A 144,179-nucleotide genomic window follows, 5' to 3' on the forward strand; every position below is an offset into this window, starting at 1 on the left:
TAATGTTGTGCGGTCACGTCCTTCCTGGCTTTGACCAGGGTAGGAATGACCTCTTCCGGAATGCCTTTTTCCCTTAGGATCCGGCGTTCAACCGCCATGCCGTCAAACGCAGCCGCGGTAAGTCTTGGAACAGACCATGTACGTGCTGAAGCAAGTCCCTTCTTAGCGGCAGAGGTCATGAGTCCTCTGTGAGTATCTCTTGAAGTTCCGGGTACCAAGTCCTTCTTGGCCAATCCGGAGCCACGTGTATAGTTCTTACTCCTCTACGTCTTATAATTCTCAATACCTTGGGTCTGAGAAGCAGAGGAGGAAACACATACACCGACTGGTACGCCCACGGTGTTACCAGAACGTCCACAGCTATTGCCTGAAAGTCTCTTGACCTGGCGCAATACCTGTCCAGTTTTTTGTTCAGGCGGGACGCCATCATGTACACCTTTGGTCTTTCCCAACGGTTCACAATCATGTGGAAAACTTCCCGATGAAGTCCCCACTCTCCCGGGTGGAGGTCGTGCCTGCTGAGGAAGTCTGCTTCCCAGTTGTCCACTCCCGGAATGAACACTGCTGACAGTGCTATCACATGATTTTCCGCCCAGCGAAAAATCCTTGCAGTTTTTGCCATTGCCCTCCTGCTTCTTGTGCCGCCCTGTCTGTTTACGTGGGCGACTGCCGTGATGTTGTCCCACTGGATCAATACCGGCTGACCTTGAAGCAGAGGTCTTGCTAAGCTTAGAGCATTATAAATTGCCCTTAGCTCCAGTATATTTATGTGGAGAAAAGTCTCCAGACTTGATCACACTCCCTGGAAATTTTTTCCCTGTGTGACTGCTCCCCAGCCTCTCAGGCTGGCCTCCGTGGTCACCAGCATCCAATCCTGAATGCCGAATCTGCGGCCCTCTAGAAGATGAGCACTCTGTAACCACCACAGGAGAGACACCCTTGTCCTTGGAGATAGGGTTATCCGCTGATGCATCTGAAGATGCGATCCGGACCATTTGTCCAGCAGATCCCACTGAAAAAGTTCTTGCGTGGAATCTGCCGAATGGAATCGCTTCGTAATAAGCCACCATTTTTCCCAGGACTCTTGTGCAATGATGCACTGACACTTTTCCTGGTTTTAGGAGGTTCCTGACTAGCTCGGATAACTCCCTGGCTTTCTCCTCCGGGAGAAACATCTTTTTCTGGACTGTGTCCAGAATCATCCCTAGGAACAGCAGACGTGTCGTCGGAAACAACTGCGGTTTTGGAATATTTAGAATCCACCCGTGCTGTCGTAGAACTACTTGAGATAGTGCTACTCCGACCTCCAACTGTTCTCTGGACCTTGCTCTTATCAGGAGGTCGTCCATTTTCTTCGAAGAAGAATCATCATTTCGGGCATTACCTTGGTAAAGACCCGGAGTGCCGTGGACAATCCAAACGGCAGCGTCTGAAACTGATAGTGACAGTTCTGTACCACGAACCTGAGATACCCTTGGTGAGAAGGGCAAATTGGGACATGGAGGTAAGCATCCCTGATGTCCCGGGACACCATATAGTCCCCTTCTTCCTGGTTCGCTATCACTGCTCTGAGTGACTCCATCTTGATTTGAACCTTTGTAAGTGTTCAAATATTTCAGATTTAGAATAGGTCTCACCGAGCCTTCTGGTTTCAGTACCACAATATAGTGTGGAATAATACCCCTTTCCTTGTTGTAGGAGGGGTACTTTGATTATCACCTGCTGGGAATACAGCTTGTGAATTGTTTCCAATACTGACTCCCTGTCGGAGGGAGACGTTGGTAAAGCAGACTTCAGGAACCTGCGAGGGGAAACGTCTCGACTTTCCAATCTGTACCCCTGGGATACTACTTGTAGGATCCAGGGGTCCTGTACGGCTCCAGCGTCATGCTGAGAACTTGGCAGAAGCGGTGGAAGGCTTCTGTTCCTGGGAATGGGCTGCCTGCTGCAGTCTTCTTCCCTTTCCTCTATCCCTGGGCAGATATGCTTATGGGGACGAAAGGACTGAGGCTGAAAAGACGGTGTCTTTTTCTGCATAGATGTGACTTAGGGTAAAAACGGTGGATTTCCCAGCAGTTGCCGTGGCCACCAGGTCCGATGGACCGACCCCAAAAAACTCCTCCCCTTTATACGGCAATACATCTTTGTGCCGTTTGGAATCTGCATCACCTGACCACTGTCGTGTCCATAAACATCTTTTGGCAGATATGGACATCGCACTTACTCTTGATGCCAGAGTGCAAATATCCCTCTGTGCATCTCGCATATATAGAAATGCATTCTTTAAATGCTCTATAGTAAATAAAATACTGTCCCTGTCAAGGGTATCAATATTTTCAGTCAGGGAATCCGACCAAGCCACCCCCGCGCTGCACATCCAGGCTGAGGCGATCGCTGGTCGCAGTATAACACCAGTATGTGTGTATATACTTTTTAGGATATTTTCCAGCCTCCTATCAGCTGGCTCCTTGAGGGCGGCCGTATCTGGAGACGGTACCGCCACTTGTTTTGATAAGCGTGTGAGCGCCTTATCCACCCTAAGGGGTGTTTCCCAACGCGCCCTAACTTCTGGCGGGAAAGGGTATACCGCCAATAATTTTCTATCGGGGGAACCCCGCGCCTCATCACACACTTCATTTAATTTATCTGATTCAGGAAAAACTATAGGTAGTTTTTCCACACCCCACATAATACCCTTTTTTTGTGGTACTTGTAGTATCAGAAATATGTAACACCTCCTTTATTGCCCTTAACAAGTAACGTGTGGCCCTAAAGGAAAATAAGATTTTACTTACCGATAAATCTATTTCTCGTAGTCCGTAGTGGATGCTGGGAACTCCGTAAGGACCATGGGGAATAGCGGCTCCGCAGGAGACTGGGCACATCTAAAGAAAGCTTTAGGACTAGCTGGTGTGCACTGGCTCCTCCCCCTATGACCCTCCTCCAAGCCTCAGTTAGGATACTGTGCCCGGACGAGCGTACATAATAAGGAAGGATATTGAATCCCGGGTAAGACTCATACCAGCCACACCAATCACACCGTACAACTTGTGATCTGAACCCAGTTAACAGTATGATAACAACGAAGGAGCCTCTGAAAAGATGGCTCACAACAACAATAACCCGATTTAGTTAACAATAACTATGTACAAGTATTGCAGACAATCCGCACTTGGGATGGGCGCCCAGCATCCACTACGGACTACGAGAAATAGATTTATCGGTAAGTAAAATCTTATTTTCTCTGACGTCCTAGTGGATGCTGGGAACTCCGTAAGGACCATGGGGATTATACCAAAGCTCCCAAACGGGCGGGAGAGTGCGGATGACTCTGCAGCACCGAATGAGAGAACTCCAGGTCCTCCTCAGCCAGGGTATCAAATTTGTAGAATTTAGCAAACGTGTTTGCCCCTGACCAAGTAGCTGCTCGGCAAAGTTGTAAAGCCGAGACCCCTCGGGCAGCCGCCCAAGATGAGCCCACTTTCCTTGTGGAATGGGCTTTTACAGATTTTGGCTGTGGCAGGCCTGCCACAGAATGTGCAAGCTGAATTGTACTACAAATCCAACGAGCAATAGTCTGCTTAGAAGCAGGAGCACCCAGCTTGTTGGGTGCATACAGGATAAACAGCGAGTCAGACTTTCTGACTCCAGCCGTCCTGGAAACATATATTTTCAGGGCCCTGACAACGTCAAGTAACTTGGACAACCACAATAGGTTGGTTCATGTGAAAAGCAGAAACCACCTTAGGGAGAAATTGAGGACGAGTCCTCAATTCTGCCCTGTCAGAATGAAACATTAAGTAAGGGCTTTTATATGATAAAAGCCGCCAATTCTGACACACGCCTGGTTGAAACCAGGGCTAACCGCATCGTCACCTTCCATGTGAGATATTTTAAGTCCATAGTGGTGAGTGGTTCAAACCAATGTGACTTAAGGAACCTCAAAACAACATTGAGATCCCAAGGTGCCACTGGAGGCACAAAAGGAGGTTGTATATGCAGTACCCCTTTTACAAATGTCTGAACTTCAGGTACTGAAGCCAGTTCTTTCTGGAAGAAAATCGACAGGGCCGAAATTTGAACCTTAATGGACCCTAATTTTAGGCCCATAGACAGTCCTGTCTGCAGGAAATGGAGGAAACGACCTAGTTGAAATTCCTCTGTAGGGGCCTTCTTGGCCTCACACCACGCAACATATTTTTGCCAAATGCGGTGATAATGTTTTGCGGTTACATCCTTCCTGGCTTTGACCAGGGTAGGGATGACTTCATCTGGAATGCCTTTTTCCTTCAGGATCCGGCGTTCAACCGCCATGCCGTCAAACGCAGCCGCGGTAAGTCTTGGAACAGACAAGGCCCCTGCTGGAGCAGGTCCTTTCTTAGAGGTAGAGGCCACGGGTCTTCCGTGAGCATCTCTTGAAGTTCCGGGTACCAAGTCCTTCTTGGCCAATCCGGAACCACGAGTATCGTTCTTACTCCTCTCCTTCTTATGATTCTCAGTACTTTTGGTATGAGAGGCAGAGGAGGGAACACATACACTGACTGGTACACCCACGGTGTCACCAGAGCGTCCACCGCTATTGCCTGAGGGTCCCTTGACCTTGCGCAATATCTGTCCAGTTTCTTGTTAAGACGGGACGCCATCATGTCCACCTTTGGTTTTTCCCAACGGTTTACAATCAGTTGGAAGACTTCTGGGTGAAGTCCCCACTCCCCCGGGTGGAGGTCATGCTGAGGAAGTCTGCTTCCCAGTTGTCCACTCCCTGAATGAACACTGCTGACAGTGCTATCACATGATTTTCCGCCCAGCAGAGAATCCTTGCAGCTTCTGCCATTGCCCTCCTGCTTCTTGTGCCGCCCTGTCTGTTTACGTGGGCGACAGCCGTGATGTTGTCCGACTGGATCAATACCGGTTGACCCTGAAGCAGAGGCTTTTCTTGACTTAGGGCATTGTAAATGGCCCTTAGTTCCAGGATATTTTTGTCTCCAGGCTTGACCATAAGCCCTGGATATTCCTTCCCTGTGTGACTGCTCCCCAGCCTCGCAGGCTGGCATCCGTGGTCACCAGGACCCAGTCCTGAATGCCGAATCTGTGGCCCTCTAGAAGATGAGCACTCTGCAACCACCACAGGAGGGACACCCTTGTCCTTGGTGACAGGGTTATCCGCTGATGCATCTGAAGATGCGACCCGGACCATTTGTCCAGTAGGTTCCACTGGAAAGTTCTTGTGTGGAATCTGCCGAATGGGATTGCTTCGTAGGAAGCCACCATTTTTACCCAGAACCCTTGTGCATTGATGCACTGAGACTTGGTTCGGTTTTAGGAGGTTCCTGACTAGCTCGGATAACTCCCTGGCTTTCTCCTCCGGGAGAAACACCTTCTTTCTGGACTGTGTCCAGGATCATCCCTAGGAACAGAAGACAAGTCGTCGGAACCAGCTGCGATTTTGGAATATTGAGAATCCACTCGTGCTGCTGCAACACTACCTGAGATAGTGCTACACCGACCTCCAACTGTTCTCTGGATCTTACCCTTATCAGGGAATCGTCCAAGTAAAGGATAACTAAAATTCCCTTCCTTCGAAGGAATATCATCATTTCGGTCATTACTTCAGTAAAGACCCGGGGTGCCGTGGACCATCCCTACGGCAGCGTCTGAACTGATAGTGACAGTTCTGTACCATAACCTGAGATACCTTTGGTGAGAAGGGTAAATTTTGACATGAAGGTAAGCATCCTTGATGTCCCGAGACACCATATAGTCCCCTTCTTCCAGGTTTGCAATCACTGCTCTGAGTGACTCAATTTTTAATTTGAACCTCTGTATGTAAGTGTTCAAAGATTTTAGCTTTTAAAATCGGTCTCACCGAGCCGTCTGGCTTTGGTACCACAATAGTGTGGAATAATACCCCGTTCCCTGTTGCAGGAGGGGTACCTTTATTATCACCTGCTGGGAATACAGCTTGTGAATGGCTTCCAAAACTGCCTCCCTGTCAGCGGGAGACGTCGGTAAAACAGACTTTTGGAAACGGCGAGGGGAATACGTCTCGAATTCCAATTTGTACCCCTGAAATATTACCTGAAGGATCCAGGGGTCTACTTGCGAGTGAGCCCACTGCGCACTGAAATTCACTGAGAACGGGCCCCCACCGTGCCTGAACTTGTAAAGCCCTAGCGTCATACTGAGGGCTTGGCAGCGGTGGAAAAGGGTTTCTGTTCCTGGGAACTGGCTGATCTCTGCAGCCATTTTCCTCTCCCTCTGTCACGAGCAGAAAAGAGGAACCCTTTTGTCCGCTTGCCAACCAGGACTGCGCCTGATAATACGGCGTCTTATTTTGAGAGGCGACCTAGGGTACATCCCCTTTTTTAAGGCAATACTTCCAAATGCCGTTTGGAATCCCTGACCACTTTACTAGAATACAAAACACTTATACTTGATGCCAGTCGGCAAATATTCCGCTGTGCATCATGCATATATAGAAAAGCATCTTTTAATTGCTCTATAGGCAATAATATACTGTCCTTATCTAGGATATCAATATTTCCAGTCAGGGAATCCGACCACGCCACCCAGCACTGCACATCCAGGCTGAGGCGATTGCTGGTCGCAGTATAACACCAGTATGTGTGTAAATACATTTTAGGATACCCTCCTGCTTTTTATCAGCAGGATCCTTAAGGGCGGCCATCTCAAGAGAGGGTAGAGCCCTTGTTCTTACAATCGTGTGAGCGCCTTATCCCCTGTAGGGGGTGTTTCCCAACGCACCCTAACCTCTGGCGGGAAAAGGTATACTGCCAATAACTTTTTAGAATTATCAATTGTTATCGGAGGAAAACCCACGCATCATCACACACCTCATTTTATTTTTCAGAGTCAGGAAAACTATAGGAAGTTTTTCCTCACCAAACATAATACCCCTTTTTTGGTGGTATTCATATTATCAGAAAAGTGTAAACATTTACCATTGCCTCAATCATGCAATGTGTGGCCCTATTGGAAATCACGGTTGTCTCTTCACCGTCGACACAGGAGCCAGTATCCGTGTCGGCGTCTGTATCTGAGGTAACGGGCGCTTTAGAGCCCCTGTATGAGACGTCTGGACAGGCACAAGCTGAGTAGCCGGCTGTCTCATGTCAACCACTGTCTTTTATACAAAGCTGACACTGTCACGCAATTTCAACAGTACATCCACTCAGGTGTCGACCCCCTAGGGGGTGACAACACTATTACAGACACTCTACTCCGTCTCCACATCATTTTTCTCCTCATACATGTCGACACAAAAGTACCGACACACAGCACACACACAGGGAATGCTCTGATAGAGGACAGGACCCACTAGCCCTTTGGGGAGACAGAGGGAGAGTTTGCCAGCACACACCAGAGCGCTATATATATATACAGGGATAACCTTATATAAGTGTTTTTCCCTTTATAGCTGCTGTATTGTTTATACTGCGCCTAATTTGTGCCCCCCTCTCTTTTTTAACCCCTTTTGTAGTGTAGTGACTGCAGGGGAGAGCCAGGGAGCTTCCCTCCAACTGAGCTGTGAGGGAAAATGGCGCCAGTGTGCTGAGGAGATAGGCTCCGCCCCTTTCTCGGCGTCCTTATCATCCGTTTTTTTATATGTTTTGGCAGGGGTTAAATGCATCCATATAGCCCAGGAGTTATATGTGATGCATTTATTTTAGCCATATAAGGTTTTATCGATTTATTGCGTCTCAGGGCGCTGCCCCCCCAGCGCCCTGCACCCTCAGTGACCGGAGTGTGAAGTGTGCTGAGAGCAATGGCGCACAGCTGCGGTGCTGTGCGCTACCTTATCTGAAGACAGGATCGTCTTCTGCCGCCGATTTCACCGGACCTCTTCGCTCTTCTGGCTCTGTAAGGGGGACGGCGGCGCGGTCCGGTGACCCATCCAGGCTGAACCTGTGATCGTCCCTCTGGAGCTAATGTCCAGTAGCCTAAGAAACCCGATCCACTCTGCACTCAGGTGAGTCCGTTTCTTCTCCCCTTAGTCCCACGATGCAGTGAGCCTGTTGCCAGCAGGTCTCACTGAAAATAATAAACCTAAACTAAAACTTTCACAAAGAGCTCAGGAGAGCCCCTAGTGTGCACCCTTCTCGTCGGGCACAGAAATCTAACTGAGGCTTGGAGGAGGGTCATAGGGGGAGGAGCCAGTGCACACCAGCTAGTCCTAAAGCTTTCTTTAGATGTGCCCAGTCTCCTGCGGAGCCGCTATTCCCCATGGTCCTTACGGAGTTCCCAGCATCCACTAGGACGTCAGAGAAAATACGTTTGTTTCTTCACCGTCGACACTGGAGTCAGTGTCCGTGTCTGTGTCGACCGACTGAGGTAAAATGGGCATTATAACGTCCCTGACGGTGTTTTAGACGCCTGGACAGATACTAATATGTTTGCCGGCTGTCTCATGTCGTCAACCGACTTGCAGCGTGTTGACATTATCACGTAATTCCTTAAATAAGCCATCTATTCCGGTGTCGACTCCCTAGAGAGTGACATCACCATTACAGGCAATTTGCTCCGCCTCCCAACATCGTCCTCATACATGTCGACACACACGTACCGACACACAGCACACACACAGGGAATGCTCTGATAGAGGACAGGACCCACTAGCCCTTTGGGGAGACAGAGGGAGAGTTTGCCAGCACACACCAAAAACGCTATAATTATACAGGGACAACCTTTATATAAGTGCTTTTCCCTTATAGCATTTTAATATATGTAGTCATATCGCCAAATCAGTGGCCCCCCTCTCTGTTTTAACCCTGTTTCTGTAGTGCAGTGCAGGGGAGAGCCTGGGAGCCTTCCCACCAGCATTTCTGTGAGGGAAAATGGCGCTGTGTGCTGAGGAGAATAGGCCCCGCCCCCTTTTCGGCGGGCTTCTTCTCCCGTTTTTCTGAGACCTGGCAGGGGTTAAATACATCCATATAGCCCCCAGGGGCTATATGTGATGTATTTTTAGCCAGAATAAGGTACTATCATTGCTGCCCAGGGCACCCCCCCCAGCACCCTGCACCCTCAGTGACCGCTGTTATGAATTGTGCTGACAACAATGGCGCACAGCTGCAGTGCTGTGCGCTACCTTATGAAGACTGAAAAGTCTTCTGCCGCCGGTTTCTGGACCTCTTCATTTTTCGGCATCTGCAAGGGGGTCGGCGGCGCGGCTCCGGGACGAACCCCAGGGTGAGACCTGTGTTCCGACTCCCTCTGGAGCTAATGGTGTCCAGTAGCCTAAGAAGCCAATCCATCCTGCACGCAGGTGAGTTCACTTCTCTCCCCTAAGTCCCTCGATGCAGTGAGCCTGTTGCCAGCAGGACTCACTGAAAATAAAAAACCTAACAAAACTTTTACTCTAAGCAGCTCTTTAGGAGAGCCACCTAGATTGCACCCTTCTCGGCCGGGCACAAAAATCTAACTGAGGCTTGGAGGAGGGTCATAGGGGGAGGAGCCAGTGCACACCACCTGATCCTAAAGCTTTTACTTTTGTGCCCTGTCTCCTGCGGAGCCGCTATCCCCATGGTCCTGACGGAGTCCCCAGCATCCACTAGGACGTTAGAGAAATATATATTATCTTGGCGCACCAGAGGTTAGCGGAAGAATAACAGAGAGAGTAGTAGGTCAGACTGATTAGATTTAAATGTATTTTTATGTTTATTTATTTAAAACACCTCATAAAAGGATCATGAAATTCCCTTCAAAACATCAAAACATCAACATGATTCTATCTTTGCATCATATAATAAAACAAAAAAATGGTATATTGTTGTTACTTCACTGTCGTTCACAGACAGTAATGTACTGGTGTTCAGGTACCAATATTTATACCAATATAATTGATCGCCTCAAAGGCGCAGGTTTAAAAAGTCCCGAGACCTGCTCGTCCCACGTAGATGGAATCTAAAGTCCCTTATATTAGAACAGTCTCTATTAATGTGGACTTTCTTAGCCATGTGTTACCTTGTCCCCCGCTGCTCAATTTGATTCACTCAAAAGGCTTTTTAAAGTTTTTTAAGTTTTTAAAGGCAGTCTTGGGTTAAACCACCCTTAACCGCAGCCGTGTTTGATGCACAGGTTCTATCCTGTATTGCCCACTATAGATATGTGAGCCGAACGTTTGTTAGGTAATAGTACCTGTAGGCTTTTGGTGTCTTCAGCCCTCCGTCCCCACCTCTACCGGGTCCGTGATTTGTGGTGCTCCGTGCACCTCTGATAGGGCCGGCCATCAGATTCCCAGAGCTCCGATACCGCCTGTATCACCTGGCCCGCATGTGTGGAACGCAGGCCAGTGGCTTCCGGTTTTGCGGCCTCCGGGGAGGTGTCTCGTTAGCGGGTCAGGTTCAACTCCGGCTTCTGAACATCAGTATGCAGCATGCAGTAACCAACGCGTTTTTCCCGTAAAGGGCTTCGTCGAATCGGCTGGCCGGCCCTACCGGAGGTCCACGGAGCACCACAAATCACGGACCCGGTAGAGGTGGGGACGGAGGGCTGAAGACACCAAAAGCCTACAGGTACTATTACCTAACAAACGTTCGGCTCACATATCTATAGTGGGCAATACAGGATAGAACCTGTGCATCAAACACGGCTGCGGTTAAGGGTGGTTTAACCCAATACTGCCTTTAAAAACTTAAAAAAAAACTTTAAAAAGCCTTTTGAGTGAATCAAATTGAGCAGCGGGGGACAAGGTAACACACGGCTAAGAAAGTCCACAATAATAGAGACTAAAACAGAAAAAATAGGAAAGTGTCTCAAGTGGCGCAATGCAGCTATAGTACTTGATGGTTTAAAATGAATGTCACCACATTTAAGAACAAGAATAGATACAACAAATATAAACCTTCCTAGTACACCAAGCGCAACCAAAAAAGAGACGGAATTACGTTCCTGATTGAATATGTGGACTCAGATGTCTCTGTCCAGCCTTCCAGGTGAATGAAATCCAGCTCGTATTATTCCAATATGAAACAGAAAAAATAACAGAAAAACAACCAATGTGTAGTATTTCACAACAATAGATGGATCAGAAGCGTCTTTGAATAAACAAAAATAGATATCCAGATCCAGCGTACCCCACTCACTCAGTGATAGGTGGATATATGCATCTCAAGGTATCTTTATGTCATCAAATGTCGTGTCTATACACCCTTGGAGTGCGTCGTAAAGACCGATAGGAAGGGAAGAAATTCGTCAATATATAGAGCGTACCCGAAAACTCACAGGAAAAAGAGGAATATGAAGTACATAAAGGTTTCTTTAAAGTGTGTAATTCAATTGCACACAGCGTACCCAGACTCACTCTTGATGATGTGAAGCAATTCCTATCAAGGTATCTTTACTTGGTTGTCTCGGTAAGTAATTCTTTCTTCTAAATTATCTCATATATCCTCAGTATTTTACATAGGGAAATAGAACAGAAAAAAGAAAACCAATGTGTAGTATATATCGATTGGTATAAGGACCTAATAAATTGATCCCCTATTAGGTTGCCAGATAAATGGTGTAGGGGGAGCAATTTATGATGGACTTACACTATATAAAGCAGCAAATCGAATGGTGTATTAAGCCTTATAGCTAAATATTGCAAATGGAGTGGCGTACCCCAACACTCACAGCAACACCACCAGTGACAAACACATCAAGGTATCTTTTTCAAGGGTGCAGATAATCTTCATATATTGCGTACCAAGACTCACACGTGTAAATCAAGCGCCGTTCCTATCAAGGTATCTTTATACGATTGGCCAGGTAATCTCACTCCAAGTCGTGGTTTTCCATAAAAATAAAAATTTATTGGACTCCACAAGCTCCACAAAGGAGTGTACAAAAATACAAACACATACATAAAAAGAAAAGAAAATCCAGTAAAAAAAAATTTTTACAATATCAGTAAAAAAATTTGAAGTGTAAATAACAAAGTCCACATGGATTCAATTAAAAATGGCTACTCACACTCCTTGTAGTATAATCAACGCGTTTCGGTCTAATAGACCTTTATCAAGATGAACTGGAGTGTCTAGGAGTGAAATATTTATAGTACAGGTAGCCAATGAAAATATACAGGAAGTGATGTCATTTAATTACATCAATTTGATTACATGGATCCAAACAAATTATAATGACATTTGCCCACTGAAAAACTTTATACATATTTTCCCAATCAAACAAGCATGCCCTTACTTTATTTTAAACAGAAATCACGGACTAGATACATAGATCTAAAGACTTCAGAGGTCCGCGCCGAGCGGAAGTTCCGGTACTCCGGGGGTAGATGGGAAATGTAGTCCTATTGAGGATATCGTCTCTTCATTTCATATGCGGCTCCCGGAAACGGAAGTGCGGCTTCGTCAGTGGGGCTGAAATTTCACTGGGGTTTCATGGGAAATGTAGTTCAAGCGGGCTTCAAAAAACGGAACTGTAGTCCATGAATATAGACTGAGGATTATGGGAAATGTAGTCAGTATACATTATATCTGAAAGCTTACACAATTAACCAAAACATGTTTAGAATCACTTATATATACACCCTGGTGTTAAATCAACATAAAGATCACATACATCACTAAAAAAGATACAATAATCACCAAACCAGAACCGTAATATTACAAGAACCACTTGAGTTCGAAATCACAATTAAGGCCATAGGGACTCAAGGTATTGTAATTATAGATACAATTCATTTCAGATCTAGCCAAGGCACATACTGTATCTTTATTTCTTAAGGACCCTTTTATATGTTTTATACCGAAGAAACCTGTGATATCAGAAACCAAACAATTATGTGTATTTTTAAAATGTAGGGATAAAGAATGGGTGTCTAACCCCTTCTTTATATTCCTTATATGTTCTCCTATTCGCACTTTAAAAGGGCGTGATGTACGTCCAATGTAAAATAAATTGCATTTACATCTGATCGCATATACAATATTTTTTGTATCGCATGTTATGAAATCTGTAATGTCAATATCCATATTATTGATGGAGATCTTAGTGATTTTGCTTTGTCCTTCACTTTTGATGTTTAAAAACATCAAAAGTGAAGGACAAAGCAAAATCACTAAAATCTCCATTAATAATATGGATATTGACATTACAGATTTCATAACATGCGATACAAAAAATCTTGTAATATTACGGTTCTGGTTTGGTGATTATACTACAAGGAGTGTGAGTAGCCATTTTTAATTGAATCCATGTGGACTTTGTTTTTTACACTTCAAATTTTTTTACTGATATTGTAAAAAAAAATTTTTTACTGGATTTTCTTTTCTTTTTATGTATGTGTTTGTATTTTTGTACACTCCTTTGTGGAGCTTGTGGAGTCCAATAAATTTTTATTTTTATGGAAAACCACGACTTGGAGTGAGATTACCTGGCCAATCGTATAAAGATACCTTGATAGGAACGGCGCTTGATTTACACGTGTGAGTCTTGGTACGCAATATATGAAGATTATCTGCACCCTTGAAAAAGATACCTTGATGTGTTTGTCACTGGTGGTGTTGCTGTGAGTGTTGGGGTACACCACTCCATTTGCAATATTTAGCTATAAGGCTTAATACACCATTCGATTTGCTGCTTTATATAGTGTAAGTCCATCATAAATTGCTCCCCCTACACCATTTATCTGGCAACCTAATAGGGGATCAATTTATTAGGTCCTTATACCAATCGATATATACTACACATTGGTTTTCTTTTTTCTGTTCTATTTCCCAATGTAAAATACTGAGGATATATGGGATAATTTAGAAGAAAGAATTACTTACCGAGACAACCAAGTAAAGATACCTTGATAGGAATTGCTTCACATCATCAAGAGTGAGTCTGAGTACGCTGTGTGCAATTGAATTACACACTTTAAAGAAACCTTTATGTACTTCATATCCCTCTTTTTCCTGTGAGTTTTCAGGTACGCTCTATATATTGACGAATTTCTTCCCTTCCTATTGGTCTTTATGACGCACTCCAAGGGTGTATAGACACGACATTTGATGACATAAAGATACCTTGATATGCATATATCCACCTATCACTGAGTGAGTGGGGTACGCTGGATCTGGATATCTATTTTTGTTTATTCAAAGACGCTTCTGATCCATCTATTGTTGTGAAATACTACACATTGGTTGTTTTTCTGTTATTTTTTCTGTTTCATATTGGAATAATACGAGCTGGATTTCATTCACCTGGAAGGCTGGACAGAGACATCTGAGTCCACATATTCGATCAGGAACGTAATTCCGCCTCTTTTTTGGTTGCGCTTGGTGTACTAGGAAGGTTTATATTTGTTGTATCTAATAATAGAGACTGTTCTAATATAAGGGACTTTAGATTCCATCTACGTGGGACGAGCAGGTCTCGGGACTTTTTAAACCTGCGCCTTTGAGGCGATCAATTATATTGGTATAAATATTGGTACCCGAACACCAGTACATTACTGTCTGTGAACGGCAGTGAATTAACAACAATAATATACCATTTTTTTATTTTATTATATGATGCAAAGATAGAATCATGTTGATGTTTTGATGTTTCGAAGGGAATTTCATGATCCTTTTATGAGGTGTTTTAAATAAATAAACATAAAAATACATTTAAATCTAATCAGTCTGACCTACTACTCTCTCTGTTATTCTTCCGCTAACCTCTGGTGCGCCAAGATAATATATATATATTTTTTGTCTTGTTTCCATTTACTAGTAAGGGTACTAGTCTATCTGTCGGCTGCACTATTCTGACCATACACAGCATCTGACTGTTGCTGTCTCTCTCACTGTCGATTTTTCCCATTTTTTTCACACTTTTTTCACATTCTTCTTCCTATCCTTTCTATCCTTCAAACGTTTTCATATACAAAAGGGGTTTGCGCAGGTAGTAATCATCTCTGTATTTAACATTTGTTTGCTGCTAACAACCAAACACTACCACCAAACATATGCGCCAAATTGTAAGCATCAAATTAAAATCTGCATGAAAAATCACTGTTATGCACACCAGTGCCTGCAGGAAAGTACTGGTGTCAGAACTGTTATGCACTCCAGTGTCTGCAGGAATGTACTGGTGTTTGAACTGTTATGCAAAACAGATGGACTCACAGACAAACTGGGGAATATGACATAATGTACACAGAAGGTGATAGGGTAACAAAATACACACAAAGTGAACAGAGAAGCCCAGAGGCTAAGGAACTGGGTATCTCCCTTGTATTAGAACTGCTCAGATGGAAAAGCAAGATGTTGTGTTTTAATACGTAGAGAACCCGAAATGCTGTTGCTAAGGGCAACAGCAAAACCCCAAAGGGTCACCAACGGGTGTGGCAGTAAACTCCTTGGTCAGAGATGGAATGATAGACACAAGGAGAATCTCCACAATCCTAATTCTCACTTGCAGTGCACAGGTTTTAGCTTACTGCCACTAAACTGACCCCTGACACCTAGCACAGTGAGACAGGACTAGACAGGCAAGTCTTAGAATACAGCCGCAAACTTGCTAAGTTCACAGAGTAGCAACAGAACCCCAGCAAGCTAAACGACTGACTCCAGTCTTACTGCTAGGTCCGGATTGGCAGAGTGTAATACCAAATCCCCAGGCCTATTTGCAGTAAGCAACAAACAAATACAAAGCTACACAGTACTGGCTAACTTTCATGAACTGACTAACCAACAAAGATTCAGCAGCATCTGCCCACCCTGAAAAGAGGCCCTATAAAGCAGGTGCTGTCCACGCCCCACTCAGACCCCACAGACTGTGAGCACAAAAACCAGCACCGGATCCCCTGCCGTGCACAGAGCCTATAACCACTGCACAGCAAAAGACCCGAACCGGAGTATCAGCTGTGCTCAGATCACACCACTAGCACTTGTCTCCCGGTTGCCATGACGACGTGGCAGCACAGGGCAGGAGACCCTAACAATCACATCAACCACACAAAGGACAACCCAGAACAACACACAATAACCATAAGTCCATTAAAAAAAATGAACACACATTACGCAAAACACATGACTCACACTTCATTTAAAGACACCCACAACAATTTACTTTAAAAAAAGAAAAAAAGAAAAAGGCCAAGGTCACCTGCTAAATTGACAATACAAAGGACAAAAACATAACTATTTGTGAATAAAACTACATCACCAACACATTAGAAGAATTAACCAACTTACAATCACAATTAGCTAAAAACATTTCAGACAACTAAGGACAAAGCACAGATGTTTTAATTATAAATTATAAAAATATACAACTCACTATCCTGCCTTGGGCGATCCGAATCCCTGACATGAGTCGCACCAACCACTTCTGGCGGAATAAGAGTACGCACAGGCTCCTCCCAATCCCGATATGACGCTCGGAAGGGGTGTCCACCCCCTGTTTTCGGGCTGATTTAGCCTCCTTAGACATCTTAGCCTTGACACGCCGCTTGATGTCGTAGAATCGCTTACGACACGTGTCCTCGGTCCTCCTCACCACACCCTCACTATTAACTGCCGCAACTACCTTCCCCCACAGAACACTCTTCCTGCGTGAAGAAACCTTGGCAGCATCATGGCCAAACAGCTGACGATGATGTCTCATCAGCTCCCGCACCAATGCAACATTCTCTGCGTAGCTGAATTTGACATTGCGGCCCGTCTTTGTAGTGGTGCGTGGCTGCGGAGCCACAGCACCATCACTGTCACTATCACTCGAGCCCGCAGCAGCAACCTCCCCCTCCTCCTCATTAACCTCCTCCACCTCACTCACCTCCTCCCTCTCACTCACCTCCTCCACCTCACTCACCTCCTCCCTCTCACTCACCTCCTCCACCACACTCACCTCTGACTGGGACATATTCAGGACAAACAACAAATAACACTGAGAAAAAAAAAACACTAAACACACTCCTCCACTACCACTACACACCACACACCAAACACACACACACACACACACACACACACACACACACACACAATGACAATAGACTTTAAAAAAAACAAAGACAAAAAACTAGACAGACTTTTACAAAACCACACAACAAGTATGACAAGACTACTTACACACACAGTACAGCACTCAACAATCGCAAAGAACCTCCTCAAAACCGCCAGAAACTCCTATCAACTCTCCAACTCCAAACACAACTTCCTCTCACCTCTCCACTAGCTAAACCCACGAGGTTCGGACGGTTTGGGGCGGTTTTATAGTAATGAGCACAGACACTCCTCCATCACGAATCAAACCAATCACGGACGAGTGACAAAAACAAAACTTAGAAAAAAAACGCGGCCGGGAACGGGAAAACACTGCCGTAACCGAAAAATGACGCAGTCGAAAAAAAACCTGACAACACGGCCGAAAAGCCACAAAATCGGACCTTGAAAAAACACGAATGACATCGACATCGAAAAATGGAAATAATCAAAACACGACAGCATAGTAAATGAGACGTAATAAATTCAAAAAGTTGCAAATTCACACATTCGATGTCATTCGTGTTTGAACTTTAACCTCATTCAGAAAAATACGAATTTTAGTAAATATACCCCTTTGTTTTGTTTGGATTTCACAAACGTGGCTGGCCTACTCACAAGTAGACCCTGGCAAGGTGGATTAGAATGGTGATTGTGCATGCTTATGTGAAGGCTGGTCTGTCAGCTCCTGTTCACATTATGGCCCATTCTACTCGGTCTGTTGGACCTTCTTGGGCGGCCCAGCGTGGTGCGACCCTTGACCAATTGTGCAAGCCGGCTACGTGGTCCTCCGGGAACACGTTCATAAGGTTCTATGCCTTCGATACTCCCGCTTTCCAGGATGCTTCCTTTGGACGCCGGGTTCTTATGCCCGCTACAGTGCGTCCCCTCCCATAAGGAACTGCTTTAGGACATCCCCATTGTCCAGACTTGTGGAGCCCAGTGTACCCCGCAGCAGAAAATGAGTTTTATGGTAAGAACTTACCCTTGTTAAAACTCTTTCTGCGAGGTACACTGGGCTCCACAAGGCGCCCACCCTGACGCACTTAGCGTCTTTGGGTTGATATGGCATTAGCCGCTGACACTTCTCTTGTCGTGAGAGTATGGTGTTTGTGGCTACTAACCGTTGTCGTCTCTTTTCCTGCTACTGCATTGGGTTGGTTAACTAAACTGAGCTCCTGTGCTGGGAGGCGGGGTTATAGAGGAGGCGGCGCTGTGCATTCTGGGAACAGTCAAAGCTTTGAGCCTGTTGGTGCCTCGGATCAAGATCCTACTCTACACCCCATTGTCCAGACTTGTGGAGCCCAGTGTACCTCGCAGAAAGAGTTTTAACAAGGGTAAGTTCTTACCATAAAACTCGTTATCGAAATGGACTGACATCCGTTGAGTGATTACCACTCATTAGTGGGTAAGGTCTTAAACCAGACAGAATGTTGGGTGTGCTCACAAGTACTTCAAGGACAGAGTAAGTCAGGATTAGTACCATACCCTTTAGCAATAAATGAGGTACTCGAATTACTGGTGGACAAGAAATTCAATATATCTAGGCCCCCTAGCTTGAAGCTCCACCAGTACAACGTAGATAGGTCCCTGTTGTGTTTTAATATTTCCAATTACCGAAAACCAGGAAATTGGGAAGTGACGTGGAATAACCAGACAATGACCTTTTCACACAGAGCTGATAGGATTCCTATCAACTCTGAACTTGTACTCAAGATAGCCAACAGTGGAAAGTATTTTCGGTACCGGTATACACGTGGAAGCAAGACCATGTGGGTTGGAAAAATATAGTCAGAGTATTGTGCCCATATCATCCAGCCCGATACTTGTACTGAGCAAATGAGAGAACTAGGGATTGGTTTCTTTACATGGAAAGTTTGCAATATGGTGATGTTACATTTTCTCTTACGTCCTAGAGGATGCTGTGGACTCCAAAAGGACCATGGGGTATAGACGGGATCCGCAGGAGCTTGGGCACACTAAAAAGACTTTGACTGGGTGTGAACTGGCTCCTCCCTCTATGCCCCTCCCCCAGACCTCAGTTAGACTTTGTGCCCAGGAGTGACTGGACACACACTAGGGGAGCTCTACTGAGTTTCTCTAGAAAGACTTTTGTTAGGTTTTTTATTTTCAGGGAGACCTGCTAGCTACAGGCTCCCTGCATCGAGGGACTGAGGGGAGAGAAGTCAGTCCTACTTCTGCTTAGTTAAGGGCTCTGCTTCTTAGGCTACTGGACACCATTAGATCCAGAGGGTTCAATCACTTGGTTCGCCTAGCTGCTTGTTCCCGACCCCGCGCCTTCACCCCCCTCACAGAAGACAGAAGCCGGGTGAGTATTAGAAGAACCGAAGACTTCAGATGGCTGAAGACTTCAGTAACGGAGGTACAGCGCAGCGGTAGCACTGCGCTCCATGCTCCCACACACACCACCAACGGCTCTTACAGGGTGTAGGGCACTGGGGGGGGGGCGCCCTGGGCAGCAGTTACTGAGTTTTTTGGAACTGGTGAAAGCCATATTCTGTGCCCGGGCACCATATATAAGACCCCCGCCAGTATAAAGAATTTTAATTTGAGCGGGACTGATGCGCGCCGGGAAGGGGCGGGGCTTAGCCGCACAGCTCACCAGCGCCATTTTCTTCTCTCCACAGCCGCTGCAGAGAACGCTGGCCCGGACCTCCAGGCTCCTCGCAAGTAGAAGGGAGCAAAACGGGGGGGGGGGGGAGACACAAATAATTTTGGTGCTTTTATTATTATTATACAGCGCTGCTGACATATACTATTGTGGTGTAGTATATGGGCGCTGGGGTGTGAACTGGCATACTCCCTCTGTTTCTCTCTCCGGGCTTCCCTGTAGGCTGTCCCCTTTATTTGGCCAGTGTGTGTGTTGGGTGTCGGTACTTCGTGTCGGCATGTCTGAGGCTGAGTGTTCCTCCCCAGGAGGAAGTTACTGGGGGCGCAGAAAAGGAGCTGGAAATGGCTCTGTCGGCACAGCACCTGCTGATTGGGTTGCTATGTTGAGTACACTTAATGCTAATGTGGCTTTGTTGTCTAAGAGGCTTGATAAATCTGATTCTCAGACACAGACATGGAGAAAATCCATGGAGGATGCTTGGCTCAGGTGCAGACCCGCTCAGGGTCACAAAAACGTTCATTTACCCAGATGGTAGATACAGATGCCGACACGGACTCTGATTCTGATGTCGATTTTAATGAGGCTACTTTACACCTAAGGGTAGTTAAGAGTATTCAGTACATGATTGTGGCTATTAAAGATATCTTATGTATCTCTGATGAACACGCTGTTCAGGAAACAAGGATTTGCCTTTTTAAAGGGAAAAAACCTGAGGTGAAGTTTCCCCCCTCTCATGAAATGAATGCTCTTTGTGAAAAAGCTTGGGAGTCGCCGGACAAGAGGTGGCAGATTCCCAAAATAATTTTTCTGGCGTATCCTTTCACCTCTGATGACAGGGAAAAATGGGAGTAGTCTCCGAATGTCGACAAGGCTCTATCCCGTTTGTCCAAGAAGGTGGCGCTTCCGTCCCCTGACACGGCTGCTCTCAAGGATCCGGCGGATCGCAAGCTGGAGACGTCTTTGAAGCCCATTTTCGTTAATACTGGTGCATTGCTCAGACCTACTGTGGCGTCGGTATGGGTGAGTAGTGCTCTTGCTAAATGGGCTGATAATTTAGCTTCTGATATGGATACCCTTGATAAAGATAATATTCTTTTGACTCTTGGTTATATCAAGGACGCTGCAGATTACCTAAAGGATGCGGCGAGGGATGTTGGCCTCTTGGGATCAAGAGCCAATGCCATGGCGGTCTCGGCCAGGAGGACGCTGTGGATCCATCAATGGAATGCTGATGCCGACTCCAAGAAAAATATGGAAGCTCTCCCCTTCAAAGGTAGTGTCTTGTTTGGTGACGACCTGGCTGACCTGCGCCAATATTTACTAAAAATCCGAGTTTGTCCGATTTGTGTTTTTTTTTTCTAAGTCCCAACACGGGAATTCACTAAGCACAAATCTCGGCAGTGTTTGGGCTATTCGTAATGGTTTGATTGGCAAAGTTCAGAAATACGAATGAATAGACCATCGGTCAAACGCGGCTGTTATTTCATACAACACGGGTATTCACTATTCATTCATATTTGGGTGTTAGTCTCTGAGTGCTCAAGTGCGGGTGTATTTTTTTGCGAATCGTTAAAAAAAGCAGCAAAAAAATAGACCTGCTTTTTCCAGTCGAGTTTGGATAACCATGCACGGATCAGTGAGATCTGTGCATGGTTATCTATGGGAAAGGGTCTGTTTACTGTAAAAACTGGGAAAAAAAATTGCGTGGGGTCCCCCCTCCTAAGCATAACCAGCCTCGGGCTCTTTGAGCCGCTCCTGGTTGAAAAAATATGGGGGAAAAAATGACAGGGGTTCCCCCATATTTGATCAACCAGCACCGGGCTCTGCGCCTGGTGCCAAAAATACGGGGGACAAAAAGCGTAGGGGTCCCCCATATTTTTGGAACCAGCACCGGGCTCCACTAGTCAGAGAGATAATGCCACAGCCGGGGGACACTTTTATCTTGGTCCCTGCGGCCCTTGCATTAAATCACTAACTAGTCACCCCTGGCCGGGGTATCCTGGAGGAGTGGGAACCCCTTAAATCAAGGGGTCCCCCCCTCCAGCCATCCAAGTGCCAGGGGTGAAGCCCGAGGCCGTCCCCCCCATCCAAGGGCGGCGGATGGCGGGCTGATAGCCTTGTGAAAAAAATAGAATATTGTTTTTTTGTAGCAGTACTACAAGTCCCAGCAAGCCTCCCCCGCAAGCTGGTACTTGGAGAACCACAAGTACCAGCATGCGGGGGGGGAAACGGGTTCGCTGGTACCTGTAGTACTAATACAAAAAAAATACCCAACAAAAAAACAGTACACACACACCGTGACAGTAAAACTTTATTACATACATGCACACCTACATACATACATACTTACCTATGTTCACACGAGGCTCGGTCCACTTCTCCATGTAGACTCCACGGGGTACCGGAGAAAAAAATTCTACTCACATAATCCAGGGTAGCTTCTGTCCTCTTTGTAATCCACGTACTTGGCAAAAAAACAAACCGAAAAAGCCGAACCACGCACTGAAAGGGGTACCATGTTTACACATGGGACCCCTTTCCCCGACTGCTGGGACCCCCCCTGACTCCTGTCAAAGAGGGTCCCTTCAGCCAATCAGGGAGCGCCACGTCGTGGCACTCTCCTGATTAGCTGTGCGCTCCTGTAGTGTGATTGAGGCTGCGTACTGAAGATACAATGTAGCGCATAGGCACTCCATTGTATCCAATGGTGGGAACTTTGCGGTCAGCGGTTGACCGCGAGTAACCTCAACTGCTTCCGGAGGACAAAGCTCTAGAAATACAGACCATGGTCAAGGAGCTTTTGAGACTGATAGTGTATGAGCTTCCTTTAAATGGCAAATATATATTGATTCAAGCTTTTTCACATTTAACAAAGATATTTACTGTTAATCACAAAATGAGTTGATATGTCCTTAAGAAAAATGTGCAGAGCTGGTCAGAATATTGTATTTGCTGAATAATCTTGTTTTAAGGCATGACTTGTACAAGACAAATGCAACATTAAATGTATTGGAAATGTATCCAAGACGGACAAAGCAACACCAAATATATCCAAGGCTAATTGAGAAGAATAAAGAAAGAAATCTTTTGAGTTTATGTCCGAAAGACTGATAAACGAAATAATAACCATTTTCAAGGCTGTCCTAGTTGCCACTTCTAACATTGTATGACAATCGATGTATTCAAGACATACATGGTGTATTCTGATTGGCTAAAATGTATTGGCAAGCATAAACCCTTTGTGTTCAAGCTATAAATAATAAAGCCATGACGGCCCTCAAGCGGGTCACTTATGATTTGCTTCGATTACGCATAAATTTGTGTCATCTTATCATTCATTGACCTCCAACCGGTTGCTAAAGGAGAACAGCATTCTGACTGATGACTGAAGAGAGTTCATAATCCGACCTGAATAGATTTATTACCCTATCATTTTGGGGATCTCGTCCGGGATATTCCAGCATCTCCTCCACTGGCAATAAATCCTCTGATCTTTCAGGAACCGCTGATAACAAAAAAAAACGGTAAGTGAGATTTATTGTGTAGATTTCTACCTGCTCACTTGAACTCAGCGCTTCCTGTGTAAATCAAGGGGAAGTCCAGTCGAGAAGGTCAGAGAATATCTTAAAGAGCCCAGCGTCAGTCAGAAGAAATTTTTTTTTAAGGTACCATACATGTATGTTATATTGTTGAAGTATGTTATATAGTTGAATTATGTTATATTGTTGAATTGTGGGTAAATAATTTCAGATAATTTGTCACAAGTGCACAGGGGGAATTAATCAAGTATGCAGAAAACTTTTAAATTGTACTGATGTGTGTTTGTTGAGAAAATAGAGCCGTTTTATAAAAGTGGCGCATGGCCAAGATATGTTCTAAAGCTGATAACCAGTTTGAATTGATAAATAACCAAAGAGGTATATGCAAATCTTGTACCTGTGTTGTTGTGTTAAGAAAATACGAAGGGTCTGTAGCACCAAGATTGCTGGCAATTACAAGCACTGAAGTCTCATTTGGTTATGTGGAAAATGATGATGAATTTTATTGTACAAAAGGGTGTCATTTTAAAAAGAGAATTGTTGGAACATTACATTAAGAATGATTGATTTAACATCATAACCTATTGGCCTAGGAACCACATAATTCCAGGTCTAAGACCCATGTGCCGTGCAGTCTCAAACAGCTGCCGTGCACGCAGATAACAGATATAGGATTTACTGTCATCTTTGTTTTTGTATCCTTGCACTGTTATATGTACTCTGTCAATATGCTTTTGAAAAGGTGGGGGGGAGTCGGGTTGTCTGCTGAATAATGAAACTAGATTCTCCTACACACACTGATAGGTATTTCTCACATCCAAGCATTCCCGGTGTTAGCTGTTACTTTCTGAAGAGAAACAAGCATTAAACTACAACAGGGATACTGATACAAGCAGGAGTCCATATAGGCAGGGGGATAGACCCTTGGAGTAACTTAAGACGCATCTCAGTGATCCAGAAGAAATAATCTATTATGCAGGTCTCACTTGGGGAGCAGTCTCCACCAACACAGGCAACACTACAACCCCAGTCATTTGTCCACAGACGGATTGAAGAAGCTCTTTTAGAGATTCTTTAAACAGGAGATTTTAATTCCCTAATAAGGAGTTATTAAAATACCACATCAGGATGGGTTCAAACCCGTGGATATTGTTAATAACAGGTAGGGTAATGAATCTCTGAAAGGAATTTCAGAGGAGCAGGCTTCCCGTCAGGGGGGGACACTTGACCTAGATAGAGATTCTTTAAAAGGAGATTTTAAGTCCCTCAAAAGGAGTTATTAAAATACCACATCAGGAGGGGTTCCGCGCACGTTCACCCAGGCATGGGAGCGCGGTCTGTAAAGATGTCAGGGCCCGACAAACCCGTGGATATTGTTAATAACAGGGAGGGTAATAAATTTCTGAAAGGAATCATAATAGTAGAGATCAAGCATCCATCTGGATCACTGAAGCACAAGCAAGATGAAAGAAAGTGTTATTTCTGCAAGAAAAAAGGACATTTCAAGAAGAATTGCAGAAAATACAAGAAATGGTGTGAAAACCAGCAAGAAAAACCTAAAGCATAACTGAGACCTAGTCCAGCAACAGCACCTCCACACTATACCCCACCCCTATACCCAGACATGCATGCACACCAAGGTACCCCTAGTATGAACAGAATGCAATTACCTACAAGCTCACTAAAAGTGAAATTAAAAAGATACGAGCAAGGTTAAAAGAGTGACGAATAATCAGCCCTATCTTAGAAGGATCTGTGGTTGAAAATCCGAATGATTTACCTGAGCTATGTGTACAGAGTATGCCCCAGTGTCCTGATACTTCATCACAAGAAACCCCAACAAGGTTAAAGCAAAGAAATTTTCTACCTAATGCTTCCCTCATGTTTAAACGAGTGGTAGACACCTGCAATCAAGCTGAGTCCAGTAAACAATTGTCCACAATCAGGGACTATAGGCAGCAGGGTGCAATTCAGGCAGAGAGGAGAAACAAGGGATCAAGACACAGCCTCTACAGCTTTTAATGCCCAGGTGCATAATGTACAGAATAAACTGACATATTTTCCAGAAAGATTGTGTCCGGTATGTCAGTTTTGCGTTCCAGAAGGATATGAACATTGCCCAAATTGTGGAAACTGGATTTCACACCATGAACCACCATGCCAAGATATCTATGCGACTAGAAATACGGAAAGACGGTCATCATTGCCTGTTTCTCTGTATCCAGCACAAGTACAGAAAATACGCAACCCAGATAATGCAGCCAGGACGAACGAACCATACATCGTACAGAGCCAACACCACAAACCATGGTATGGCAATGACCTCGCAAATATAGTTGCAGAGTCCCCAGATCCTAGATAAAACCCAATAGCAGTTTATGCCTATATGGAAAGAATTCAAACCATATGGACACCGGCATGGGTCGACTACCACCAGTTGTGTGAGGCTATACTAGGACCAGCAACTGCCCAAACAGTAAGCACCATGTTAAAAGCAGATGCAGTCGATGATTGCCCAGCCATAACGGACGTTCCGACAGAGAAAAATAGAACAACGTTTGAAAGTGGAAAGATGTACATGACAAGACTTAAGAGATGGTGTCATGCACAGACACTCAGGGCACCAGCAGCCCCAGATTTGAAACAGGAAAAGACTGAGTCCATCAGAACTTACTATGATAAAGTCACTATACGACACACAAGATGATAGAATATGAAGGTGTGCAACTCCTGTGTCGACAACAGTGTACTCAGTCACCACTGGCAGTTCGATAAAAGTGACTTTTACCCACAGGAGACCCAAGGGTTTCAAGAGCTGTTTTTATGCACAACCAGATTCCTCTACGTTTAAGTACAGATCAAGCCATTGCAACGACTGGATTGGGAGGTTAAGCCCTACCCCTGCAAGAAAGCAAAGATGTAACCTGAAATACAAGCTGCTATACAAGACTATCTCTCACTGGAAAAGTAAGACAAAGAGGAACAACAACTCCCAGCATAAACATCATTACGTTAAACACCAGCCTGGGTGGACTTGGACTAAGAAAATGACATGCCAGCAGCAGTGAGAAAGAATATGCAAGTTAAGAAGGACAAAGAAAGACATCTGACAAGTGGTCAGTACTACCTGGCAAGATTACAGAGATAATGCCATGATTTAAAGCAACAGAAGCTCCGGGATTTAAAGCAAATAATAAGGAACAAGACAGAAAAAAGTTCCAGAAAACAAATGAATGATGCTTCTTCTGCCAATATGAAGTACAAGCTTCTTCAGGTACTCCCCAGTGAACAGAATGTCTCCAGAAGAAACAGCAGAAGGTATGATTACAGTCACCTTGCCCACTGGAGAAATACGTTTGTGCCTAATGAATACTGGAGCCAGCACACGCAGAAGACAGCAGAGGGAGATACCACAAGAACTGATGATATCAGAAATTCTTAAAGGGACAGGAGATGAGAGAAATGCAGTCACCAATACCAATTCTTGACCTTGGAGTACATGTCCAGTGACTTTGCTGAAGCACAATGTACTAAAGCTTATCTAAGGAGAATACAGTACACACCAGCAGAAGTTTAACTTTCCAGCAACTTATCAAAGGAAAGAACAAAAAAGCCATTTAGAAGCAAGTTAAAACAGAAGTTCAGTATTGGCTCATTCCCGCAGTACCAGTTGTAGAAGAAAGGAAGCAATACTACTGGACCAGAATAGCCCTGTGGAGGGGCTATATCACCAAGTGATATATCCACAAAACACACAGCTAAATACAGGATGTGAATGAACTGCTGATTGCCACCACTACTAAAAGAAGCACCAAGAAGGGGCAGTGTCCTTAGTGAAGTTTCTGGAAGAACAAGACTGCAGAGCCTCAGAAGGAGAAATTGCAGCTAGTCAAGCAAGAGTTAATCTTCCTAGGACACTCAAGGTACCAGACATCTAACAAAAGTGAAAAGGAAAAGATTCAGACTGCAAGCTAAGATGCCAACTAGTGTCAAGCAAGTCAGATGATCATTCCTGGGCCTAGTAGGACACTACAGAACACGGATACCTCTAGCACCAGTCTACATGCAAGCATTGTATGACAACACTGAAAGGGAGGAGGGTCTGCATCCTACATACAGCAACAGATGAATTAAGCTATTGAATAGTTGGAAACAGCAGTTGCCTCATCTCAAGCCCTAGAACTACCTGACTATTAAAGAAGGAGGCCATACATAGAAGTCCTTATGCAAAATCATGGACTGAGGTGAAGACCAGTGGCCTACAACTTAAGCAAACTTGACAGCGGTAATCAAAGAGCACCTACCGGCATCAGAGCAGTGATAGCAGCAACAGCCCTAGAAGAGTATAAGAGCACAGACACAGTGATGAATCAGAAGTCCTAGAAGAGGACAAGAGCACAGGCATAGTGCTGAATCATGAACTTATCATCCAGGGTCCACATGCAGGTACAGAGAAGCTTCAACAAGCAAGAACCAAACACCTGTCAGTGGCAAGGCTGACCATGTATGAAGTAGCACTGCCAAAATGCGACAAGTAACCATCAGAAGATGTATTATCCTCAACGCAGCAACCCTTTTCCAACATTAATCAATAAAGGTGTTGAATCTCAAGATTCAAAAGGAGGGACAATTACCCCAAGGCAGGAGCCACTAGTCTATCAGATTTCTCAGAGGCAATGGCATTAATCCTGCAGAAATGGAGACCACACTTTACAGACACCCAGTTAATTCAATATGTCGATGATATGCTTATTGCTGCACAGACAGAAGAGAAGTGCAAAAAGGAAACAGTATCACTACTCATCTTTTTGGCAGAAGAAGATTGCAGAGTGTCAAAAGACAAGCTTCAGCTAGTACAGAAAAAAGTTGTCTTCTTAGGACACTGCATATCTCAAGGAACAAGGCATCTTACTGATGAAAGAACAAAGGCAATAACTCAAGCAAAAACCCCAAGAACATTAAATGAAATCAGAGCTTTTCTGGGCCTTATTGGTTATTGCAGAGAATGGATTCCCTCGGCCTCATTACTGATGCAGCCCCTATATGCAGAAAACAGGGACACCATTGAAGAAGCAGTAAGACAACTAAAGCAAGCCATAATCACAGCCCCAGCATTGGGATTGCCTGATTACAAAAAAGCCTTTTAACCTATTCTGCCATGAAAACAGAGGGCATTCTTTAGGGGTGCTCACCCAGAAATACGGACCAAAACAAAGACCAGTGGCATACTATTCAGCCCAGCTGGATCCGATTATCTGAGGAGCACCATCCTGTGTCCGAGCAGTGGCAGCAGCAGCAATAATGAAGGAAAAGGTGACAGACATCATTGTGTTTGATCATCCACTGTGTATACAAGTACCGCATGCTGTAACAGAAAAGCATCTTTCTGCAGCCAGACTTACCAAATATGAAGTGATTGCCTAGCCCTCATGGAATTAGAGACTTTACCTCTCCCTAATGTCCAAGATACACCATTGGACAATCCAGACATGAACCTGTTCGTCGATGGATCAAGATATTATGATAATGGATCCCCAAAGACAGGATATGCAGTAACAACTGAAACTGAAGTCATAGACTCTGGAGCATTGCTACCAAGCATGTCAGCACAAGAAGCAGAACTCATAGCAATGACCAAAGCCTGCATACATGCTGAAAACATGACAGCTAACATCTAGTCCCAAGATTACGCTGTTATATGGAAAAGTAGGGACTTCAAAAGTGCAAACGGAAAACCCATCAAACATGCCAGTTTGATTATGGAACTCTTGGAATAATCAAGGTACAAGCACATACTAAGAGCCAAACCATGGAAGCTAAAGGAAATGCATTTGCAGATGCAGAAGCCAAGAGAATTGCCTTACAATCAAAAGAACTTGAGCAAGTCTTCGTAGCTCAAGATGTGAAGCAAATGCCTAGTGAACAGAAGCTGATCAAAATTCAACAACAAGCATCACAAGGAGAAAAAGAAAAATGGACACGACTGGGGGCAGAAGAAGATGAACATGGACTTTGGAAGTCAAGAGAATTGAAGTACTGTCTACCAGCAGCTCTATTTCCACCTATGTTACAAGTAGCTCATGGACAAGTACACCATTCAAAGGAAGCCACGGTGAATAGAGTACAAGAGCATTGAATAGCTCCAGGCTTCAATAAAGCTGCAACAAACTTTGTAGCAGGATGCTGGATCTGTGAAATCAGCAATCCAGGAAAAAGAACCAAGACACCTCTAGGAACTATACCCAAAGCCTCTTACCCATTTGAAAGACTACAAATTGACTATATACAGTGGCGACGAAGCGGTCCATATGAATATGTACTAGTAGCAACGGACATGTTTAGTCACTGGGCCGAAGCCTGGCCAGTAAGCAAAGCCACAGCAAAAACCACTGCAAAGAAACTGATAGCAGAAGTAGTATGTAGATTTGGGATACCTGAGGTTATAGAATCAGATAGAGGTAAACATTTCACAAGAGAAGTCATGCAGCATATAATGAAAGATTTGGGGGTACAGCAGGCCTTCCATGTGCCTTACCAGCCCCAGGCGAGTGGGAGGGGGGACATCTGAACTTTGACCTTAAGCTAAAACTACAGAAAATGACAGAAACCAAAAGAACTTGTCCAGAATGCCTACCTATAGTCTTGTTTAATATTAGGACCACACCCATGAAACCTAGTAAACTGACTCCATATGAAATAGTGTTTGGGTCAGCTCTAAGAACAGGTTGTTATTATCCACTACAGTTACAACATAATCATGGTGATTTAACAGGTTATGTACAGGAGGTCTGTAAAACATTGACTAACCTCCATTGCCGAGTGTTTTCTTCCATTCCAGACCCAGAAGGATCAGCTACGCATAAGCTAAATCCAGGAGATTGGGTCTATTTAAAGAGACATGTGAGAAAGACCTTTAAACCAAGATATGATGGTCCATATCAAGTGCTGCTAACCATGTCTACCTTAAATTAAGGGGAAAGGTCGTGATATTTGATTACGTGCATCCCACTTGAAGAAGTTGACAGTGACTCTCCAGCCAGAAGAATGAAGTTGCTTATCCTTTGATTATTGTTAGGGGTAATCCCCAAGGTTTGGACTATAAGTCCAGGGGACTGGTTTACTGAAAGAAAATAGTTCAGGCCTAGATAGTGTAGGTAGATATTAGGGAGAAAAAGTGGAATCAAAAAGAGGGGAAATGATAGTGTATGAGCTTCCTTTAAATGGCAAATATATATTGATTCAAGCTTTTTCACATTTAACAAAGATATTTACTGTTAATCACAAAATGAGTTGATATGTCCTTAAGAAAAATGTGCAGAGCTGGTCAGAATATTGTATTTGCTGAATAATCTTGTTTTAAGGCATGACTTGTACAAGACAAATGCAACATTAAATGTATTGGAAATGTATCCAAGACGGACAAAGCAACACCAGATATATCCAAGGCTAATTGAGAAGAATAAAGAAAGAAATCTTTTGAGTTTATGTCCGAAAGACTGATAAACGAAATAATAACCATTTTCAAGGCTGTCCTAGTTGCCACTTCTAACATTGTATGACAATCGATGTATTCAAGACATACATGGTGTATTCTGATTGGCTAAAATGTATTGGCAAGCATAAACCCTTTGTGTTCAAGCTATAAATAATAAAGCCATGACGGCCCTCAAGCGGGTCACTTATGATTTGCTTCGATTACGCATAAATTTGTGTCATCTTATCATTCATTGACCTCCAACCGGTTGCTAAAGGAGAACAGCATTCTGACTGATGACTGAAGAGAGTTCATAATCCGACCTGAATAGATTTATTACCCTATCAAGACCAACAAGAGTGTCGATTCATCAATGCACTCGAGTGCTAGGGAAGATGGTGGCGGCTTATGAGGCCATTCCGCTTGGCAGGTTTCATGCCAGGGTGTTTCAGTGGGGCCTGCTGGACAAATGGTCCGGGTCTCACCTACACATGCACCGGAAATTACGTCTATCTTCCAGGGCCAGGATTTCTCTCCTGTGGTGGCTGCAAAGCTCTCACCTCCTAGAGGGACGCCGTTTCAGAATTCAGGACTGGGTCCTGCTCACCACAGATGCAAGTCTCCGAGGCTGGGGCGCAGTCGCGCAGGGAAAAAGTTTCCAGGGAAAATGGTCAAGCCAGGAAGCTTCTCTCCACAAAAATGTTCTCGAGTTAAGAGCCATTTACAATGGCCTCCTGCAAGCGAAGAGCTTTCTTCAGGGTCTCCCGGTACTGATCCAGTCGGAAAACATAACAGTGGTGGCGTATGTAAACCGCCAAGGCGGAACAAGGAGCAGGGGCGGCAATGGCGGAAGCCACAAGAATTCTCCGCTGGGCGGAACAGCACGTGAGCGCTCTGTCAGCAGTCTTCCTCCCAGGCATGGACAACTGGGAGGCAGATTTTCTCAGCAGACACGATCTCCATCCAGGAGAGTGGGCTCTTCATCAAGAGGTATTTGCAGAAGTGACAAGGCGTTTGGGAACTCCTCTGATAGACATGATGGCGTCTCGCCTCAACAAGAAACTTCCGAAGTATTGTTCCAGGTTAAGAGACCCCCAAGCCTGTGCAGTGGACGCCCTGGTAACTCCGTGGGTGTTTCAGTCGGTGTATGTTTTCCCTCCACTTCCTCTCATTCCAAAGGTGTTGAGGATCATAAGGCGAACAAGGGTTCAGGCAATACTCGTCGCTCCAGATTGGCCACGGAGGGCCTGGTACCCAGATCTTCAGGAATTGCTAGTGGAAGATCCCTGGCCGCTTCCTCTAAGAGAAGACCTCTTACTGCAGGGGCCCTGCCTATTTCCGGACTTACCGCAGCTGCGATTGACGGCGTGGAAGTTGAACACCAGTTTTTAGCTCGGAAGGGTATTCCCGGGGAGGTCATCTTCACTCTCCTTAAGGCTAGGAAGGAGGTCACGGCAAAACATTATCACCGTATTTGGAGAAAATATGTGTCGTGGTGTGAAACCAAAGCAGCTCCTGCGGAGGAGTTTCACTTGGGTAATTTCCTCCATTTTTTGCAGGCAGGTGTGGATGCAGGCCTGAAGTTGGGTTCCATCAAAGTGCAGATTTCGGCCTTATCTATTTTCTTCCAAAAGAATTGGCTGTCCTTCCTGAGGTTCAGACTTTCGTGAAGGGAGTGCTGCATATCCATCCTCCATTTGTCCCACGAGTGGCGCCATGGGATCTTGAAGTGGTGTTGCAGTTTCTTATGTCTCACTGGTTTGAGCCTTTGCGTAAGGTTGAGTTAAAGTTTCTCACTTGGAAAGTGGTCATGCTTTTGGCTCTGGCATCTGCCAGACGAGTGTCCGAGTTGGCGTCCTTGTCTCACAAGAGCCCATATTTGATTTTTCATTCGGATAGAGCGGAATTGAGGACTCGTCAACAATTTCTGCCGAAGGTGGTCTCTTCGTTTCACATAAACCAACCTATTGTGGTGCCTGTGGCTACAGATGCTGTGGCGGTCCCAAAGTCTCTTGATGTTGTAAGAGCTTTGAAAATTTATGTCGCCAGAACGGCTCTTACTAGGAAGACAGAGGCTCTGTTTGTCCTGTATGCTTCCAACAAGATTGGAAATCCTGCATTTAAGAAAACTATTGCACGCTGGATTTGTAATACAATCTAGCAAGCTCATTCTTCGGCTGGGCTACCGTTGCCGAAGTCGGTAAAGGCCCATTCTACCAGGAAGGTGGGCTCATCTTTGACGGCTGCCCGAGGGGTCTCGGCACTTCAACTTTGCCGAGCAGCTACGTGGTCGGGTTCAAACACTTTTGCTAAATTTTACAAGTTTGATACCCTGGCTGAGGAGGACCTCATGTTTGCTCAATCGGTGCTGCAGAGTCGTCCACACTCTCCCGCCCGTTCTGGAGCTTTGGTATAGACCCCATGGTCCTTTTGGAGTCTCCAGCATCCTCTAGGACGTAAGAGAAAATAGGATTTTAATACCTACCGGTAAATCCTTTTCTCCTAGTCCGTAGAGGATGCTGGGCGCCCATCCCAGTGCGGACTGTTCCTTGCAGTTGAGTTGATACTGGTTATTTTCGGTTACACGTGGTTTGTGTATCAGTTATGTTCAGCTTGTTGCTGTGGTTAGTTCATACTGTTATCTGGTTTCCTGCTACTCCAGCTGCACGGTATGTTGTGGTGTGGGCTGGTATGTTTCTCGCCCTTAGTTTAACAAAATCCTTTCCTCGAAATGTCCGTCTCTCCTGGGCACAGTTCCTATAACTGAGGTCTGGGGGAGGGGCATAGAGGGAGGAGCCAGTTCACACCCAGTCAAAGTCTTTTTAGTGTGCCCAAGCTCCTGCGGATCCCGTCTATACCCCATGGTCCTTTTGGAGTCCCCAGCATCCTCTACGGACTAGGAGAAAAGGATTTACCGGTAGGTATTTAAATCCTATTTTATCCCCTATGTTCTCCCAGACGATGCCTATTTTATATGTGGGAGGAAAGCGTACAAGTGGCTTACTCCGAGCTCTGAGGGATTGTGTTATATTGGGAGAGTACTACCAGAGGTCATGACCATAACCCACGACAAAATGAAAGACGTTCACTGCAGCGCTCAGACTCCTTATACTCATACTCACTATGAACACATCATCAAGAGACACCTCATAGATAGGGCAGAGCACGCAGCCTCTGATTTGATCCATGAATCCACCGGGATTCAGTTCCGTCTCGCATTAGATATCACCCGTACTGCCAGAGGAATTATAAATTATGGGTACATCCATGAGCTAGCGAACTTGATAGACAATATCACGAGCTGTATGATGACACCTTCAGGTATACAGGAAGGGAGTTACAAGCCTACAAGAAGGAACTGATCCAGCACAGGATGGTCCTTAATTACGTCACAGCCGTGACAGGTGGGTACTGTGTTACCCTGGCAACTCAATATGGTGTGAAGTGCTGTACGTATATTACGAACAGCACTGACGACCCCACGGAGATCATCGATCAGAAGATGGATGAGATCTTACAGTTGAAGTGGGAGTTCAGTAGTGATGAGCGGATTCGGTTTTACTCGGTTCTCAAAACCGAATCTTATTGGCTATCCAAAACACGTGACATCAGTGAGCCAATAAGATTCGGTTTTGAGAACCGAGTAAAACCGAGTACAACCGAATCCGCTCATCACTAGAGTTCAGGAGGAAGCACAGCCTTACCTTAGCGACTGTGGGTAATGAACTGACCGGCTGGGTCTCATGGTTGAACCCACGCAAATGGTTCTCAGAGTTAGGAGAGTAAGCACAGCATATTATTATGAGTGTGGGGAAGTTTCTCCTTTGTATCCTGGGAGTCATCATTATTATTGGTCTGATATTTAGGTGTGTTCGAATTCTAACGCAGCGCAAGCACAGCACAAATTTGATGAGTCTAAGGAGCGAGGGCGCTGTTACAGCAGCAGATTTGATTTATGATCCATCCATAGAGACAGTGTTATGATAAGGATTGCAAATTAATTTCATGGCCTGTTTCTTTCACCATTTTTCTGTTTCCCCCTTACCCAGAAACATCCAACCGGAAAGGACGTCAGCCCTACCCAACGTTTATGTGAATGTATTTTTATATATGTGTCTTCTCTTCATCTCTGCAACCTCTAGTTAATGGCACACATAGTCGACAGGTGTTATACACATATAGTAGCATCCACATATGTTCCCCCTCCATGTATCATCAACTAAATGTGCTCCCCATTTGTTGGAATAAGAAGCCGAAAAGAGCTCGGTAGTGTTTGTTTGGCCATTTACAGACCCTTAATACGGGATGAGAAGGATTTAATGTATACTTTGCAACACCTCGAAGCTTATTTAGAACATATACGGCACGATGATACATGCCCCTCAGACATTGATTCATACATACATGCTTTTACTATCCCACTAGGTTACCCATTTCCCACCTACCGCTCTCCCCCGATCATCCAAACTTGTATATATTGTATAGGTAATATTTTTCTGTTTATTGATTACTTAGTGGCAGTTATTGATGGCTGCCAAAAGGGTGGACTGTCGAAGTCGAAAAATATTGCAGTACACACGTCACGTACAAACTACACACAGATGGCCTCCGCGCGCGTACTTCTGCCGTGCGTGTGCATATTCGCAATTTGCGTATGGTCGCTCCAGCGGTCCTGCGTATTAGTGCGTGGTATGAGTAATTACGGTAGTGTTTGTAATCGCATGGAAACGCCATAAAAACACATTACATATTTAATCCAAATAGTGCACAATGGACACATAGTCTCCCTGCACCACACCAGCGAGTTACACTTGTTTAAATGGTATAAGAACAAAGGGATTCACCTTTACAGGATAGGAGGGGACAGAACTAGGTTATAAGGTGGTGTTTGGTATCCAGCTGTAGGGTATTTTAAGAGCAATATTCCGGTGTTAGTTTGCAGAAGATCACACGCTCCTGAGAATAGTTATGCGCAGGAGCAGAATATAAATACTAACTGCATTTACTGTACACTTGATATGCGGCGGGTACCCAGAGGATAACATCTGCAACTGCACCTGGACCAGAGATCGCCCACCTATTCAAACTGACCTATGACCTCTCCTGTACTGTAAATGACCATCCCTGTGTCCACTGGACAAAGAGATTACAGTTTCCATTGTGTTAGGTTTTGGACAAATGTATAAATAGCCAGCTGCAGGCCAGGTCACTCTCTCAATCTCTGAAGGTCATCTACCTTGATGACTGAGGACCGGACCGGGAAGCGCAGGCGAAACCAAACGTATGTACCATTGACTGTAGCCATTTTCTTATTGTATTGTTATTATTGTAATCCCCTGCTAGTAAAGAACCGTTGGTGGGTCAGATCCCAACATAGTCTTTTGAAATACAAATTGGTGTTGTGTCTCTCTCTTTCCCTGCTAGTGTTATATAAGTGTAATCTAGTCACACGTGTAGCTGCAAAGTGCTCACGGCGTGTCTTTGTGTGTGTATGCACCGCGTCTATTTTGTACGACCATCGCGGCGTTTGTATGCAAAGTGCGTACACGGTACTGTGCTTTGTACGCAAACTGTGTAAACAGTACATAGGCTAAGGATTGATTACAGCGGCCGCAACGGCTTTATTTTAAAGTGTATTGAATGTATTTTTAAAGTGTTGCTTTTAGTCCTGTAAGTAAATCAACATTTACACTAGTCATATGTAACTTGGGTTACACAGATTTGGATATAAGCAGCTTAAACACTCATGTTTTCAGACATAGTGTTTGCACCTAGTATAGGCTTTTGCAAGTGCACACACGATAATGACTAGCATCAAATGAAACATTTGGATAGTGGGCAACTACACTGAAAAATACACACATATGGGCAAATATATGACTTATTTTCTCCAGCGCACATACGCCCCATTTTCTTCCAGTTCTGTATCTCAGCAATTTGGTTGTTTTGGAAGGCATTTATGAACACTGTTTCAAAGGTAGAAGTGGTTGCACCATATTTTCTACCCTCCTTCAAGCTGCAGGAGGCTCCCGATTTTTGGGGTAGTCCCCTGCAGCCCTTGAAGAGTAGGCGGTTCTCCCGCAACCTGCCACTTCCTAGTGAAGCAATTAAGATTGTGTGCAGGCAAGATTGTGTGTTAAATGCCGGCAATTGCATGATTCGCGGGAAGGGGGAAGGGTTCAACAGTTAAACTATGACGTTTAGCTCCACACTGTGAACCTGAGAATAGCTGGTGTTTCCCTGTATTGGGGGCGGGGCCTAATGATGAACCAGATTTGCCCCACTCCCTGAAGTTTCCTGCAGTGTCACCTCTCCGGGCTTCTCCGGGAGAGGAAACTTAAAAAATAAGAATTTACTTACCGATAATTCTATTTCTCGTAGTCCGTAGTGGATGCTGGGGACTCCGTCAGGACCATGGGGTTTAGCGGCTCCGCAGGAGACAGGGCACAATAATAAAAGCTTTAGGATCAGGTGGTGTGCACTGGCTCCTCCCCCCATGACCCTCCTCCAAGCCTCAGTTAGGATACTGTGCCCGGACGAGCGTGCATAATAAGGAAGGATATTGAATCCCGGGTAAGACTCATACCAGCCACACCAATCACACCGTACAACCTGTGATCTGAACCCAGTTAACAGTATGATAACAACGAAGGAGCCTCTGAAAAGATGGCTCACACAAGAATAACCCGATTTTTGTAACAATAACTATGTACAAGTATTGCAGACAATCCGCACTTGGGATGGGCGCCCAGCATCCACTACGGACTACGAGAAATAGAATTATCGGTAAGTAAATTCTTATTTTCTCTAACGTCCTAAGTGGATGCTGGGGACTCCGTCAGGACCATGGGGATTATACCAAAGCTCCCAAACGGGCGGGAGAGTGCGGATGACTCTGCAGCACCGAATGAGAGAACTCCAGGTCCTCCTCAGTCAGGGTGTGCCCCTGACCAAGTAGCAGCTCGGCAAAGTTGTAAAGCCGAGACCCCTCGGGCAGCCGCCCAAGATGAGCCCACTTCCTTGTGGAATGGGCTTTTACTGATTTTGGCTGTGGCAAGCCTGCCACAGAATGTGCAAGCTGAATTGTACTACAAATCCAGCGAGCAATCGTCTGCTTAGAAGCAGGAACACCCATCTTGTTGGGTGCATACAGGCTAAACAGCGAGTCAGATTTTCTGACTCCAGTCGTCCTGGAAACATATATTTTCAGGGCCCTGACAACGTCAAGTAACTTGGAGTCCTCCAAGTCCCTAGTAGCCGCAGGTACCACAATAGGTTGGTTCATGTGAAAAACAGAAAACACCTTAAGGAGAAATTGAGGACGAGTCCTCAATTCTGCCCTGTCAGAATGAAAAATTAAGTAAGGGCTTTTATATGATAAAGCCGCCCATTCTGACACACGCCTGGCTGAAGCCAGGGCTAATAGAATCTTCACCTTCCATGTGAAATATTTTAATTCCACAGTGGTGAGTGGATCAAACCAATGTGACTTTAGGAAACTCAAAACAACATTGAGATCCCAAGGTGCCACTGGGGGCACAAAAGGAGGCTGTATATGCAGTACCCCTTTTACAAACGTCTGAACTTCAGGCACTGAAGCCAGTTCTTTCTGGAAGAAATTCGACAGGGTCGAAATTTGAACCTTAATGGACCCTAATTTTAGGCCCATAGACAGTCCTGTTTTCAGGAAATGTAGGAAACGACCCAGTTGGAATTCCTCTGTAGGGACCTTCTTGGCCTCACACCACGCAACATATTTTCGCCAAATGCGGTGAAAATGTTTTGCGGTTACATCCTTCCTGGCTTCGACCAGGGTAGGGATGACTTCATCTGGAATGCCCTTTCAGGATCCGGCGTTCAACTGCCATGCCGTCAACGCAGCCGCGGTAAGTCTTGGAACAGACAAGGCCCCTGCTGGAGCAGGTCCTCTCTTAAAGGTAGAGGCCACGGTTCTTCCGTGAGCATCTCTTGAAGTTCCGGGTACCAAGTCCTTCTTGACCCATCCGGAACCACGAGTATCGTTCTTACTCATCTCCTTCTTATGATTCTCAGTACTTTTGGTATGAGATGCATAGGAGGGAACACATACCCTGACTGGTACACCCACAGTGTTATCAGAGCGTCCACCGCTATTGCCTGAGGGTCCCTTGACCTAGCGCAATATCTGTCTAGTCTTTTGTTCAGGCGGGACGCCATCATGTCTACCTTTGGTTTTTCCCAACGGTTTACAATCATGTGGAAGACTTCCCGCTGAAGTCCCCACTCTCCCGGGTGGAGGTTATGCCTGCTGAGGAAGTCTGCTTCCCAGTTTTCCACTCCCGGAATTAACACTGCTGAGAGTGTTATCACATGATTTTTCGCCCAGCGAAGAATCCTTGCAGTTTCTGCCATTTCCCTCCTGCTTCATGTGCCGCCCTGTCTGTTTACGTGGGCGACTGCCGTGATGTTGTCCCACTGGATCAATACCGGCTGACCTTGAAGCAGAGGTCTTGCTAAGCTTAGAGCCTTGTAAATTGCCCTTAGCTCCAGTATATTTATGTGGAGAGAAGTCTCCAGACTTGATCACACTCCCTGGAAATTTTTTCCTTGTGTGACTGCTCCCCAGCCACTCAGGCTGGCATCCGTGGTCACCAGGACACAGTCCTGAATGTCGAATCTGCGGCCCTTTCATAGATGAGCACTCTGCAGCCACCGCAGAAGAAAACACCCTTGTCCTTGGAGACAGGGTTATCCGCTGATGCATCTGAAGATGCGATCCGGACCATTTTCCCAGCAGATTCCACTGAAAGGTTCTTGCGTGAAATCTACCGAATGGGATCGCTTTGTAAGAAACCACCATTTTTCACAGGACCCTTGTGCAATGATGCACTGATACTTTTCCTGGTTTTAGGAGGTTCCTGACTAGCTCGGATAACTCCCTGGCCTTCTTCTCCGGGAGAAAACATCCTTTTTTGGACTGTGTCCAGAATCATTCCTAGGAACATTAGACGTGTCGTCGGAAAAAGCTGCGATTTTGGAATATTTAGAATCCACTCGTGCTGTCGTAGAACTACTTGAGATAGTGCTACTCCGACCGCCAACTGTTCTCTGGACCTTGCCCTTATCAGGAAAGCGTCCATATTTCTTTTAGGAAGAATCATCATTTCGGCCATTACCATGGTAAAGACCCGGGGTGCCGTGGACAATCCAAACGGCAGCGTCTGAACTGATAGTGACAGTTCTGTACCACGAACCTGAGATACCCTTGGTGAGAAGGGCAAAATTTGGACATGTAGGTAAGCGTCCCTGATATCCAGTGACACCATATCGTCCTGGTTCGCTATCACTGCTCTGAGTGACTCCATCTTGATTTGAACCCTTGTATGTAATTGTTCAAATCTTTTAGATCTCACCGAGCCGTTTGGCTTCAGTACCACAATATAGTGTGGAATAATACCCCTTCCCTTGTTGTAGGAGGGGTACTTTGATTATCACCTGCTGGGAATACAGCCTGTGAATTTTTTCCCAATACTGCCTCCCTGTCGGAGGGAGACGTTGGTAAAGCAGACTTCAGGAACTTGTGAGGGGAAGACGTCTCGAATTTCCAATGTACACCTGGGATACTACGTGTAGGATCCAGGAGTCCACTTGCGAGTGAGCCCACTGCGTGCTGAAACTCTTGAGATGACCCCCCACCGCACCTGAGTCCGCTTGTATGGCCCCAGCGTCATGCTGCGGACTTGGCAGAAGCTGTGGAGGACTTCTGTTCCTGGGAATGGGCTGCCTGCTGCAGTCTTCTTCCCTTTCCTCTAACCCTGGGCAGATATGACTGGCCTTTTGCCCGCTTGCCTTTATGGGTACGAAAGGACTGAGACTGAAAAGACTGTGTCCTTTTCTGCTGAGATGTGACTTGGGGTAACAAAAGTGGATTTTCCAGCTGTTGCCATGGCCACCAGGTCCGATGGACCGCCCCTTTATACGGCAATACTTCCATGTGCCGTCTGGAATCTGCATCACCTGACCACTGTCGTGTCTATAAACATCGTCTGGCAGATATGGACATCACATCTACTCTTGATGCCAGAATGCAAATATCCCTCTGCGCATCTCGCATATATAGAAATGCATCCTTAAAATGCTCTATAGTCAATAAAATATTGTTCCTGTCAAGGGTATCAATATTTTCAGTCAGGAAATCCGACCAAGCCCCCCCAGCGCTGCACATCCAGGCTGAGGCGATTGCTGGTCGTAGTATAACACCAGTATGTGTGTATATACTTTTTAGGATATTTTTCAGCTTCCTATCAGCTGGCTCCTTGAGGGCGGCCGTATCTGGAGACTTGTTTTTATAAGCGTGTGAGCGCCTTATCCACCCTAAGGTGTGTTTCCCAACTCGCCCTCACTTCTGGCGGGAAAGGGTATACCTCCAATAATTTTCTATCGGAGGAAACCCACGTATCATCACACACTTTAATTTATCTGATTCAGGAAAAACTACAAGTAGATTATTCCCACCCTACATAATACCCTTATTTGTGGTACTTGTAGTATCAGAAATATGTAACACCTCCTTCATTGCCCTTAACATGTAACGTGTGGCCCTAAAGGAAAATACGTTTGTTTCTTCACCGTCGACACTGAAGTCAGTGTCCGTGTCTGTGTCTGTGTCGACCAACTGAGGTAAATGGGCGTTTTTACAAGCCCCTGACGGTGTCTGAGACGCCTGGACAGGTACTAATTTGTTTGCCGGCCGTCTCATGTCGTCAACCGACCTTGCATCGTGTTGACATTATCACGTAATTCCTAAATAAGCCATCCATTCCGGTGTCGACTCCCTAGAGAGTGACATCACCAATACAGGCAATTTGCTCCGCCTCCTCACCAACATCGTCCTCCTACATGTCGACACACACGTACCGACACACAGCACACACACAGGGAATGCTCTGATAGAGGACAGGACCCCACTAGCCCTTTGGGGAGACAGAGGGAGAGTTTGCCAGCACACACCAAAAACGCTATAATTATACAGGGACAACCCCTTATACAAGTGTTTTCCCTTATAGCATTTTCACATATGTAATCATATCGCCAAATAAGTGCCCCCCCTCTCTGTTTTAACCCTGTTTCTGTAGTGCAGTGCAGGGGAGAGCCTGGGAGCCTTCCTCACAGCAGAGCTGAGCAGGAAAATGGCGCCGTGTGCTGAGGAGAATAGGCCCCGCCCCCTAAAACGGCGGGCTCTTCTCCCGGAGTTTGTGAGATCTGGCAGGGGTTAAATACATCCATATAGCCTCAAGGGCTATATGTGATGTATTTTAGCCATAAAAAAGGTATAATACATTGCTGCCCAGGGCGCCCCCCCCAGCGCCCTGCACCCTCAGTGACCGCTGGTATGAAGTGTGCTGACAACAATGGCGCACAGCTGCAGTGCTGTGCGCTACCTTATGAAGACTGAAAGTCTTCTGCCGCCTGTTTCTGGTTCTCTGGACCTCTTCAACTTCGGCATCTGCAAGGGGGGTCGGCGGCACGGCTCCGGGACGAACCCCAGGGTGAGACCTGTGTTCCGACTCCCTCTGGAGCTAATGGTGTCCAGTAGCCTAAGAAGCAAATCCATCCTGCACGCAGGTGAGTTTACTTCTCTCCCCTAAGTCCCTCGTAGCAGTGAGCCTGTTGCCAGCAGGACTCACTGAAAATAAAAAACCTAACTTAAACTTTTATTCTAAGCAGCTCAGGAGAGCCACCTAGATTGCACCCTTCTCGGCCGGGCACAAAAATCTAACTGAGGCTTGGAGGAGGGTCATGGGGGGAGGAGCCAGTGCACACCACCTGATCCTAAAGCTTTTATTATTGTGCCCTGTCTCCTGCGGAGCCGCTAAACCCCATGGTCCTGACGGAGTCCCCAGCATCCACTTAGGACGTTAGAGAAATAGGATTTTAATTACCTACCGGTAAATCCTTTTCTCGTAGTCCGTAGAGGATGCTGGGGTCCACATTAGTACCATGGGGGATAGACGGATCTACTAGGAGCCATGGGCACTTTAAGAGTGTATATTGGCCCTCATTCCGAGTTGTTCGCTCGCAAGGCGATTTTAGCAGTATTGCACACGCTAAGCCGCCGCCTACTGGGAGTGAATCTTAGCTTGTTAAAATTGCGAACGATGTATTCGCAATATTGCGATTACATACTTCTTAGCAGTTTCAGAGTAGCTTCAGACTTACTCGGCATCTGCGATCAGTTCAGTGCTTGTCGTTCCTGGTTTGACGTCACAAGCACACCCAGCGTTCGCCCAGACACTCCTCCGTTTCTCCAGCCACTCCCGCGTTTTTTCCGGAAACGGTAGCGTTTTTCCCCACACGCCCTTAAAACGGCCTGTTTCCGCCCAGTAACACCCATTTCCTGTCAATCACATTACGATCGCCTGAGCGAAGAAAAAGCCGTGAGTAAAAATCCTAACTTCATAGCAAATTTACTTGGCGCAGTCGCAGTGCGGACATTGCGCATGCGCACTAAGCGGAAAATCGCTGCGATGTGATGAAATTTACCGAGCGAACAACTCGGAATGACCCCCATTGATTTGTGCGTAGTCTCAATTTTACGGTCTGCCGGATCTTTCAAAGCGGTAGACCCAGGGACAGCTAAAAACCACCTTTTTAGACAATCTGGAAACATAAGTGTCTATTATAGGAGGGTTTTCCCACTTTTTCCTATCCTCTTCAGGGAAAGGAAAAGCAACCAGAATTCTCTTTGGGATCTGGAATGTTTTCTCTGGGTTTTCCCAGGATTTTTCAAATATAGCGTTCAATTCCCTAGACGCAGGAAAGGTAATTTGTCAGTAATGTGTAAAACATCCCTAATGGCCTCAATTATTAGTTGTACCCAGAGGCGTAGCGTGGAGACATGACACCCGGAGCAGGGTCATGTCATGGCGCCACCACCACACACACATACATACATACATACATAGATTTACACACATTTAGGCACAGACATAAATAAACACACAAATACAGTACACAGATCAGAGGCGTCACTAGGGTTGGTGTCACCCGGTGTGGTTACTCATGGTGTCACCCCCCATGGACCTCCTCCCCTATCACACCATAAGGAATCCTGGCGGGGGGAGGTGATGGGGCGGCGACGCACCGTTTGAGGGGCGTGGTCCGGACAACGCAGACGTTTCTGGACCATGTGTCGGGCGGGCCGCAGCGGTTGCATGACGGCACACGCAGCAGCTGCGACCCAAAAGATGGCGGCTCGGCGACTGCCTTCACAGCTAGGCTGCAGAAGCAGAGGGCTACCCTTATAATGTGAGCGCATCTCTGTATAGCAATGCACTCGTGTATAAGCGGGGGGGGGCGGACGCAGCATGTGGGGCGGCCTTGCCCTGTGCTGGGCGGCCCCCCCTCATGCTAGAGAAAGCAGTTGAAGTTTTGCTACTTTTAGGGGGAGATTCAAATGTTTGAAAAGTCGGTTGGGTGTCTGTCTATTAGATAGGAAAAAAAAAGACTCCCAACTGACTTTTCAAACAATTGAATAGCCCCCTTAGCATACTAAACCGCAGCTCATCTGGTGAAATGTGGTGACATGTGGGGAAATGGGGTATCATGTGGTGTCTTGGTGGTGACATGGGGTATCATGTGGTGTCTTGGTGGTGACAAGGGGTATCATGTGGTGTCTTGGTGGTGACATGGGGTATCATGCGGTGTCTTGGTGGTGACATGGGGTATCGTGGTGTTTTAGAGCTGACATGGGGTATCATGTGGTGTCTTAGAGGTGGCATGGGATTTACTTGGTGGTGGCACTGATTAACCAATTTCCCCTAAACAGCAACCGCAAACATATCCCTGTCCAAGAACCCATTACTGAAGCCCCCCCCCCCCCCCCCCCCGTTTCCGTGCATCCATTACCCCATCTCTCCCCAATTCATTATCAATCCCGCTTCCCAACACCCATTAATCCACCCACTATCAGCTCACATAAAGCTCCCCTCACACAGCACCACCCATACTACGCTCAAACAGGACCCATACTACGCTCACACAGCAGCACCCATACTACGTCACACAGCACCCATACTACGCTCACACAGCAGCACCCATACTACGTCACACAGCACTCATACTACACTCAAACTGCACCCATACTACGCTCACACAGCAGCACCCATACTATGTCACACAGCACTCATACTACACTCAAACTGCACCCATACTACGCTCACACAGCAGCACCCATACTATGCTCAAACTGCACCCATACTACGCTCACACAGCACCCATACTACGCTCACACAGCGGCACCCATACTACGCTCACAGCACCCATACTACGCTCACACAGCACCCATACTACGCTCACACAGCGCCCATACTACACGGCACCCATACCACTCTCACACAGCACCCATACTATGCTCACACAGCACCCATACTACACGGCACCCATACCACTCTCACACAGCACCCATACTATGCTCACACAGCACTCATACTACTCTCACACAGCACCCATACTACACAGCACTCATATTACGCTCACACAGCAGCCATACTACGCTCACACAGCACCCATACTACACGGCACCCAAACCACTCTCACACGGCACCCATATTACGCTCACACAGCACCCATACTGCACTCACACGGCACCCATACCACGCTCACACAGCACCCATACTACACGGCACCCATACCACTCTCACACAGCACCCATACTATGCTCACACAGCACCCATACTACTCTCACACAGCACCCATACTACACAGCACTCATATTACGCTCACACAGCGGCCATACTACGCTCACACAACACCCATACTACACAGCACCCATACCACTCTCACACAGCACCCATATTACGCTCACACAGCACCCATACTGCACTCACACGGCACCCATACCACTCTCACACAGCACCCATACTACGCTCACACAGCACCCATACTACACGGCACCCATACCACTCTCACACAGCACCCATACTATGCTCACACAGCACCCATACTGCACTCACACGGCACCCATACCACTCTCACACAGCACCCATACTACACTCACACAGCACCCATACTACACAGCACCCATACTACGCTCACACAGCACCCATATTACGCTCACAAAGCACCCATACTATGCTCACGCAGCACCCATACTATGCTCACGCAGCACCCATACTACTCTCACACAGCAGCCATACTACACAGCACTCATACTAAACTCGCACAGCCCCAATTAGCTCCCCCACCTTGCACTCAACCCAACAATTTGTACATCCCAATGCCCATTAACACATTCACCACCCATACAGACACACACACACATACATTTCATAAATCGATTCTGCTCATCGTGGAGCATTTACAGAAGTTACCTGGCATCATGCATCAATATCAGCAGCAGCAGCTCCTTCCTCCTGTAGGATAGTGTGGGAGGCGGAGCTTGTGTGTGTCACTGTCTGGCTCAGTCAGGACCCGAGTGGACTCTGGATGAGAGGGGAGGGGCGGCCAGAGCACTGCCTGCACGGCTCTGTGGCTGCTGCCTGCTGATCTCACTGACAGGTGAGAATGTCGGGCTTTAGGAGGCGGGGCCTGGGAGGAGGGGGTGTGGCCATAGCCTTGGACCATACTTTGTCTTTGTCAGTCAGGGGATGGGGGTGCGTGCGTGTGAGTGTGCGGCTCGCTTTGGTGTCACCCTATTGAAGGGTGACACCCGGGTGCGGGCCGCACCCCCCGCACCCACCTCATGACGCCACTGACACAGATATATATACACATACACACACATAAACACACAAATATACACACACAGATATACACCATACTTACCGACATTCTGGCTGCACTCTGCGGGAGAGAGCAGCCAGGTCGGCTCAACGGGCGGGCAGGGGAGGCTGTGACGTAAAGGAGGGGGTGGCCGGAGGCGGAGCAAGGGCAGTACAGGGGTGGAGCAAGGGCGGGGTCACAGTGATGCCTCCTTTAAGCCACGCCCCCACTCTGTAATGCCACGATCACCGGCATTACGCTGCAGGGGGCGTGGCTATGATGACGCGATTCAGCAAGAATCGCGTCATCGACTGCCCGGACCGCCCACTTTACACACTAAGTGGGCAGACGGGCAGGGGGGACCCCGCAAATCGGGAGACTTGCTTGCTCTTCCGGGGGGCCGGGAGGGTCACCCGATTTTCGGGAGCCTCCCGGCCATTCCGGGAGAGTAGGCAAGTATGATATACACAGACATACACATATACACACACAGACATACATAAACACACACACATATACTCACACATACTGTATACAAAGATACATACATATATATATATATATATATATATATATATACACACACACACACACAAACACACATACATGTATACACATTAGCACATAGACATATACACACACATTTACACACAAACACACAGTATACACAGACATAAACACACAGTAATTCTCACCAAGAGGCCAGAAGCAGAGCAGCTCCTCGTTCCAGCCTGGAGGGGCGGAGCTTCTATGTGATTGACAGGCTGGGCCTCCGTAGGTAGAAGGAAAGGACTGAGGAAAGGGAAGGGGTGGCCACCACACTGCCTGCATATTCCAGATCACTGAATGCAGATCCCTGACAGCCAGGAAAGTTCTTCTGACAAACCTCCAAACCTCCCCTCTTCCCTAACAACACACCACACTGCACTGGACTCTCTGCACTGTGCAATCAGTGTTCTGCAACATGCAGGCAGTGTGGTGGCCACCCCTTCCCTCTCTTCTAGTCATTTCCTCCTACCCCTGCCCGAGATCCCGGCTCTCAGCTGTGCAGTGAGCCGGCGCCTTCAGTCCACAGTGGCGCCGAGCTCCACTTGTTCCACCCTCCCTATGCCCCTGGTGGGACCCCTTTAGCAAGGGATGCCTCCCCCCGCAGTATGTCCCCATCACTGTCACCCATATCAGAGTCGGTATCCGTGTCAACTTGCATTACTTGGACAAGAGCACGCTTTTGGGGCATAAACCAGGGGACTTAGATGAGGTAGTGGGAGCTGAATACGACTAAAACCTCCACAGATTGTTTTAAAACATGTGTTTCAGTCTCATAATAAGCTATCCTAGATGAAATCTGGGATATCATACCCTTAATAGAAGCTACCCACTTGGGTTCGGGTTCAGAGGGCTGAGACAGCATATTGCATTCCTGAGTACATGGAATAGACTCTTCTGGAGAAGATACATACTCTGCAGCACAAGATACAGAGTCAATGGACACGGTAATGTGGGTTATATAGCATACACACACACACACACACACACACACACACACACACACACACAAAATTGTCAGACACAGTTTCCCCCAGTACCTTCAGAGAGGCACAGAGTTATGGAGCCAGCCCACACAGCGCCCCAATAGACAGATATATAATAAATGCCTGGCGCTGACTGTGTAACTTTAGTAAACTACACAGTAATGTGAATAACACTCCCCCCCCCCTTCTATAACCCTCTGGTACTGCACAGGATAGCTGGAGTTATGTGGAGGGTCAGCGCTCCCTGTCAGTGTCTCTGTAGTGTGATCTGCAGGGAGAAAACGGCGCTGGTGAGTGCTGGATCCGCTTTGAGAGAAGCTGCGCCCCTTAAAATGTTCCCGCACTTGCAGAGATTATAATGGCCTGAGGTAAATGATGCTAGCAGAAGGCCAGAATCCCTGATAGCTGCTGTGACCAGTTTTAAGGGTGCCTGCGCCGGCCAAGGGCGCCCCTCACAGTGCCGCACTTTGTACCTGAGCCTTCTGGAGCACAGCACTGCACTCCCACCCTGATGCCGCCATTCTCACCGGATCCCCGCTTGTCGGGTCACTGGTGTTCAACTCACCACCGACGTCTTCTGGCTCTGTTAGGGGATGGCGGCAGTGCTGCGGGAGCGAGCGTTTGCCTCGGGGGCTTTGCGATCGACACCCTCAGGAGCTCAGTGTCCTGTCAGCGGAGCTAGTGGCCATTAACCTCTGAGGGTGTGACACTACTCCCCCCCTAAGTCCAACGAAGCAGGGAGTCTGTTGCCAGCAGCCTCCCTGTGCCTAACTCTAATGGTGCCCATACACTTGTGAGATTATCGGTACTATCCTTCGATTTCGACCACATCTGTGAGAGAAATCGAAGGATTGTATGTACATTTTTTGTACCTTTCGACACGATGCGCGGGCACGCCGGTCGAATATCGCATGTCAAGATATTATGTGCTGCACATAATATTTATCGAATCGCAGTGCGATCGCATGTGTTTCTAGAAACACATGCTATATATTGCACTGCGATGTGCGATGGGCACCCACTGGGGAGCGGCCCACTCGGCGGTGACGTGCCCATCACGTGATTACCATGCGATCTATCGCATGATCGCATGGTAATAACTTTGGCAGTTCAGGTGCGACTTCATCGCACCTGAACTGCTGGTGCAATGCCCGGCGATATCGCGTCGCGGGGCATCGCACAAGTGTATGGGCGCCATAAGGAAAAACAAGAAAACTAGAAAAACTCCTATGGAGCTCCCCTAGCTGTGACCGGCTCCTCCGGGCACATTTTCTAAACTGAGTCTGGAAGGAGGGGCATAAGGGGATGAGCCAGCCCACACTATTAAACTCTTAAAGTGCCCATGGCTCCTAGTAGACCCGTCTATACCCCATAGTACTATTGTGGACCCCAGCATCCTCTAGGACGTAAGAGAAAAATAGGTAAGTATGGGTAGCACGGATCATAGTAACCACTTAATCTGCACATTTACTGAATACAATTGTTTTGCTATTGATAAAGTTCTTATTATTATGAACAATCTTTATAGGGCACCATCAGTGTTCAACAGCGCCATACAGAGGGCAAAACAATAAGACAGTATAGGGTAATACAGTACAGTACAATACAGTAGACAAGTAACAGCAATACTTCTACAAGGGGTGCAAGGGAAATATTCATCTAGTGCCAGCATTATGGAATTAGGAACAAACAGTAATAAAAAAAGAATGGGTATTTACAAAGGGATCCGGTCTGAAGATCGACAGTATCTAGGTCGACAATGTTTAGGTCGACCACTATAGGTCGACAGTCACTAGGTCGACATGGATGGAAGGTCGACAGGGTTTCTAGGTCGACATGTGCTAGGTCGACAGGTCTAAAGGTCGACACGAGTTTTTTTTTTAAAAAATCTATTTTTGAATTTTTTCATACTTAACGATCCACGTGGACTACGATTGGAACGGTAAAGTGTGCCGAGCGAAGCGGAAGCGGAGCGAAGGCACCATGCCCGAAGCATGGCGAGCGAAGCGAGCCATGCGAGGGGACGCGGCGCACTAATTTGGGATCCCGGTCACTCTACGAAGAAAACGACACAAAACCCCCCAAAAACCTCATGTCGACCTTTAGACCTGTCGACCTAGCACATGTCGACCTTCCATCCATGTCGACCTAGTGACTGTCGACCTATAGTGGTCGACCTAAACATTGTCGACCTAGATACTGTCGATTTGATGAACCACACCCATTTACAAAGCAGTACAAATCTATAGCAAGTTTCATAAAGTCCACCTACTGCATCATACACTGCATATAAAGCCGGATTAAGGGGGTTTACGTCTGACACCACAGCTATAGTTGTTTTGTTTGTATAGATTACATCTTTGTATAGCAATCTTGTTTTGTTGGTAATTTATACTCTGTTATTAAACTTCCATCAACTGCATATTATTAAAAAGTGAGTAATGATGTGGAGGAGAGCCTCTACAAAAGTAGTTTCAGTATGTGTGCTAGAGTGTAGTCTACTCTAATCCTGATTGCACATCCAGATGTTCAGAGTTTAGGATTAGCTTGTGAACAGACTACAATTAAGGATCTGCTAATGTACGCTGGCCTAGATTTGTTGTGCAGTATGAGGGCATGAGCAATATCTCTTTACACTGCAAACTCAGGATAGTTTTGGCCTTTCTAGTATGAGATTTGTTAAGCACCAGTTGCACCACTATGCCATATGCATGCCCTTCTGTTGCAAATTCCAAGCATTTAACAAATCTTGACAACACAGAAGAACATGACAACACCCCTCCGTGAGCAGTAAAGAGAATGCCTTGCTGTCACGGTCCACTGGGTGGCCTGTGCTGTACGCAGGTTCTAGTCGTTGCTAGGCGACTGGGGCGCTATGTCTCTTCTGGCCGCTCGGCTTGACAGTCCCCACCCGGCGCCTAGCAACCATGGCGCGGCTGCCGCAATGCCCTCTGGGTGCTTAGCACTCGGGACGCTGGATGTAGGCGCCATTCATGGTTGCTATGCAACCCTGAATACAGAGTTTCCGGCTTTCGGCCTGGATTTAGTGGATGTGCAGCTGCACGTCATCAAAGAATTACTGCTTTCCCCTCACTGCCTGCTTGCTGATTGGTCAGCTACCCTTTATATACCTTACTGACCACTCCCTCTGTGCTGGTTATAGTTTACTGTTGCTGTGTAAACCGCTGGTCCCTGTTACCTGTCTTGGTCACTGTCCTGTGGATACTATACCAGAATTCATGGCTGTCACTTTCCAGTACCTTGTCCTGTCTGCTATTACCCAGGTTTAGTGTGGCGTTCCCCAGCTGCCAACTCTAGCTCCCTGGCTGGGAGCTTGCATACCACCTGCACTAAAGACACCTGCCCTGACAAAGGTTATTCCAGCTCGTACCTCTTACCTTGGGCAGCCGGGTTCCTCACTCCCAGTTGCTACTCAGAGATGCTTGGGGTCTTCTGTCATTTGGGTGAGATCCTACTGCTGGAGGTATCAAGTCCAGGGGGCCACCTAAGTACCGGTGTGTGCGACAAGCACTAAGGGAACGGCGGGGAGTTGCTATTGGTGAAATTCCTCGAGGGCTCTCACCCCAATAGTACTGGAAGTTCCCCACAAACATCTATCAAGTATCTCAACATCTATGAAGTCTAAGTATCTTAACATCTATTAAGTCCAAGAACCACAATTCTAGTCCAGGAGTCTTGACTCCAAGCGAGTCCAAGGTTCCTAACTGCAAGTCCAAGTTCCTAACACCTGCTCATACAGTTAGAGACACAAAGTACTGCAGTGATACCAACCTGTCATTTCCTAGATCTGTCAGTGGCTGCCCCTGGCTTCTCCTTGTGTTCCCTGTGTCTCATGCACTGATATCAGTGCCAGCCCTGTCCTGTATTTCCTCTAGAGACAGCCAAGTGGCGTTTTGAGGGATTTAATCTTGTGGTCATGTGAAATCAAGAATGTGGCAGTTTCATATTAGGAATTCCTATATAAGACTCCCTCTGGCTTCAGTATGATGGCAGAGTGTTAGGATTACAACCTTGCTCCAGTCTCCTTGTGTATGACCATTGGCTTGTACCCTTATCTTTCTCAGCATATTCTCCGTGACCAGGGCTGTTTCTAGACAATTTGGCTCCCAGTGCAAACAGTAAAAAAAATGTGCCCCCCCCATAGATATTGTAAAATGCCCCCCCCCCCATAGACCTAAAAACTCTATTTTGCGCATGCGATCCCAACGAGGGTGTGTGGCCTTGCTAAAATGGGCATGGCCTCGCAGGAAAAGACTACCTTACACCCCAGTTTTTGACCCTGCACCAACAGACCTCGGCCACCACAGGAAATAAAAAAATTCCACCATATTAAGCCCCACACAGTAATGTCCCTTGTACCATATTATGCCCCTGCACCATATTATGCCACACACTACAATGCCAGTGATACATTATGCCCTACAGTAAGGCTTCAAATTACTTTTAAATTACCTGCTCGTTGTCAGAGGTTTCATGCTCTGGGTTCCATGCTTATTGCCAAGGGTTTCATGCTCTGGGTTCCATGCTCATTGCCAAGGGTTTCATGCTCTGGATTCCATGCTCATTGCCAAGGGTTTCATGCACTGGGTTCCATGCTTATTGACAGGGGTTTCATGCTCTGGGTTCCATTCTCATTGCCAGGGGTTTCATGCTCTGGGTTCCATGCTCATTGCCAGGGGTTTCATGCTCTGGGTTCCATGCTCATTGCCAAGGGTTTCATGCTCTGGGTTCCATGCTCATTGCCAAGGGTTTCATGCTCTGGTTTCCATGCTTGTTGCCAGAGGTTTCATGCTCTGGGTTCCATACTCATTGGCAGGGGTTTCATGCTCTGGGTCTCATGCTCGTTGCCAGGGGTGTGTAATGCTCATTGCCAAGAGTTCCGTGCTCTGGCTCTGAGTGTCATGCTTATTGCCAGGGGTTTTTATGCTGTGGGAGTAATGCTCGTTGCCAGGGGTTTCATGCAATGGGAGTCATGCTCGTTGTCAGGGGTGTATTCTCTTGGCGCCCACCATGTCACTAGCATTGCTATCCTACTTCCCCTCCTCCAGCCCACAGTACTCTGCTTGGATGAGCAGAGTTTCATGAAATGATGCGGTTGCATTGTGACATCATGACACAACTGTGTAATTTCATGAAACTCTGCCCCCTGAGCAGAGTACTATGGGAGGGAGGAGCGGGAGTAGGATACCAGCCAGCAGTTGTCGTGGCAGGTGCCCTGTGTGATTGCATGGCTTGCTGACCGCAAGAATCGGCACTGTATGTGACTTATGTGTAACATCAAATGTACCAGATCCCGGCTTTCTAACACCACCAGCCTATCACGTTTGTAACCAGTACAGGGGGCCGTGACATGCGTACTGGATGCAGCAAAGTCCAGACCTCCTTTTGAGGAGTCCATGGTGAAACCACACTGACTCTGCACCTCTGATACTATGAGCACAAAGACTAGCTGAAAGTTACAAGAATTCCAGTAGAATCGTGATAATACCCTCTGGAGAAAAGAATGGATTTTGCTGGCATTCCTTCTCCCAAAGAGCTTTATGTTGAGAAACAAGAAAACAAGCACAAGTTATGCATTGTCTACAGACTCTTGTGCAGCAAAACTCTGCCAGGTTCTGCTGCAGCTCCAGCCAATAATCTGGAATTCACGCTTCAGATCCAGGAGTCACAACTCATTTATGAATCCCTACTACTCCAAAGTCAATGCTCAATTTCCCTTCCAACCAACCAACCAACCAACCAACCAACCAACCAACCAACCAACCAACCAACTTTCCTTTAGATAAACCAAAAGGTGCATATAACATATGCCCACCGAACAGACTCTATCTTGGGCTCCTCCACTCTGGGCAAGGATGATCTGCTGTAGTACAACTTCCTCCTTTGTCAAGCCCTTCAAGAAAGTTATTATTCATTCAGAATGTTTGCCTTCTGCTGCTTCCGGTAACCTTTGCATAAGACAACACACTCAGCCAATAGGTCAAGTGGTGGTTCAGTTCGGAATGTTTGATCCTTTGATGTTGGCTCTTCCTATCATTGTTAAGCAGAATTCACCAAGCGTTGGATTCTTCACTCAGTAATAGGGATTGTGAGCTGGGATTAGACTGCTGTGAGACAGGTTAGATTTACCCTACTGATGAGGTGTTGTTGCCATAGTAATTACTGCTTGAGCTTGCTTGAAATAATTATGCTCTTATAGTTTATTGGCAAGAACTTTGTAAATGTGTTAATATGAACTTGCCTCTAGGGTGTTGCCTTCCAGACTTGAGGACTTTATTTCTCTTTACATCAAACTTGAAATTTTAATATTCACCTGTTTTTCCCTTCCATCCCAATCATCGGAGAAACACATGCAAGTCACTAGCTCCATGTCACAACTGAGGGCCTGAGCTGACGGGAGGCAGCCTCAGTTGTAGGGGCTGAGATGTACCGGAACCTGGGAGGTTGTATCAGACCCCTGGACATGTAAGTAACATGAATAATAACTGCCCGAAGGCGTGACCACGACAACTTGGATAAAAGTCAATGATGTTTATTATGACAACTCCGTAACACAGCAGCAGTAAAAGAAAACGTAAAAGTCAGCAAAGAATAAATACAGTTCCTGGGTACTACAGGATGGCAGGAGCCACAGGGCACTGGTAGTGTGAGATAGTTCTTATGATCTTCTAGATGGAAAGTCCTTACCAGGCCCGACTGTAGCAATGGAGATAACCCAGGATTGTGCCAGCTGGTGTTCCAGGAAAAGCTGGGTTGCTGAAGATAAAACAGCTGCTGTGGATACTGGCTGGAACCAGACTGTTGTTAGCACGGAGTGGATACTGGCTGGAACCAGTTAAATAATAAATGAACTTGGGAGCGATGAAATATGAACTGAAATGTAGAACTTGAGAGCGGAGAAATAATAATACCGGTGGAGAGTGGTAAAGTGTAGAAAGGACACCGGCCCTTTAAGGGAAGCTGTACTCTGCTGGAAGCTGAGCTGGAAGCAGGTAATGTTGTAGCTGGAAACAGATGAATCCACAATGGATTGGAGAGTCAGGCTACACCGCAGGTGGAATGCTGGTGCGGGTCTCTATGGTGGAAGTCTTGAGACAGGAGCTGGAACCTGGAAGACAATCACAGGAGAGAGACAAACAGGAAGTAGGTTTGACAACCAAAGCACTGACGCCTTCCTTGCTCAGGCACAGTGTATTTATACCTGCAGCAAGGAAGGGATTGGCTAGGCAATTATGCAGATTATCAATACTGAGAACAGATTGGTGGAAATGATCAGCTGACAGAATCCAAGATGGCTGCGCCCATGCAGACACTTGGAGGGAAGTTTGGTTTGTAATCCATGTGGTAATGAAAACAGTAATGGCGGCGCCGGCCACCGGAGACAGGAGGCGCCAGGCTGACAGATGCACATCCAACCACGCGGACACAGCGGAGGCCGCGGCTGACGTAATCGCCACTCAGACACTCTGCATGCAGAAGTTCAGGGACGGCGGCGGAGGCCGCGGGAGACGCCATGCCAGGTGTAATATGGCGTTTACTGTGACAGCGTCCCAGAGTGACAGGAGAGGATACAGGAATGTACACATCAGGATAACAGATGGAATCCGGTCCTGGAGCGCTGAGCCAGCCTTAGGAGGCATCTGATGGGTAAGAAATGGCGTCCAGATACCCGGATCGTGACAGCACCCCCCCCTTTAGGAGTGGCCCCAGGACACTTCTTTGGCATTTGAGGAAACTTGGAATGGAATCTCCGGACCAAGGCAGGAGCATGGACATCAGAAGCATTGGTCCATGAACGTTCCTCAGGACCATAACCTTTCCAGTCAATAAGATATTGTAGTTGACCGTAACGGTGACGTGAGTCCAGGATCTTGGCCACTTCATACTCAACGCCTCGTTGAGTTTGGACTTTCGGAGTTGGAGGAAGTGAGGAATGAAACCGATTCAAGATCAGCGGTTTCAACAGGGAAACATGGAATGTCCTGGGTATTTTTAAGAAGGGAGGCAACTGGAGTCTGTAAGCAACAGGATTGATGACTTGTTCAATCTTGAAAGGACCGATATAGCGAGGTGCAAACTTCATACTGGGAACTCTTAACCTCAAATTCTTCGTGGATAACCATACCCGATCACCCACCTTGAGAGCAGGAACTGCTCGACGCTTCTTATCCGCAAACTTCTTGTACCTGAACGATGCCTTGAGCAGAGCTGATCGTACGCTCTTCCAGATATTGGCAAACTGATGCAAGGTGATATCCACTGCGGGAACAGAAGTTGCTGGAAGCGGTTGGAACTCAGGGACTTTAGGGTGGAATCCAAAGTTAGTGAAGAATGGTGTTGAAGCAGATGAAGAATGATACTGGTTGTTATGACAGAACTCGGCCCAGGGAAGTAATTGAACCCAGTCATCTTGAGAGGAGGACACATAGATGCGGAGGAAGGCCTCCAAGTCCTGATTCACCCTCTCGGTTTGACCATTGGTCTGAGGATGGTAAGCCGTGGAAAACTTTAGCTTGACTTGGAGGACTTGACATAAACTTCGCCAGAATTTGGCTGTGAATTGAACTCCTCGATCTGAGATAATTTCTTCTGGAAGACCGTGGAGTCGGAAGATCTCTTGTATGAATACTTGAGCCAACTTGGAAGCTGACGGAAGACCGGTGAGAGGAATGAAGTGTGCCATCTTGGTGAACCGGTCAACTACCACCCAGATGGTATTGAACTTGTTGCACATGGGTAAGTCTGTAATGAAATCCATCGACAAGTGGGTCCATGGTCGACGGGGAACGGATAGTGGAACCAGTTGCCCCGCAGGCGACTGGCGGGATACTTTATGTTGGGCACACTTTGGGCAAGATGCAATAAACTCCAAGACGTCCTTTTTCAGAGTTGGCCACCAATAGGACCTAGAGATAAACTCCAGGGTTTTTTGGATACCTGTATGTCCGGCAAAACGGGAAGCATGGGCCCAATGCATGAGCTTCTTCCTTAGCATCGGCTTCACAAAACTTTTCCCTGATGGGGGCGTAGAGTCCATCCCTACCGTGGAGAATGCCAACGGATTTATAATAGGATGCTTGTCTGAAGACTCTGACTCATTTTCTTGCTCCCATGAGCGGGAAAGGGCATCGGCCTTGCGATTCTGAGAGCCCGGACAGAACTGGAGTTTAAAGTCGAACCTGGAAAAGAAAAGTGCCCATCTGGCCTGACGAGGGTTGAGACATTGTGCGCCCTTCAGGTATAAAAGGTTCTTGTGGTCTGTAAGTATGGTGATTGAATGAGAAGCTCCCTCCAACAGATACCTCCACTCTTCTAGAGCGAGCTTGATGGCTAGCAACTCCTGGTCGCCAATGGCATAGTTGCGCTCAGCTGGGGAGAACTTCCGGGAGAAGAAACTGCAAGGGTGTAAATGGCCATCTTTAGCCCTCTGAGATAACACCGCTCCTACTCCAACGGAGGAGGCATCCACCTCTAAGATGAAAGGAGAGTCGATGTCAGGCTGTTTCAGAACAGGCGCAGAGATGAACCTTTGTTTTAAAAGATGAAATGCTTGCATGGCTTCTTCAGACCACTTGGACGGGTTAGCACCCCTCTTAGTGAAAGCAGTAATAGGCGCCACAATGGTGGAAAAGTCTCGTATAAACTTTCGGTAATAGTTGGCGAACCCTAAGAACCTCTGGACCCCTTTGAGGGTTAAGGGTACCGGCCAATTTTGGATTGCTTGTAGTTTCTCAGGATCCATCTCTAGTCCGGAACCGGACACAATGTACCCTAGAAACGGAATGGACTTGACTTCAAAGACGCATTTTTCTAATTTGCAATAGAGATGATTGACACGGAGACGGGACAGAACCTCTTTAACCCAAAAACGATGTTCCTCTAAATCGTTGGCAAAAATGAGGATATCGTCTAGATAGACCACGACATGACGGTATAGAATGTCTCTGAAGATCTCATTGACAAAATGCTGGAAGACAGCTGGAGCATTGCTCAATCCGAAGGGCATGACGAGGTACTCATAATGTCCGTCACGGGTGTTAAAGGCGGTCTTCCACTCGTCACCCTCACGGATCCGGATGAGATTGTATGCACCTCGCAAGTCCAGCTTTGTAAAGATGGTAGCTCCGCTAACTCTGTCAAAGAGCTCAGTAATCAGGGGTAAAGGATAACGGTTCTTGATGGTAATGTCGTTCAAACCTCTGTAGTCGATGCACGGCCGCAGACCACCATCTTTCTTTTTTACAAAAAAGAAGCCTGCGCCGGCTGGAGAAGAAGAAGGTCGAATGAACCCCTTTGCTAGGTTCTCTTTAATATATTCCTTCATAGAATGCGTCTCAGGCAGAGACAACGGATAAGTTCGGCCTCGAGGTGGAACCTTCCCTGGAACGAGATCAATCGGACAGTCCCATTCTCTATGAGGAGGAAGGATATCAGCAGAAGCTTTACTGAACACATCCGTGAAATCTTGATATGGAGGAGGTGGAACATCAGACGACCTGGGGGAGGAAGAACAGACAGGCAATACTTTAAACAAACATGTCTCAGCACAGGAGGAACCCCATGCCAGGATTTGCGTAGTCGTCCAATCAATTGTAGGATTGTGAAGACGGAGCCATGGAAGGCCCAGGACCACAGGATGTGTGGCTCTTGGAATCACTAAAAAAGAAATAAGTTCGGAATGAAGAACTCCCACTCTCAGACGAACTGGTAGAGTCCTTAAAGAAATAACTGCATCAAAAATTTTGCTGCCATCCACGGCAGTTAAAGAAATGGACGAAGGAAGTCTCTCGGTGGGTAGGGACCACCGTTTAACATAGGCTTCGGTAATAAAGTTCCCAGCTGCTCCGGAATCAAGGAGGGCAATGACGTTCCGATAACGTTGAGCAACTTGAAGCGAGACTGGGAGATTACAATCTTGAGGAGATGGAGAGGAGATCATTACTCCTAGCCGGCCCTCTCCTTGGCGAGCTAGGATTTGGAGTTTCCCGGACGTTTGGGACAGGCATTAATGGTGTGAGACGGAGCTGCACAATAGAGACAGAGAAACTCGGAGAGACGTCTTCGGCGCTCAGCAGGAGTTAAACGGGAACGGCCAAGTTGCATGGGCTCATCTTTAGATGGTGACAGTTGACGAGGAGGAGGAGCAGAAGATTTTGGAGCAGATGATCTTCCACGCTCAGTTGCTCTCTCTCTGAAACGTAAATCAACTTTCGTGCAGAGTGAGATTAGCTCATCTAACTTAGAAGGTAAGTCTCTGGTAGCTAACTCATCTTTAATACGCTCAGATAAGCCATGCCAGAATGCAGCATACAGGGCCTCGTCGTTCCATGCCAGTTCGGATGCCAGGATCTGGAACTGTATCAGATATTGTCCTACAGTACGTGACCCCTGGCGTAAACGGAGAATCTCGGATGAAGCTGAGGTTACCCGGCCTGGCTCGTCGAAGATGCGCCTGAATGTTGACACGAAGGCAGTGTAGGAAGATAGCAGGGTGTCGGACCTCTCCCATAACGGTGATGCCCAATCAAGGGCTGAGCCACTGAGAAGAGAAATAATGTAGGCAATTTTTGTACGGTCACTGGGAAAATTACCAGGTTGTAGCTCAAACTGAATCTCACACTGGTTGAGAAATCCCCTGCAGAATCTTGGAGATCCGTCAAATTTTGCTGGCGTTGGAAGATGAAGACGTGGAGCAGAAATGGGTAAGGTGGGTGGGGTTATAGCTGGAGTCACTGTGGTTGACGCACCAGACGCGCCTGATCCACGGAGAGTTGTCTGAATCCCATCCAGCCGAGTAGAGAGATCCTGGAGACAGCGGATGATGTGGCCCTGTGCAGCCTCCTGATGTTCTAGTCGGGCTGCCAGTTCTTGCATCGGCCTGGCCGCTTGATCCTGGTCTCCGGCTGGATTCATTAGGTCAGTGCTTACTGTCACAACTGAGGGCCTGAGCTGACGGGAGGCAGCCTCAGTTGTAGGGGCTGAGATGTACCGGAACCTGGGAGGTTGTATCAGACCCCTGGACATGTAAGTAACATGAATAATAACTGCCCGAAGGCGTGACCACGACAACTTGGATAAAAGTCAATGATGTTTATTATGACAACTCCGTAACACAGCAGCAGTAAAAGAAAACGTAAAAGTCAGCAAAGAATAAATACAGTTCCTGGGTACTACAGGATGGCAGGAGCCACAGGGCACTGGTAGTGTGAGATAGTTCTTATGATCTTCTAGATGGAAAGTCCTTACCAGGCCCGACTGTAGCAATGGAGATAACCCAGGATTGTGCCAGCTGGTGTTCCAGGAAAAGCTGGGTTGCTGAAGATAAAACAGCTGCTGTGGATACTGGCTGGAACCAGACTGTTGTTAGCACGGAGTGGATACTGGCTGGAACCAGTTAAATAATAAATGAACTTGGGAGCGATGAAATATGAACTGAAATGTAGAACTTGAGAGCGGAGAAATAATAATACCGGTGGAGAGTGGTAAAGTGTAGAAAGGACACCGGCCCTTTAAGGGAAGCTGTACTCTGCTGGAAGCAGGTAATGTTGTAGCTGGAAACAGATGAATCCACAATGGATTGGAGAGTCAGGCTACACCGCAGGTGGAATGCTGGTGCGGGTCTCTATGGTGGAAGTCTTGAGACAGGAGCTGGAACCTGGAAGACAATCACAGGAGAGAGACAAACAGGAAGTAGGTTTGACAACCAAAGCACTGACGCCTTCCTTGCTCAGGCACAGTGTATTTATACCTGCAGCAAGGAAGGGATTGGCTAGGCAATTATGCAGATTATCAATACTGAGAACAGATTGGTGGAAATGATCAGCTGACAGAATCCAAGATGGCTGCGCCCATGCAGACACTTGGAGGGAAGTTTGGTTTGTAATCCATGTGGTAATGAAAACAGTAATGGCGGCGCCGGCCACCGGAGACAGGAGGCGCCAGGCTGACAGATGCACATCCAACCACGCGGACACAGCGAAGGCCGCGGCTGACGTAATCGCCACTCAGACACTCTGCATGCAGAAGTTCAGGGACGGCGGCGGAGGCCGCGGGAGACGCCATGCCAGGTGTAATATGGCGTTTACTGTGACAGCGTCCCAGAGTGACAGGAGAGGATACAGGAATGTACACATCAGGATAACAGATGGAATCCGGTCCTGGAGCGCTGAGCCAGCCTTAGGAGGCATCTGATGGGTAAGAAATGGCGTCCAGATACCCGGATCGTGACACTCCATTATTACTCCAGAGGAATGTGGGAAGTGTATGAAAAATAAATTAATCTTATATTGTGAGGAGTCCAGCCATCGTCATTTAATTTGTAACATGGGAAAGAAGAAAACCAAATCCTAGGGAGGCTAAGGTAAGTGTCATTCACCACTCTCTGAATCTTCCCACAACAAGACTTTTCACCATTTAAGTACATCTGCAGCTTCTAGATAAAAAAAAAATCTACTTTGGTAGATTAATTGGCAGAAGGATTTTTTATCACAACTGTAGTTGTTTCTCAGTTCAAGCTTCCAGAGCTCCCCTTTTCCAACCCTCTCATAATTAATGGTATTAACGGCAAGATTCTAAATATCATGGTAGGGTACGAGGATTGATCTCATGCCGATGAGTTATCTTTCTGAAAGCTGGCCATACACCTAAAGATTTATTGTCAAATGTGGCTGGTTGGAAGTAAAATCTGTTAATGTATGGGAGTATATAACAATTGATAATTTGCTCCAAACTGTTAATTTAGCCAATTTGATTGACCATTTTTGTCTGTTTTTCAGTGTTTGGGAGCAAATGGTCAATTGTCATTTGCTCCCATACATTACCAGATTTTGGTTCCAACCAGCCAGATTGGACCGTTAATTCCTGGAGAGCTGCACCAGGCTTTGAAACAATGGACTGATGCCCAGGGAGGACTTCTTAAAACAAGCCTTTCCTGTGCATCAGCTCTCTGTGAACTGTTCCTGTAGGTCTGCAACGCTCCACCTATATGTAACGTCACAATATATGAGTGTGGCATAATCTTTTTTTTTTTTTTTTTAGGAAGGATGGGCCCTGTCAATTTTGTCAGTCTCGGGCCCCACAATTTCTGATGGCAGCCCTGAACGGGGGTGGTACATTTAAGAAATAACTGCAGATGACAATTACTTTCATTCCTGTGTCAGTTCAAGTTGTTAGTAGCACTCCTTAATGATTAGACATATCTTTCAATAAACTTAGATATGAGTGGTCCAAAACAAGCGCAGTCTTCACAAATAAGGTCTTTATAAGTTCTTTAAATTCTGTCCTAGTGGGTATCCCTCTCAGGAACAAAAGTGACGGGAAAATAAGATTACACCTATAGTAAAAATCCTATGTGTATCGGCAATACTCCTCCAGAAACTCACCTAACATTAATGAGATGAGCTCACATAAAGGTTTCTCTATAGCCTCCACTTAAGAGCTAACATCTCTAGAATCTGGTCTCTAAACCGACATACGAGCCTGCGTGAAGCGCCTCAGAGTTAATAATTCACCTGGGAACAGGTATATTTTATCCAGGGGGAATAGTGGTAAACTTCTTACCTGAATCTCTCATATCCAACTGGGATGCAGTTAAAATGCCGTCTGTCTGGATTCCGGCGTATAGGATACCAACACCAAAATCCCGACAGCCAACAATGCCGGCAGCCACAATCCCGGTGCACCAGGGCTATTCCCACTTGTGGGTGTCCACGACACCCATAGAGTGGGAATAGAGCCAGTGGCACCACCGAGCCAGCAAGGGGACTCTAGCATTCGCCCCGCTGCTGGCCTTCTGTCAAGTGGGATGCCGCTGTCGGGATATTGAGAGCAGGCATCCCGCCCGCCAGGATAACGTAAGTAATCCATCCAACCAAATGCAGTCCTCATAATGGATTTTCACCATCAAACTATATTGTAAAAATAGGGAATTCCATAAGGTAAAAACAGCACAGGAAAAATACAATAAAATGTTCATACAATAATAAGGTGGGGTTACAACCCCTAGACCAGTGGTCTCCAAACTTAATTGGGGTGGGAGCTACTCGAGAAAAATTAAACGTCCTGAGCATTTACTAAAGGTTGCTGGCGCTCTCTCAGTGTTAAGACTGGACTCGTGGGCAGTGGCGTAGCTATAAATTTTGCACCCTCCTGACAAAAAAGTTTCTTGTGCCCCTCCCATTGCTATATTAAAAGTAAAGAATTAGCGTGTGCCATGGGCGTGCATGCTCCAAAAAGAGGGTGTGGCCTCTGCAAGGGTTGTGGTAATGCAGTAAATGACTACCTTATACCCCAGTTTTGCAACCTGCGCACCCAGATATTGGCCACCACATTATTTGTAATTTTTCCTCCATATGGTATTGGCCATTACACATTATGCTGCACACCGTAATGTCCGTGACACATTATACCACACACCGTAAGGCCCCTTGCACATTATGCAAACACCGTAGTGCTTCTGACACATTATTCCACATACCGTAATGCCCCTGACACATTATGCCACACACCACAATGCCGTGATACATTATGCCACACACTGTAATGTCCATTACACATTATGCCCCACAGTGAGGCTTCTAATTAATTTTAAATTACCTGCTCATTGCCAGGGGTTTCATGCTCGTTGTCAGGGGTTTCATGCTCATTGCCAGGGGTCTTGTTGCCAGTGGTGTAATGCTCGTTGCCAGGGGTGTAATGCTCTGCGTGTCATGCTTGTTGCCAGGGGTGTAATGCTCTGGGGGTCATGATCGTTGCCAGGGGTGTAATGCTCTGCATGTCATGCTTGTTGCCAGGGGTGTAATGCTCTGCGTGTCATGCTTGTTGCCAGGGTTGTAATGCTCTGCGTGTCATGCTCATTGCCAGGGGTGTAATGCTCTGCGAGTCATGCTTGTCAGGGGTCTAATGCTCTGGGTGTCATGAATGTTGTCAGGGGTGTAATGCTCTGGGTGTCATGCTCGTTGCCAGGGGTGTAATGCTCTGCATGTCATGCCTGTTGCCAGGGGTGTAATGCTCTCGCATCATGCTTGTTGCCAGGGGTGTAATGCTCTGCGAGTCATGCTCATTGCCAGGGGTGTAATGCTCTGCGAGTCATGCTTGTTGTCAGGGGTGTAATGCTCTGTGTGTCAAGCTTGTTGCCAGGGGTGTAATGCTCTGCGTGTCATGCTTGTTGTCAGGGGTGTAATGCTCTGCGTGAGTTGCTCATTGCCAGGGGTGTAATGCTCTGCATGTCATGCTTGTTGTCAGGGGTGTAATGCTCTGTGTGTCATGCTTGTTGCCAAGGGTGTAATGCTCTGCCTGTCATGCTTGTTTGTCAGGGGTCTTGTTGCCAGGGGTGTAATGGAAGTGCAGGGAGCACCAGCGCTGAGCGCTCCCAGCACTTCCGGGTAGCTATAGCGCTGTGCTGCCTGACAGACGCTAGAGGTCAAGTGTGACCTCTAGTGTCTGTCTCCTCCATGTTGGAGGAGCGCTTTTGACCAGCCTGGGGGGAGTCAGTTGTGGACTCCCCCCGAAGATGGGCAGCGGCAGCGAGCTACCCGTCGTTCGCGGGCGACGGGTTGGCGACCGCTACCCTAGACGGATCTTACAGCAATGCAAAGGCACCAAACATATATCACCTCATATACTTCTGGGTTTAGTGGAATAAGAGTATTCTCAAACAGAAGTAAAAAGGAACTGTAGGTCCAATGCAGTGGAAGGTCCCCCAATTTCACCAACACGTTTCTGACACTAGGTCCTTCCTTCCAAAGTGTTGAGGTAGCATCCGGTTAATGTGGTGCCTAATGAGTCTCAAATAAATACGATTTGAAGAAATCACTGGGTGCTTATTTTGTAGATACCCATTCAGCTGTTTGGTAAGTAAACAAGTATTAAAAAAATAGGATTTTAATTACCTACCGGTAAATCCTTTTCTCGTAGTCCGTAGAGGATACTGGGGTCCAATTAGTACCATGGGGTATAGACGGGTCCACTATGGGCCATGGGCACTTTAAGAATTTGATAGTGTGGGCTGGCTACTCCCTCTATGCCCCTCCTACCAGACTCAGTCTAGAAAACTGTGCCCGAGGAGACGAACATACTTCGAGAGATAGATATATAAGGATAGTGGTGAGATTCCGAACCAGCACACACAACAAGAGGAAAGCCAAGCTAACCAAACTTGAAACAGGAACAGCAATGGCTGAACTAACATTACTTAACCAAGTAACAGTGCAGGAAGAACGAAGCACTGGGCGAGCTTTGGTACATCCCCATGGTACTAAATGGACCCCGGTATCCTCTACGGACTACGAGAAAAGGATTTACCAGTAGGTAATTAAAATCCTATTTTCTCTTATGTCCTAGAGGATACTGGGGTCCAATTAGTTCCATGGGGATGTACCAAAGCTCCCAAACCGGGTGGGAGAGTGCTGAGGTTCCTGCAGAACTGACTGACCAAACTGAAGGCCCTCAGAGGCCAAAGTATCGAACTTGTAGAACTTAGCAAACGTGTTCGAACCTGACCAAGTAGCTGCTCGGCAGAGCTGTAAAGCTGAGACACCCCGGGCAGCCGCCCAGGAAGAACCTACCGACCTAGTAGAGTGGGCCTGTACAGATTTGGACATGGCAAACTTGCCGTGGAATAAGCATGCTGGATAGTAAGTCTGATCCAGCGTGCAATTGTCTGCTTTGAAGCAGGACACCCAATCTTATTGGGATCATAAAGAATAAACAGCGAGTCTGACTTTGTGATGAGCTGTTCTTTTCACATACACCTTCAAGGCCCTCTCAACATCCAAAGACTTTAAAGTGGCAGAGGTGGTGGTGACAACCGGAACCACAATAGGTTGGTTGATATGAAATTCGGACACCACTTTAGGAAGAAATTGCTGAAGAGTTCTGAGTTCAGCTCTGTCCTCATGGAAAATTAAATAGGGACTTTTGTGAGACAAAGCCCCCAGCTCCGACACACGTCTTGCTGAAGCCAAGGCCAAAAGTGTAACGGTCTTCCACGTAAGAAATTCTACGTCCACCTCCTGTAACAGTTCACACCAGTCCGATTGGAGGAACTGCAGCACCACATTGAGATCCCAAGGTGCCGTGGCAGGTACAAAGGGAGGTTGGATGTGCAGAACACCTTTCAAGAACGTCTGGACCTCAGGGAGAGAAGCCAATTGTTTCTGAAAGAAAATGGACGAGGCCGAAATCTGGACTTTTATGTAGCCCAGACGCAGGCTCACATCCACGCCTGCCTGCAGAAAAAGCAGGAAACGTCCCAGATGAAAATCCACCGCAGAATAATTTCTGCTCTCACACCAAGAGACGTATTTCTTCCAAATACGATGGTAATGCTTAGACGTTACCCCCTTCCTGCCTTGGATCATAGTCGGGATAACCTTGTTCGGGATCCCTCTTCTGGCTAGAATCATCCGTTCAACTTCCATGCCGTCAAACGTAGCCGCGGTAAGTCCTGATAGACGAACGGGCCCTGTTGCAGAAGATCCTCGCGAAGAGGTAGAGGCCACGGATCTTCGAGGAGCATCTCCAGAAGGTCCGCATACCAGGCCCTTCTTGGCCAGTCCAGAGCAATGAGTATTGCTTGAACCTTTTCCCTTCTTATTCGTTTTAGAATTCTTGGGATCAGAGGAAGTGGAGGAAACACGTACACCATCTGATAGACCCATGGAGTCGTCAGGGCGTCTATTGCCACCGGCTGTGGGTCTCTCGACCTGGAACAATACCGCCTGAGCTTCTTGTTGAGACGAGAGGCCATCATGTCTATCTGTGGATATCCCCATTGACTTGTCAAGCACCTGAACACTTCCCGGTGAAGGCCCCACTCTCCCGGGTGCAGGTCGTGTCTGCTGAGGAAGTCTGCTTCCCAGCTGTCTACTCCCAGAATGAAAACCGCTGACAATGCCACAGCGTTTCTTTCTGCCCAGAGGATAATTCTTGACACCTCTGACATTGCTGCTCTGCTTTTCGTTCCGCCCTGTCGGTTTATGTACGTTACTGCCGTCACATTGTCTGACTGGACCTGAACTGCCCGATCTTGAAGATGTGAGGCCTGCAGAAGGGCGTTGTATATGGCCCTGAGTTCCAGAATGCGATTGGAAGGATGACTTCCTGACTTGACCATCTTCCCTGAAACTGCACCCCCTGAGTGACTGCTCCCAAACCTCTGAGGCTTGCGTCCGTGGTTAACAGAATCCAGTTCTGAATTCTGAACCTCCATCCTGCGATGAAGTGAGAAGACTGTAGCCACCACAGAAGGGAGATCCTGGCCTTTGGCGGCAGACGGATCCTCTGGTGCCTGTGAAGATGCGATATGGACCATTTGTCCAACAGATCGAGCCGGAAGGGTCTTGCGTGAAACCTTCCATAATAAAGTGCCTCATAAGAGGCTACCATTTTCCCCAGAAGACGAATGCAAAGATGCACCGACACCCGGGTTGGCTTCAGGACATCCCGAACCATCGACTGGATTACCAATGACTTTTCCAATGGAAGGAACACCTTTTGTGACTCCGTGTCCAGTATCATTCACAGGAATGGGCGCCTCCGTGGTGGCTCTAGGTGAGATTTAGGAAGGTTCAGAATCCACCCGTGATCCTGGAGGAGTCTGGTTGAGAGAGCAATGCTGTCCAGCAACCTTTCCCTGGACAGCGCTTTTATCAGGAGGTCATCCAGGTACGGAATTTTGTTCACTCCCTGTTTGCGGAGTAGAAACATCATCTCTGCCATCACCTTGGTGAACACCCTCGGTGCCGTGGAGAGACCAAATGGCTGGGCCTGGAACTGGTAGTGACAGTCCTGTAGTGCAAACCGGAGATAAGCCTGATGAGGCGGCCAGATCGGAATATGAAGGTACGTATTCTTGATATCCAGAGACACTAGGAATTCCCCCTCCTCCAGACCTGAGATCACCGCTCTCAGAGACTCCATCTTGAATTTGAACACCCGTAAGTATGAATTCAAAGATTTGAGGTTCAGAATAGGTCTTACCAAACCGTCCGGCTTCGGAACTACAAACAAGTTTGAATAGTACCCCTTGTTTAGTAGATGAGGTGGAACTGGAACAATGACCTGAGTCTGTACCAGTTTTTGGATGGCATGCTGTAAAGTTATACTTGCCTCTTGTGAAACTGGCAAGCCTGATTTGAAGAATCTGTTAGGTGGGAGCTTTTGGAACTCCAGTCTGTAACCCTGGGAAATAAGATCTATGACCCAGGGATACGGCACGAATTTGACCAGATCTAACTGAAGAATTGTAGTCGGGCTCCCACTGTCACAACTGAGGGCTGGTGTCGGTAGTTGGAAGCCTCAGTTGTAGGGGCTGATGGATACCGGAATTTAGGAGGAGCGGGAGGACTCCTAGACATGCACTTAAGCAGTAGTACCCAAATGCCCGAAGGCGTGACCACGACAATAGGAGGTATCTTTGAATGGTTTTATTAAATCATAAAAGTCCAGGATAAACAGTCAAACAATAAATGAAAGTTCTGTATAATACTCGGGAACCCAGGTGAGGTTTAAGGTGATGCTGGGAATCATAGGTGAACTGAGAGTGAAGCTGGGGTTCGCAGGTAACTGTGAGCGAAGCTGGGGTTCGCAGGTAACTGTGAGCGAAGCTGGGGTTCACAGGTAACTGTGAGCGAAGCTGGGGTTCACAGGTAACTGAGAGCGAAGCTGGGGTTCGCAGGTAACTGAGAGCGAAGCTGGGGTTCGCAGGTAACTGAGAGCGAAGCTGGGGTTCGCAGGTAACTGAGAGCGAAGCTGGGGTTTGCAGGTAAACTGTATTTAATACTGGTTGAGAGGTAAAACGGAGAACTGCTAGAGGGTGGCTGCTGGGAAGCTGGAGAGATATACTCTGCTAGCGCTGGGTGTGGGAACAAAGGAGGCAGGTAGCACCACAGAGCTTTTGCACAGGAGAGCTGGAACTGCACCGCAGAGGGAAGACACCAGGGAGTCAGGCTAAATCGCAGGGAAGGTCCACAGGAGAGTCCACAGTGAACTGCACACTGGAATCGCCGGAGAGACAATTGAAGCACTGACAACTCTCTGGGTGCTGGGACAGGGTATTTATACCTGCTGGATAGCAGGGATTGGCTGACGATTATGACCTGGCTCCATCAGCATTGGGGATAGGTGAAACTAGTGACATGTGATCCAGATCCAAAATGGCTGCGCCCATTGAAGGAGACTGAAGGGGAAAGAAGCTCTCTGAAAGCATGTTTAGAACAACAATGGCGGCGGAGGCTGCAGCAGCAGAACTCCACACGCCCAGATGCGCACAGCGGCCACGGGGATGGAAGCGGCGGCCGGGGCACACAAAGGACACACATCCAGCAGAGGACCACAGCGCGGCAGTGACAGCCGCGACGGGACTAAGAGCCCCGCACCGCCATAAGTGCATACACTGAGAAGGCCGCTGAAGCCAGCACTGCAGGCAATAACCATAAACATAGCCTCTATTCACTGTGACAGAGCTGTATCCCCCCCCTGAGTCCACCTTATCAGAGTCAGACTGCAGGATGTGGGCCAGAGATTGCTTTTGCGGACAAATGGGAGGCCGTTGAGAGTGTTTTGGGGACTGAGTCTCTGCTCATAAACTCATCCACAGTCTGTTGTAAGTACTGCATCTCTTTCTCATTGCGGGATAATCTTGTAGAAAGTGTTGAGATAATTTCCTTAAGAGAATTAACCCGTTCTGGTTCAGCCCCACTAATCTGTGAACCCTGAGTACCCAGGTGAAGAGGAACACTCTGCGGTACAAGTGACACACTCTTTGCCTGACAATGTAACTGTGACAGCACACACACACACAATTAACCCACAAGAGCCCTTCAGGGAGACACAGAGTTGTTTGGAGCCAGCCCCCACAGCGCCCTTATCGCTAATGCCAAGCTTAGCCGAGTTGCAGACTAAGTACCCTGATAGGGGACTTAGTACACTAATAGTCGCTCCCACCATGCTATGACCCCCTGGTACCGCTGAGATAATCTGGAGTCACACTGGAGGAGCTGCACGTCCCTGTCCTGTCAGCGACTGTGTCCACTGCAGAGGGAAAATGGTGCTGGTGAGCTGCTGGATCCTCTCATAGTAAAGCCCCGTCCCTTCAATGGCGCGCTGTCTTCCCGCTTTTTTTATACTGGCTGAGGAATCTGGTGCTTAAAATGGAGAGAACCGTTTTAAGGCTGTTGTGCCAGTATGGGTACTGTGTACAGTGTACTGGAACGCAGTTGTGTACTGTGTCCGGAGACACATTCCACCCCGTGTAGAAGCCGTGCATCTCCGTACCCTCATGCCGCCATAATGGCCGGTGCCCTGCTAGCCGGGACGCCGTCTCAGTACTCACCATTCTTCATTCTTCTGGCTCTGTTAGGGGTGTCGGCGTGCTGCGGGAATGTACGCTCGCCGTGGTGGGGCTTGCAAATAGTTCCCTCAGGAGCTCAGTGTCCTGTCAGTGAGGAATGGGACCATTAACCCTTCAAGAGGTTGGGCCATTCCTCCCCCCCCCCCCCAAGTCCCACGAAGCAGGCAGGCTGGTGCCAAACGGCCCTGCCTGAAAATAACAAACAGAGAAAATAAATGCAGAAAACTATTCAGGAGCTTCCTCCAGCGTGACCGGCTCCTCTGGGCACATTTTCTAAACAGAGTCTGGTAGGAGGGGCATAGAGGGAGGAGCCAGCCCACACTATCAAATTCTTAAAGTGCCCATGGCTCCTAGTGGACCCGTCTATACCCCATGGTACTAAATGGACCCCAGTATCCTCTAGAATGTAAGAGAAATATTGAATGTTAGTGTGGCCACATGTACTAAGCCTTAAATGTGATAAAGTGAAGAGTAATAAAGTACCAATCACCTAACTGCCATGTCACAGGCCCTGATTGAATAATGACAGGAGCTGGTTGGTTGATAATTTATCTCTCTCCACTCTGTCACTTTTCAAGGCTTAGTACATCTGACCATATGGGGGTAATTCAGACCTGTTCTCTTGCTAGGTTTTTTTTGCAGTCCTGCGTTCGCCTAGTCGCCGCCCATAGGAGAGTGTATTTTCGCTATGCAAGTGTGCGATCGCATGTGTAGCAGAGCTGTACAAACAGATCTTGTGCAGTCTCTGAGTAGCCCAGGAATTACTCAGCTGCTGCGATCACTTCAGCCTGTCCGGGACCGGAAGTGATGTCAGGAACCCTCCCTGCAAACACATGGACACGCCTGCGTTTTTTCCAAACACTCCCAGAAAACGGTCAGTTACCACCAACAAACGCCTTCTTCCTGTCAAACTCCTTGCGAACGCCCGTGTGAATGGATTCCTCACACAAACCAATCTCTGAGCAGCGATCCGCTTTGTACCCGTGCAACGCACCTGCGCATTGCGGTGCATACGCATGCGGTTTAGACCTGATCGTCCGCTGTATGAAAACGCAGCCTAGCGATCAGGTCTGAATTAGGCCTATGTGTCTGACTCAAACTTGGCACACATGCTACTGGTGAATATATTATATATATATATGTGAATTTGGACACACATTTGTTCAAACTCTGAGCCCCAGAGCATATTTCTAATAGGACACATCTAAAACATTTTTTGAAAGTGATGACAGAACAGTGGCACAGTGGTCACCATTACTAGCTCACAGCACTGAGTTTATGTGTTTGATTCCCAACCGGCACTAGCTGGATTGGTAAATTATCACTGGTTAATAGAAACAGATAGAAATATATAAAACATCATTTTCTGCAGCGGTGTACACTGGTATTCCACAGGGATTAACATCAGGGTGTAGAGTTGGATCTTGATCCACGGCACCAACAGGATAAAGCTTTGACTGTTCCCAGGATGCATTGCACTGCCTCCTTTATAGCCCCGCCTCCAGGCACTGGAGCTCAGTTTGTAAGTTGGTGCCTGCAGAGCAGGTCACTAACAGGGGGGGCTGCGCTAGGCAGCCCTGAAAAGAGCTTTTTAAGAAGACTTCAAGGGCCGCAGCACTTTCCATGTCATTCTGACATGCTGTGCTTTGGCTCCATCACCTCCCCCAGCAGCGCTGCATACTCCCACGGCCTGGTTCCTGGGTACTTGTAGCGGAGGCGCACCGGACTTCAGGCACACACCGATGGCGCTCTCCTGGATCGCGTGGCTGCACATCAGGGAGGAGGTAAGAGAGTCCCCCAGGTGGGACTCACTGGTAAATTGCGGTCCGGTCATGGTCTAAGGAGACGGACCGCGCCGCTGGCTTGAACACTGTACTGCACAGGGACCCCACCATATCCACCAGGGCAGGAAGCACAGGTCGGATTTACTAAAATCCGTTTAATACAGGCTCCGTAGTACCCGGTGGTGAGGCCCAGCATAGGGGATAAGGCGCTGACCTGTAGCCCCTCCCCCAGCTCCGGGCGCCATCTACTGCTGCTGTTCCCGCCCCCTAAAGTTCCCTGACGGTCCAATTCCTACAAGCCTACGGGTGGCTCATCAACTGGAAAAAGTCCTCGCTGGTCCCTGCTCGGAGCATGGTGCACCTGGGGGCAGGGGCGGATCCAGAACAAAATGACAGGGGGGGCACCACAATAGGGGAAGGAAGGGGGGGGTTCGGCACATGTGCTCCTGTGAAAAGGGTGTGGCATTGTAACAAGGGGTTTGGCCTCACAGAGAATGCTATACCCATGCGTCACGCCCTCGTTTTCATCACGCTGGGGGCATGGAGTACTAGGGCAGTGGGTGACAGGATGAGAGTGCGGGGACGGTGAGTGAGCAGGGACAGGCCTGGTAGGGGACAAGGCGATGTGCGGGGACAGGCCTGGTAGGGGACAGGGTGAGTGTGCGGAGACAGGGCAAGTGTGCGGGGGCAGGTCTGGTAGGGGACAGGGCAAGTGTGTTTTTAGTTACAGCGTCCCTTTCTGTAATTATTTTTGTTATAGTCCCCATTTTTGTTGGAGTGGTCCACCTGCTTTTGTTTTTTCTTATAGTGCTCCTCCTTTTCTGTTTTTTGTTATATACCCCTCAGCTCCTGCCAGTGTGTTTTTAATATAGTGCCCTCTGTCAGGGGCGTCAGAATGATTTCACGCTGGGGGGGCAAGTTTGAATTTCATTCTGGCGCCCCTGCTGTGGTGCCGATCTCCTCTCCTTCAAACATCCCCCCTTCCTCCCCTCCGCTTCCGCTGTGGTGCTGGTCACTCTCCTTCAGTGCGGGGGGCGCTTACCTCTGCATCCCCGTGGGCGGCATCCAAAGCAGGGTGCGGTGTCCCCTCTTCTGTAATAACCAGCTGTCTCCTCAATGGTGATGCATTACTGGGAGAAGGCGTGGCCCACAGCCATGCCTCCTCCCAGTAATACATCACCAATTGAGAGACAGCCAGCTAGTACAGAAAGGGGCGACGCATCATGTTTGGGGGGGGGGGGTCAAGCTGCCCCCCCCCCCTGTTCCGACGCCTATGCCCTCTGTCACCCGTCCTGTTTTCAGCATCCTGCTGTCCCCTGACGTCCACCCACCTCACAGCAGCAAAGCCTGCTTTCTTCTCCCGGCTCCCCTGTCAGGCTGTGGCAGTGTCGCATCCTAATTACAGCAGATGTGCGACGTTGCCGGGAGCCGGGACTGGCGCTGCTGTAAGGGACACGGAGGCAATGCACGCTAACACAGCTGACTACGCACCCTGTTACTGTATGGTATCAGTGGCAAACGCAGGATTTTCATGGGGGGGGGGGGGGGTTTCCGTACGTATGTGTGTTTGTAATTGAGCAGCCAGCACACTGCACAAGCTGTGTGTGTGTGTGTGTGTGTGTGTGTATATATATATATATACACACACACACACACACACACACACACACACATACATACATACATACGTACACACACACACACAGAACATCTGTACATAGACATACACACACATACTGTACACAGCATACATGCGTACAGTTTACATACACACACACACACACACACACACACACACACACAGCATACTATACATACACACACTGTACATACATATACACAGTATATATGCACACAGCATACACACACACACACACTATACATGCACACAGCATACTGTACATACATACACACACAGTTTACATGCACACAGTACACATGCATACAGCATATATACATAGTTACACACACACACACACACACACACACTATACATTTACATAGCAATACACACACTCATTAACAGTAAACAGAACCCCGTCCTCACCTTATACTACTCACAAACTACAATGGGAGCCGAAGAGAGCAGCCACTGCCTCACGTAGCTCTGTCTCATGGCCCCTTGAACTGCCTGAGAGGAGCTGCTTGCTTCCGCTGCAGCTCCCCCTACAGGCACCCACCAGCGGCAGCAGCAGCAGCCAGGTTCTCACTGTCACTCGGACAGTGTAAGGAGCAGGGAGCTGCTTAAAAAGCTTCTCCTCGTTAAAAATAAATAGATCGGAGGCCAGGGGGGGTTTCTAGGTACTCGGAAACCCCCCCCTGCTGTTAGGTTCCTGGTGCTCAGAACAAGGGAGATGTTCATGAAGTGAGTCCAGAGCACCAGGACGTAACGCTGGGAAAGGGGAATGGAAAGGGAATAGCCCCTGGCGCCCTAACTCTGTTGTCTCACCCGTGCTATCGGAAATCCCTTGCGAGACTATGGTTTCTTGAGCCCTTGGCAGCCACGTTTGAAGGGCAGATTATGTCTGCCCAACTCCGGTGCCCCCCGGTCTTAATGAGAGACAAAGGGAAATCCGAGGCAGAATGATAACAAGAGGACCTCTAACTAAGCAAACAGGCCAGGGGCTACAAGCTAACTAAAAACCTAAAGTATGTGCGGAGAAACCGCCAAAGGAAAAGAACAAAGGAAATGCTGATCACACGCCGACACAATACCTGCCCTGTTGCATGACTCTAAACTGACAAGATGCAATTAGCAGCCAGGTGAGGCTGAACACATGGGAACAAGCTGCAATTACACAGACTCACCAGCGGCAGCAGACAAGAGTATTCTAAAACAGAGCAATGGGAAATCCTGGCATGCAAGACAACTTTATAAACATAAAATAGGAATGAACCACTACCTGTGGTTCATAACAGTATCCCCTCCTTAAGGGTGAGCTCCGAGCACCCCATGACACCCACGGGGAACATAAACAGAAGTATAACATGAAATACAGAACAAAACTGCAAAACAGGAATGAGCCACAGCCGTGGCTCATAACATTACCCCCCCCCCCCCTTGAGGAGGGGTCAAAAGACCCCAAAATTCAGACTATCCAGAACAAGGGATACAAAAAAAAAAAACTGACACACTGGTCTAACAGACAAGAAAACAAAAAACAAGCTGTAGCAACAACTTGTAACAGTGCCCTCCCCTTGATGGTGGCCACTGGACACAAGACAAGGAAAAAAAAAATCTCTCTTTTTTTTTTTATCAAGGCAAGAGTCAAAAATTATTTCTTTTTCTTCTTCTTCTTTTTACAAAGCTCTTTAGGTCTGACCAAGGTAATTCCCCAAACATTGTCTGAACTGATGGTACCACCCAGCAAGGCTGCGTTCAAATCAGAGACAGGTCTCTTACCCTTGGGAGCTGAACTTTCTGGTAAAGTACTATAATTAGAAGAAGAAGTCAAAAAAGCACATCCTGCAGTCAAAACAACGGGCTGGGACTCTTGTGCAGAGTTTACAGTATTTGGTGGACTCTCAGCAGACAAGACGGGTGACTTAGAGGAACCTGAACCAATTTCTTTGTAACCATATCTTTTAATAATTGCATCACAGAATGCTAGGGGATCCTGAAGAATGGGATCTTCAGCCTTCATTAGGCTGGTCGCCCACTCAGAAGGCTCTCCTCTAAAAGAATAAATCAGATAGAGCCCAAGGTTTTCTGAAGTGATGCCCAGAAATGGTCTAGACAACATAATAGTGTAATAGTGTTTGAAAAGCGCCAGAAATTGGGCTAAGTCCCCATCAAAGGTTATGGATGTTGAGATATCAGAGTCAGGATCTGTTTCCTTCTCATCTGACTGACTGGAGTGCTTTACTAGGACCTGGTCACTATTGACCTTACTCGAGGCTGAGACTCTCTGAACCCCACCCGGGGCAGTGACTTTCTGAACCCCAACCGGGGCAGTGACTTTCTGAACCCCACCCGGGGCAGTGACTTTCTGAACCCCACCCGGGGCAGTGGCCTCCGGGAACCCCGCTGGGGCAGTGGCCTCCGTGAACCCCGCTGGGGCAGTGGCCTCCGGGAACCCCGCTGGGGCAGTGGCCTCCGGGAACCCCGCTGGGGCAGTGGCCTCCGGGAACCCCGCTGGGGCCAGCACCTCGGATTCTTTTACTGTGACCGGGCCGTTGGCCTCCCTGACTGGGATCGGGCCATCGGCCTCCCTCTCTGAGTCGATAATTATCGAAAGTTCTCCCGGGACTATGACTTCCGGGACTTTTGCTGAAGCAATAACGTTCAGATCCTCCACTAATGCTATGCTTCTTAAGTTCTTTCCTGGGGAAGCGACTTCTAGACCCTTCTTTGGGGCTGCGTCTCTCGAGACCCCACTTGGGGATATTACTTCAAAGATCCCTTCTGGGGTTTTGCTTCTCGAGTTCCCCTCAAGAACTATGGTTTTAGAGACCCTTTCTAGGGTTGCGCTTTTCAAGTCCCTACCTGGGGTAACAGCTTCTGAGACCCCTTCCGGTATGGACACCTGAACTATAATATTTGATGTCCCTATATAAGCTAGGGCATCGGGTACCGCTCCAGCACTCTGGGCATCGGGTACCGCTCCAGCACTCTGGGCATCGGGTACCGCTCCAGCACTCTGGGCATCGGGTACCGCTCCAGCACTCTGGGCATCGGGTACCGCTCCAGCACTCTGGGCATCGGGTACCGCTCCAGCACTCTGGGCATCGGGCACCGCTCCAGGACCCTGGGCTACGGGCACCGCTCCAGGACCCTGGGCTACGGGCACCGCTCCAGGACCCTGGGCTACGGGCACCGCTCCAGGACCCTGGGCTACGGGCACCGCTCCAGGACCCTGGGCTACGGGCACCACTCCAGGACCCTGGGATACGGGCACCACTCCAGGACCCTGGGCATCGGGCACCACTCCAGGACCCTGGGCATCGGGCACCACTCCAGGACCCTGGGCATCGGGCACCACTCCAGGGACTTGCAACTCCGCTTCCACAGGAACCTCAAGAGAGGAGAGAAACATTCTCTTTTGATTCCTGAATCTATAATGGGGCTCCCTTGCCCAAGGACCCCAATTATAGGACAGAGAGCTTTTTTGTGTGGGTTGTGTGACAAGTACCTCTGCCACAGTAGAGACAGGAGTAGGTCTTGTATCATGACTCAACTTGGCCAGAGGGCAAGACTCGTCACCACACTTTGGTCTGCAGATAGTGGCCTAAACCCCCATAATATAGGCATAAGTTTAAGTTTCTGCGACGCAGACGCTCCTCTTCTGAGAGCCTGGGCCGCAGAAAACTTTTAAACCTTTTCTCTTCAATTAAACCAGAGGATTCTCTTGTCACCATACTGTGAACAAGAGTCTCTTTAGAGATAGATGTACTCTCAACGACTTCTGGCAAGATGAGCAAGATTTTAGTCAGAAGGTTTTGCAGTTGCTTTAGGGATTGCTGCAAAACTTCTAGTCGCTCTGGTCTCAAAGCACTGAATACAGAGTTCAGGGCTGCGAGAGATGCCTGCAGGGCTTGCATAGTAGACATAGGAGGATTTAAAACTAGACAAGACAAGACAAGACACGGCAAGACACGGCAAGACAAGGCAAGACTAAATTTTGCTAAACAAAACAAGACTTTTTTTTTTTTTTATAAAACACCGGACTGGATTCTAAACACCGGACTGGATTCTAAACACCGGACTGGATTCTAAACACCGGACTGGATTCTGCACACTGAATTCTAGACAGGACTGGATTCTAAACACCGGATTGGATTCTGCACACTGAATTCTAGACAGGACTGGATTCTAGATTAGACACTGGACTGGGCCAAAAAAGAAAAAAAGTTTTATTTCTTTTTTGTGGTATGGCTGGTGATAATGTTAGGTTCCTGGTGCTCAGAACAAGGGAGATGTTCATGAAGTGAGTCCAGAGCACCAGGACGTAACGCTGGGAAAGGGGAATGGAAAGGGAATAGCCCCTGGCGCCCTAACTCTGTTGTCTCACCCGTGCTATCGGAAATCCCTTGCGAGACTATGGTTTCTTGAGCCCTTGGCAGCCACGTTTGAAGGGCGGATTATGTCTGCCCAACTCCGGTGCCCCCCGGTCTTAATGAGAGACAAAGGGAAATCCGAGGCAGAATGATAACAAGAGGACCTCTAACTAAGCAAACAGGCCAGGGGCTACAAGCTAACTAAAAACCTAAAGTATGTGCGGAGAAACCGCCAAAGGAAAAGAACAAAGGAAATGCTGATCACACGCTGACACAATACCTTTGTGTACCGGCGGTGACAGCATAAGCAGAACCCTCTGCAAAACACCAGGGACAGAAACAATAATGGAATACAGCGGCCTAGGCCAACGGACGCGGGAGAGCCGCTACTCACGGAACCGGTACGAATACTGGCAAACGGACAGGAACTTCTAATGCTGCCGACACCGACTCTCAGAACTGGAGGACAGGCAGAATCCCAAACGACAGACCGGTGGACACCAGGAAGCCAGAAGACTTGACCAGGGACAGGCAAAGCCACTGGACCTCAGGGCAGGAACGCCTCACCGCAGGACACGGGATCAGACACAGGAATCGACACAGGGACTGACACAGGAATCAACACAGGGACTGACAGGAACCAGCTCACACTTCAAGCAGACTGCTAACCAAGGAATATCACCAGCATCTGTGAATTGCAAACAGCCAGCATATAACAGAGAGGCCTAATTAATAATCCCATTGTCACGAACCGGTCTCTCACCTTTGCGGGTTCTGGGGTTCATCCGTTGCCAGTGCGGTTGCTCGCGGTGCTGTGCGCCCGTGTGGGGACACGGCGTGATCAATGGCACAGGTAATGCAGAGTCTGGGAACTGTGAGTGCGGGGACCAAATGGCCTAAGGCACTGCGGTGTGTCTGCTGTATAGGAGGTGGCCATGTTGGAGACCAAATAGCTAATACTGAGCACTTGTGAAAACACCTGTGGGCAGGTGTAAGCCAAACCCGTGCTTGTGCTGCCTTTAAGTAGGCTGGGATTATGTCACTCTGGGCCAGTGCTTTGTTGTATCAAAGCTGTGCTCTAGCTCTGAACTCTCTCCGTGCATTCCTGTGTGATTCCCGTGGTCCAGATATCGCCTCCGTTCCCAGAGGTCCGTTTTGCAGCCTTCACTGCCAAAGATCTACCGGCTCTCCATTGTGCTATCAGTCAATTGCACACCTATTGGAAATACTCGGATTCCCAGTGTCCTGCATGAGGTTACCCTGTCTGTCTGCCTATCATACAAAGTCTGGAGGATTCCAATTCCCTCAGCTGTTCGTTTGTTCAACTCTGCATTTAACCCATTCATCACCTTGCCATCTACTACAGTTTCACAGTGATCTCCGGAACCCGCAAGTAACCCAATTCAGTACTTTTTCTATGTTGTCATTACAAGGATAATTCTTCACAGTCTCTCAGTTAACTCTTAAAACTCCATTGCAAATTCTTACAGTTAATTCTCCATGTCTGCATTAACCAGTTAAACACAATCTGCAGTTCAGCATCAAAGCCTGTTTATATTTGGACAATTCAACATTTATTCTTCAGCTTGTTTTTGCATATGTTTCCATGAACATTTCTTTTATTTATTTCTGAGTTTTCTCTTGCATATTATTTCTGTCATTCCTGCAATACTTCAGTATAATGATGATTAACAACTAGTCATTTAACTCCTTACCGAATTGTTACTTTAATAAATATATGAAACGGAACTTCCTTCGTCCTCCCTGTTTTCTTCATACCCCAGCACCTACACCTGAGGTTGGTTCCAGGTTAACGGATTCACAAAAACACCCGGACCTGACAGTAAGCACTGGCCACATGGATCCGTCAAGTGACCAATTCGCAGGAGGCGGTGCTACGTCAAATATCCTTTCCCGTCTGGAAAACCAGGAGTCTATACAGACACAAATAGTGCAGTTTATGCAAACTATGGCAGACCGTTTAGAGACTCTTCATACAGCAATTAAAACGTCTCAAGTCCAGATTCCAACTCCGGTTGTCCCAGTTACCACTACAGCTTCTCCTGTGATGCTGCCTACGTCCCGCTTGCAGTTACCCTCTCCGAGTAAGTTTGACGGAACTCCAAAACTTTGCAGGGGATTCCTGAATCAATGCGAGATCCAGTTCGAACTGATGTCCGCCAGTTTCCCATCAGCTCGTTCTAAGGTCGCATATATTATTGCCCTCCTCTCCGGTCAGGCTCTGGAGTGGGCATCACCATTATGGGAGAGAGGTAATCCTATCCTCTCTAATTACAAAGAGTTTGTATCTTCTTTCCGGAGAATCTTTGACGAACCCGGCAGGACCACCTCAGCATCTTTGGAGATTCTCCGTCTACGTCAAGGTTTACGTCCTGTCAATCAATATATTGTTCAGTTTCGCACGTTGTCTTCAGAGTTAAACTGGAATGAGGAGGCCCTGATCGCCGCGTTTTGGAATGGACTTTCTGAGAGAATCAAGGACGATTTAACTATCCGGGATGTGCCAACTAAACTGGATGAATTGATTTCTCTCTGTAACAAACTTGACCTACGCTACAGGGAGCGATGTTTAGAGAAATCCAGGGCAGAGCGATCCAGTCCACGTTATCATCCTAGGCCTCGACAAGATTCTTCATCACAGTCTCCGGTAACGACAGACGAACCTATGCAGATTGGGCGCTCTCGCCTCACAGAAGAGGAACGACTTCGTCGTCGACAGGGTAACCTCTGCATGTACTGTGGGTCCTCTGAACACTTAGTTAAATTCTGCAAACTCCGACCGGGAAACTCTCGCTCCTAGCTTATTCAAGAGAGGTTAAGCTAGGAGTTACTCTAGAATCACGTTCTGGGGAAGAGCCGACTTTGTCTATTCAATTAGAAGTTCCAAGTTCTACAGTGAAAGTTTCAGCTCTCCTAGATTCTGGGGCAGCCGAGAACTTCATCTCCTCAGCCTTTGTCATGCGGTCTAAAGTTCAAACCATGCCTCTGGAAGCAGCAGTTGCCGTTACAGCAGTGGATGGAAGTCGAATTCCAGATGGTATAATTACTCATCGAACCGTATGTCTCAAGATGAAAGTTGGTGTGCTCCATTCCGAATACCTCTCCTTCTACGTGATTCCCAAAGCCTCTCAAGATGTGATACTTGGTTTACCTTGGCTGCAGAAACATAACCCTCAACTTAATTGGCAAACCATGGAAGTCCTTTCATGGGGTAAATCTTGTACCAAGGACTGTTTAGCCTCAATTGTACCTCTCCGGTCAATCAGCCTTCCCGACCTACCTCCGGTGTATCAATCCTTTGCGGATGTTTTCAGTAAACAAGCAGCAGACTCTCTACCTCCTCATCGCGAATGGGACTGCCCAATTGTCCTGGTTCCGGGTAAAACACCTCCTAGGGGGCGAATTTATCCGCTATCCATCCCAGAGACGCAAGCTATGTCTGATTATATACAAGAAAATCTAACCAAAGGATTTATCAGACCATCTTCTTCACCTGCAGGAGCCGGATTCTTTTTCGTTAAGAAGAAGGACGGTGGGTTACGACCATGCATAGATTACCGTGGACTCAATGAGATCACTGTGAAAAACAAGTATCCATTACCCTTAATTCCAGAATTATTTGACCGGGTAAAAGGAGCTACTGTGTTTACAAAACTGGATCTCCGAGGGGCCTACAATTTAATCCGCATCCGAGAAGGGGACGAGTGGAAAACTGCTTTTAATACCCGGGATGGGCATTACGAATACCTTGTAATGCCTTTCGGTCTTTGTAATGCACCTGCAGTTTTTCAAAGCTATGTGAATGAACTTTTTCGTGATCTTCTCTACAAGTGTCTAGTAGTGTACCTGGATGATATCCTAATATTCTCTAGGGATATAAAGTCTCACCGTCACCAAGTTAAAGAGGTACTGACACGTCTGAGGAAAAATCAACTTTATTGTAAGTTAGAGAAGTGCACTTTTGAAGTATCTTCCATACCGTTCCTTGGTTACATCATTTCTGGATCAGAGCTATGTATGGATCCCGGTAAGGTACAAGCTATCCGAGATTGGTCCACTCCTACAACTCTCAAGGGGATTCAGCGATTTCTCGGCTTTGCTAATTTCTATAGGAGATTCATTAAGAATTATTCTACGTTAGCTGCTCCCATCACAGCCCTAACTCGTAAGGGAGCAAATCCTACGAACTGGTCTTCAGAAGCAATCAAAGCCTTCTCTGATTTAAAGCAAGCCTTTGTGTCAGCCCCCATTCTTCGACAGCCTGATCTGAATCGTCCCTTTCTACTAGAGGTGGATGCATCTACAGAAGCAGTAGGAGCTGTGTTGTCACAAGTCTTTGAAGATAAAAAGGTCCATCCCTGCGGATATTTCTCCCGTAAGTTCCTCCCGGCAGAACGTAATTATGCAATCGGTGAGCAAGAGTTACTTGCCATCAAGTTGGCATTTGAGGAGTGGAGATACCTTCTAGAAGGAGCTCAACATCGCATTACAGTTTATACTGATCATAAGAATCTTCTGTATCTGCAGTCAGCTCAGTGTTTGAATCCATGACAAGCTCGATGGGCGCTTTTCTTCTCACGATTTGATTTCAAACTCACCTATCGTCCAGGGTCTCAGAACAAAAAGGCAGATGCCCTTTCCCGGTCCTTTGCTTCTTCTGAATTAAATGATGCTACCACGAATCAAGCCATTGTGAATCCTAGGTCCTTTTTAATGACTCGAACCTCTCCAGTTCCTCCGCCTGGCAAGACCTTTGTCGCCACAAGTCTTCGAAAACGGCTGCTTACCTGGGCTCACTCCTCTTCCTTCATGGGTCATCCTGGGGTTCTAAAGACTCTCAAGTTTATTCAACAGTCTTATTGGTGGCCACGTCTCAAAGCCGATGTCCAAGAGTTTATAGCAGCATGTCCTAAATGTGCCCAACATAAGAGTCCAAGAAGTTCTCCACCAGGTTTGTTACATCCACTATCCATACCCAAACAACCATGGACTCATATTTCAATGGATTTCGTGACCGATCTACCTCCATCAAAAGGGCGAAATACCATTTGGGTGATAGTGGATCGATTTTCGAAAATGGCACATTTCATTCCATTAACTGGGTTACCATCTGCCCCTTTACTAGCCAGATTGTTCATCTCTGAAATCTTCAAGTTGCATGGCCTTCCTCGAGAAATTGTTTCTGATCGGGGAACACAGTTTGTGGCCAAGTTTTGGAGGTCGCTTTGTTCATCTTTAAATGTCAAGTTGAACTTTTCTTCTGCATATCATCCTCAGACAGATGGACAAACTGAGAGAGTCAACCAAGACCTTGAAACATTTCTCCGGCTATATATATCGTCCTCACAGGATGACTGGGTTGACTACCTTCCATTGGCAGAATTTGCTCATAATAATCTCTTCCATTCATCTTCAGAATCTACGCCCTTTTATATTAACTTCGGCTTTCATCCTCGTGTGCCAGAGTTTCATCCATTGCCAGCCCTAGAGGTCCCAGCGGCAGATCAAGAGCTTCAACGTCTATCTAGCATCTGGAGTTGTGTACGTAAGTCCTTGGTCAAAACTTCCGCTCGTTATAAATCTTTTGCAGATAGAAAACGTAAAGCTGTACCGAATTACAAAGTGGGAGACCAAGTTTGGATTTCTACGCGCAATCTCAAGTTCAAAGTTCCTTCTAAGAAATTTGCTCCCAGGTTTATTGGTCCATTTCCCATTGTAAAGGTACTCAACCCTGTGTCATACAAAGTCAAGCTGCCTCCGTCTTTGAGAATTCCTAACGCCTTTCATACATCTTTACTGAAGCCTTTGATTCTCAATAAGTTCCGTACTACCCAGTCCAAATCTCCTAAAGTTCACTCTTTGCAGAATGAGGAATTTGAAGTTAAAGAGATTGTGGACTCACGTTCCCGATATGGACGTTTACAGTTTCTGGTCGACTGGAAGGGTTACGGCCCGGAGGAGAGATCCTGGGTTTTCTCTGAAGATGTTCATGCTCCAAGACTGGTACAGAAATACTTCTCCAAAAATCCTGACAAGGTTCAAAGGTGTTCGGAGACCACCCGTAGAAGAGGGGGTACTGTCACGAACCGGTCTCTCACCTTTGCGGGTTCTGGGGTTCATCCGTTGCCAGTGCGGTTGCTCGCGGTGCTGTGCGCCCGTGTGGGGACACGGCGTGATCAATGGCACAGGTAATGCAGAGTCTGGGAACTGTGAGTGCGGGGACCAAATGGCCTAAGGCACTGCGGTGTGTCTGCTGTATAGGAGGTGGCCATGTTGGAGACCAAATAGCTAATACTGAGCACTTGTGAAAACACCTGTGGGCAGGTGTAAGCCAATCCCGTGCTTGTGCTGCCTTTAAGTAGGCTGGGATTATGTCACTCTGGGCCAGTGCTTTGTTGTATCAAAGCTGTGCTCTAGCTCTGAACTCTCTCCGTGCATTCCTGTGTGATTCCCGTGGTCCAGATATCGCCTCCGTTCCCAGAGGTCCGTTTTGCAGCCTTCACTGCCAAAGATCTACCGGCTCTCCATTGTGCTATCAGTCAATTGCACACCTATTGGAAATACTCGGATTCCCAGTGTCCTGCATGAGGTTACCCTGTCTGTCTGCCTATCATACAAAGTCTGGAGGATTCCAATTCCCTCAGCTGTTCGTTTGTTCAACTCTGCATTTAACCCATTCATCACCTTGCCATCTACTACAGTTTCACAGTGATCTCCGGAACCCGCAAGTAACCCAATTCAGTACTTTTTCTATGTTGTCATTACAAGGATAATTCTTCACAGTCTCTCAGTTAACTCTTAAAACTCCATTGCAAATTCTTACAGTTAATTCTCCATGTCTGCATTAACCAGTTAAACACAATCTGCAGTTCAGCATCAAAGCCTGTTTATATTTGGACAATTCAACATTTATTCTTCAGCTTGTTTTTGCATATGTTTCCATGAACATTTCTTTTATTTATTTCTGAGTTTTCTCTTGCATATTATTTCTGTCATTCCTGCAATACTTCAGTATAATGATGATTAACAACTAGTCATTTAACTCCTTACCGAATTGTTACTTTAATAAATATATGAAACGGAACTTCCTTCGTCCTCCCTGTTTTCTTCATACCCCAGCACCTACACCTGAGGTTGGTTCCAGGTTAACGGATTCACAAAAACACCCGGACCTGACACCCATGCAGCTGCCCTGTTGCATGACTCTAAACTGACAAGATGCAATTAGCAGCCAGGTGAGGCTGAACACATGGGAACAAGCTGCAATTACACAGACTCACCAGCGGCAGCAGACAAGAGTATTCTAAAACAGAGCAACGGGAAATCCTGGCATGCAAGACAACTTTATAAACATAAAATAGGAATGAACCACTACCTGTGGTTCATAACAGTATCCCCTCCTTAAGGGTGAGCTCCGAGCACCCCATGACACCCACGGGGAACATAAACAGAAGTATAACATGAAATACAGAACAAAACTGCAAAACAGGAATGAGCCACAGCTGTGGCTCATAACACCTGCGTGCGCGTATGGGTATGGCTCTGGGCAATCATAGCTGCACATGGGAGGTGCAGCTAAAATGAAAGTTAAAAAGAAATCTTCCTTCTAAATGACAGGGGGGGCACGTGCCTGGGTGCCCCCCCCCCTGGATCTGCCACTGCCTGGGGGCACTACTGGACACACACAACCAACGCTTGTTTTTTTGTCTCTAGAGAAAGTCCTGAAACTTCAGGACAGGATCAGATATTTCCTCTCTCGCCCAAGAGTGTCGATACACTCAGCGATGCATGTACTAGGCCTCATGGTGTCGGCTTTCCACATTGCAGAGTACGCTCAATTTCATTCCCGCCCTCTGCAGAGGTTAATCCTTTCCAAGTGGGACTGCCTGCCTCATCGGATCAGGTCCCAAATGATCTCCTTGACTCCGGAGGTTCGTCTGTCACTGAGCTAGTGGCTACAGGACCAACAGTTGAGTAGGGGCCGTCCCTTCTGGATCATCGACTGGGTCCTCCTGACAACAGATGCCAGTCTGTGGGGTTGGGGCGCGGTGTTGGAGCAATACTCTCTCCAGGGTCGGTGGACCAAGGAGGAATCTCTCCTCTCGATAAACATTCTGGAATTGCGGGCAGTGTTCAATGCGTTGACACTGGCTCTGCCTCTAGTACAGAACAGGCTTGTTCAAATACAATCAGACGCCACCACGGTGGCGTAAATAAATCATCAAGGCGGCACTCAAAGCCGCATGGCAATGCTGGAAGTATCAAAGATCCTCTGTTGGGCGGAACGCCATCTGCCAGCAGTATAGGCAGTGTTCATTCCCGGAGTCCTCAACTGGGAAGCGGATTTCCTCGGTCATCAGGATGTTCACTCCAGAGAGTGGAGTCTTCATCCGGAAGTCTTTCAACTCCTAGTGGACAAGTGGGGCCTACCAGATGTAGACCTGATGGCATCTCGACACAGTCACAAGGTTCCGGTCTTCAGATCAAAGACAAGGGATCCTCAAGCAGCGTTAGTGGATGCACTGGCAATTCCATGGAACTTTCGGCTGCCATACGTGTTCTCTCTAGTGTCACTCCTGCCCAAGGTACTGCGGAAGTTCAAGCAAGAAAGAGGAATACTACTTCTAATTGCTCCAGCATGGCCCAGACAGCATTTGTTCTCAGACCTGCAGGATCTCTCGATAGGGCGTCCTCTTCTACTTCCTCAACGCCCAGACTTCCTCGTTCAGGGCCCTTGTGTCTACCCGGACCTGGCCCGACTGGCTTTGATGGCGTGTCTCTTGAAGCTTCACTCCTAAGGGCCGCCAAGGGATTCTCTGAGGCGGTGTAAACGTCGGTTTACTTACAGGACTAAAAGCACTACTTTAAAAAGACATTTAATACACTTTAAATGGAGCCGCTGCTGGCGCTGTAATTAACCTTTTACCCTTATTTTGTTCACAAACCTTACATACACAAGATCGTACAGTGTACGCACTCTGCGTACGTACGCCGAAAGGGCGTAGTGACTACACAGTTTGCGTACACAAGCCTATACACTGTTAGCACAATGCAGCAGCCCGAGTGGCTGTAAATACACTTTAAACCTTAGCAAGGAAATGGGACACAACACCAATTGTAATTCAAAACTATGTTGGGGTCTAACCCACCAACGGTTCTTTACTTGCAGGGGGTTACAATATAAACAATACAATACAATACAATACAATACAATACAATACAATAGAATAATGGCTTCAGTCAATGGTACATACGTGTTTGGTTTCGCCTGCGCTTCCCAGTCTGGTCCTCAGTCATCAAGGTAGATGACCTTCAGAGTCTGTGTGTGGCCGGGCATGCAGCTGGTTCTTTTATACAATATTCCAAAAGCTAACACAATGGATACTGTAATCTCTTTGTCCATTGGACACAGGGATGGTCATTTGCAGTACAGGAGAGTTCATAGGTTGGTTTGAATAGGTGGGTGATGTCTGTTCCAGGTGCACTTGCAGGTGGTCTCCTCTGGGTTCCCACCGCATACCAAATGTACAGTAAATACAGTTTATATTTATATTCTGCTCCTGCGCATAACTATTTGCAGGAGCGTGCAATCTTCTGCAAACCTACACCGAAACATTGCCCTTAAAATACCCTACAGCTGGATACCAAACACCACCTTATAACCTTGTTCTGTCCCCTCTTATCCTGTAAAGGTGAATCTCTTTGTTCTGATACCATTTAAACTGTTGTAACTTGCTGGTGTGGTGCAGGGAGACTGTGTACATTGTGCACTATTTGTATTTTAATATGTAATGTGTTTTTATGGCTTTTCTATGTGATCACAAACTCTACCGTAATTACCCATACTACGCGCTAATACGCAGGACCGCGGGAGAGACCATACGCAGATTGCGAATATGCGCACGCACGGCAGAACAAGTATGTGCACGGAGGCCATCTGTGTGTAGTTTGTATGTGATCTGTGTACTGCAACATTTTTTGACTTCGACAGTCCACCCTTTGGCAGTCACCAATAGCTGCCACTAACTAATCAATAAACAGAAAAATATCTATACAATATATACAGAAGCTTGGATGATCGGGGGAGAGTTGTAGGTGGGAAATGTATGACCTAGTGGGATAGTAAAAAGCATGTATGTATGAATCCATGTCTGAGGGGCATGTATCATCGTGCCATATATGTTCTAAATAAGCTTCGAGGTATTGCGAAGTATACATTAAATCCTTCTCATCCCATATTAAGGGTCTGTAAATGGGCCAACAAACACTACCGAGCTCTTTTCGGCTTCTTGTTTCAACAAATGGGGTGCACATTTAGTTGATGATACATGGAGGGGCAACATATGTGAGTGCTAGTATATGTGGATATCACCTGTTGACTATGTGTGCCATTAACTGGAGGTTGCAGAGATGAAGATAAGACACATATATAAAAATACATTCACATAAACATTTTGGGTAGGGCTGACGTCTTTTCCGGTTGGATGTATCTGGGCAGAGGGGGAGACAAAGAAAAACGGGTGAAAGAAACAGGCCATGAAATTCATTTGCAATCCTTACCATAACGCTGTCTCTATGGATGGATTATAAATTAAATCTGCTGCTGTAACAGCGCCCTCGCTCCTTAGACTCATCAAATTTGTGCCATGCTTGCACCGCATTAGAATTTGAACACACCTAAATATCAAACCAATAATTATGATGACTCCCAGGATACAAAGGAGAAACTTCCCCACACTCATAATGACATTTTGAGCCCACTCTCCTAAACCTGAGAACCATTTGTGTGGGTTCAACCATGAGACCCAGCCGGTCAGTTCATTACTCACAGTCGCTAAGGTAAGGTTGTGCTTCCTCCTGAACTCCCACTTCAACTGCAAGATCTCGTCCATCTTCTGATCGATGATCTCCGTGGGGTCGTCAGTGTTGTTTGTAATATACGTACAGCACTTCACACCATATTGAGTTGCCAGAGTAACACAGTTCCCACCTGTCACGGCTGTAACATAATTTAGGACCATCCTGTGCTGCATCAGTTCCTTCTTGTAGGTTTGTAACTCCCTTCCCGTATACCTGAAGGTGTCATCATACATCTCAGTGAGATTATCTATCAAGTTTGCTAGCACATGGATATACCTATAATTTATAGTTCCTCTGGCAGTACTGGTGATGTCTAATGTGAGAAGGAACTGAATCCCGGTGGATTCGTGGATCAAATCAGAGGCTGCGTGCTCTGCCCTGTCTATGAGGTGTCTCTTGATGATGTGTTCGTAGTGAGTATGAGTATAAGGAGCCTGAGCACTGCGGTGAACGTCTTTCATTTTATCATGGGTTATGGTCATGACCTCTAGTTGTACTCTCCCAATATAACACAATCCCTCTGAGCTCGGGGCAAGCCACTTGTACGCCTTCCTCCCACATATGAAATAGGCATCATCTGGGAGAACATAGGGGACAAAATGTAACATCACCATATTGCAAACTTTCCAAGTAAAGAAACCAATCCCTAGTTCTCCCATCTGCTCAGTACAAGTATCGGGCTGGATGATATGGGCACAATACCCTGACGATACTTTTCCAACCCACATGGTCTTGCTTCCACGGGTATACCTATACCGAAAATACCTCCCACTGTTGGCTATTTTGCGTACAAGTTCAGAGTCTATGGGTATCCTATCAGATCTGTGTGAAAAGGTCATTGTCTGGTTATTCCACGTCACTTCCCAATTTCCTGGTTTTCGGTAATTGGAAATATTAAAACACAATAAGGACCTGTCTACATGATATTGGTGAAGCTTCAAACTAGGGGGCCTAGAGATATTGAATTTCTTGTCCATCGGTCTCCCACCCCGTAATTCGAGTACCTCATCTATTGCTAAAGGGTATGGTACTAATCCTGACTTACTCTGACCTTGAGGTTCCTGTGAGCACACCCAGCATTCTGTCTGGTTTAAGACCTTACCCACTAGTGAGTGGTAATCACTCAACGGATGGCGGTCCATGTCAATATTAAGGTTGGACTGACATCTCTGAATGCACCCATCCTCGACTATATTCTCACAATTCCTACAAATACAATATTCATCAGACAATAACCCTTCACAGTGCCTCTGAGCTCCATGACTACCAGAGCGCTTACTGATACCAGTCTTTAATCGAGTGATGTGCTGCTCCTGAGATCCTACAAATTCGTACTTGCCATCAGAACCCATTCCAGATCCCTGCTCGACCTCTCTGGGACCCTCACCAAAGCAAATTGTCCTGATCAAAAACAGAATTACTAGCAGAACCCGAAACGCAGTCTCTTGTGATAGATCCATTTCGTTAGGGGAAAGAAGGAAAATAAGAAGGAGAAAAGAAAGGAAAATACAGGGGAAGGCGAAAAAAGAAAATGGTGCGACAACCGTCCTAGATCTTGTTGCTCTCCGTGCTCAGATGCCTTTCAACAGTCCTGCCTCTCAACTTTCCCGGAACAAACACTCCAGTGATACGAGGTTCTCTACACTCTGCTCTTTGTCACGAGTTTTCTCCGGGTCAGCGACCTTCTTGCAGTGGGACGAGTGGACCCAAGTCTCTCTTTCGGCGACCTTCAATGCTGTTGTGCTGGTTAACAAGACTTGGTACGGTCCTTCCCACCTGTCTATGAGGCAACCTGAGTGTAAGAAATTTCGAATCATCACATAATCCCCAGGCTCAATGTCATGACAATTACTGTTCTGTAGGTCAGGAATCACCAGCTTTAGATTTCTTTGTTGATTTCTGCTGGCTCATCCCAACCAAATATTTCACAGTCACTTCATTATTACATTTCAAATCATCCTGGGGATCTATCATTACATGAGGTTGTCGACCAAAAAGAATTTCAAAGGGTGATAAGTTAAGTGGAGACCTGGGAGTGGTTCTGATGATGTACAACACTAGTGGCAAAGCTTCTGGCCACAACAATCCAGTTTCAGCCATTAATTTGCTCAGCTTGTTCTTAATAGTGCTGTTCACTCTCTCTACCTTTGCACTCGCCTCTGGCCGGTACGGAGTATGTAGCTTGTTATTGATTCCCATCAGTTTGCACATGACCTGAAAGACTTCACCTGTAAAATGGGTACCCCTGTCACTTTCAATTATTCTAGGGATACCATATCTACACACAAATTCCTGCACAATTTTCTTTGCAGTGAACGTAGCAGTATTTGTGGCAGCAGGGAACGCTTCTACCCAATTGGAAAATACATCAATACAAACTAACACATATTTCAAATTCCTACAGGGTGGTAACTGTATGAAGTCGATTTGTATTACCTGAAAAGGTCCGTCTGTAGGAGAGATATGGGATGGCTCTGTTGGTATTGTCTTACCAATATTCTTCCTCAAGCAAGTAAAACATGTCTCTCTTACCTGCATGAGAAGAGAATCCTGGTGCACACCAGTAGGCTCTTACCAGCTTGCACATACCCTCTTTGCCTAGATGAGTCAGACCGTGTGCCACCTCAGCTAGACTTGGAAGATATGCTCTGGGGGCTACTGGCTTACCATGTCCACCTGTCCAAAATCCTGAGGACTCCTGGCAATACCCCTTTGCCCTCCAGACTGCCTTTTCCTGTAAAGAACACAAATTTTTTTATGTGTTTAACTGTTGTGTGTTATCAGTTGTGTGAAGTAAACCGTCTGGATGAGAGAAGAGAGGGGAAAAATAGTAAACACAAAAAGAAAATGTCAGGTTTGGAAATGTCAGGTTTGGCATTCACCAACAACTCTGTCAAACCATCATGCATATCGATGTCTGTACACAGTCTCCCTTCACCAGTATTCTCATTCTCCACCCTTTGTGCATGACCAGGCACACTGCATAAATACTGGTGTCCTTGTGCTGGTGAGATATACTGGATTTGGGCTGAACTCTGAAGGACCGAGTAGGCATGTGGCGTTTGAACTGTAATCGGGTCCATGTATTGTACCCTCCTGTCGGTGAACGTAAGAGATGAGGAGGAAACTTTGAAGAAAAATCACATAGAGGTTAGTAACAGATAAGTTTGTAGAGTCAAAGAGGATTTTATAAAATTTGACAACTGGATTGGGCACTATGAGGAATGACTCTTTACTGTCTATACCCTTAAATAAAAATTCTATGTGTGTCGTATCTCTACTGGGACTATCCCAGCCATCAATCCAGTGTCCTGTCCATCCTAAGCTCATAGGGAACCCGGTATCTGTAAGATAATTTTCTCTACCTGTGATGGACATGCATCTAGAACAGTGAAATGCAACATTAGTCTTTGTGGGTATCCAACATACTTTGTACTTCCTGGGCGGGAGCACGCTATATGTATACCATATCTAACAAAACTCCTGTTAAGTTAATCAGGGGCCATTTCTGCTAGAAAAAGAAGCAAAAGTTTAGAGGCCTCATCTTAACCCCAGCAAGTTTTGTAAAAAGGGTAAAGTTGCATTTATGCCATTCTTAACCGAATCTGTGTTTTCTAGATGGCTCGTGATTCCTTACTATATGTCCCTTGATCCCGTCTATGTGTTTAATAATGTGGCTTGTTTTCTCTGTCTAGGGGTCTATATTGACTATGTGACTATGTGTTCTACTACTCCTACAGTCTCTGGCAAAATGCCCTTTATTTCTACAAATGTAACATATTACCGGTCTTTTCCAAACAGCAGGGGTCTGGGGTTTGGTCTGATGGGGCTTTCCTGTCAGAGCCTGTAAACTTATTGTCATCAGTTTCCCCTCCTGTTGTTTTCTGCGCCTAGCAATATTCTTGTGGTGTTCAATTGCGCACTCTCTAAGACAAGCTACTGTGGCCCCTCTCCAATTAGGCAAAGATGCTTGTACCCTGTCCCTAACTGCCTTTCTGAGTCCGTCCATTAGCACAGAGACAGCCACCTCCCTGTAATTCGCATCGTTCCCTGTATCTGATATCCCAATGTATCTATCCATTATTTGCAGGGCCCGATGGAAATATTCAGATGCCATTTCATTTTCCCTCTGTTTTATGGAGAAAATTCTTCTCCACTTAACAGTAGTGGGGAAATACAACTCTAGTTGCCTGTTAATTCGTTCCACATTCTCCTGATTGTTTCCGTCAGTCATAGGACTATCCGACTCTAATCTACAATCAGTGATACATTTTTGGGTGTCAATATTAGGGGGTAGGCATGCTTTCAAAAATATCCGCCAATCTTTGTTAGCTGGTTCATGAGCATTACCCAGATCTCTGATAAACTTCTGACATCTGGCTAAATGCTTCCGGGGATCGGGAAATTCTGAAATGATTGACCGCAGCTCAGCTCTGGACCACGGGCAATAGATTGCATTATTCCTGGTGAGGATTACTCCCTGACTATCTGTCACAACTGAGGGCCTGAGCTGACGGAAGGCAGCCTCAGTTGTAGGGGCTGAGACGTACCGGAACCTGGGAGGTTGTATCAGACCCCTGGACATGTAAGTAACATGAAGAGAAACCGCCCGAAGGCGTGACCACGACAACTTGAGTAAAAGTCAATGATATTTATTTATGACAAACTCCATGCATCACAGTAGCAGTAAAAAGAAACATTAAAATCAGCAGAGAAATAATAATACAGTTCCTGGGTACTACAGGGTGGCAGGGGCCATAGAGCTCTGGTGGTATGAGACAGTTCTTATTATCTGCAAGTTGGAAAGTCCTTACCAGGCTCAACTGTAGCAATGAGGAAAGCCCAGGGTCGTACCAGCTGGTGTTCCAGGGAAAGCTGGACTGCTGTAGATAAAATGCTGCTGTGGGTACTGGTTAGAACCAGACAGGTGTTGGCACGGAGTGGATACTGGCTGGAACCAGTTAAATAATAAATAAAGCTTGAGAGCGATGCAATATAGATGAAATGTAGAATTTGAGAGCGGAGAAATAATAATACCGGTGGAGAGTGGTAAACTGCAGAAAGGACACCGGCCCTTTAAGAGAAGCTGTACACTGCTGGAAGCTGAGCTGGAAGCAGGTGATGTTGTAGCTGGAAACAGGTGAGTCCAGAATGGATCGGAGAGTCAGGCTACACCGCAGATGGAATGCTGGTGCGGGTCTCTATAGCAGAAGTCTGGAGACAGGAGCTGGAACCTGGAAGACAATCACAGGAGAGAGACAAACTGGAACTAGGTTTGACAACCAAAGCGCTGACGCCTTCCTTGCTCAGGCACAACCTATTTATACCTGCAGCAAGGAAGGCATTGGCTAGGCAATTATGCAAATTAATAATACTGACAACGGATTGGTAGGAAAGATCAGCTGACAGAATCCAAGATGGCTGCGCCCATGCAGACACTTGGAGGGAAGTTTGGATTGTAAACCATGTGGTCTGGAAAACAGTAATGGCGGCGCCGGCCACCGGAGATAGGAGACGCCAGGCTGACAGATGCACATCCGACCACGCGGACACAGCGGAGGCCGCGGCTGACGTAATCGCCACTCTGAATGCAGAAGCTCAGGGACGGCGGCGGAGGCCGCGGGAGACGTCATGCCAGATGTATAAGGCGTTACTGTGACTGCGTCCAGAGAGACAGGAAAGGATGCGGGAATGTGCACATCAGGATAACAGATGGGATCCGGTCCTGGAGCGCTGAGCCAGCCTTAGTAGGCATCTGATAGGTAAGAATTGGCGTCCAGATACCCGGATCGTGACACTATCGGTTCCCCCATTGGGAGTTACTATTTCCAAGACAGGATGTAATCCTACCATTCCGTTCCTAATCTGTTTGCTGTAGGGTGTTGTCTCTGTGCAATGACCCGTTTCACACTTACTGGTAGCTGTGACCTCACCAGTTCTTTCAGTGGGGAATACTGTTACTGCTCTAACTTGATGGACAGGTCCCACCTGCGTTTCCTGCAAGGCGACTGCCTGAATGAGAGCTGCAATTTGGCTGGGTCCTTCATCTTCCTGTGACCTATAACCTTGAAAAGACTTCAAAACAGGATACATCTTCCAAAAATTAGGGTTAATACATTTCTCTTGCATTCTACTATCATTCATAGATATACCATTATACGGAAACCAAAGCATACACTACCGCTGTCAACTGTTCATCACTTCACAAGAGAATCCTTCACTTCAGAGCACAGATTAGCGGGACGCCGCAGTCTGTATAGACTTGTAAACCGTTTGGACTTTAGTACATATTATCATTATTTTTTTGTGGCATTTTTCTTTTTCTTTTTTTCGACTTTACAAAGATTACAGCATTTGTTCTTTCAATTGAACCTTGCACTTCAGAATTTAAGCTCAAACCAGGAGCGTGCCCCAATCACTGATTGACTTTTAAACCGAATTTATACCTGTTGGGAAAGAAAGTATCTCAGCATCTTAGAATAAACAACCCTAAGTATATTACCTGCTTTTTCATTATTGATTTTAGTTTCACTTTATAACCGTATCATTCACCACTACAAATAGGGTTTGAGCGCTGGTTCCCTGTGGATTTATCCACATCTGTATACTTATAGATATACCATTGACTGTAGCCATCTCTTCCCTCTCGACCTGTGTCGATAATGGTGTGTTTGTGTCCTTATTCCTGCTAGGTTTGGAACTTGCTTTGCGAGTTTGTTCCCTTTGCATCTCCCCCTCTTGTTGCCACAGTTTTAAACAATCGTTATGTCTAATCCTTTGTTTTCTGGATTTAAGCAGACATATTTTACTGCCTACGTTCTGCAGTACCTCTGGTTCAAAGCTGCCCACCCTAGGGAATGATACCCTATCGTTGTCAGTCATACGTACCCATTCGTCACAATAAACTTCAGCGTGTGGACCATATTTTCCACACATAATAAACCTCGCTGACCCCTTGGGACGCGGCTCTTCAACCTGAACCCTGGCTACCATATAAACCTTACTTGAGCAACTGGCTCCCATAATTGTGGGCCTTTTCCCACAAACACCAAAATACTCAATATAAGCCGACGGTAAAAGTTCTCCGAGCGCTTTCACCCATTCTCGCCCATGTTGTCCGGTACTACAATACACTGTCAATAGCGAAGGCGATGTTCCCAACTTAGGGCCCCTGTTGACCTATATTTACTGGAAGTTTTTAGGAATAACCTACCCTTTCCAGTAAATATCTGTCGTTGGAGATTTTCCTGAGAGAGACCAGCGAAAACTCCCTTTATGCACTTGTACACAAATCACGCTTGCGTATGCTCTATACAGCGCTAATGATACCGCGATTTTATGCAAAAGCTCGTAAAAGGGTATCAAGTTGCACTATGTATCGCACCTACAAACGCGCGGTCCAATCGCACAGCGTATAGGTACTTGTTACCTATCCGACCTACGACCACTGGAATCGAATCATAACCTGCGAAACCTCAGCCGGAGCGTATCAAAAAACCTATATGGGTCACAATCACAATTCACAATTCCCTACCATGCTCCTGTATAAGTCTCCTCACGACTTACGTATTCCAATCTATACTAACGTGAGACAGCCGCCTCACGCCGCCAAGCCTCCACTCACTTGGTGTACCTAATGACGGGATCCCGAATTCCGGGGTTCAACCCACTCTCTCCCGCTTTCACTCCCTCAAATATGCTTTGTTTTTCTATACAGAAAATTTTCACTCGTTCTGGTCGGCAGCTTTACCCCCAGAGGCAATACAGTTTAAACAAAAGTTTTCTACTAATCTGCTTTTAAAACCGGATAGTTATGTGCTATTGTAGCATGGCTACTGTCCCACCTTTTAACTGAACAACTATCATGTGGTTTTATTATGCGCACACAACCATACGCAAGCTTGCGTAAATTACGCACCCGTGCGTACCCCTATGCCACGTGCACCTTTTTGTACGCTGTCCTCACATTCCGTACCACGTATACCAATGTGCGTACGCAATAAACCAATTCCCACAACCTCTATAAATGTGAGCAATGCTAACTATACTCGCTCACAAGCACAACCGCTTGTTCTGTGTAATCTTTAACGACAGGGCCAGACCTGCGTGTTGTGCTTTATTTTTACTTCCTTAAACACTTTTATTTCAAATTTAACTATATAGCAACAAATGTATCCGATTTCACAAAGATCTAAACAAATCTAGCAATCTAAATCTTGCGGCAACAATGTGAGAGGGTATGCAAAGTATCGGTGCCCTTTGTGTACGCTTTTGGCGCCCAAAAAAATTCACAGATTTTTAAATAGCTTTTTTCCTGTTTTACGGGTTCTATCAACACCTCTGCAGACCAGACAGAGCAGACGCAATCTAACAGCACACAAATAGGGTTTTCAGCACATCCACAACCAGGAAAAGGTTACGTAGGATAACTTTCCGCCCTTTGCTGATAGATTAAGTCTGCTATGACCTGTTAGGCTGTGAGCATGTGAAAACCGGATCGAGTCCCCAATTGTAAACATCGGTTTACTTACAGGACTAAAAGCACTACTTTAAAAAGACATTTAATACATTTTAAATGGAGCCGCTGCGGGCGCTGTAATTAACCTTTTACCCTTATTTTGTTCACAAAACTTACGTACACAAGATCGTACAGTGTACGCACTCTGCGTACGTACGCCGAAAGGGCGTAGTGACCACACAGTTTGCGTACACAGGCCTATACGCTGTTAGCACAATGCAGCAGCCCGAGTGGCTGTAAATACACTTTAAACCTTAGCAAGGAAATGGGACACAACACCAATTGTAATTCAAAACTATGTTGGGGTCTAACCCACCAACGGTTCTTTACTTGCAGAAGGTTACAATATAAACAATACAATACAATAGAATAATGGCTTCAGTCAATGGTACATACGTGTTTGGTTTCGCCTGCGCTTCCCAGTCTGGTCCTCAGTCATCAAGGTAGATGACCTTCAGAGTCTGTGTGTGGCCGGGCATGCAGCTGCCTATTTTATACAATATTCCAAAACCTAACACAATGGATACTGTAATCTCTTGCAGATGGTCATTTGCAGTACAGGAGAGGTCATAGGTTGGTTTGAATAGGTGGGCGATGTCTGTTCCAGGTGCACTTGCAGGTGGTCTCCTCTGGGTTCCCGCTGCATACCAAATGTACAGTAAATACAGTTTATATTTATATTCTGCTCCTGCGCATAACTATTTGCAGGAGCGTGCGATCTTCTGCAAACCAACACCGGAATATTGCCCTTAAAATACCCTACAGCTGGATACCAAACACCACCTTATAACCTTGTTCTGTCCCCTCCTATCCTGTAAAGGTGAATCCCTTTGTTCTGATACCATTTAAACTGTTGTAACTTGCTGGTGTGGTGCAGGGAGACTATGTGTACATTGTGCATTATTTGGATTTTAATATGTAATGTGTTTTTATGGATTTTCTATGCGATCACAAACTCTACCGTAATTACCCATACCACGCGCTAATATGCAGGACCGCGGGAGCGACCATACGCAGATTGCGAATATGCGCATGCACGGTGTCACGATCCGGGTATCTGGACGCCATTACTTACCCTTCAGATGCCTCCTAAGGCTGGCTCAGCGTTCCAGGACCGGATCCCGCTGTTCCTGAGTTTCCACATGCAGAATGTCAGAGTGGTGATTTCATCAGCCGCGGCCTCCGCTGTGCCCGCGTGGTTAAATGTGCGCTTGTCAGTCTGGCGTCTCCTGTCTCCTGTGGCCGGCGTCGCCATTACTGTTTCAATTCTCACATGGATTACAAACCAAACTTCCCTCCAAGTGTCTGCATGGGCGCAGCCATCTTGGATTTTGTCATCTGAGCATTTCCACCAATCTGCTGTCTGTATTGTTGATTTGCATAATTGCCTAGCCAACCCCTTCCTTGCTGCAGGTATAAGTAAGCTGTGCCTGAGCAAGGAAGGCGTCAGTGCTTTGGTTGTCTAACCTAGTTCCAGTTTGTCTCTCTCCTGTGGTTGTCTTCCAGGTTCCAGCTCCTGTCTCCAGACTTCTGCTATAGAGACCCGCACCAGCATTCCATCTGCGGTGTAGCCTGACTCTCCGATCCATTCTGGACTCACCTGTTTCCAGTTACAACAATCACCTGCTTCCAGCCCAGCTTCCAGCAGTGTACAGCTTCTCTTAAAGGGCCGGTGTCCTTTCTGCAGTTTACCACTCTCCACCGGTATTATTATTTCACCGCTCTCAAACTCCAAACTTCATCAATCACCTGCTTCCAGCCCAGCTTCCAGCAGTGTACAGCTTCTCTTAAAGGGCCGGTGTCCTTTCTGCAGTTTACCACTCTCCACCGGTATTATTATTTCACCGCTCTCAAACTCCAAACTTCATTATTATTTCATCGCTCTCAAGTTCGTTTATTATTTAACTGGTTCCAGCCAGTATCCACTCCGTACCAACAACAGTCTGGCTCCAGCCAGTATCCACAGCAGCCGTTTTATCTTCAGCAACCCAGCCTTTCCTGGAACACCAGCTGGTACGATCCTGGGTTCTCTCCATTGCTACAGTCAGGCCTGGTAAGGACTTTCCAACTAGAAGATTATTAGAACTGTCTCACTCTACCAGTGCCTGTGGCCCTTGCCACCCTGTAGTACCCAGGAATTGTATTTATCCTCTGTTGACTTTTATGTTTCCTTTACTGCTGCTGTGTTACGGAGTTTGTCATAATAAACATCATTGACTTTTATCCTGGTTGTCGTGGTCACGCCTTCGGGCAGTTATTCTACATGTTACTTACATGTCTAGGGGTCTGATACAACCTCCCAGGTTCCGTTACATCTCAGCCCCTACAACTGAGGCTGCCTCCCGTCAGCTCAGGCCCTCAGTTGTGACAGTAAGCACTGACCTAATGAATCCAGCCGGAGACCAGGATCAAGCGGCCAGGCCAATGCAAGAACTGGCAGCCCGACTTGAACATCAGGAGGCTGCACAGGGCCACATCATCCGCTGTCTCCAGGATCTCTCTACACGGCTGGATGGGATTCAAACGACCCTCCGTGGACCTGGCACGTCCGGTGCGTCCACTACAGTGACACCAGCTGTAACCCCACCCACCTTACCCATTTCCAGTCCACATCTTCATCTTCCAACGCCAGCAAAATTTGATGGATCTCCAAGGTTCTGCAGGGGATTTCTCAATCAATGTGAAATCCACTTTGAGCTTCTACCTGGCAATTTCTTCAGTGACCGTACCAAAATTGCCTATATCATCTCCCTTCTCAGTGGCTCAGCCCTTGACTGGGCATCACCTTTATGGGAGAAGTCTGATCCCCTGCTATCCTCCTATACTGACTTTGTAGCTACATTCAGGCGCATCTTCGACGAGCCAGGCCGGATAACATCTGCTTCATCTGAGATTCTCCGTTTACGCCAGGGAACACGTACTGTGGGACAGTATCTTATACAGTTTAAAATCCTGGCATCCGAACTGGCATGGAACGACGAGGCCCTGTATGCTGCATTCTGGCATGGCTTATCAGAACGCATCAAGGATGAGTTAGCTACCAGAGACTTGCCCTCTAAGTTGGGTGAGCTAATTTCTCTTTGCACGAAGGTTGATCTACGTTTCAGAGAGAGAGCAACTGAGCGTGGAAGATCATCTACTCCTAAATCTTCTGCTCCTCCTCCTCGTCAACCATCTCCATCCAAGGATGAGCCTATGCAAATTAGTCGTTCCCGCCTATCTCCCGCTGAGCGCCGAAGACGTCTCTCTGAGTCTCTCTGTCTCTACTGTGCAGCTCCGTCGCACACTATCAATGCCTATCCCAAACGTCCGGGAAACTCCAGATCCTAGCTCGCCAAGGAGAGGGCCGGCTAGGAGTAATGATCTCCTCTCCATCTCCTCATGACTGTAACCTCCCAGTGTCGCTCCAAATTGCTCAACGTTATAGGAACGTCATTGCCCTCCTTGATTCCGGAGCAGCTGGGAATTTCATAACCGAAGCTTATGTTAAACGGTGGTCCCTACCCACCGAGAGACTGTCCTCGTCCATCTCTTTGACTGCCGTGGATGGCAGCAAGATTTTTGACGCAGTCATTTCCTTAAGGACTCTTCCAGTTCGTCTGAGAGTGGGAGTTCTTCATTCTGAGTATATTTCTTTTTTAGTGATTCCAAGAGCCACACATCCAGTGGTTTTAGGCCTTCCATGGCTCCGTCTCCACAACCCATCAATTGACTGGACGACTACGCAAATACTGGCATGGGGTCCCTCCTGTGCTGAGACTTGTTTAGCCAAAGTTCTTCCTGTTTGTTCTTCCTTCCCCAGGTCATCTGATGTTCCGCCTCCTCCATATCAAGACTTCACGGACGTGTTCAGTAAAGCCTCTGCTGATATCCTTCCTCCTCATAGAGAATGGGACTGCCCAATCGACCTCATTCCAGGGAAGGTTCCACCGCGAGGCCGAACTTATCCGTTGTCTCTGCCTGAGACACACTCCATGGAAGAGTACATCAAAGAGAACCTGGCGAAGGGTTTCATCCGACCATCTTCTTCTCCAGCCGGCGCAGGCTTCTTCTTCGTTAAGAAGAAAGACGGTGGTCTGCGTCCGTGCATCGACTACAGAGGTCTGAACGACATTACCGTCAAGAACCGATACCCTTTACCCCTGATTACCGAGCTCTTTGATAGAGTTAGTGGTGCAACTATTTTCACAAAGCTGGACTTGAGGGGTGCCTACAATCTCATCCGAATCCGTGAGGGTGACGAGTGGAAGACCGCCTTTAACACCCGTGACGGACATTATGAGTACCTCGTCATGCCCTTCGGATTGAGCAACGCTCCAGCAGTCTTCCAGCACTTCGTGAATGAGATTTTCAGGGACATCTTGTACCGCCATGTCGTGGTTTATCTAGACGACATCCTCATCTTTGCTAATAATCTCGAAGATCATCGTTTCTGGGTAAAAGAGGTTCTTTCCCGTCTCCGTGTCAATCACCTCTATTGTAAATTGGAGAAGTGTGTGTTTGAAGTTAAAACCATTCCGTTTCTAGGTTACATTGTGTCCGGTTCCGGACTAGAGATGGATCCTGAGAAACTCCAAGCAATCCAGAATTGGCCTATACCCTTAAGCCTCAAAGGGGTCCAGAGGTTCTTAGGGTTCGCCAATTATTATAGAAAATTTATACGAGACTTTTCCACCATTGTGGCGCCTATCACTGCATTAACCAAGAAAGGTGCTAATCCGTCCAAGTGGTCCGAGGAAGCTACACAGGCCTTTCACCTTCTGAAGCAACGGTTCATCTCTGCACCAGTTCTGAAACAGCCCGACACCGACTCTCCGTTTATCTTAGAGGTAGATGCCTCCTCCGTTGGAGTAGGAGCAGTGTTATCCCAGAGGGCCAAAGATGGACATCTACATCCTTGCAGTTTCTTCTCCCGGAAGTTCTCCCCAGCTGAGCGCAACTATGCCATTGGCGATCAGGAGTTGCTAGCCATCAAGCTCGCTCTGGAGGAGTGGAGATACCTGTTGGAGGGAGCTTCCCACTCAATCACCATACTTACCGACCACAAAAATCTTTTATATCTCAAAGGCGCACTATGTCTGAATCCTCGTCAGGCCAGATGGGCACTTTTCTTCTCTAGGTTTGACTTTAAACTCCAGTTCTGTCCGGGTTCTCAGAATCGTAAGGCCGATGCCCTTTCCCGCTCATGGGAGCAAGAAAATGAGTCCGAGTCTGCAGACAAGCATCCTATTATTAATCCGTTGGCATTCTCCACGGTAGGGATGGACTCTACGCCTCCACCAGGGAAAAATTTTGTTAAGCCAGTTCTAAGGAAGAAGCTCATGCATTGGGCCCATGCTTCCCGTTTTGCTGGACATACAGGCATTCAGAAAACCCTTGAATTTATTTCTAGGTCCTACTGGTGGCCAACTCTGAAGAAGGACGTTATGGAATTTATTGCCTCCTGCCCAAAGTGTGCCCAACACAAAGTCTCCCGCCAGTCGCCTGCGGGGCAACTGGTTCCATTATCTGTTCCCCGTCGACCTTGGACCCATTTGTCGATGGACTTTGTTTCCGATCTACCTATCTGCAACAAGTTTAATACCATCTGGGTGGTAGTTGACCGGTTCACCAAGATGGCACATTTCATCCCTCTCACCGGTCTTCCGTCAGCTTCCAAGTTGGCTCAAGTGTTTATACAAGAGATCTTCCGACTTCACGGTCTTCCTGAAGAGATCATCTCGGATCGTGGAGTACAATTTGTAGCCAAATTTTGGCGAAGTTTGTGTCAAGCCCTCCAAGTCAAGTTAAAGTTTTCCACGGCTTACCATCCTCAGACCAATGGTCAAACCGAGAGGGTGAATCAGGACTTGGAGGCCTTCCTCCGTATATATGTGTCTTCCTCTCAAGATGACTGGGTTCAACTCCTTCCTTGGGCCGAGTTCAGCCACAACAATCAATACCATTCCTCATCTTCTTCTACACCATTCTTCATTAATTATGGATTCCACCCTAAAGTCCCAGAATTCCAACCGCTTCCCGCAACTTCTGTTCCAGCAGTGGATGTCACCTTGCGTCAGTTTTCAAATAACTGGAGGAACGTCCGCGCAGCCCTGCTTAAAGCCTCATTCAGGTATAAGAAGTTTGCCGATAGAAAGCGTAGAGCGGTTCCTGCTCTCAAGGTGGGTGATCGTGTGTGGCTGTCCACGAAGAATTTGAGGTTGAGAGTTCCCAGCATGAAATTTGCACCTCGCTACATCGGACCCTTCAAGATTGAACAAGTCATCAATCCTGTTGCCTACAGGTTACAGTTACCATCCTTCTTGAAAATACCCAGGACATTTCATGTTTCTTTGTTGAAACCGCTGATCCTGAATCGGTTTCATTCCGCACTTCCTCCAGCTCCCAAAGTTCAGACTCAACGGGGAGTCGAGTACGAGGTGGCCAAGATTTTAGACTCACGTTTCCGTTACGGTCAGTTACAATACCTCATTGACTGGAAGGGCTATGGTCCTGAAGAACGCTCTTGGACCAATGCCTCAGACGTCCATGCTCCTGCCTTGGTCCGAAATTTCCACGCAAAGTTTCCTTTAAAGCCTAAGAAGTGTCCTGGGGCCACTCCTTAAGGGGGGGGGTGCTGTCACGATCCGGGTATCTGGACGCCATTACTTACCCTTCAGATGCCTCCTAAGGCTGGCTCAGCGTTCCAGGACCGGATCCCGCTGTTCCTGAGTTTCCACATGCAGAATGTCAGAGTGGTGATTTCATCAGCCGCGGCCTCCGCTGTGCCCGCGTGGTTAAATGTGCGCTTGTCAGTCTGGCGTCTCCTGTCTCCTGTGGCCGGCGTCGCCATTACTGTTTCAATTCTCACATGGATTACAAACCAAACTTCCCTCCAAGTGTCTGCATGGGCGCAGCCATCTTGGATTTTGTCATCTGAGCATTTCCACCAATCTGCTGTCTGTATTGTTGATTTGCATAATTGCCTAGCCAACCCCTTCCTTGCTGCAGGTATAAGTAAGCTGTGCCTGAGCAAGGAAGGCGTCAGTGCTTTGGTTGTCTAACCTAGTTCCAGTTTGTCTCTCTCCTGTGGTTGTCTTCCAGGTTCCAGCTCCTGTCTCCAGACTTCTGCTATAGAGACCCGAACCAGCATTCCATCTGCGGTGTAGCCTGACTCTCCGATCCATTCTGGACTCACCTGTTTCCAGTTACAACAATCACCTGCTTCCAGCCCAGCTTCCAGCAGTGTACAGCTTCTCTTAAAGGGCCGGTGTCCTTTCTGCAGTTTACCACTCTCCACCGGTATTATTATTTCACCGCTCTCAAACTCCAAACTTCATCAATCACCTGCTTCCAGCCCAGCTTCCAGCAGTGTACAGCTTCTCTTAAAGGGCCGGTGTCCTTTCTGCAGTTTACCACTCTCCACCGGTATTATTATTTCACCGCTCTCAAACTCCAAACTTCATTATTATTTCATCGCTCTCAAGTTCGTTTATTATTTAACTGGTTCCAGCCAGTATCCACTCCGTACCAACAACAGTCTGGTTCCAGCCAGTATCCACAGCAGCCGTTTTATCTTCAGCAACCCAGCCTTTCCTGGAACACCAGCTGGTACGATCCTGGGTTCTCTCCATTGCTACAGTCAGGCCTGGTAAGGACTTTCCAACTAGAAGATTATTAGAACTGTCTCACTCTACCAGTGCCTGTGGCCCTTGCCACCCTGTAGTACCCAGGAATTGTATTTATCCTCTGTTGACTTTTATGTTTCCTTTACTGCTGCTGTGTTACGGAGTTTGTCATAATAAACATCATTGACTTTTATCCTGGTTGTCGTGGTCACGCCTTCGGGCAGTTATTCTACATGTTACTTACATGTCTAGGGGTCTGATACAACCTCCCAGGTTCCGTTACATCTCAGCCCCTACAACTGAGGCTGCCTCCCGTCAGCTCAGGCCCTCAGTTGTGACACACGGCAGAACAAGTATGTGCACGGAGGCCATCTGTGTGTAGTTTGTACATGATGTGTGTACTGCAATATTTTTCGACTTCGACAGCGGTTATTCAAACTATGTTGAAAGCACATAAACCGGATTCTGCACGGATTTATCATAGGGTCTGGAATCCTTACTTTACCTGGTATGCTGGTAAGAATTATGATGCATATACTTTTAAAACTTCCAGATTTTTGGCTTTTCTGCAACAGGGCCTGGACTTTGTCTGGCCTCTCTCAAGGTTCATATTTCTGCCTTGTCGGTGTGGTTTCAGAGGAAAATTGCGTCTCTCCCTGACGTTCATACTTTCACTCGGGGTGTTTTATGGATTCAGCCTCCCTATGTCCCTCCTGTGGCTCCATGGGATCTGTCTGTTGTTTTGAAAGCCCTACAAGAGTCTCCATTTGAAGCTCTTGAGTCTGTGGACCTTAAATGCCTTACGCATAAGGTAATTTTTCTGTTGGCTATTGCCTCTTCTAGGAGGGTGTCGGACTTAGGCGCTTTGTCCTGTCGTCCACCCTTTCTGATTTTTCATTGTGACCGGGCAGTTCTTAGAACTCGTCCCGGTTATCTCCCTAAGGTGGTGTCATCTTTCAATCTTAAGCAAGAGATTGTGGTTCCGGCTTTTATCTCTTCTGGTTTGTCCTCCAAAGAGCGGTCTTTGGATGTGTTACGGGCTCTCCGTACTTACGTGGTGAGGACTGCCTCTATCAGGAGGTCAGATTCCCTTTTCATACTTTTTGGTTTTCACAAACGTGGCTGGCCTGCGAATAAGCAAACCTTGGCCAGATGGATTAGAATGGTGATTGCACAAGCATATGCACAGGCTGGTCTTCCAGCTCCTGCTGCCATCAAAGCCCATTCTACTCGGTTTGTTGGACCTTCTTAGGCGGCCCGCAGAGGCGCGTCCGCTGAACAATTGTGCAAGGCGGCTATATGATCCTCTGTGAACACGTTCATCAGGTTCTATGCCTTTGATACTTCCACCTCCCAGGATGCTTCCTTTGGACGCCGGGTTCTTGTACCCACTACAGTGCATCCCCTCCCATGAGGAACTGCTTTAGGACATCCCCAATGTTATTCCCTGTGGAATACAGTGTACCCCGCTGCAGAAAAGGAGATTTATGGTAGACTTACCATGGTTAAATCTCTTTTTTTGCAAGGTACACTGGATTCCACAGGGCGCACACCCTGACACACTTAGCTTCTTTGTGTTTGTATGGCATTAGCCGCTAGTCCCTTCTCCTGTCATGAGAATGTGGTTCTATGTGACTAACAGCTGCCGTCTCTTTTACCTGCTACTACATTGGACTGGTTAACGAATCTGAGCTCCAGTGCCTGGAGGCGGGGCTACAGAGGAGGCAGTGTAATGCATCCTGGGAACAGTCAAAGCTTTAGCCTGTTGGTGCCTCGGATCAAGATCAAACTCTACACCCCGATGTTATTCCCTGTGGAATCCAGTGTACCTCACAGAAAGAGATTTAACCATGGTAAATCTACCATAAATCTCCTTATAACAGTTTGTAAATAATATTTATTAATTAAAATGACAAAAAACATTCATAAGTGCTAATTAGAGCTTTGATGGAGTGAGACAATAAGGCACATGACTAGAGTGATATATACTTAACAGATTACATTGTCCATGTAGAGACATGATAACTGTAGATTTTCAATTTAATATTTGAAGCTTGTTATTTATTTATTTAGTATTGCCCCCAGTACTGTGCCCCCTGTAGAGTTGTGTCCCCAGTAGTATTGCCCCCAGTACTGTGCCCCCTAGTTGCGCCGTTTCCAAATAAAATAAAAATAAATTAATACTTACAATCCCCGCTCCTGCTTCCTGAACGCTGCTGCCCTCTGTCTCCGGCTGCCGGCGCCGCTCCTCGGATCTATGGGAGAGACGTCATGACGTCTCTTCCATAGCACCGCATGGACACTAGAGGTCAATTATGACCTCTAGCGTCTATGTGCCGCTCCCACAATGCAGTGCGGTGCGAGATGACTTCATCGAGCACCACACAGCACCAGGCATCTACACAGCACCGGGCGGCACCAGTAGCGGATCTTGCCACAGCGGCGGTGCCCTCCGCAAGACGGCGCCCTGGACAAAAATCTTGCTTGCCCGTAGCAAGATCCGCTACTGCTCTGTGCTTCTAGACAGAGGGACTCAGACTAATTCACCAAAGACAGAATACAATTCATTTATACGGGTTCACTATGGTATGCCGGCGTTCGGGCTCCCGGCGACCAGCATACCGGCGCCGGGAGCCCGACTGCCGGCTTACCGACAGTGTGGCGAGCGCAAATGAGCCCCTTGTGGGCTCGCTGCGCTCGCCGCGCTACGGGCATGGTGGCGCGCTGCGCGCGCCACGCTATTTTATTCTCCCTCCAGGGGGGTCGTGGACCCCCACGAGGGAGAATAAGTGTCGGTATGCCGGCTGTCGGGATCCCGGCGCCGGTATACTGTGCGCCGGGATCCCATCAGTCGGCATACTGAAGACCACCCATTTATACAGTGTAAACAGTTCTCACTTCTTTTCTCTTTTGCAATCTATTAATGGGATATGGTCATTAGGTCGACCACTAGTGTTCACTCTAAGCTTCTTTCGCAGGCGCTGCGCCCTGCCCCTTTTTTGAGTGACAGAATGCGCCCTGCCCGTCTGCTAAGGGCTGTCTTCTCCCTCCGCCGCGCTGTCACTTCTCCCCCCGTGTGATCACAAAATACGCGCTATATCCAATCGCCGCCGGCAGCGCCTCCTCATCCAATCGCCGCCGGCAGCACCTCCTCATCCAATCACCGCCAGTGCCTCCTCATCCAATCACCGCCGGCAGTGCCGCCTCATCCAATCGCCGCCAGCGTCTCATCATCCAATCGGTGTCGGCAGCGTCTCCCCATCCAGTTGCAGTGTCTCGCTATCGAAGCCCGCCTGAGACGTCCCTCCCTCCTCCCTGCCCGCCAGCATGCTGCTCCAGGGACTGACTACACTACTTGTTGCTGGTGGGAGGTCGCTTGGAAAATAGCGGAGATGCTGGAACGGGTTAGGTTCTCTGCATCCGCCCTCCGGAACCTACTGACAGCGGGTAACATTGCTGTAACTAAAGGTATGGCAGGGCTGGGAGACTATTCTGGTAGATATGTCACTTGTGAGCAACGCGCCCCCTCACCCAATGCATGTATTGCAGAGCTTCACCATCTTGTAGGCATGTCTCTGGCTACATGCGGCTGTACTCCATGGGGACAAAGTTAAACTTGTAAGCAACTAACGGAGGGGGGGGGTAATTCGGCTAATGATAGAAATGGTCGGGGCTGGGGCAGTGCCCATTATTTACTTCACCCATGCCACCACACTGCCCAACATAAACATACCCAATACCATCACAGTGGACAACATACACCCACACGGTGCCCAGCATATGTACACCACCACAGTGCCCAGCATACACACCCCAGATTGCCCATAACACCCTCCATACCCACCCAGTGCTCATTATACACCCACAGTGCCCAGCATATGTACACCCCCACGGTGCCCATAACACCCTTCATACCCATACTGTGCTTATTCTACACCCTTCATGCCCACACAGTGCCCAGCATATATACACTCCCACATTGCCAGCATACACACCCCACAGTGCCCATAACACCCTCCATACCCACATAATGCTCATTATACACCCCCCCTCTCCCATACACAGTGCCAAGCATACATACAATCCTATGTCCACACATAGTGCCCAGCATACACACATCTCAGAGAGGAGCTGATCTTAAAAGGTAATTGGGGAGTGGGTATCCTGGGTACTAATGCCTCCATACCCCTAACACTGCCTACAGTACAACCTGCCCCTAATCCCCTCCTTGCCCCCATAACTGTCCCAACTGCTATCTCTCCCTTACCCCCTCCCCACCCACATCACTATCCCCAGTATTGCATGCCCCCAACTCCCTCTTTTCCCCCAGTACTGTCCAAACGTCTATTTACCCTTTACCTTTCTATACCCCCAGCACTGCCTGACCCTAACCACCCATAATATGTGATGGGACCAAGAAATAGTGAGCAGGACCCACATTTTGTAAAGTGAGGGGTCCCTGGGACCCACAATATTTTTCGCTCACCGCGATCACTGCCCCCGCCACGCTGATAACTCTCAGCTGAAGGCGGAGACAGGGTCAGCGTGCAGTGGGGAGGAGCAGCCAATCAGAGCCTGCGGTGTCTCCTGGCAGTCCTCCGGCATGGTTTGATTCCCCCTCACCATGGCGCTGCGCGCTGACCTGGGCTCCGCCGTCAGCATCAAGAGACTGGCCCCACTGACCCGGCACAGCGCCCTCCTCCGCAACGGTGAGGGCCGCTCTGCATCTGCCCTGTGCCCGACCTCCCCTCCCTCCTAGTGCTCTCTTCCTGGTGCAGTGTGCCTCAGTGCTCTCTCCCTGGTGCAGTGTGCCTCAGTGCTCTCTACCTGGTGCAGTGTGCCTCAGTGCTCTCTCCCTGGTGCAGTGTGCCTCAGTGCTCTCTACCTGGTGCAGTGTGCCTCAGTGCTCTCTCCCTGGTGCAGTGTGCCTCAGTGCTCTCTCCCTGGTGCAGTGTGTCTCAGTGCTCTCTACCTGGTGCAGTGTGCCTCAGTGCTCTCTACCTGGTGCAGTGTGCCTCAGTGCTCTCTCCCTGGTGCAGTGTGCCTCAGTGCTCTCTACCTGGTGCAGTGTGCCTCAGTGCTCTCTCCCTGGTGCAGTGTGCCTCAGTGCTCTCTACCTGGTGCAGTGTGCCTCAGTGCTCTCTCCCTGGTGCAGTGTGCCTCAGTGCTCTCTCCCTGGTGCAGTGTGCCTCAGTGCTCTCTCCCTGGTGCAGTGTGCCTCAGTGCTCTCTCCCTGGTGCAGTGTGCCTCAGTGCTCTCTCCAATATGCGCAATATGTATAACGTGCTCTACCTGGCGCAGTGTGTATAGGAGGTTCTACCTGGTGCAATATGTATAAGCGGCACTATTGTGTGGTATAATGTTATTTAGTACTATTATGTGGTCACGCCCCTTCCCCACGAAACAACGCCCCTAATTTTTTTTCCGGCGCGCACTGTCCACGCTTTCACCTGTAGGAATGGGAGCACCAAGCGTAATAGTATGTACCTATTTTTGCCCTTCTAACTTAAAAATGTGCCCTCACGAATGAAAAATGTGCCCTCACGAATGAAAAATGTGCCCTCCCCATGATCAGCACCCTGCCCTAAAAAAATCCTAGAGTGAACACTAGACCACTATTGGTCGAAATGCACTATGTCGACATGGTCTTTAGGTCACCATGGTCATTAGGTTGATGTGAACAAGGTCGACATGGAAAAAGGTCGACATGAGTTTTTCACATTTTTTTTACTTTTTCATACTTTACGATCCACCTGGACTGCAATTGGGAACGGTAACCTGCACCTTGCCCGAAGCATGGCAAGCAAAGCGAGCCATGCGAGGGGACACGGTACACCAATTGGGGTTCCCCGTCACTTTACGAAGAAAACGACACCAAAAAAAGTAGAAAAACTCATGTTGACCATTTCCCATGTTGACCTTGTTCACGTCGACCTAGCGACCATGTCGACCTAATGCATGTCGACCAATAGTGGTCGACCTAATGACTGTCGACCTAAGTGTGGTCGACCTAATGACCGATACCCCTATTAATTTTGCACAAGGTGTGCAAAGATGTCGTCTCTCCTTATACACACCAAACAGAGAATCAACTTTGTAGTTGTATGCAATGTGGGAATAAGCAAGAGCAAGATCAGTAGATACTGTAGCAGCCAGCTTGTGGGCAGAGCACAGTGGACGGGATCGGTATGAAATACCTCCAATCAAAATCCCGACGGTCGAAATCCCGACAGCAATTGACCGACGGTCAAAATCCCGACAAGGTCAAAATACCGACATGTGCAAAATACCGACATTTAAAATACCGACAAGGTCAAAATACCAACAGGTCAAAATACCGACATGCGTTTTTCATTGTTTTTTTGTGTGTATGTCGACATAGGCCAACATGGACACCATATAAGTGTACCGCGTCCCCTCGCATGCGCTCGGCATACTTTACCATCCCAGGTCCACTGGGATGGTAAAGTATGAACAAATCGGTTTCAATTTAAAAATCATGAAAAACTCATGTCGGCATTTTACATGTCGGTATTTTGACCTTGTCTGTATTTTAAATGTTGGTATTTTGTGCATGTCGGGATTTTGACCTTGTTGGGATTTTGACCATCGGTCAATTGCTGTCGGGATTTCGACCGTAGGGATTTTGATTGGAGGTAAATTGACTGCATCCCAGTGGACTGGTTTGGAAATGGAAATGACACAAGGTACTGAACTGATACTTACTAACTTTCTGATTCAGTTCATCCTCTGCCGCCCTTGCACTTAAAGTTATAAGATGACTGAACATAACTGGGAGAGGATGAGGATACAGATAGTGTATGTGTCAGGCATGTTCTATGGATGCTCCCTGCACCTATCCAGGCAGCATTGTGCCTCCCCAACCACCACGCAAGGGCTTGCAGCTCTTGGGGTTTGTAAGTCACTTTGGCTAACTAGGTTTATATAACATGCAAAACATGACTTGTAATATACTTGCTAAATGCCAGTCAACTACATTCAAGTTGTCCACATGTATAAATACAAGTCCTAGCCAAGAAACACTATACAGAAAAATATTAATAAATAGCTTTCCAGTTACTTATAGTTTTCGGTAATTTTTCTATGAATATTTGGGATAACATATGGACACAAGCAGTGTCGGACTGGGACTTCCCAGGGGGGGGGGGGGATGCTGTTGTAGAGGCCCATGCTTAAGGGTGTGGCCAGGCTCCACTGGGGTGTGGCCAGCCACCACAGACATTTGGCTAACCATTACAGAGTACATGTCCTCAGGGGCGGATTGGGAACAAAAGGCGGCCCTGGAAGAATTTGTACTAGTGGCCCCACATGGGCAGCACCAGAGGTGTAAGGTCTAGCCATGGGCCATGGCAGCAGCACCCTCCCTCCAAGACTTTCCAGATAGTGGGCATGTCCAGCATCAAGGGGGAAGTTAAAAATAAATAAAATTACATATTATAAGCACATTATATGATACACCTTTAGAATTTAGGAAACTATATCATTCTTTAGAAAGATATATTTTCTTGCTTATTACACCAACCGTATCCCAATCACTATTCACTCAATCTTATATGTCAGCCAAGCAGGCAGACAGAGCATACACTAGATCATCACAGGCTAAGTGGCAAAGTCATTTTCGTATATGCAGAGTATTTTGCATCTTATTCATTATGTCTGTAAAAAGGACCACATGTCCTCAAACAAAACAGGCCCCACGGAATCTTCCCTGTGAACCCTATGGCCAATCCGCCTCTGCATGTTCTGTGCAGTGGCGGATCTTGCCACGGGCAAGCAGTACTTTTGCCCGGGGCGCCGCCTTCCGGAGGGCGCTGGCGCCATCCGGAGGGCGCCGCACCGTGGCAAGATCCGCCACTGCTGCCCGCTGTGTCCCCGTCCGCCTCCGCTGCTCGCTGCCGTCCCCGTCCGCCTCCTGAAGGGAACTAGACGCTATGCGTCTAGTTTCCCTTCCTGGAGAGTAACTTTGCTGAGCGGTGCGCGATGACGTCATCGCGCACCGCACAGCAAAGGTCCTCTCTGCGAAGGGAACTAGACGCATAGCGTCTAGTTTCCCTTCGTGGAGAGGACCTTTTGCTGTGCGGTGCGCGATGACGTCATCGCGCACCGCTCAGCATTCAAGCGGCGCTTTTAATGTACAGGGGGCGTAATTGACCACGCCCCCTGTATTAGGCCACGCCCCATTTCCTGCCCGGGGCGCAGAGCGCCCTTGAACCGGCCCTGGTTCTGTGCCCCTTGGTAAATATATAATAAACCATGTTCTTGTGAAGTATAATGTAACATAAGTGTAATGCATAATTCAAGTGCACTAGGACAAAGTCTGAAACCTGATCCCTAGAGGAGGAGGGCCCACAGGCAGTGGGGCCCACCAGTGGTTTCCCCTGTGGGCCAGTCCGATCCTGGACACAAGATATTCTATCCAGAGACTAATTTACATTTAATAGCATGAATGGGAGCTGCCATTCCCTGAGTGATAAAATTAAGTGCCAGTCATAGGGGGAGATGTATCAAATCATAGCAACACTGGCGTATTTATAATGAGTGCAGTGTGTGCGGTGCACATAGGCCCCTGGGGTCCAGGGGGGCACACACAACACACCCTGCACCTATTATCTTTAATACTCACCCTTCGGAGTTCCACGGCACAGCAGCAGTACTGCAGAAATCACTGGGAAAATTGTGCAGCACCATTTTCCCAGTGTTTCGCACATGCGCAGTAGGAATAGGATTTTAATTACCTGCCGGTAAATCCTTTTCTCGTAGTCCGTAGAGGATGCTGGGGTCCAATTTAGTACCATGGGGTATAGACGGTTCCGCAGCAGCCTTCGGCACTATAAGACTTTTTAACAGTGTGAACTGGCTCCTCCCTCTATGCCCCTCCTCCAGACCTCAGTATAGGAACTGTGCCCGAGGAGACGGACATTCTCGAGAGAGGAATTACTATTAAACTTGTGGCGAGATTCACACCAGCTCACACCATACATAAAAAACATGTCGGCTAACATGGCCTTTAACATAACTCATGCCAACCAGCATGTATAACGCAACAGCAACAGCTGTCAACATCTGAACACATGTGTGCAAAAAGATAAACATAATCAGCAGGAAAAATTAGCACTGGGCGGGCGCCCAGCATCCTCTACGGACTACGAGAAAAGGATTTACCGGTAGGTAATTAAAATCCTATTTTCTCTTACGTCCTAGAGGATGCTGGGGTCCATTTTAGTACCATGGGGATGTACCAAAGCTCCCAGTACGGGCGGGAAAGTGCTAATGTTCCTGCAGAACTGACTGACCAAATTTTAGGTCGTCAGCAGCCAAGGTGTCAAACTTATAAAACTTAGCAAACGTGTTTGTCCCTGACCAAGTAGCATCTCAGCAGATTTGCAAAGCCGAGACACCCCGGGCAGCCGCCCAGGACGAACCCACTTTCCTTGTAGAGTGGGCTTTTACCGAAGTCGGTAATGGCAATCCTGCCGTGGAATGAGTGTGCTGAATGGTACCTCTGATCCAGTGCGCAATAGTCTGCTTAGAAGCTGGACCCCCAATCTTGTTGGGGTCATAGAGGACAAACAGAGATTCTATTTTCCTTATCCGAGCCGTTCTTGCAACATAAGTCCTCAGCGCTCTGACGACATCCAAGGACTTTAAGAAGGCTGAAGTGTCAGAAGCTACTGGCACCACCACTGGTTGGGTGATGTGAAAAGAAGACACAACCTTCGGAAGAAAGTGCTGACGTGTTCTCAGTTCAGCCCTATCTTCATGAAATATCAAATAAGGACTCTTGTGTGACAGAGCTCCTAACTCAGACACTCGTCTGCCTGAGGCCAAGGCCAATAGCATGACCACTTTCCAAGTGACAAACTTTAACTCCACCTCTTGCAGAGGCTCAAACCAGTCCGATTTAAGGAACTGCAACACCACATTTAGATCCCATGGCGCCACAGGAGGCACAAAGGGAGGTTGGATGCGCAGAACCCCCTTCACGAACGTCTGGACCTCAGGGAGAGAAGCCAATTGTTTCTGAAAGAAAACTGACAAGGCCGAAATCTGAACCTTGATAGATCCTAATCTCAATCCAGCATCCACACCTGCCTGTAGAAATAGGAAAAGTCGTCCTAATTGAAACTCCACCGCAGGAGACTTCTTGGATTCACACCAAGATACATATTTTCTCCAAATACATGGTAATGTTTGGACATTACCCCTTTCCTGGCCAGAATAAGTGTGGGAATGACTTCATTGGGAATACCCTTACGGGCTAGGATCTGGCGCTCAACAGCCATGCCGTCAAACGCAGCCGCGGTAAGTCCTGCTAAACTAACGGCCCCTGCTGAAGCAGGTCCTCGCGAAGAGGAAGAGGCTGAGGATCTTCCAGTAATAACTGTTGAAGATCTGGATACCAAGCCCTCCTTGGCCAGTCTGGAGCAATGAGTATTGCTCAAACTCCTGTTCTTCTGATGATCTTGAGAGCTTTTGGTATTAGTGGAAGTGGAGGGAACAGATACACCATCTGAAATACCCACTGGGTCACCAGTGCATCCACTGCTATTGCTTGTGGGTCTCTCGACCTGGAACAATATTTCTGAAGCTTCTTGTTGAGACGCGATGCCATCATATCTACTTGAGGAATGCCCCAACGATCTGCTACCTCTGCAAAGACTTGTGGGTGGAGGCCCCATTCTCCTGGATGGAGATCGTGTTTGCTGAGGAAGTCTGCTTCCCAGTTGTCCACTCCCGGAATGAAGATTGCCGACAGAGCTTTTGCATGTCTTTCTGCCCAGAGGAGTATCTTTGTCACCTCTGCCATTGCCGCTCTGCTTTTTGTTCCGCCCTGGCGGTTTATGTAAGCTACTGCCGTTACATTGTCTGACTGGATCTGTATGGGACAACCTTGAAGAAGGTGTGCCGCTTGATGAAGATTGTTGTACACAGTTCTCAACTCCAGAATGTTTATGTGTCAGGTGAGTTTCTTGACTTAACCATCTTCCTTGGAAGCTTTCGCCTTGCGTGACTGCTCTCCATCCTCGGAGATTTGCATCCGTGGTCACCAGGATCCAGGCCTGAATCCCGAACCTGCGTCTCTCCAGGAGGTGAGAAATTTGTAGCCACCACAGGAGCGAAATTCTGGCTTTCGCTGACAAGGTTATCCTTTGATGCATGTGGAGATGCGACCCGGACAACTTGTCCAGTAGGTCCCACTGGAAGACCCTGGCATGGAATCGGCCATATTGTAGCGCCTCGTAAGCCGCTACCATTTTCCCCAACAGGCAAATGCACTGATGAATTGATACTGTTCTTGGTCCCAAAAGTTGTTTGATCATGCTCTGGATCTCCTGAGCCTTTTCCACCGGTAGAAATACTCTCTGTACCTCGGTGTCCAGTATCATTCTCAAAAATGATAATCTCATTGTCGGTTCCAACTGGGATTTTGGAAAGTTGATGATCCAACCGTGCTGTTGAAGCACCTTCAGGGACAATGCTATGTTCTGTAGTAGCTTGTCCCTGGATCTCGCTTTTATGAGGAGATCGTCCAAGTATGGAATTATGTTGACTCCTTGTTTGTGAAGGAGAACCATCATCTCCGCCATCACCTGTCACAACTGAGGGCCTGAGCTGACGGAAGGCAGACTCAGTTGTAGGGGCTGAGATGTACCGGAACCTGGGAGGTTGTATCAGACCCCTGGACATGTAAGTAACATGAAGAGAAACCGCCCGAAGGCGTGACCACGACAACTTGAGTAAAAGTCAATGATATTTATTTATGACAAACTCCATGCATCACAGTAGCAGTAAAAAGTAACATAAAAATCAGCAGAGAAATAATAATACAGTTCCTGGGTACTACAGGGTGGCAGGGGCCACAGAGCTCTGGTGGTATGAGACTGTTCTTATTATCTGCAAGTTGGAAAGTCCTTACCAGGCTCAACTGTAGCAATGAGGAAAGCCCAGGGTCGTACCAGCTGGTGTTCCAGGGAAAGCTGGACTGCTGTAGATAAAATGCTGCTGTGGGTACTGGTTAGAACCAGACAGGTGTTGGCACGGAGTGGATACTGGCTGGAACCAGTTAAATAATAAATAAAGCTTGAGAGCGATGCAATGTAGATGAAATGTAGAATTTGAGAGCGGAGAAATAATAATACCGGTGGAGAGTGGTAAACTGCAGAAAGGACACCGGCCCTTTAAGAGAAGCTGTACACTGCTGGAAGCTGAGCTGGAAGCAGGTGATGTTGTAGCTGGAAACAGGTGAGTCCAGAATGGATCGGAGAGTCAGGCTACACCGCAGATGGAATGCTGGTGCGGGTCTCTATAGCAGAAGTCTGGAGACAGGAGCTGGAACCTGGAAGACATTCACAGAAGAGAGACAAACTGGAACTAGGTTTGACAACCAAAGCACTGACGCCTTCCTTGCTCAGGCACAACCTATTTATACCTGCAGCAAGGAAGGCATTGGCTAGGCAATTATGCAAATTAATAATACTGACAACGGATTGGTAGGAAAGATCAGCTGACAGAATCCAAGATGGCTGCGCCCATGCAGACACTTGGAGGGAAGTTTGGATTGTATTCCATGTGGTCTGGAAAACAGTAATGGCGGCGCCGGCCACCGGAGACAGGAGACGCCAGGCTGACAGATGCACATCCGACCACGCGGACACAGCGGAGGCCGCGGCTGACGTAATCGCCACTCTGAATGTAGAAGCTCAGGGACGGCGGCGGAGGCCGCGGGAGACGCCATGCCAGATGTATAAGGCGTTACTGTGACTGCGTCCAGAGAGACAGGAGAGGATGCGGGAATGTGCACATCAGGATAACAGATGGGATCCGGTCCTGGAGCGCTGAGCCAGCCTTAGGAGGCATCTGATAGGTAAGAAATGGCGTCCAGATACCCGGATCGTGACATCACCTTGGTGAATATTCTCGGAGCCGTGGAGAGCCCGAACGGTAATGTCTGGAATTGATAGTGGCAATCCTGAACCGCAAACCTCAGGTATGCTTGATGTGGCGGGTAAATGGGGACATGCAAGTAAGCATCCTTGATGTCCACTGACACCAGAAATTCCTTTTCCTCCAAGCTGGAAATCACCGCTTTCAAGGATTCCATCTTGAATTTGAAACCTTTTCAAATAAAGATTCAGAGATTTTAGGTTTAAAATCGGTCTGACCGAGCCATCCGGCTTCGGCACCACAAACAGGCTTGAATAAAAGCCTTGGTTCCTTTGTTCGTCAGGAACCAAGGAAATCACTTTGTCTTGACATAATTTGTGTATTGCGTTCAGGAAATTTGCGCTGTCCTGAGCAGAAACTGGCAAGGCTGATTTGAAAAATCGGCATGGGGAAGGTCTTGAAATTCCAACCTGTGACCTTGGGATGCTATCTGTAATATCCAAGGATCCAGGTCTGAGTGAAGCCAGACCTGGCTGAAAAATAGTAGACGTGCCCCCACCCGAACGCACTCCCGCAGAGGAGCCCCAGCGTCATGCTGTGGCTTTTGCAGAAGTAGATTTTCTACCTTTTCCTTTCCCTTTTCCTGTGAAAAAAGGGGTACTCCTAGCCTTTTTGTACTTGTTGGGCCGAAAGGACTGCATAGTATGAGAATGATATACATTTTTAGCCGGTGCAGTTGCCGACGGCAGAAATGCTGACTTGCCAGATGTAGCAGTTGATATCATGGCATCTAGTTTCTCTCCAAAGAGGGCCTCACCATTGTAGGGGAGCGCCTCAATATTTCTTTTGGATTCAGCGTCAGCATTCCATTGGCGGATCCAGAGCACCCTGCGGGCTGAAATTGCCATAGCAGAGGCCCTTGAGCCCAGTAAGCCAACGTCCTTCATAGCTTCAAACAAGTAACCTGCAGAATCTTTGATATGGCCTAGAATTTGCAGCATATCATCTTTATCGACCGTGTCAATATTAACAATTAAATTGTCTGCCCACTTTTCCACTGCATTACCTACCCACGCAGAGGCAATTGTGGGCCTGAGTAACGTACCCGTAGCAACATAGATGGACTTTAAAGTCATCTCTAATTTGCGGTCAGCAGGTTCTTTTAATAAAGCTGACCCTGGGGCAGGTAAAATGATTTTCTTTGACAACCTAGAGACTGAGGTGTCCATCATTGGGGGGTGACTCCCACTTACGCCTATCCTCTTCAGGGAAAGGGTACGCTACCCGCAGGGGTGTATCTAAGGGTCCCAGCACCCCTGGCAAAGTAAGGGACTGGCGCTCCCCCCCCTCCTATTTGAGATAGGGAAGATGGGTGTATGTAAGTTTGTGTGTGTCTATATCATATATATATATATATATATATATATATATAGTGTTCATTCTAGCACCCTGCACCTTTCAAATCCTGTGTAGTTCCTCTTTCCTACCTGGGGTGTCACTCTCTGCTCTGGTGCATCTCAGCACACACAGGTCTGTATCACAGCACTGAGTAACAGATCAGAGTGTGCCGAGAAGCACCAGAGCAGAGAGCGACACCCCAGGCAGGAAAGAGGAACTACACAGGATTTGAAAGGTGCAGGGTGCTAGAATGAACACTATATATATATATATATATATATATATAGTGGTAGAAGTGGAACTTTTGAAGTGGGAGTATGGAAAAGTAAAGGCTGTAATATGCGCACGCCCCAGAAAAGGGGCCGTGGCCACTCAAAAGGGGGCATGTCCCTTATACACATTATTCACCACAATGGTAGGATCTCTTATACTATCTAGTACTGGTGCAACTTTCACATTATGCCTCATGGAATGAGCCAAAATTCACATTACGCAACATAGTATAAGCCGAAATTCACATACAGTATGCCACACAGTATGAGCCGAAAATCACATATGCCATACAGCATGAACCAAATTCACATTATACCACACAGTATGAGCCAAACTTTACATTATATCACACAGTATGAGATGAAATTCACATATGCCACACAGTATGAGCCGAAATTCACATTATGCCACACACTATGAGCCGAACATCACATTACCCCACACAGTATGAGCCAAAATTCACATTATACCACACAGTATGAGCCAAAATTCACATTATGACAAACAGTATGAGCCAAATTCACATTATACCACACAGTATGAGCCGAAATTCATATTACCCCACACTGTATAAGCCGAAAATCACATTATGCCACACAGTATGAGCCAAATCACATTATACAACACAGTATGAGCCAAAATTCACATTATACCACACAGTATGAGCCAAAATTCACTTTATGCCACACAGTATGAACCGAAATTCACATTATATCACACAGTATGAGCCAAATTCACATTATACCACACAATATGAGCCAAAATTCACATTGTATCACACAGTATGAGTCGAAATTCACATATGCCACACAGTATGAGGCAAAATTCACATTATGCCACACACTATGATCCACAATTCACACTGACTGCGACAAAATTCACATTATGCCACACTGAAAATTCGGGGACAGGGAGAGTGAGAGCAGTGACATAGAGACAGGGAAAGTGACAGCAGGGACAGTGACATAGGGACAGGGAGAGTGACAGCAAGGACAGGGAGAGTGACAGCAAGGACATAAGGACAGGGAAAGTGACAGCAGGGACAGGGAGAGTGACAGCAGGTACAGGGAGAGTGACAGCATGGACATAGGGTCAGGGAGAGTGACAAAAAGAGGGACATTAAGGACATACAGTATGGACTAGGGAGAAAGGCAGCTGGGTAAGAGATTACCTAATGAGCAGCGGTGGTGCGGAGGAGGCTGTGGTCACTGGTGCGGAGGATGAGGAGACTGTGGGCAATGGAGGCGGCTGTGGGCATCTGCGGCATGGAGGAGGCTGTGGTCGGTGGTGCAGAGGCTCTGGCCAGCGGCCTTCGGCGCTGCTCCTATGACCGCCACCATTATCAAATCTTCCGCAGACTGTCAGTCAAACAGGAGCTGCCGCACAGCTGCTCCTGAATGGCTCCAACTGGCGCGTGAATAGCGCCAAAATGGAAAAAATTGCGATGGCGACGGATCACTGTCAGTACTCATAGTGTCGGTACGCCATACCGGCCCACTTCAAGCACTAATATATATATATATATATATAAAATATGGCAGTCGGCGGCACTCACAGCTCCATCAGAAGGATGACACAGACGCGGTGTGAACAGACTGTTCAGACCGCGTCTGTGTCATACTTCTGATGGAGCCGTGAGTGCCGCCGACTGCCATATTATTATACGTCTGGCTACCATTTGCTCACCTGTGGAGGGCACTGGTCGTTTGATGCATATATATATATATATTTTCATGCCAGGCATTGGAGGAACGTGAAGAGGCAGCACATTTTTCCCCCCTTCTCCCGGCAGTGTCACAACTGAGGGCCTGAGCTGACGGAAGGCAGCCTCAGTTGTAGGGGCTGAGATGTACCGGAACCTGGGAGGTTGTATCAGACCCCTGGACATGTAAGTAACATGAAGAGAAACCGCCCGAAGGCGTGACCACGACAACTTGAGTAAAAGTCAATGATATTTATTTATGACAAACTCCATGCATCACAGTAGCAGTAAAAAGTAACATAAAAATCAGCAGAGAAATAATAATACAGTTCCTGGGTACTACAGGGTGGCAGGGGCCACAGGGCTCTGGTGGTATGAGACAGTTCTTATTATCTGCAAGTTGGAAAGTCCTTACCAGGCTCAACTGTAGCAATGAGGAAAGCCCAGGGTCGTACCAGCTGGTGTTCCAGGGAAAGCTGGACTGCTGTAGATAAAATGCTGCTGTGGGTACTGGTTAGAACCAGACAGGTGTTGGCACGGAGTGGATACTGGCTGGAACCAGTTAAATAATAAATAAAGCTTGAGAGCGATGCAATGTAGATGAAATGTAGAATTTGAGAGCGGAGAAATAATAATACCGGTGGAGAGTGGTAAACTGCAGAAAGGACACCGGCCCTTTAAGAGAAGCTGTACACTGCTGGAAGCTGAGCTGGAAGCAGGTGATGTTGTTGCTGGAAACAGGTGAGTCCAGAATGGATCGGAGAGTCAGGCTACACCGCAGATGGAATGCTGGTGCGGGTCTCTATAGCAGAAGTCTGGAGACAGGAGCTGGAACCTGAAAGACATTCACAGAAGAGAGACAAACTGGAACTAGGTTTGACAACCAAAGCACTGACGCCTTCCTTGCTCAGGCACAGCATATTTATACCTGCAGCAAGGAAGGGATTGGCTAAGCAATTATGCAGATTAACATTGCAAACAGCAGATTGGTGGAAATGAACAGATGACAGAATCCAAGATGGCTGCGCCCATGCAGACACTTGGAGGGAAGTTTGGTTTGTAATCCATGTGGGAATTAAAACAGTAATGGCGGCGCCGGCCACAGGAGACAGGAGACGCCAGACTGATAAGTGCACATTTAACCACGCGGGCACAGCGGAGGCCGCGGCTGACGTAATCACCACTCTGACATTCTGCATGTAGAAATTCAGGAACAGCGGCGGAGGCCGCGGGAGACGCCATTCCGGATGTAACAGGCGTTGCGGTGACCGCGTCTCAGAGTGACAGGAGAGGAGGCAGGAATGTGGACATCAGCATAACAGATGGGATCCGGTCCTGGAACGCTGAGCCAGCCTTAGGAGGCATCTGAAGGGTAAGTAATGGCGTCCAGATACCCGGATCGTGACAGCACCCCCCCCTTTAGGAGTGGCCCCAGGACACTCCTTTGGCTTTTGAGGAAACTTGGAATGGAATCTCCGGACCAAGGCAGGAGCATGGACATCAGAAGCATTGGTCCATGAGCGTTCCTCAGGGCCGTAACCCTTCCAGTCAATAAGATACTGTAGTTGACCGTAACGGTGACGTGAGTCCAGGATCTTGGCCACTTCATACTCAACGCCTCGTTGAGTTTGGACTTTCGGAGCTGGAGGAAGTGAGGAATGAAACCGATTCAGGATCAACGGTTTCAACAGGGAAACATGGAATGTCCTGGGTATCTTTAAGAAGGGAGGCAACTGGAGTCTGTAAGCAACAGGATTGATGACTTGATCAATTTTAAAAGGACCGATGTAGCGAGGCGCAAACTTCATACTGGGAACTCTTAACCTCAAATTCTTCGTGGATAACCATACCCGATCACCCACCTTGAGAGCAGGAACTGCTCGACGCTTCTTATCCGCAAACTTCTTGTACCTGAACGATGCCTTGAGCAGAGCTGATCGTACGCTCTTCCAGATATTGGCAAACTGATGCAAGGTGATATCCACTGCGGGAACAGAAGTTGCTGGAAGCGGTTGGAACTCAGGGACTTTAGGGTGGAATCCAAAGTTGGTGAAGAATGGTGTTGAAGAAGATGAAGAATGATACTGGTTGTTATGACAGAACTCGGCCCAGGGAAGTAATTGAACCCAGTCATCTTGAGAGGAGGACACATAGATGCGGAGGAAGGACTCCAAGTCCTGATTCACCCTCTCAGTTTGACCATTGGTCTGAGGATGGTAAGCCGTGGAAAACTTTAGCTTGACTTGGAGGGCTTGACATAAACTTCGCCAGAATTTGGCTGTGAATTGAACTCCTCGATCTGAGATAATTTCTTCTGGAAGACCGTGGAGTCGAAAGATCTCTTGTATGAATACTAGAGCCAACTTGGAAGCTGACGGAAGACCGGTGAGAGGAATGAAGTGTGCCATCTTGGTGAACCGGTCAACTACCACCCAGATGGTATTAAACTTGTTGCACATGGGCAAATCTGTAATAAAATCCATCGACAAATGGGTCCATGGTCGACGGGGAACAGATAGTGGAACCAGTTGCCCCGCAGGCGACTGGCGGGATACTTTATGTTGAGCACACTTTGGGCAAGATGCAATAAACTCCAAAACGTCCTTTTTCAGAGTTGGCCACCAATAGGACCTAGAGATAAACTCCAGGGTTTTTTGGATACCTGTATGTCCGGCAAAGCGGGAAGCATGGGCCCAATGCATGAGCTTCTTCCTTAGTGTCGGCTTCACAAAACTTTTCCCTGATGGGGGCGTAGAGTCCATCCCTACCGTGGAGAATGCCAACGGACTTATAATAGGATGCTTGTCTGAAGACTCTGACTCATTTTCTTGCTCCCATGAGCGGGAAAGGGCATCGGCCTTGCGATTCTGAGAGCCCGGACAGAACTGGAGTTTAAAGTCGAACCTGGAAAAGAAAAGTGCCCATCTGGCCTGACGAGGGTTGAGACATTGTGCGCCTTTCAGATATAGAAGGTTCTTGTGGTCTGTAAGGATGGTGATTGAATGAGAAGCTCCCTCCAACAGATATCTCCACTCCTCTAGAGCGAGCTTGATGGCTAGCAACTCCTGGTCGCCAATGGCATAGTTGCGCTCTGCTGGGGAGAACTTCCGTGAGAAGAAACTGCAAGGATGTAAATGGCCATCTTTAGCCCTCTGAGATAACACCGCTCCTACTCCAACGGAGGAGGCATCCACCTCTAGGATGAAAGGAGAGTCGATGTCAGGCTGTTTCAGGACAGGCGCAGAGATGAACCTCTGTTTTAAAAGATGAAAAGCTTGCATGGCTTCTTCAGACCACTTGGACGGGTTAGCACCCTTCTTGGTGAAAGCAGTAATAGGCGCCACAATGGTGGAAAAGTCTCGTATAAACTTTCGGTAATAATTGGCGAACCCTAAGAACCTCTGGACCCCTTTGAGGGTTAAGGGTACCGGACAATTCTGGATTGCTTGTAGTTTCTCAGGATCCATCTCTAGTCCGGAACCGGACACAATGTACCCTAGAAACGGAATGGACTTGACTTCAAAGACGCATTTCTCTAATTTGCAATAGAGATGATTGACACGGAGACGGGACAGAACCTCCTTTACCCAAAAACGATGTTCCTCTAAATTGTTGGCAAAAATGAGGATATCATCTAGATAGACCACGACATGACGGTATAGAATGTCTCTGAAGATCTCATTGACGAAATGCTGGAAGACGGCTGGAGCATTGCTCAATCCGAAGGGCATGACGAGGTACTCATAATGTCCGTCACGGGTGTTAAATGCGGTCTTCCACTCGTCACCCTCACGGATCCGGATGAGATTGTATGCACCTCTCAAGTCCAGCTTTGTAAAGATGGTAGCTCCGCTAACTCTGTCAAAGAGCTCAGTAATCAGGGGTAAAGGATAGCGGTTCTTGATGGTAATGTCGTTCAAACCTCTGTAGTCGATGCACGGACGCAGACCACCATCTTTCTTTTTTACAAAAAAGAAGCCTGCACCGGCTGGAGAAGAAGAAGGTCGAATGAACCCCTTTGCTAGGTTCTCTTTAATGTATTCCTCCATAGAATGCGTCTCGGGCAGAGACAACGGATAAGTCCGGCCTCGAGGTGGAACCTTCCCTGGAACGAGATCAATCGGGCAGTCCCATTCTCTATGAGGAGGAAGGATATCAGCAGAAGCTTTACTGAACACATCCGTGAAATCTTGATATGGAGGAGGTGGAACATCAGACGACCTGGGGGAGGAAGAACAGACAGGCAACACTTTAAACAAACATGTCTCAGCACAGGAGGGACCCCATGCCAGGATTTGCGTAGTCGTCCAATCAATTGTAGGATTGTGAAGACGGAGCCATGGAAGGCCCAGGACCACAGGATGTGTGGCTCTTGGAATCACTAAAAGTGAAATAAGTTCGGAATGAAGAACTCCCACTCTCAGACGAACTGGTAGAGTCCTTAGAGCAATAACTGTATCAAAAATTTTACTGCCATCCACGGCAGTTAAGGAAAAGGAGGAAGGAAGTCTCTCGGTGGGTAGGGACCACCGTTTAACATAGGCTTCGGTAATAAAGTTCCCAGCTGCTCCGGAATCCAGGAGGGCAATGACGTTCTGATAACGTTGAGCAACTTGAAGCAAGACTGGGAGATTAGAATCTTGAGGAGATGGAGAGGAGATCATTACTCCTAGCCGGCCCTCTCCTTGGCGAGCTAGGATTTGAAGTTTCCCGGACGTTTGGGACAGGCATGAATAGTGTGAGACGGGGCTGCACAATACAGACAGAGAGACTCAGAGAGACGTCTTCGGTGCTCAGCAGGAGTTAAACGGGAACGGCCAATTTGCATGGGTTCATCTTTAGTTGGTGACAGTTGGCGAGGAGGAGGAGCAGAAGGTTTTGGAGCAGATGATCTTCCACGCTCAGTTGCTCTCTCTCTGAAACGTAAGTCAACTTTTGTACAAAGTGAGATTAGCTCATCTAACTTGGAGGGTAAGTCTCTGGTAGCTAACTCATCTTTAATACGCTTGGATAAACCATGCCAGAATGCAGCATATAGGGCCTCGTCGTTCCATGCCAGTTCAGATGCCAGGATCTGGAACTGTATAAGATATTGTCCTACAGTATGTGATCCCTGGCATAAACGGAGAATCTCAGACGAAGCTGAAGTTACCCGGCCTGGCTCGTCGAAGATGCGCCTGAATGTTGACACGAATGCAGTGTAAGAAGATAGCAGGGTGTCGGACCTCTCCCAAAACGGTGATGCCCAATCAAGGGCTGAGCCACTGAGAAGAGAGATAATGTAGGCAATTTTTGTACGGTCACTGGGAAAATTGCCAGGTTGTAGCTCAAACTGAATCTCACACTGGTTGAGAAATCCCCTGCAGAATCTTGGAGATCCGTCAAATTTTGCTGGCGTTGGAAGATGAAGACGTGGAGCAGAAATGCGTAAGGTGGGTGGGGTTATAGCTGGAGTCACTGTGGTTGACGCACCGGACGCGTCTGATCCACGGAGAGTTGTCTGAATCCCATCCAGCCGAGTAGAGAAATCCTGGAGACAGCGGATGATGTGGCCCTGTGCAGCCTCCTGATGTTCAAGTCGGGCTGCCAGTTCTTGCATCGGCCTGGCCGCTTGATCCTGGTCTCCGGCTGGATTCATTTGGTCAGTGCTTACTGTCACAACTGAGGGCCTGAGCTGACGGAAGGCAGCCTCAGTTGTAGGGGCTGAGATGTACCGGAACCTGGGAGGTTGTATCAGACCCCTGGACATGTAAGTAACATGAAGAGAAACCGCCCGAAGGCGTGACCACGACAACTTGAGTAAAAGTCAATGATATTTATTTATGACAAACTCCATGCATCACAGTAGCAGTAAAAAGTAACATAAAAATCAGCAGAGAAATAATAATACAGTTCCTGGGTACTACAGGGTGGCAGGGGCCACAGGGCTCTGGTGGTATGAGACAGTTCTTATTATCTGCAAGTTGGAAAGTCCTTACCAGGCTCAACTGTAGCAATGAGGAAAGCCCAGGGTCGTACCAGCTGGTGTTCCAGGGAAAGCTGGACTGCTGTAGATGAAATGCTGCTGTGGGTACTGGTTAGAACCAGACAGGTGTTGGCACGGAGTGGATACTGGCTGGAACCAGTTAAATAATAAATAAAGCTTGAGAGCGATGCAATGTAGATGAAATGTAGAATTTGAGAGCGGAGAAATAATAATACCGGTGGAGAGTGGTAAACTGCAGAAAGGACACCGGCCCTTTAAGAGAAGCTGTACACTGCTGGAAGCTGAGCTGGAAGCAGGTGATGTTGTAGCTGGAAACAGGTGAGTCCAGAATGGATCGGAGAGTCAGGCTACACCGCAGATGGAATGCTGGTGCGGGTCTCTATAGCAGAAGTCTGGAGACAGGAGCTGGAACCTGAAAGACATTCACAGAAGAGAGACAAACTGGAACTAGGTTTGACAACCAAAGCACTGACGCCTTCCTTGCTCAGGCACAGCATATTTATACCTGCAGCAAGGAAGGGATTGGCTAAGCAATTATGCAGATTAACATTGCAAACAGCAGATTGGTGGAAATGAACAGATGACAGAATCCAAGATGGCTGCGCCCATGCAGACACTTGGAGGGAAGTTTGGTTTGTAATCCATGTGGGAATTAAAACAGTAATGGCGGCGCCGGCCACAGGAGACAGGAGGAGACGCCAGACTGATAAGTGCACATTTAACCACGCGGGCACAGCGGAGGCCGCGGCTGACGTAATCACCACTCTGACATTCTGCATGTAGAAATTCAGGAACAGCGGCGGAGGCCGCGGGAGACGCCATTCCGGATGTAACAGGCGTTGCGGTGACCGCGTCTCAGAGTGACAGGAGAGGAGGCAGGAATGTGGACATCAGCATAACAGATGGGATCCGGTCCTGGAACGCTGAGCCAGCCTTAGGAGGCATCTGAAGGGTAAGTAATGGCGTCCAGATACCCGGATCGTGACAGGCAGTTCCTCACCTGCCCGGCAACAGGCAACAACCAAGGCAGGCAGCAACTGGAGCCGCCGCATTACAATAAAGAAACACTGCATAAAATACAGCTCCCAGCAGCCCTTGCTTCTGTAGTTTATGCAGCGTTTTCTTTATTGTTATGCGGTGCGGCGCCGGACCCCGGCGCCTTACAGTGGCTCCAGCTGCTGCTTGCCATGGTTGACGCCGAGGGGCAGGTGAGGAACTGCCAGGGGAAGGGAGAACAAAGGTATAAAGTGTATCTACCTCCTGGCCGTGGGTGGCACCGTCGGGTGGCGCCCTGCTCGGCTGGTGCCCCTGGCGAGTGCCATCCTGGCCAATAGTTAGATACGCCTCTGCTCCTCATATGCCTTCTTCTTAAAATGCAGTGCTCCCCATATTCCTTCTCTTTAATATTGCACCCAATATATGCCTTCTTCTCAATATGCTACCCCCCCCCCCCATATGCCTTCTCCTCAATATGCCATGCTCCCCATATTCCTTCTCAATATGCCAACCTGAAGATGGGAGCCACATGGGGGATGATATATTTAAGTTCTATAATCTATTTGATTCAAGACACCCACCTGCTAAACGCTTCCCCCACCCCAAATCTCCCCTCACCATCAGCGTTCTGGTAATTCTGCTGCCCCCCGCAATGTCCCCCAAGCACAGACAGCCTCTGTGCGCTGAGCCCGCACCCACTGCACAATCTCTTCCTCCGCTGCCCCGTGCATCAGCGCCTGTCTCCCGCTGCATACTCACACACGGTGCGCAGCAGACAATGCAGACCCGACGGTCGGGCCGCTCTCACACAGAGAGAGCGGCGTCTGTGGCCGGCACCTCCCCCCTGGCTGACTGCAGACACAGAAGGAGAGTCGCCCATGCTGCCGCTGGGAGTCATGGACACGCAGCTCCTTACAGACACGTCCACACGCCACCATCCACCAGCACCATCTCGCTTCCCTACTATTTGATTTTATATCCAGTAGTTGCGGGTGGTACAGCCAGTGGCGCACCGGCTCTGTAGGCGCCCCTGGTGAGTGCCATCCTCGCCAAAGTGTAGATACGCCCCTGGCTACCCGCAACCTTCTAGGGATAACAAACTTCTTCCTTGGAGGAAAAGTCACCACCTGTTTTTTATTTAATTTAAAATACTCTTTTTCCTCAGGTGGAGGTATTGTGTCAGGAAATTACAACACCTCTTTTATAGCGACTATCATACATGGAATGCTCTTAGCCAGTTTGGGGTCTACCCCCCTCAAATCCCCAGTGGCGACTTCAGTGTCGGAATCTGTGTCAGTGTCCCTTTGCATAATTTGGGCCAGAGACCTTTTCTGGGAACAGGAGGGGTGCCGAGTGGGTGACATGGAGTAATCAGCAAACAGAGCATCCTCCACAGACTGTCTCCATTGCTTTGTCTGTTCTTCAGACTCAGTTATCACTTCCTTATGCCTTGATAAAGATACCAGGAGTATCGAAACGCGTTGGAAAGGAGGCTGGTGGGCAGGAATCCTGATTCGAACGGGGTGATTTTTGAGTTTACAGGGACGCCTGGATTTTCCACACTTATGCTCATTTGTCTGCTAACATCTAGTAGACCATTCACCAGGTGAAATCCAGTACTACTGCCACTGTCTATGTTCTATTGTTTACATTATATTAAAATGGTATAATGCTGTTTTTGTCTGCCTGATGTGTAGACCTCTCTATAGGGTAGGAGTCCTCATTATTTTATCATACACATGAATAGAGGAACAGAATTTATTACTATATGAGGTGTTGTGTTTATTCTCTTTGAGGATCTATTTGGAAGACGGACATTCACATTGGGTTGGATCACTCCAATTAGACGATCCTGTGAATCTAAATCAAGCGCCAAGCGACGTTTATGATTTTGCTTTCTGTATATGGTATTGGAGTGTTGGTGACGCTTCACATCAATTGGTTCGCATAGGCTGCTTTATGTGCATCGGTCAGGTTTTCAATCTTTTTTTCACATTGATTTATGGGCATGTTATGGGCATCAAAAGATCTTTAAGATATATGTATATGTTTTAAAAACAGTTTTCAGATCATCAAAATTAGGCCAATAAAGGGTTGGAAGTAAAACTGGGAGCAAGTTAATGAAAAGTTCTAGCATAAAAGCATACGTACGCAAATAAGATACACCTGAGACTCTTTTGTATCTCTTTATCTCTTCCTATAAATTTAAATGTTTCCTCAACTAACAAAGATCACGCCAAGAACAAGGCATCTAGTAGTAGCGGGGGTTGAACCTTGCCTATATGAGAACCTCTATTTCCACTAGGGATGCCACCTCTCCCGGATTTTCCAGGATTTGGTGGCCTCTCTCCCGGATTCCGGGATTCTCCCAGAATAAGGGGACTCCCATTATTCATGTATTCTGTTGGTCTGAAATCTCAATGCATTGTATCTAGTTCTTTTTATTGCAGTTAGTAGGGGTGTAGTATGGTATGCCGGTAGCCGGGCTCCCGGCGACCAGCATACTGGCGCCGGGAGCCCGACCGCTGGCATACCGACAGTGGTGAGCGCAAAGGAGCCCCTTGCGGGCTCGCTGCGCTCGCCATGCTGCTGGCACGGTGGTGCGCTACGCGCGCCACGCTATTTATTCTCCCTCCAGAGGGGTCGTGGACCCCCACGAGGGAGAATAGCTGTCGGTATGCCGGGTGTCGGGATCCCGGCACCGGTATACTGTGTGCCGGGATCCCGACATTCGGCATACTGAAGACCACCCGTTAGTAGTGTATGTCAGTGGTTGCACAGGGCTGTTCTAGGGCATTCAGCTGTATCTGTAGTCATATTGTTACTGTTATTCGTGGCAAGATGCATGGCATTGTATGTGTCCACTACCACAGCAGGGACTGGTCACCTGCAGTGTCTCTGGTGGGCATGATGTACAGCTCTGCAGATGGTTTATTGATGTTAACATCCAATATCTGCTGTCCAGTGGGAACCATTCATTTATCACAGGGATCACATCATTTATTTACATGAACACTGCTTGGTGTCGGGGCGGGGAGGTGTTGGGATTGTCGGGTGGATCTCCAGGAATCGATGATGCATGAGGCAACCCTAATTCCCACCCCCAGTTTTGCCTCTTCAGTCTTATGGATCGATGTGACAGAACTGTGAATCTGTCACAAAATGGGGTTGACTATTATATGTCAACAGTCAGATGTCAACGTGAGAATGTCAACATAGTCATAATTTATCACATATACAGTGATGAAATGTCAGAAGGTCAACATATTGTTCCCGTTGCAGGGCCGAAACTAGGGGGGGGGCTAGGGGGGCAGGCGACCTGGGCGCCGGATTGGAGGGGGCGCCGAGACCCCCTAACACCCGCCGCGGCACTTTTAGACTTTGAAACCCCCTTCTCCCGAGTGCCCAGCTCGGGGGGCGGGGTTTCGCGGAATGACGCGATTGCGTCGTGACGTCACGGCGCAAACGCGTCATTCCACGAAACCCCGCCGGAGGAGGGAGAAGGGGGAGCCGCGCAGACGAGGAGGGAGAGGCGGCTGAAGAGCGGCGAGAACCGCTTCAAATGTAAGTCAGCCCCTCTCCCTTCCTCTTTCTGGGCGGGATGTACTAAGATGTTACGCTGCGCTATTAACCCTCTTACCGCTCTGAAGCATGTTAAAATCCTCCTCAGCCTCCCGGCGCTGTCATTCTTTCCAAGCAGTTTCTGCATCACGTGATACCTTCGTATTGTTTCCTGACTCCATTGGCTGTACTGGTCCTCCGCAGGCACTGTATGCACTATCGAAACATGATGCAGAAACTGCTTAGAAAGAATGACAGCGTCGGGAGGCTGAGGATGATTTTAACATGCTTCGAAGCGGTAAGAGGGCTATTAGCGCAGGGTAACATCTTAGTACATCCCGCCCTCTCTCTCTCTCTCTCCCTCCACCACCTGCCGCAATGTGTAAAATGGGGACCTGTGCCTGCTGCAATGTGTAAAATGGGGACACTTTTTCCTGCCGCAATGTGAAAAATGGGGACACTTGCCAGCGTACTGTGTAAAATGGGGACCTGTGCCTGCCGCAATGTGTAAAATGGGGACACTTGCCAGCGTACTGTGTAAAATGGGGACCTGTGCCTGCCGCAATGTGTAATATGGGGACACTTGCCAGCGTACTGTGTGAAATGGGGACCTGTGCCTGCCGCAATGTGTAAAATGGGGACACTTGCCAGCGTACTGTGTAAAATGGGGACCTGTGCCTGCCGCTATGTGTAAAATGGGGACCTGTGCCTGCCGCAATGTGTAAAATGGGGACACTTGCCAGCGTACTGTGTAAAATGGGGACCTGTGCCTGCCGCAATGTGTAAAATGGGGACACTTGCCAGCGTACTGTGTAAAATGGGGACCTGTGCCTGCCGCAATGTGTAAAATGGGGACCTGTGCCTGCCGCAATGTGTAAATTGGGGACACTTGCCAGCGTACTGTGTAAAATGGGGACCTGTGCCTGCCGCAATGTGTAAAATGGGGACACTTTTTCCTGCCGCAATGTGTAAAATGGTGACACTTTTTCCTGCCGCAATGTGTAAAATGGGGACACTTTTTCCTGCCGCAATGTGTAAAATGGGGACACTTGCCAGCGTACTGTGTAAAATGGGGACACGTGCCTGCCGCAATGTGTAAAATGGGGACACTTTTTCCTGCCGCAATGTGTAAAATGGGGACACTTGCCAGCGTACTGTGTAAAATGGGGACACGTGCCTGCCGCAATGTGTAAAATGGGGACACTTTTTCCTGCCGCAATGTGTAAAATGGGGACACCTGTCTGCCGCAATGTGTAAAATGGGGTCACCTGTCTGCCGCAATGTGTAAAATGGGGAATGGGGACACTTGCCTGTCGTACTGTGTAAAATGGGGACACTTTTTCCTGGATATGAAATTTATGTTAGAAAAGGCAATTTTTCAGGTAAAAAAGTTCTGAAAGATATATATATATATATATATATATATATATAATATTTTTATTCATTTATTTATTTTTTTTATTTTTTTTATTATTATTTTTATTTATTTATTGTAAAATATATTTTTTTTTTGCTGGGGGGGGGGGGGGGGTGTCAAATGACTACCTTGCCCCGGGTGACAAAAATCCTAGTTTCGGCCCTGCCGTTGGCCCAGTGGTGACTTGCCTGCTCTTGGTTGCTGCAGCTGTGTCTCCCAAGTCCCATGTGACCTTCGATTCTGGGCCAGAGCACCAATCCTCTGGTGTTCCGGTAAGTATTTGTACCCTAACCCTAATGTCTAACCCTGCACCCTCTAGTGCCTAATCTTCCCCCACAGCCTAACCCTAATGCTCCCACCCGCAGCCTAAACCTAATGTCAACATTCTGACAGTGTAAAAATTTAACTTGTTGTTGATATTGCCTGTCTACATTTTAACAATACTGACATAACTGTCGACATTGTAGTGTCAACATTATGAATCTCAACACTGTTATCTTGACTGCATCCCCACAAAATGGGCATAGGTTTAAATCTGCATCAGATCCAATGTCTATAAAATCCCTACTAATATATAAAAATGAAACGGATATTTGTTGCTCAATCACGGCCAAACCTTTCAATTGATTGACTTGACTATCGACAGAGGCGGATTGGCCATAGGGCCCACAGGGAAGATCCCCGGTGGGCAGACGCACCCGCGGGGCCTGTTTTGTTTGAGGACATGTGGTCCTATTTATAGACATAATGAATAAGATACAAAATAATTTGCATATATGAAAACTTCTTTGCCACTTAGCCTGTGATTGCAGATGATCTAGTGTATGCTCTGTCTGCCTGCTTGGCTGACATATAAGATTGAGTGAATAGTGATTGGGATACGGTTGGTGTAATAAGTAAGAAAATATATCTTTCTAAAGAATGATATAGTTTCCTAAATTCTAAAGGTGTATCATATAATGTGCTCATAATATTTAATTGTATATCCTTTTAACTTCCCCAAGGATGCTGGACATAACCACTATCTGGAAAGTCTTGGGGGGAGGGTGCTGCTGCCATGGCCCATGGCTAGACCTTACACCTCTGGTGCTCCCCATGTGGGGCCACTAGTACAAATTTTTCCAGGGCCACTTTTTGTTCCCAATCCGCCCCTGACTATCGACATAACAGTAGTATAGAGGGCGAGTTAGAACATAGGCTATGTGTTTTCCCATAGCTCCCACTCACATTCCCGTATCGTTGGTGTACCAACTCCAGTGCACATGAGTGTCTCAGAATCCGCCATGCACAGCACAGAATAGGAAGACGGAAGAATAGGGACGAGAGTATTATACTCCCATTATATAAATCACTAGTGAGGCCACATCTTGAATACTGGGGGTCATTCCGAGTTGTTCGCTCGTTGACGATTTTCGGTATACTGCGATTAGTCGCTTACTGCGCATGCGCAAGGTTCGCAGAGCGCATGTGCTTAGTTATTTTACACAAAAGTTAGGTATTTTACTCACGGCATAACAAAGCTTTTTCATCGCTGTGCTGATCGTAGTGTGATTGACAGGAAGTGGGCGGAAACTGGCCGTTTTATGGGAGTGTGCGGAAAAACGCAGGCATTCGAGTTGCAAAACGCAGGAGTGGCTGGAGAAACGGGGGAGTGGTTGGGCAAACGCTGGGTGTGTTTGTGACGTCAAACCAGGAACGAAAAGGACTGAGCTGGTCGCAATGGCAGAGTAAATCTGGAGCTACTCAGAAACTGCTAAGAAATTTCTATTCGCAATTCTGCTAATCTTTTGTTCGCACTTATGCTAAGCTAAGATACACTCCCAGAGGGCGGCGGCTTAGCGTGTGCAATGCTGCTAAAAGCAGCTAGCGAGCGAACAACTCGGAATCACCCCCACTGTGTGCAATTTTGGGCACCATATTACAAAAAGGATATCCTGGAGCTATAAAAGGTTCAGAGGCAGGCGACCAAACTAATCAAGGGAATGGAGACGCTGGAATACGAGGAAAGGCTTGCAAGGCTAGGCATGTTTACATTGGAAAAGAGGAGACTAAGAGGGGACATTATCAACATCTACAAATATACAAATATATAAGGGGTCAATACACAGAGCTTGGGAGGGACCAGTTTTCTATAAGATCAGCACAGAGAACACGTGGTCACTCGCTTAGGTTAGAGGAGAGGAGTTTCTGCACATTGAGGCAAAAAGGTTTTTCCACAGTAAGGACAATACGTGTTTGGAATTCCCTGCCTGAGAGAGTAGTAACAGCGGACTCAATCAACACCTTTAAGAATGGGTTAGATAAATTCCTATTGGATAAAGATATTCAGGGTTATGGTGCGTAGGCACGCATTATAGTTAATTTAACTAGTCCTAACATAAAAATAACTAGTCCTATGGCCCTCATTCCGAGTTGTTCGCTCGCTAGCTGCTTTTAGCAGCATTGCACACGCTAAGGCGCCGCCCTCTGGGAGTGTATCTTAGCTTAGCAGAATTGCGAACGAAAGATTAGCAGAATTGCGAATAGAAAATTCTTAGCAGTTTCTGAGTAGCTCCAGACTTACTCAGCCATTGCGATCAGTTCAGTCAGTTTCGTTCCTGGTTTGACATCACAAACACACCCAGCGTTCGCCCAGACACTCCCCCGTTTCTTCAGACACTCCCGCGTTTTTCCCAGAAACGCCAGCGTTTTTCGCACACGCCCAGAAAACGTCCAGTTTCCGCCCAGAAACACCCACTTCCTGTCAATCACACTCCGATCACCAGAACGATGAAAAATCCTCGTTATGCCATGAGTAAAATACCTAACTTTTGTGTAAAATAACTAAGCTCATGCGCTCTGCGAACCTTGCGCATGCACAGTAAGCGACTAATCGCAATATAGCGAAAATCGTCAACGAGCGAACAACTCGGAATGACCACCTATAATAAGACTGCATAGGAGACCACAAATAGGTTGAACTCGATAGACAATTGTCTTTTTTCAACCTTAGTTACTATGTTACTATGTAAGATCTGTAGTGGAGTTAATTTGTATCAGAGACATAATAAGGTCAAGTAAAAGTATCAGAGAGATACTAAGCTCAAGTAAAAAAATATATTCAAACAGATACACTGGTTTCAGGCAACGTGCTGCACAGCAGTTAGTAAGTCTGAAATTGCTTACCACAGAACTGTGGAATGGAGTAGCTGCACAAAATCCACAATGTTTGTAGCTTATAGTATGTAGGCATCTTTGGTAAGAATGTGTAGGAACCTGCTACAATAAACATCATGTCTGATTGTTGTTAAATATAGATAGTCTGCAGCCATAAATTAACATCGAAATACTCAAGGGAGGATCCATAAGAAAATGATAGGGGGGAACAATGGAAGGGGCAAGTACATTTGCGTGCGGCTTCGGTGCATGTGAGGTGGCGTTTCTTATACAATGCCCACAGTTGTAGCGCTCATTATGCAATGTCCACTGTACTGGTAGTGCCCCTTATATAGACCCCATAGTAGTGGTGCCCCTTATGCAATGCCCGTATTGCCCCCAGTAGTAATGTTGCCTGTAGTAATACCCCCAGTCATTATGCCCCCAGTGGTAATGCCCCTGCAGTTATGACCCCAGTAGTTTAACCCCCCCCCCTTTAGTTTAGCCTCCCAGTGGTAATACCCCAGTAGTTTAGCCACCAGTAGTAATGCCCCCCTGTAGTTTGCCCCATTGTAGTTTAGGCCCTGTAGTTATGCCCCCCTTATAGTTTAGCCCCCAGTAGTGATGCCCCCAGTAGTTTGGCCCCTGTAGTTATCCCCCAGTAGTTTGGCCCCTGTAGTTATGCCCCCAGTAGTTTGGCCCCCCTGTAGTTTAGCCCCCAAGTAGTAATGCCCCTGTAGTTACGCCGCCAGTAGTAATGCCCTCCTGTAGTATGCCCCCAGTAGTTAGCACCTTTGTAGTAATAATGTCCCCAGTAGATGCCCCCCAGTAATAATGTCCCCCAGCAGTTTGCCCCCAGTAGATGCCCCCCAGTAATAATGTCCTCCAGTAGTTTGCCCCCAGTAGTAATGCCCCCTAGGAGTTTGCCCCCAACAGATGACCACCCAGTAGTAATGCCCTCAGTAGATGCCCCTCAGTAATAATGCCCCCAGTAGATGGCCCCCAGTAAAAATGTCCCCCAGTAGCTGCCCCCAATAGATGACCCCCCAGTAGTAATGTCCCCCAGTTATAATGCCCCCAGTAGTAATGCCACCCCCCAGTAGTAATGCCCCTTGTTGATGCCCCCCCAGTAGTAATGTCCCCCGTTAGTTTGCCCCCAGTAGATGCCCCTGCTGCATTAAGGAAGAAAAAAACATCATACTTACCGAGCCCCGTTCCCGCTTCCAGACCGCTGAAGTCCTCCTCCTCCCTGGGCGTCCGCTCCTCAGTCAGCACTATGAGAGAGATGTCATGACTGACGTCTCTCCCATAGCGTACGCTGCACAGTGACAGCGCCGGAAGCTGGAGCTCAGTACTGAGGTCCTGCCTCCGGCTGCCGCTGTGCAGGGATACGGGCGCCCGCTGGTAAAACAATCTCTGCGGGCGCCCGTCATGTCCCTGTGCGGCGCCGGCGCCTGGGTGGGTGGGGGGTTTCTGGGGGGACAGAAGGCCACAAATGACAGGGGGGGGCACGGGCCCGATTGACCCCCCTGGATCCGCCACTGGAAATACTGTCCAAGAACGCCATTCATAACATCTGCCAGACCTTACAATGCAGAGAACTTGAAAGTGGATCCGACTGGCAGATTACTTGCAGCTATAAGCAAACACTATTCTGCCATCCAGGCGCACTGTTCACATTCACTTTTGGAGGAACCAACTCCAGCTCGCATGAGCGGCTTGGACCCATCCATGCAGATCACATAATGAGATCTGTAGTGCTGACAGTGGCACGGCCGTTTCGCACACGAGCATAGTGGTGATACACACTAGTTTAGGCATTGCCCTTTTAATTTTGTTCAAATCTGTACAGTAAAAAGGTGAACTTCATTACTATCGGCTCAGGCGTCCGCACACAAAATCCCCTTTCATTTTCATTCTAGTGACATTTGGGGGGTAATTCAGACCTGATCGCTAGGCTGCGTTTTCGTACAGGTCTAAACTGCGCATGCGTATGCTCCGCAATGCGGAGGCGCCTTGCACGGGTACAAAGCGGATTGCCGCTCAGCGATGGGTTTGTGCAAAGGATTCATTTGCATGGGCGTTCGCAAGGAGATTGACAGTAAGAGGGTGTTTGTGGGTGGCAACTGACCGTTTTCAGGGAGTGTTTGGAAAAACGCAGGCGTGTCCAAGTGTTTGCAAGGAGGGTTCCTGACTTCAATTCCGGTCCCGGACAGGCTGAAGTGATCGCTGCGGCTGAGTAAGTCCTGGGCTGCGCAGAGACTGCACAAGATCTGTTTGCACAGCTCTGCTACACATGCATTCACACACTTGCACAGCTAAAATACACTCCCCTGTAGGCGGCGACTATCTGATCGCAGCAGTGCAAAAATCGCCTGCTAGCGATCAGGTCTGAATTATGCCCAACTTACAAACTGAGCTCCAGTACCTGGAGGTGAGGCTATAGAGGAGCTGGGAATAGTCAAAGCTTTAGCCTGTTGGTGCCTCGGATCAAGATCCAAATCTACACCCCGATGTTATTCCCTGTGGAATACCAGTGTACCCCACTGCAGAAAATTATGTTTTATGTATTTCTATCTGTTTCTATTAACCAGTGATAATTTACTAATCCAGCTAGTGCCAGTTGGGAATCAAACACATAAACTCAGTGCTGTGAGCTAGTAATGGTGACCACTGTGCCACTGTTCTGTCACCACTTTCAAAAATGTTTTAGATGTGTCCTATTAGAAATATGCTCTGGGGCTCAGAGTTTGAACAAATGTGTGTCCAAATTCACATATATATAATATATTCACCAGTAGCATGTGTGCCAAGTTTGAGTCAGACACATATCAGATATAGGGGGTAATTCAGACCTGATCGCTAGGCTGCGTTTTCATACAGCGGACGATCATGGCTAAACTGCGCGTTTTCAGGGAGTGTTTGGAAAAACGCAGGCGTGTCCATGCGTTTGCACTGCAGGGAGGGTTCCTGACGTCACTTCCGGTCCCAGGCAGGCTGAAGTGTTTGCAGCAGCTGAGTAAGCCCTGGGCTACTCAGAGACTGCACATGGGGGGTCATTCCGAGTTGTTCGCTCGTTGTCGATTTTTGTTATACTGCGATTAGTCGCTAACTGCGCATGCGCATGGTACGCAGAGCGCATGCGCTTAGTTATTTTACTATAAACTTAGCTGTTTTGCTGTAGCGTCTGCGGCGCTTTTCAGTCGCACTGGTGTTCGGTAAATGATTGACAGGAAAGGGGCGTTTCTGGGTGGCAACTTAGCGTTTTCCCGGCGTTGGCTAAAAAACGCAGGCGTGTCAGGGAAAAACGCGGGAGTGTCTGGAGAAACGGTGGAGTGGCTGGCCGAACGCAGGGCGTGTTTGTGACGTCAAACCAGGAACGAAATGGGTTGAACTGATCGCAGTGTAGGAGTAAGTCTGGAGCTACTCAGAAACTGCTAAGAATTTTCTATTCGCAATTCTGCTAATATTTCGTTTGCAATTCTGCTAAGCTAAGATACACTCCCAGAGGGCGGCGGCCTAGCGTGTGCAATGCTGCTAAAATCTGCTAGCAAGCGAACAACTCGGAATGACCCCCAAGATCTGTTTGTACAGCTCTGCTACACATGCGTTCACACACTTGTACAGCTAAAATACACTCCCCCTGTAGGTGGCGACTATCTGTTTGCAGCAGTGCAAAAATCGCCAGCTAGCGATCAGGTCTGAATTACAGTAGGCCCTTGGTCATGTACACTACTTACCTGGCCAATGACGTGTACTACAGCTAGTAAAGTACAAATTAGGGCAGAGATTGTGTGAAAATGCCAGATAGTATCATAATTACAATTACAGCCCATAAACAGATCTGACTGTAAACTGCAAGGAAAAAACAACTGCTAATAACCACGTGCTTCATTTCTCTAGAGACTCCACAAATGAATTCAGTGAAGCAGTACATTCCGTTAATTCAAATGACACTCTCCTTAATTGTTGTTTTGGAAATATTCATTATTACCAAATTGTCACTTTCCATAATGTATTAAAATCAGCCTCAAACCCATTATCCTTTTAAAATAAACACAGAAACATTTCATTGCAAATATAATTATCAGTTTAATGTTAATTTTCAATTTATCATAACCTCAACAAAGAAGTTCATCACAAATCACCATATACTGTAATGTTGCATTACGGTTCTTCATTATATTCATTATATTCAGGCCATGTGTACAGGAAATGATACATCTAGGGCAGAGGCAGTGCAGTACATAGGGGCAGCAAGTATGCAAATGGCATAACAGACAGTAGACTAGAGAAGCAACCAAATTGATTGTTTGAGAGAGTAATAAACCACGGAATTATAAAATGTAATTCAGGGGGGCGTGGCCTAACACCGTAGGAGAGCAGTCGCAGCTTTCCTCAGCTCCTGCTTCCACACCATCTCTTTCACCCTCCTGGCCTGCTCAGACCCGCTCCTTCACCCCATCCATCTCCCCCACATCCTCTCCTAACCCCCCTGCTGCTGTCTGACCGAAGCCGCGGAATCGGGGAGCGCCGTGGATGCTCCCGCGGATTGCGGCCTACGTCCTGCACTGAAGGCGGGGCCTCAATTTTGACGTCGGCTTTCCAGACCTGCAGACGCGCCATAGCAGCGGCAAACGGGCCTGCCTCACCTCCCCTTGTGCTTCCATGCTTGATCATCACCGCAGACATCCCCGCACAGCCCACAGCCGCCAACCCTGCGGTGGGAATCTATCTGGAAGTGCCGAGGGGTGCCTCACTGACTCACTGTACAGTCCGGCGGCCATTTTCCCCCTGCTGCTGCGGACTGCTCCATGGTGTGCTGGGACCTGGGGAGAGGACACTACTGTTACACGCCATACAGCTCACTGGAAGTCTGGTAAGGTGTCCTCCTCTGCCTTTCTGTGACCCAACCGTTATCCCCAGTGACCGGAGACAGTTTTCACCCGCCTGCAGACCTGCAGGCCTGTCTGTAACGAGCTGAGTGAGGCCTTCCCTAGCTTGGGATCTGCAGGGACACGCTCTATGGCTGTTTGACACACTCTCTTCTGCACTGTCCTGCTAGTGACATAACAACACAGCTTCTGCCGGAAATCCTATACATGCTGGGCACAGATCTCCATTGCTGAAATAGTCTCCCTCATTGCCCTTCTCTGCCGGCTGGCGAGCCCTGTTTCTTGGGAGACAACCCCATTTTAGCATACCTATTGGGATTTATGTTTTACTCTCTACTTACCTTCATTGATTTTTGTGCTGTATCCTTGCTTCAGTGATCTAATCCACCCCTGCAGGAGAAATTACTACTCACTCCATACGCTTACTGCCCTCAACTGCTTCTGCCTTCCTACAGATAAATGTACATACTCCGTGACTTCTTCATCCTCCCTTGAGCACGGGACTGTTTTCCCTCATCCTCCCACTCCCTATACTGTTCTGATCAGGATGTGATGACTTTGAGGATAGATGCTTAGTATGTGAGACCCGATACACCCTCAACTACTCAAGTTCTCTGCGTTCTTCTGTTGCCCCTTATTTTTGACACCTCTGCATGGAAAAAAATAAGACTTTACTTACCGATAATTCTATTTCTCGTAGTCCGTAGTGGATGCTGGGAACTCCGTAAGGACCATGGGGAATAGCGGCTCCGCAGGAGACTGGGCACAAAAAGAAAGCTTTAGGACTACCTGGTGTGCACTGGCTCCTCCCCCTATGACCCTCCTCCAAGCCTCAGTTAGGATACTGTGCCCGGACGAGCGTATACTATAAGGAAGGATTTTTGAATCCCGGGTAAGACTCATACCAGCCACACCAATCACACCGTACAACTTGTGATACAAAACCCAGTTAACAGCATGATAACAGAGGAGCCTCTGAAAAGATGGCTCACAACAAGAACCCGATTAGTTAACAATAACTATGTACAAGTATTGCAGACAATCCGCACTTGGGATGGGCGCCCAGCATCCACTACGGACTACGAGAAATAGAATTATCGGTAAGTAAATTCTTATTTTCTCTGACGTCCTAGTGGATGCTGGGAACTCCGTAAGGACCATGGGGATTATACCAAAGCTCCCAAACGGGCGGGAGAGTGCGGATGACTCTGCAGCACCGAATGAGAAAACTCAAGGTCCTCCTCAGCCAGAGTGTCAAATTTGTAAAATTTTACAAAGGTATTTGACCCTGACCAAGTAGCAGCTCGGCAAGTTGTAAAGCCGAGACCCCTCGGGCAGCCGCCCAGGATGAGCCCACCTTCCTTGTGGAGTGGGCTTTTACAGATTTTGGCTGTGGCAGGCCTGCCACAGAATGCGCAAGCTGAATTGTATTACAAATCCAGCGAGCAATAGTCTGCTTAGAAGCAGGAGCACCCAGCTTGTTGGGTGCGTACAGGATAAACAGCGAGTCAGTTTTTCTGACTCCAGCCGTCCTGGAAATATATATATTTTCAGGGCCCTGACAACGTCTAGCAACTTGGAGTCCTCCAAGTCCCTAGTAGCATGACCACTTTCCACGTGAGATATTTTAAATCCACAGATTTAAGTGGTTCAAACCAATGTGATTTTAGGTACCCCAAAACTACATTGAGATCCCAAGGTGCCACTGGAGGCACAAAAGGAGGCTGTATATGCAGCACCCCCTTGACAAACGTCTGAACTTCAGGAACTGAAGCCAGTTCTTTCTGGAAGAAAATCGACAGGGCCGAAATCTGAACCTTAATGGATCCCAATTTGAGGCCCATAGACACTCCTGTTTGCAGGAAATGCAGGAATCGACCCAGTTGAAATTCCTCCGTCGGGGCCTTCCTGGCCTCGCACCACGCAACATATTTTCGCCAAATGCGGTGATAATGCCTTGCGGTTACATCCTTTCTGGCTTTTATCAAAGTAGGGATGACTTCTTCTGGAATGCCTTTTTCCTTCAGGATCCGGCGTTCAACCGCCATGCCGTCAAACGCAGCCGCGGTAAGTCTTGGAATAAACAGGGTCCCTGCTGGAGCAGGTCCCTTCTTAGAGGTAGAGGTCACGGGTCCTCTGTGAGCATCTCTTGAAGTTCCGGGTACCAAGTCCTTCTTGGCCAATCCGGAGCCACGAGTATAGTTCCCACTCCTCTCCGTCTTATAATTCTCAGTACCTTGGGTATGAGCGGCAGAGGAGGGAACACATAAACCGACTGGTACACCCACGGCGTTACCAGGGCGTCCACAGCTATCGCCTGAGGGTCCCTTGACCTGGTGCAATAACTTTTTAGTTTTTTGTTGAGGCGGGACGCCATCATGTCCACCTTTGGTTTTTCCCAACGGCTTACAATCATGTGGAAAACCTCCGGGTGAAGTCCCCACTCTCCCGGGTGGAGGTCGTGTCTGCTGAGGAAGTCTGCTTCCCAGTTGTCCACTCCCGGAATAAACACTGCTGACAGTGCTATCACATGATTTTCCGCCCATCGGAGAATCCTTGCAGCTTCTGCCATTGCCCTCCTGCTTCTTGTGCCGCCCTGTCTGTTTACGTGGGCGACCGCCGTGATGTTGTCCGACTGGATCAACACCGGCTGGTCCTGAAGCAGAGGTCTCGCTTGGCTTAGGGCATTGTAAATGGCCCTTAGCTCCAGGATATTTATGTGAAGTGAGGTCTCCAGGTTTGACCACACTCCCTGGAAATTTCTTCCCTGTGTGACTGCTCCCCAGCCTCGAAGGCTGGCATCCGTGGTCACCAGGACCCAGTCCTGAATGCCGAATCTGCGGCCCTCTAAAAG

The sequence above is a fragment of the Pseudophryne corroboree genome, chromosome 4, assembly GCF_028390025.1.
Source record: "Pseudophryne corroboree isolate aPseCor3 chromosome 4, aPseCor3.hap2, whole genome shotgun sequence".
NCBI lineage: Eukaryota > Metazoa > Chordata > Amphibia > Anura > Myobatrachidae > Pseudophryne > Pseudophryne corroboree.